At 39.2% G+C, this 139,647-nt stretch overlaps 2 protein-coding genes across 3 annotated transcripts; one reads left to right on the forward strand and one right to left on the reverse strand.

Annotated features, from left to right (window-relative positions):
- The first annotated feature begins 15,011 nt into the window (after window positions 1-15,011).
- Window positions 15,012-106,741, forward strand: flrt1a (fibronectin leucine rich transmembrane protein 1a). Of its 2 annotated transcripts, XM_038292280.1 has the most exons (3): window positions 15,012-15,375; window positions 79,253-79,536; window positions 104,197-106,741. In XM_038292280.1, the coding sequence occupies exon 3, from the start codon at window positions 104,287-104,289 to the stop codon at window positions 106,321-106,323; it is 2,037 nt and encodes a 678-aa protein (XP_038148208.1). In that variant the 5' UTR covers window positions 15,012-15,375; window positions 79,253-79,536; window positions 104,197-104,286; the 3' UTR covers window positions 106,324-106,741. The 2 variants fall into 2 exon arrangements, with proteins under 2 accessions (XP_038148208.1, XP_038148210.1); XM_038292282.1 differs by lacking the exons at window positions 15,012-15,375; window positions 79,253-79,536 and adding an exon at window positions 82,560-82,640.
- LOC119788087 lies at window positions 99,127-100,655 on the reverse strand. The gene is made up of 3 exons (XM_038292223.1): window positions 100,396-100,655; window positions 99,942-100,224; window positions 99,127-99,786 (listed from the first exon to the last, which is right to left on the reverse strand). Exons 1-3 carry the CDS (start codon window positions 100,638-100,640, stop codon window positions 99,127-99,129), a joined length of 1,188 nt encoding a protein of 395 aa, XP_038148151.1. The 5' UTR covers window positions 100,641-100,655.
- Window positions 106,742-139,647: the final 32,906 nt, after the last annotated feature.

Below are 139,647 nucleotides of genomic sequence, written 5' to 3' on the forward strand. Positions count from 1 at the left end.
GCAACGTGGATGAAGTGCCTCTCTTCTTTTCCTCCAGACTCTGGGACCTTGATTTCCAAAGGAAATGCAAAATTTACTTTCATCAGAGAACATGACTTTGGACCACTCACCAGCAGTCCAGTCCTGTTTCTCTTTAGCCCAGGCAAGACGCTTCTGACGCTGTCTGTGGTTCAAGAGTGGCTTGACACAAGGAATGCGACAGCAGAAACCCATGTCTTTCATACGTCTGTGTGTGGTGGTTCTTGAAGCACTCACTCCAGCTGCAGTCCACTCTTTGTGAATCTCCCCCACATTTTTGAATGGGTTTTGTTTCACAATCCTCTCCAGGGTGCGGTTATCTCTCTTGCTTGTACACTTTTTTCGACCACATCTTTTCCTTCCCTTCGCCTCTCTATTAATGTGCTTGGACACTGAGCTCTGTGAACAGCCAGCCTCTTTAGCGATGACCTTTTGTGTCTTGCCCTCCTTGTGCAAGGTGTCGATGGTCGTCTTTTGGACAACTGTCAAGTCAGCAGTCTTCCCCATGATTGTGTAGCCTATAGAACTAGACTGAAAGACCATTTAAAGGCTTTTGCAGGTGGTTTGAGTTAATTAGCTGATTAGAGTGTGGCACCAGGGGCCATCAATTTTGAACCTTTTCACAATATTCTAATTTTCTGATATGATGAATTTGAGATTTTCATTTGTTGTCATTTGTAATCATCAAAATTAAACAAAATAAACATCTGAAATATATGAGTTTGTATGTAATGTATGAATATAATATACAAGTTTCACTTTTTAAATGGAATTACTGAAATCAATCTACTTTTTCATGATATTCTAATTTTATGACCAGCACCTGTATAAACGAGGGTGTTGATGGCAGCAGCACAGCTGTTATTTCTCTCCAGGATGGTGTCACAGCCAAACCGGAACAGATCAGATGAAGCTACTATAGAGAGATTGAACTAACAAAATCTACAGAATGAAAGAATAGAGGTAACAATAAGCATAATGATGAAAAAGGGGTTCCTAAGTCTTCAAGCAGTCTAATCCTATAGCAGCATAACTATAGAGATAGCTCAGGATAACCTGAGACTCTCTAACTATACGCTTTATCAAAAAGGAATGTTTTAAGCTTACCCTTAAAAGTAGATAGCGTGTCTGCCTCACTGGTAGTTGGTTCCATATAAGAGGAGCTTGATAACTAAAATATCTGCCTCCCATTCTACTTTTAGAAATTTTAGGAACCACAAGTAAACCTGCAGATTTAGAGTGAAGTGCTCTATTCGGAACATAAGGAACAATCATACCTCTGATATTAGCTGGAAGATTTTAAATGCTATTCTGGATTTAACAGGAAGCCAATGAAGAGAAGCCAAGATAGGAGAAATTTTGGATCAGCTGAAGGCTTTTTAACAACAGTTTGTGGACTTCCTGATAGTAAAGAATTACAATAGTCCAGCCTTGAAGTAACACATGCATGGACTAGTTTCTCAGCATCACCTCTGGACAGAATATTTCTAATTTTTTCAATATTCCCCACATGAAAGAAAGAAATTCTACAAAACTCTTTGATAACGGATTTAAATGAAAGGTCCTGATCAAAAATAACACCAAGATTTTTTACTTTATTATCTGAAATCAGTTTAATCCCATCCAAATGAAGTGACTGACGAATAAGCTTATTATTCAAAGACTCTGGTCCAAAGACTATAACTTCTGTTTAGTCTGCATTCAGGAGCAAAAGGTTAAGAGTCATCCAGGTTTTTATGTTTTTAAAGACATGCCTGTAATCTATATAATGGGTTAGCTTCATCTGGATCAAACTGGAACATTTGGAGCTGAATTTAAATCTGTCTGTGTGACCCTCCCTATGACAGTATGTGCTGAGATTTGGGAAAAAATAGATTAAATCAAAAACAAAATACTCTTTAAAAACTTGCTATTTTCTTGCCCAGTATGCATTTGCTAGTGAAATCCCCCAACCACACGCATCTCTGGACTGTATCTTTATGATCCATTGCCCCTGTAGGCAGTTGGTTACGCCTGGGTGGATGTTGCGGGAAAAGCAACACCCCTTTATGTCAAAATGGAAGAACATGGCTGGGTCTCAGCGCTAAGCACCCCCACTACCGTCTGACTGAATCTAGCCTCTCCCTCATGGTAGTGAGATGACAAAAAAAAAGTCTCGGGAGTATTTGGGGGGAATAAGGGAAACAAGGTCGGACAAAGCAGATGAGTCCAACGTGACTTTTATAAATACAATGAAGCTGCCCACAAGGACACACAAAATGTGTGCAGCTATTGGGGTGTAGCAGCTGCCAGCTCGTGACATTTAAGTTGAATTTGACAGCTGCTTTGTGTTTAGTTGAGTGGTCTGGCTCAGTTCATCTTGCCAATGTGATGGTTATCATGTTATAATGGTTCACTACACATATCAGTATGGCTAGATGGATTCTGGATTGTAGGGCTGACAAAAAACATTAAAGTCTCAAATGAAAACCTTTTTCCTTCTCCCTTCCCCTCCTTTCTTCCTTCCTTTATCACGGTTTTATCCCATTCTTCATCCTCTGATCCGTCACTCCTTTCCTCATCCTGTTTAAGGCCTAATGACACACTGTACCCGCCTAGTGCCCATTTTATGTGTTTCTTAAGTGAAACCGCAGCCAGGCGGATGCTTTAAATAGAGAAGGAACATTAAAATGTAAGTGACAAAGCGGGAAAAGTGTGATCGTTTTCATAGTTTGAAGCTCCATTGAGAACTGAAGTGGTCGGAAAGCGGATACTGTTATGGTTCTGCTCAAAACCCATTTACTTCCAAATGAATGAGAAGTATCCGCCATTTATAGGAGTACTTTGAATGTGACATATTTGCTTCAGTTTTATTCGCTGATTGGAGTGGCTGGATGGGAGAGGTTGGTGGATTATACAAGGCCTTGCAAAAAGTGGCCATATCTTCTGGACCTTTCTTTTACATTTAGTCCTGTTACAGCCCAAAAATTTTATGTTTTTTATATGATCTGCCCTGATTAATTAATACAAATTATATAAAAAAAAAACATCATTTATAATCAGACCCTCAACTGCATTACCTCTAAGTAACATTCAGTTCTGGTTTTAGAAGTCACCACATCAGTAAACATTATCCACATTTTTGTGTGTTTTTTTTTTGGGTATAAATCCAGATTTGCTGTGAAGGCCTGAAAGGTTTGCGAGAGAACATTATTAAAGAAGCAGCACACAAGTCAGAGAAAATAAAGTTTCAGGGAGGTTTAAAGTGGGATAATGTTATAAAACAAGATCCAAAACACTCATAATCCACCAGAGAACCATTCAATCTATAATCTGATGTTCGAAAGCTTTTTGGACAAGTGCCAACCTATTAAGGCAGGACCATCCCCTAAACCAACAGGTTAAAGCAAGCATTAACAGAAGCCTATTTCTGATCATAAATCCATCAGCCGATAGACAAATGTTCTCAACTTCAGATCGCTGCAAATCTGTAGGTACGAACAGAGCAGTAACCCTCTGATAACATGTGGAGACTGACAAACAACAACTTCACTCCTGGTTAAATAACTACAGACATTTGGTCATTATGACTCAGGAAAAGGTGGGGAAATGCTTCACGCATATCTTGCATGTTTAGGGGAGTGGTGGCCTAGTGGTTAGAACTTTGCGCTTGGCACTCCGTGGCAGTCTGTGGCACTCCCACAGACTGCCACTCTGTGTCCCTGAGCAAGACCCTTCACCCCAGACTGCTCCCCGAGTGCCACACAATGGCAGCCCACTGTATTCCCAAGGCGATGGGTTAAATGCAGAGAGTTCATTTCATGACAATAAAAGTTGGGGAAAAAAGTTTCTCTGGTCAGTTTTGTAAGTTGTAAACCATGGCCTGTTGTTCTACACTCACCAACTGCATGAAAGTACATACATCCCATAGTTTCAGCAGATTTCCCCACACAATGTCAAGGTGCAAGTTAATGTGCAATGATCTCGGTATAACTATGAACTCAATTAAGCCAGGAAAATGCTGTAAAGTTGTCTCTGGAGGAGCGGCAGAGATCCACAGCTGAGGTTAAAGAATCTGCAGACATGTTAGGTGTTATATCCTGATTGTATGATTTAGTATTTTTCTTTGTTTATGACACGCAAATGCTGTATGTGGCAGAAAACTAAAAATAAAAGACTAAAAATACAAACCCTTTCATTAAACATGATGGTGGCAGCATGATGCTGTGGGAATACCTTTCGTGAACAGAAACAAGGAAGCTAATCAGAGTTAACCAGTGCAAAGATCAAGGTAAGTACTTGGATATCATGAAAGACAACCTGCTGGAGGATGAGTCTTTCCTTTCAGCAGGTTTCTGACCTTAAGCATACAGCCAGAGGATTATGTCCATCACTTGGGTTGGTCCAGTAAAAGTCAAGACCTAATTTAATTTGAATGGTGACAACTTTACAGATTTTCTCAAATCTAGATGATCTTGTGTTATCGAATAAAGCAAAATGGGCAAATATTTGAGCCACCAAATGTGCAAATTGGTGGAGAAAAAAGGAGTTGCAGCAGTAAACGCAGCAAAATATGATTCTACAAGAACATCCAGTATCGATATCCAATGATGGTTTATTGCTCTTGCCTTTATTCAAGGGTATCAGAACAAATTGCCCCTGAAAACAAATCCAAACAACATACATTTTCATCAAGTCATATTTCTAATTTGTAAATAATTGGCTATTTGTTTTTTATTGACTATAGCCTAAAATAAAATTTAAATGCACTTAAATTTGAGGATGTAATGTGACAATATGTATAAAATTGGTAGACATGTTTTCAAAAAGCATTTTAAAAGCATCTTTTTGTTGTTTTGGGCACATTCGTCATCAACAGAACATCCGATGCTCTGTGAGTACCTTGTATTGAATCTTAAGTGTTTCTGTTGAGATTTCCTGAGATAATTTATACACTTGTTTTTGGGTTTGTAAAGAAAGGCAACTGCATTAAAAACCACTCAGAGATATTTTATCATCCGAGCTCAGTCTGACTCAGCAGGTATGGCATTACATCTCCTGGGTGTTTTCTCCAAACCGAATATACCATCCAGTGGCTCCATTTTCACTGAGTTTATTTAGAAAACTTCTCCCTTCTCCCTAATGCTCATATAAAGCTGTAGAGGTATCTTATTTATTTTGCTATTAAACAATAAAACAAGAAAAAATGCTTCAGTAGTTTTATACTGAGTTAAATGTTGGCCTTTTCCAGCACTGCAAAGGCAGTCGTAGTTAAAGTAGAGGTGGATTTATATTGCTGCAGGACATAACAGCATGTCTTATATTTACCCCCCGTGTTTCACATATACTCTATATTTTTGTGATTTATTAAACTGAAATGCCCAAATCTCACTTGTAACGCACACACCAGAAGCTGCAGCACTGTTCCATTAAAGGGAACTCCGCTGATTTTACACATCAGAGCGTGTTTACAGGTGTTGAGGAGTACTACTGTGAGCAGAAATTAGATAAAGGCCCTTTGTGCTGCTCCCTGTGGAGTTACACGCTATATTTAGCATAGTTTGGGTGCTGTACGATGCCTTCAGTCAAGCCTTTCATGGCACAGAACTGAAACGATCATAACTACCTATGCTTTCTTCAAAGCCATGGGTTCCCTTTGACTGTAAGATTGAGTTTACCTCGCAGAACGCAGCGGCTGCAGGTCCGACGCAGACACTGCCTGAAGACTTTATTGTCCTCTGGCTGGAGTTCACACCCAATCTGCAAAAAAATGAACTTACTGAGGACAAGGATAATGGATATCTTCTGGGACTGTGGGGTTTAAATTACTGATAGAACCTCAGGGAATACAACGGTCTAAAGAAGAGGAAGATGGTAGCCTTCAGCTCATGACTAACGTCAATCGATGATCTGAAAATCTTTTGAAGAAACAAACACTTTATGACTTTATCTAAATTTGACTCTAGAGGTTGGGTTATATTAATAGGTTGTTGATATACAATTTCTTGTGTCTGCACTCCTGAAAAAATAATTTCTTCCAACTTGTGTTTAAACACAAATCAACATACCCACAATCATCTATATAAATCTTGAAAGTTGCAGAGAGAGCATCAAATTGGTGTAGCCTTTCCAAATGATTCTGGTGTAATTCTGGATGGATGTTGAGAGAGATAAAAGTCACCTAGCCTTAAATATTACTTGAGCTTTTAATAAATCTTTTAGTCTGTGAGGCAGACACACTGTTTACTTTTAAGGATAGGCTTAAAACTTTCCTTTTTGATAAAGCTTATTGTTAGAGTGGCTCAGGTTACCCTGAGCTATCGCTATAGTTATGCTGCTATAGGCTTAGACTGCTGAAAGACTTAGGGACCCCACTTTTCATCATTCTGCTTCATTCTATCTCTAATCTCCCACTCTGCGGAATTTGTTGGCTCAATCTCTTACGTTATGCTCTCTCTGCTTTTTCTCATAGTAGCTTCATCTGATCTTATCCTGTTTGACTGTGACTCCATCCTGGAGAGAAATTTTAGCTGTGCTGCTGCCATCAACACCCTCGTTTTAGATGTTGGAGTTCGGCCTCATTTTCAGTGTAGTCCTGTTTCTGTAACTGTGACCGGGTGGTTTGGCTCTCTTTAATCCTCTGAAATGGGAGCTGACTCAGAGCTCTTCTGTCCGGCTCTGTGTTTCCTGGGCGAGGCCGTATGTGGCACTGTATGACAGTTGCCTTTTGTATCTCAGCATCTTCCTGTATGTCTGCTTTTGTCTCCTTGAAGCCCAGCCGGCCTCAGCAGATGGCCGCTCACCCTGAACCTGGTTCTGCTGGAGGTTTCTTCCCATTAAAAGGGAGTTTTTTCTCTCCACTGTCACTAAAAGCATGCTTGGTGTGAGGGAATGCCTTCGAGTCAATGAGTCGATGCAATCAGCTGGTTTTCCTTAGATAGAAAACTTTGACAGTCAATTAGACCGTATGATCTGGTTAAATTGTCTCTGTAAAGTGCCTTCAAATGACGAGTTGTAAATTGGCTGTATATAAATAAGCTGAATTGAATTAAATAAAAACACATCTTATTTTTGCTAGATATCTGATATAGGAAATCTATTTTAATATTGAACAACCTTCAGGATATTTGTACTATTTGAATTTCAAAAAAAGAAAAAAAAACACAATAAAAAATATTTTCCTCTATAGAATATTATCTTTGGAAAATTATGATAAAAAAGAAACCTATCTTCCAAGCTAATGACACGAAAAAATAGATTGAAAGACATATTTCTGCCAGACATGGGTAATGTGGAGTCAACAAGTCATCTCCATGTCATGTATTTAATCTACCCAGCCAATTAACCAGGTGAGTCCAATCTTCACAGGTTAATTCACGGTGAAGATTGGACTCACCTGCTTCAGTGGCTGAGTAGAACAAATACATGACATGGAGATGACTTGTTGACTCCACATTGCCCATGTCTGATTTCTGGTTCTTTTAATCTCCTTCTGTTGTAAAAATTTTACTTCAAATTTTCTTTAAAAACCAAGCAGCTTCTAAAAATGGTATTTTACTTTATTTAAACCCTTTGGTTCGTCCTTCATCGTTTTTAACCACCACTAAAAGCCATTGTTGAAGGTCTAAAGAGCCACTTGCAGCTCTGGAGGCAGGTTGCAGAGCTGGTCTAAACATTTCTAAAAAGGTCAAGATTCTTAATCTTATCCAGCTTTTTTCATTCAAAAAACAGTTAGACTTCCTGCCCTGTTAAAACTGCTCATCATGCCCCAGTTTCAACCATGGAGCTGTTGATTACGACTTCTACCTTAAAGCAGCCACTCAGCAGATATAAAGCTAACTTATAGGTTTGTTTTATAATGTTTGGCTGAAAAGCTATGACAAGTGTGAACAATTGCAGTTTGAATATGCCTGTCTTTAGCCTAAAGAATACCAGAACTTGAAGTGACTTTATGCTTTTTGATGACATAATTTTTCACAAATCAAACCAAATGTTGCTTGATTGTTAAGTGACTGCAAAGAAGCTTTTCTCTCTTACCGAAGCCATTTTTGAATGACTGCTTGAAGAGTAAGGAAGAAGGGCTCCTCTTACTCTCTGATGCTAATGTGTTCTCTAAGCCTTCATGTCTCTGTGTCCAGTCTTTGTCTCTATTGACCACAAAGCTTCTCACTAGAATAAGTTTGGCTTGTCTATGTACGCAGCTGTGTAGCTTCTTGAAGTACTAATTTATGGTAGTGGGTCTTTCTTTTTTTCCTTTTCTTTTCATCACCCTCTCAATCCGTGGCTATTTCTGTGGAAAGTGACTCTTGTCATCCTTTGCACCTGAACAACTTAACCCATTTCCTTTCATCTGAGAGTTTGGCTGAGATGCTTGAAGCTGGATGTAATTAGATGTTTCATCAGGTCAACCATCCCTGTAACACACCAGAACATTTAGGAAAGGAGGAAGTAGGCTGATGATGAGCCTTTAAAGTTCATATCTTTTTAAAGCAGCACCGTCTAAATGTTAGCCAATAGGGGGCACTAGACCTGTAACTTGCAGAAGTAGCGCCCCTTGAGGCTGCTGGCAACGCTGCACTTTTAGAAAATTAAACAGACAAGACCCCAATCCAAAAATATATATGATCAGAAAATAACAATCATCATATAATTTTTTTACTCCCTAATAATAACTTTTAGCTTATTTAGCTATCAAGATAAAGAGGAGCTCAGACATCTTGAGCCATAAAGCGCTCATGACTCATTAAAAGCTTGATCCGACCCTCAGTTTTATAGGCCAGTTTTTAAAAAGAGCAGCATAAAGTGTTGAATTCTGGATTGTAAAATAATTGAATGTCACCAATTAAGCTCATTCTTGGTCAGAACGTACAGTTTTGTGATACAGTATTGTGATGCATTTTACTCTGTAATAAAAGGTGTTTAATAAATGATCTATCCGCCAAAAATTAAGTTTTTCCCTCTTGGTGTTTTACCTTCAGTTAATTTACCAAAGGAAAGTTGATCAACTGATGCAGATGTGTGTGTCTCTCCTGCAGATATGTCAGGAAAAGAACAAATAAGGAAGAACTAGAAGCAACCAAATTAAAAATCATTTAAATACAGCAAACTCTTGGTTTCTCTAATTACTGTTTCTCCATTAAAAGTGTTCACAGGCCCTGGTGGTGTTGACTTTTGTGCTCCTGCTACTTTTCTTATTACTGCTAAGCTGTACTACTACAAGACCAGGAACCTAAACTCATTCTAGCATTATGTTTAATGTAATTTGTCTTCTGAAGCGAAAGGTTAAGCTCACTGAATAAATGTAAATTGGAAATATCTAATTTGGGGGAGGCCTTTGGTAACATTGTGGTGTTTTGTGCATAATGACAGAGAAAATGGGAAATGTAATGATTGTAGGCCTTCATCAATACTATTTAGCAACCTGCATCCATATCACTGCAAAACTCTACAAGAAGCAAATTTTTTTCAAGCTTGAAATAGATTTTCTTAACCGATGTTTTTGGGACTGCTCTGAGATTTGACAAAGATTGGTATCATGCTTTCCACTCCTTGCTCAATTGTTCTTGTTTCTCTGCTTGTTCAAATTGCACTTAAGTGCTCCATCAATATCTTGCTTTCAAGCTGAAGGCGAAAAGTCGTGTTTCCGCAGCAGCCATTTCGGTTCAGCAGGTTGTTTTTCTTGGGTATCTTGACATAAGTCTTTTGGTGCAGTCATTAAGGTTTTGTACCTCGCCTTACATGGTCGCCGAAAAGTCAATAAAATCCACTGTAGCGGTTGTGAGGGGACAGCATGAATATAATCAATGCCCATGAAGAAGGCACAGAAAGTGTGGGGGTAAATGCTGAGAGTGGAAAGACCCAGCGTTCCCAGTAAATGACATCAAAGATGAGCTGAAAATCTGCTTACTGGTTGAAGAGTGGAACACTTTAACAAGAATGAGCTGTTGCCTAGTCACAGTGTTAATTTAATGGCACGAGGATAAACTAATCCAGCCTTCAGTCCTCTTCTTTACACAGTTTGTAGCCTGACATGACATGATTATCACTTTGCTGTCTCCTTGTGCTGATTGTTGAAAGGCTGATTTTTTTTGTGTGTTTGTTACAGCTTACACATCCAATGCCTTGCAAATGTGTTAATACTCCTTGAACTTCCACATAATGTCCACATTTCTAGCAGAGACTTCAGGGTATTTCACTGGGATTTAACAGAAAATAGCAAGTAATGCTTGGTTGTGAAGTTGAAGGATTATTATTTTTTTCCAACAACTTTTATTAAAAGGCATCCAACAGCTCCATTTTCTTATAGTCCACAAGCACCTCCGTGAAGATCATCCTATGTAGGGCTACCTTGAACTGCAAGTCTAATGGGCAGTGGTGTCAAAAGTACACACATATGTTACTGAAGTAGAAGTATAGATACTGCAGTTTAAAAACATTCTGGTAAAAGTTGAACTATCAACTTGACCTCTTTAATCAAGTAAAAGAGAAAAGGTATGAGCTCCAAAAACTACTTAAAGTATAATAGTATAAAGTAACCTTTAAAAAAAACAGCCAGATGCCACTATATGAATTGAAAGCTCAATTTTTCGACTATTTCAAAAAATTCTTTTAGATAGGGCCAAGGATGAGGGAGGTCTTGTTGGTCTCTGTCTCCCGATACGCTCTCGCCTGTGTCCAAGCTTTTAGACATTTCAACATCTTTTTCTGAATCCGTCATTGTAGCATGGCATAGACAATTCATGTTTACAGTTTGAAGAACACCTGCTTGCTTCAGATTATTTCCTTTAGTTAACCAATGAGTGTTTGCGTTATATGACTCATCCAATTACACTAGTTTTCACTAGATGTTGATGGCGCCAATGATCTGCATTGGATGGCGCACATGACGTGAAATAAATATTTATAAACATAAAACCAAAGCCAAGAGGAACGAGTAACGTTTGTTTTAAAAAAGTACAGGTACTTATGTGAAAATGTAATGAGTAGAAGTCAGAAGTAGGAAGAAAAATAAGTAATGTAATAAGTATAGATACCAAAAAAGTGTACTTAGGTAAGTAACGGAGTATTTGTACTTTGTTGTCATGCTGCCATCACTGTGCTTTTGCCATTAGGAAGTGCATTTAGGGAGCTGTTTGCGTTGGTAACTGCCACAAACCAAAGAGTTGAGTTAGATTGACCAGAAAACTGTCGTAAACGTATAGATGTTTTATGTCTGTCTTTCTTCCTCTCAACAAATAATCCATATTAGCTGTGGATGGCAGTGAGACATGCAGAACATTCCATAAAGAGTTTCTGCAGCATTTTATACTGAGCGCCGCTTTCCTTTGCTGAAGCCATTATTTGGGTAGACACTAGAGGGCACTGTAGAGCACAAACCACCAGCTTGTAACACCACACTACATGTAGAAATAGAAAACATGGCTGTTTCCAACATTCCAAAAGCCTCTGGTTGTATTTCTAAAGAGATAATAATTTATTTCCATGAGTTGTGGAACTTCTAAATATGTTTATACTTGCAAACCCCTGCCAATACGAACTGTCTGCCATTTTTCCATGCATAACTGCATGGCTACATTTTGAACATCTCCCTAACCTGCCTCCTGCTATTTGTTCACTAATGTTCCCTAATACCCCTTTCCTACTGGCTAAAAAACCCGTTTAAACCAGGGAACATTCTGCTTTTAGTGGCAGCGGGAATGGATGTCTAACCAGATCAAGCGACTTGCCAAGCGACCCATGTTAAAATCGCATGCTGTGGAATCACCAGACCTGGTTTGACACGCTTTACGTGATACCATTGAGTGCAATGTACAGACGTCATTATGCTGCGCCAGTCGTATCTGAATTTAAGCCGAAACAACTCTGTTTACATTTGATAAACTTAACACAGTTCTAGTGAGAGGAATTCGGACTGACAAAAGAGCAGAAAAATAAAGCACACTTACTACACTCTGGTTCACTTCTATGTTGCTGTCCATTGTTTACTTTCCTGATTTTTAGCCGCAGGGGTGACTTTATCAACAATAACCCAGTGTGATAGTGTCACCAGAAATGCAACTGCGGGGGCACACAAGCCTTGCAGCTTGCCACCGTAGGGGCAGAACCAGCTTTTTTTTGCCAGTGGGAAGAGAGCCAAATGCTGATTGTTAGCCAGTCAACCAATGTTTGAAAAACATGTGAACCCATTAATTTCAGTGGGAAATATGCCTGACAAACCTATGAGGCATTCATTAAACGACTGGATTTATGTCAATTTATCTACTGGGTGACTTCTAAAGGTAATTTATGAAATTATATCAGAAATCATATAACAGTTGTGTTCCAAAGCGAAAAAAACAAAATTCAATATTATGAAGTTCATGGCTGTTATGTGACAGCTTTGAAGTGTGAATGCTTCTGTAAGGCGCTGTCTGGTTTGCTCTCCTCCCACTGTGAGAGCAATGAAAATTTAACCGCTGATCAGGGAAAGAAAAAAAAATTCCTACTTAAATGTGCAGTTAAACCAATAATAAAGCCTTTAACATGTGAACGCGCCTTGTAGAAGTTGCGGTTGGTGTGTTTAGTAGTCAAAGGCCCATATGCTTCGCCTCCAATCTCCCCTACTCCCTTTCTCAGTATCCGCTTCTCTCACTTTCCCACTGGGTGGAGGGGCTATAAATTAAACTGGGAAATTACTGCTAACTGTTGGAATAAATTAAGGCGCTTTTGCGTCTGTAAACACCGTCTGACTGCGTAATTACACTCCCACTCCTGCTGAGACGCCATGGAGAGGGAGTGCGGCAGAGACGGAAAGCAGCTCATGAGGGGGGCGAGAAAGGAAGGATGAACTAAATATCTCAGAAGGGTCAGATGTTAGTCGCATTCTCACTGAGCCCTGGATGTGAGCAGGGCGCTGTGAGAGATGGTCTCAATTATCATATAATTAAACATGTGTTAATGGTTTGAATGTAACACTGTTCACATCATCAAATATTACTCTAAGTGACTGTCTTCAGGGATGCAAGAAGTAAAAAGTTGGAACTACACCTTCAGGGCGGTCATCTCAGAGGCCAGCAGCATCCTTCAGTGTATACTGAGAGTCGGTGTGAGCGATAGGAAAAGGCAAGAACCAGACAGACACTGTCCTCAAGGACAGCGGCACAATCAGTCTGAGCATTACAGGGCGAGTCCATATTATATCACCAGGCAGGCACATTTAATTAACACGTCTGAAAATGTGCAAGCGACTGTAAACCAACATCAGCTGCTGACACTGAGTCATGAACTCAAACAAGGTTGTTGACATTAGTCGGTACAACACAGCCGCTGGTAGCTGCGCTCTCAGTCGCCCAGGCTGCAACATTAATGAAGGCAAGACTTTATAATAAGCCTCGCTTCTCTTAGGTTTTTATTTTCAAGTAAGGTAAAAAAAAAAAAAAAAAAATCCAGTGGACACCCACTGTTTGAGCTCCACCATGACTCACATGTGGATAATCTGACAGAATGGTAGAGCTGTCTTCTGAAGAAATTAAAGGGAAGGAGGATCTTGAATTTATGGTATTAATCAATAATGTGCCTTTAACAGATGAGTGGTGATATAAAAATACACCAGAAAACCCATTAAAACTTTGATGTGTGCCATAATGAGACACACCAAATATGAGACAGATGATACGCCAGCTAAAAAGACATCGACATCTAGCTTTATGACCAGGTAGAACTATGCGATTAAAAAAACTGATACTTCACAAGCATCCTGAACACACCATTTCCACAGCCATGCATGGTGGTGGCAGGATCATGATGCTTTTTTTACCCCAGCATGTAAAGTGAGGCTGGTCAGAGTTGAGATGGAAATGGGTGCATTGGGCTGCATCGAAAGCCAAACATGCACCAAAGCCTTTGTTTGATTAACACATTGTTAAATCGCGGTCAATGTCCTGAGTAAAATGGCTTAAAGAAAGAAAACAGGTTTGTAAAACATTTGGCCACCTTTAAGTATCTGAGGGAGCCAGGTGGTTCGGTCACTCCCAGATCTCACATCACCTGCCTGTTCCAACATGAAATGATGGTTCATAACTGATCTGTTGACAGACAGATTAGAACCTTTTAAGCCACATTGTTTCTGGTGCAAATATTTCAGATTTAGTTGGAGAAAAGGTGCACAAGGCAATCTGACAACAACAAGAGCATAGATATATACAAATATATAGATAGATATATACTGCTTTATGAGACGGTAAATTATGTTGACACTGCGCAGTGGGAAATCCAGACCCGTTTGAATTAGAAATGGACACCAAGTAATGGGCAAAGAAACTGTCGAAAGCTTGAGTGGCGTCTTATAGGGCGGGCGCTCCCACTGCTGGTTAATATTTGACTTGTAATAGATAAAAGCATTAATATAATATATCAAAATACATGTTTATACAGGTCTAGTTATAGAGATGATTAAAAAAGTAAATTTTATTTCCTAAGCCAATGGTAAAACATGCACCACTTGTTAATTTTTTAATATATTGTATTTCATATAGATAGATAGATAGATAGATAGATAGATAGATAGATAGATAGATAGATAGATAGATAGATAGATAGATACATAGAAAACTTTGAATCTGTATGATCTGGTTGAACTGTAAAGGGCCTTGAGATGATTTTTGTTGTGAATTGTCGCTATGGAAATAAACTGAATTGAAATTAGATAGATAGAGATAGATAGATAAATAGATAGAGATAGATAGAGATATAGATTGATACAGGTAGATAGATATAAGTAGATAGAGATAGATATATAGATAGAGATAGAAATATAGATAGATGATAGATAAATATAAGTATAGATAGATAGATAGATAGATAGATAGATAGATAGATAGATAGACCTTTCTTCCTTCTCTTCATCCTTCATCAGTCTCAGCTGAAACAATAAAGACCTTTTTTCTTTTTCTCTCTCTTTCAGAGAATAAAACCAGTTTCGGGGCCAATGTATTCAGCGCAAATAGCGCATAGGAGCCACAGCGCATTTCTCCCAGCCTGCAGGAGTGAGGGAGCAGGGACTGGGTCCGCTGACTAATTACCAACACAGACCCCAGAACAAGTTCGGCGGGTTTGATTCCTCCGTATTAGGCTACGGTGCAGCCAGTGCCGCAGCGGGGAGATAATCAGGCGGAGGGAGACAGAGGGAGAGAGAGGGAAGGAGGGAAGGAAGGGGCTGGATCCAGTCACTCATCCACTGGAGCCTTCACAGCTGCGGCGGCGGACACATATGGGAATACAACGAAGGCGAGAGGGTGCTCGCACCTGATTGTGGAGGAAAATCCAGGGACTTTGTCTGATCCAGCAGAGAGAAACACTGATAGAAAGAAAGAGGAAGAGCGGCAGCTCCAAAACCATCCGGTAGGTGAGCGTTGATTGATGCGCCCGGACTGGTTTTCATCATCCGATCTCAGCGCATCTCACTGCTTTACCACAACTATCTCCGTTTCATTATCTTTCCTTTATTATTATTATTATTATTATTTATTTGCTTCTCTACCAACATTCGCGGCACGCTTGAAGAATCAATTAGGTCCATCTGTGAGACAATGAACTAGACTCTTCAAAATGCCCAGGCAGATGATTGAGGATGCGGCTGTCATGTGAATAGCTGGCAGTCTGATCTGACCACTGGGTTCTCATTTAGAGGCCCAGCATAGATGAGAAAAAAGAAGGAAAAAAAGAAAGAAAAATCCAACAAAAGGAAAGGCAGCGTGACAGATTTAGAGATTAAACTCTGATTGGATTTTTTTGGGGGGAAAAACATCAAAACAAATGATTTCATGTTAAATATTTCCAATGTACTCCTGCAGTCTCATGTCTCTGGTCAATCATTTAAATGTATTTCTAGTTGTAGTTCTGCTTTTGCTGCAAAACAATACAGTGGAGGCTCTGCAGCTCCTCAATGAGGCTTTTATCTCTCTATTGTCCCCTGGTGTTGATTAATCAAGAACTTGATAAGGTAAGTTTCAGAAGCCCCACCCTGCTAGATTTCCATTAACTTTATCTGATAAAGACTTGTGTACAGATTTACTGTGCTTATAATGCCTGCAATGACACCCCCACCGTTTATGCTCATTAAATAGTCATTATGGTTGTAAAACAGCTGAAACCAACACAACATGCAGCAAATCTGGACCATGAGAGTATTTAGATTCAAGGTTGTTTACTGTGGAAATCTCAATGCAGCCTATTGCTAACTTAAACCATGATGTACCAATGTAACCATTAGCTGGAGAAATATTTTGCTCCAGAGGATCGGGAAAGCAGTTGCTGTGAACTGATGGATTATATTCTACCGGTTGGACCAAGCAGAAAATGCGATAAATGATAACGCTGCTAATAAACTGACCGCTTATTATCTTTTTTATCATGTGCTTCTGTTTATGAATACATTGCATCTGGATAAGGACTGGCTCAATTAACCAATTTGCACCTCCCACCTTCTGCCTCTGCATTGCCTTTTTGTTCCTTCCTATGTCTGTGTTGCCAAGGATCCTTAAACTAAGCATAGGTTCTGTTTTGCAGAGGTTTTTGAAAGTCAGAGCTTCAAAACTACAAGCAGTTTAATCACACCGACTCTATGGCTTGAAAAAACACAATTTACCATTTATATAACAGTTGTTAACTGATGGCTAAAGGTTCACTGGCTAAAGGAAGGCTAAAAATCATTCCCCCTCATAAAAAAACAAAACAAAAAACAAACATGTGGCCAGTTGGCCGTATTTATTACTGTTTTAAAACCACAGCCAACAAGATATATGAGGAGCATGTCTGTTGAACAGCTGCCTGTGGCACAACGTGCAGATTGCAGGTGTAATTAACCAGGTAATATCAGCTAGTTATTAGAGCCGGTAAACCACATTCATCATAAATAGCATTTTTATTTCTGTTATATTGAAAAAGTCCTATTTTGTTAAAGAAGAAGTAAAGCTTTTTCTATTTATCCATGAAGACAATGCTTATTGTTTTTCATTTTGTGCTCAGCGGCACTTGTCTTTGTTCATAGACTCTGCATGTTCTACTTGTGCATGCCAAGGCTCTCTATAGGTAATCTGACTTCCTCCCATTCCAAATACATGTTTGGTCAATAGTACTGTCATATGTCCCTTCAATCAGTGTGTGTGTGTGTGTACATGGTCCACCCTGTGTGTTTCTGTGCTGTTGTTTAACTGGTGACCTGGCCAGGCTGCAGCTTACCTCATGCCCAGTGACTGTTGGAGATAAGTCCCCACTCACTTCTACCATACTACATGGACAACATCCAACTAGAAACTAAACCAATATGCAACAATAATATTTTATTTTTGTTTAGTATCATGAGGATAATTATCCATATATATGCTTACAGAATATGAATCGTATTTGTTTTATATACATAACTCTTTAAAACCTGTATTTTGACCTTTTTTGGGTTTTCATCCCATTTTAAGCCTGCTACATCTTATAAAGATGACATATTAGAAGGATGAGAAATCCAAAATATCTCCGGATTAGATAGATTACATGTAATAAATTCATAAAGGCACATTTCGTCAAGTTAAATGATGAGTGAAATACCAAGTGGTTATAAAATGTACCTGAAACAAGTAAAAATTGAGACCTTTGCATGAATCAATATGGCTCAGTTTAGTTTCAGTGTCATAGACGTGGGAAGTGGGTTTTCTGGGGGTGCTGCAGCCCCTCCTAGTGGCGAGAGGGATACTTTTTTATTATTTTTTAGAAATATTTAAAAAATACTTTGCACATTTTATAAATTTCTTATCAATATTTTGGGAAATGTCTGTTTCAATGAAATTATTTCGAGACCTAATCAACACAAGATCGAAGTGTTCTTCTCAAGAACGTACTTGGTGAGGACACAAGGCCGTACTCGCGTTCTAGTGAATTGAGAAACGGAAACGAGGAGGAAATATGGCACAGAAACACATTTCGGATTTTTTTTTGGAAAACAACCACCAGTGAAGAAGAACACTAATACTGCAACCACGACAACGGAGAGCAGCCAGAGTGAGGAGAATGTCCGCGGCAGTTGCAACAGCGGGCACAGTCCCAGCACCTGCAAAACAACCTAGCATGATTGGATTAGACAAGCCCTTCCAGCCAACATGCATTTTCAATTTTCCTGCACCGCGTTTTGGAAATGAAATGTTTTATGCATTATGTAGAAGAGACTGATCATATTTTGTGTTTTGTTTGTTTGAAAGCAGTCAGAAGACAGTCATACCTAGAGATAAATTTAAGAAAGACAACTTCTTCGTGAATGCCGGCTTTTAAAAATTGACATAAACCCACTGAAAACTTTTTATTGTGAAGTTTAATTAATAGCGCATATATTCACCTGAGAACTGATGAATGATTGAGGTGATTAATGGTGTCTGTGTGTTACAGACCCTGGTTGCGTGCACTGAAGTGTATACAAAAATAAAATATTGAATCCTAATCTATTTGCTACTTTTATTTATTGTATTTTTAATAGGCTTATAGGTTTATAGGTCTTTTGCCCCAAAAAACAAAAATAATTTTCACAGAATCCCCCGATCGAAATCAATTCCAGTGGCCCTACCCAGTAGAAAAACCTAAATTGCAGCATCATTAACACCCCTGACAAAGCCAGACTGGGACAAAGACGTGGAAGAGTAACAATCAAACTGATCATCATCAACGCCTTTCCTTCATATGTTACGAATGAGGAAAGGCTTGTTGTAATAGCTTGATCTAACCTGTGCTCGTAGGACCTGGGCGATAGACAAACAGATGGCATCTCCAAAGGAATTCATCTTGTGGATGCTGGAGGAGGTATTCTTGGATGGGCTGCCCTCTGACTTCGCTGGCAGCGAGGCCTCCGTCTGGCAGTAATCATGGCAGCAGTATTGAATGGCCTCGCTGATTACATTCCACAGTCATATGACTTCCACTCACCTCCAAAGAAAATACAGAGAAAAAAATCTTTCTAGGAGCTCTAGCTGTTCTGCTGATGCTGCTGAGGGTTGCTGAACTGATTTGCATTTCTCCGTTGTACATCAATAGATGCGAGCTATTGAGATTTGCAAATGCATGAGCAGCCGCAACACAATGCAGCCGCTTCTAGTGCTATTAGATGTTCAGATATTAACATGCTTATTGAATGGCGAGGCTCTCTTGTTCATTTGCAGATAGAGCAGGCTCAATGAGTGATGGACAGAGTCTTTGTGGTGTATGAGTCTTGATGTGACGTGTTGCCTTTCATGTTTGTTGACTTAAATTGATCCGCAGTTAATGCAAAACACTCTCTGCAAGAGTGGGGAAACAATTTTATTGAAAGAGAACAGACTTTTGTTTGCCTGTGCAATTTTATCTTATTCTGTGTTTTACTGTCTACAATATTTTAGTGGCTATTTTGCTGATTCAGTCCTGGATTGAATGTGGGCCAATCCAACCCTTGGCTGCTTTGCTAAAATAGGTTAGGGCTGATGGATTGTATTCTGGGTCAGATATCCAAAATAAAGCGATATTTGGTACACAAATCAATAAAAATGTTTCAACACAATTGTAAGAAAACCTTAAATTCATATGAATATAAGCTCCTAACCTTTCTTAATATTGACTTAATATGACAAATTGGTCTTGCTCAGAAATCGGATTTCACAAATGAACAAAAAACCCAAAGCAGGGAATAACAAATTCTAAGTGTGATTCATTATATTATAAATTATAATAGATTTTAAGCATCATGCATTTTACCACTGCATGCAATTAATATTTCTGGACACGAGTATTGAATCAAACAGCCATTAATTCCAACACCTGATGTATTTTTTAGTAGCTGCGATGCAAATGCTGACAGCAAGTGACAGAAACCTTTGTGGAATGTTCAAAAAGAAAAGGTCAACAAAATGGTAATTAATGGTAAAAATACTGTAGTGCTGTCGCAAGGTTAAGTAGTGTAATTGTATAATTGGCTGATGATTTGCAGGTCTGTTGTTTTTTCATAAATCAGTGAAATATTTATAGCAAAAAAGTTTGATTTGTGAGCATTGTTTTTTGCGTTTGAATATGCAAGATTGAAAGAAATACTTCCTAATAGGCTGATATTGCCAATAGTTGTTAACACCAAATGAACAGCAAAACCCAGTTTTCTAAACTGTGTCTTGAACATGCACTATTTGGGTGTCCCTCCCACCTATGAGACCTGCCTTTCAGGACAAAGGGACACAGCAACAAAAGAACACTAGCGTCAGGATTGCAGGTCTGCACCACCATCATGTGAGTGGCAGGTTAGTTTAAACACAACCCCTCCTTCAATAATTATTTCACAAAATAAAACAGATTAAGTAAAAGCTATTTCAAAGTCAAAACCTCATAAAAAGTGAATCCTATACTAAGTGTAAGTTACAATGCTGTGTTTTTTCTGTTGCATCATTTTAAAATCTTTGTATCTTTTATATGATCTTGTAAAATAAGGAGCTTCAGTAAAGTCTAAGGTAGGAAGGTTAAAACTCTGAAGAATGATGAGCCTGCTTCTTGTTGATTCTTTAATTTAACAAGCTGGCTCACAACCACTTGGCTCAATATTTGCTTAAAACTAGACTTGTGTCTCAATAAAATAAACATAATTTGGGTTTAAGAAATACTCTTGATGTTTTTTATGTTCACCCGGTAGCTCCAGCTACAAACGGCTTTCAAGAATGCTACACAGAGGTGCTTTTTTAATCACTTTTATGCTGATAAAGAAAAATTGTAGAAACAGTGTGTACTGGCAAGCACATAATGTTTTTTGGTCTGAAGCTTATGCAATAAGAAGGGTAATGTGTAGGGAGCCGTTTATAATTGCATTTGGCTTTCAGGCTTACTTTCAGTAATGACCAGCGCTGTAAGAGTACCTCACTTGGCAACCTGTAGCAGATCAGAGGCCCGCGTTGTTGCTGCCAGTGATAAGCTTGTCTTAAATCATAAGTGCTCGTTTTAGTCGACTGTGAAAGCGAGGTAGCATTACTGGCTGGCATTTGACGTATCGATGTTATTGACTGATGAGCAGATCATTTCATCCTGATCTCTGACATATTATCTCCAACACGTCACACAAAAGTCACATCAGAAGATACCAGTGAGATAATGCATGCTAGGTATTGCGGCAAGCAGATGATAAATCAAGAAAGCAAGATCAAGCAAGATCTGTTGGATTCATATCTACGACATCACAGCTCCAGACCTCATTTAGCGCTGCTTTGTTTTTCCAATCACATCCTGCTCTGTGTTGCTGCAGAGCAGCCTCACAGAATTGGATGAAAGTGACGCTGTTTGAGCTCAGCGACTGGCTGCTAGCAGCTCCGAATGTCAGTGCTTTCTGCTCACATGGGGACTGTGTGGACTTCCTGTCTATAAAACGCAACAGCATCACCATTATAATCATGACAGCACAGTCATTAGAGGAATGACAGCCTTCCCAGCATCCATTGTTGCTACAGGAGGTGAAAAATTGATGACTTGCAGTGTATGTGCTGGGCAGCAAGTGGAAACCCATGAAAAAAGACTCAAGCTAGACAGAAAACCAGTATTGAAACTGATTAATTCAGCATTAAATGGTCTATTTACAGACTGATTTGGATATTTTATTGCAAAATTAGTAAGTCCTGCTGTAATAGGTTCAGCAACATGGTTGCAAAATATATGAAAAGCACAACAATATGGTATTACAACACAAGAATAAAAAAGTATAATAACATTTAAAGATAAAAAAATTTTTTAACATAAAAATTAGAAAGTCCTTTACGTTTGAGGCTACCTGTAAATGAAAGCTGTGGGGAAGTTTCAATGAGGGAAGTAGAAATCAAATCAAAATGTTGGAGGAAATTAAATTATGGTTTACCGGGGTCAGCGATACCTTTGTTAAGTCCTCATGTGGATAAAGAAAACTATTAGAGAACTGATGTATATTTCAAGCAGTTCAGTGTTAGAGGAAATACTGGTGCACCACTGGACGTACTGGTGTGGTTTAGTTGCTAAATGCTGCATATCAAATGTGTTATGACGAAACATGGTGTCAAAGAAGCACATAAAGCAAATGATATAGGGCCAGAAACAGAACACAGTGAAATACAAAGTTTTTGAAAAAGTACCACAGAAAGTATAACGTCAAAAATTATGAAATTCTAAAGTATTTTAATTAGCAATGCAAGTTATTAATAACAAGTTCATCTAAAGTTGGTTGATCTCTATTCTAATTAAGTTCTCTCTTTTATCAAGAATGTCTTTTCAAAATATGGTACATTTGTTTCACACTATGCTGAATAAAGAAATGTGCTTGATATATTAAATACTGCCTGAATTAACAAAACATTGTATTATATTAAATACTGCCTGAATTAACAAAACATTGTATCTTCACACATTATTAAACTAGATTAGGGTAATATATGCTAAAAACTTATATTCTCCCTTGAAACACGACGTAAACCAATAATTTTAAGGTGGTATTTTGCTTTTACATACTGTTAGACTTTCCTTTCCACTTGATGTTCATGAAGTGGATGATAACTGTGACATAGGTGACATAGTCTTTATTTTCAGGGCAATCTATCAGTTGTTTCTAAACAGGTGGTTATAGCTGCTGTTAAAGGATTGCTATTGTTAAAGTTGGCTCTATGAAGTGCATTAACTCTCCGAATCAACCATATCAATCATTCCGATCACGAACTTTTCTATCATGTTATGTCTTGCTTAATGCCCTGTACTTTCTGTCATCCCATCCTTGCCTTTCTAGCACATTAGTTATTTTTTGTTTTTGAAGCTTCTCCGCCATGAAGCATGGCTCAATGGCCACTCTGGAGGTAATGAGGTGAGCTTGTTGAATTTATAGTTAAACAGAAGCAGATAAAGTGCAGTATGCATCGTTGTCGGTATTAAACAGTGTTAAATGATATTGTACCAGACTCTGTTTGGATCATTTCCCATTTCTGTTCCTGCATCTCCAGCGTGATGATTCTGTTCCAACTAGGGATGCAAGTTAATTAAGTGATCTTAAGCTGATTGATCTTCTGGTTATTTAGTTTTAACGTTTTGTTTGAAAGTTTATTTTTGCTGTCAGGATAAAACCAGCAGAAACATAGTCCCTGACTTTTCCATTGATGGCATTTGGAAGAGGAGGAAGGGAGAGAAAGGTGATGGAGGAATTCCTGGAACTTTGTAGCCTTTGTCGGTGCTACAGAGCTGAACTAAATCACTGAGATCCTATCTGTGGGTATGGCTTGAAATTAATTAATTGAACATTTGCAGCATAATCACCACATTAAACTGTTGCTTAAATCTTGAAAATCCTCCAATCCGTTTCTTGTAAGATGGCTTAAGAAAAAGTTTTACAGACAGAGCAGAGTTTTATTCCATTTCCAGTCACAAAATTCATTTCCCTGTAGTCTTGCTGTAAATCCTTTAGTTCTACTGATAAATAGCCATTAACCTAATCTACATTTAAATTAGGGCGTCGCCTCAGCTTCTTTGTGTGACTTCTCGAGCAGCCATTAGCGTATTTCATTGGAGGAGAGTTGGCAACACTGTCTTTTGTGGATTTATCCAGACATTTATTGTAAACTTCGCACCACCCTGTGCGGCAGAAGCCCGGGTTTTATGAGTGCTGTTTATCTGGCAGGATGGGAATGACAGGATCAGCACATGCTTCTCAAACTGAAATACATCCAAGGCAAATAAAATCTGAAGGGAGATGAAAACATGTCCAGTTGTTCTGTAATTGTTGCTGATTCTTATGTAGCAGCGAAATACCCTGGCTATTATTTAGTAACGAGGCCTTAGAAATCAGCAGGGAGCAATAAATATCCAGCTTAACATAAATATCTGAAAGTAATGTGTTTTTGTATTAATCTCCCGATAATTAGTTTTTCTAAACTGTCTAAAAAAACCGACAAATGTAAATCTATCCACCTTAGTTAATTGACAAAAAGGCACATTCTGTTTCTGTTCCATATATTGTTGGCAGATACAATTTTCTCCATCTGAAATGGCCAAGGCAGCTGTTTGTAAAGATCGATGGTGACATTGGAGCAGGGTGGCACATCATTCAATTTAGGCCTCCATTTCCAAGCTTTGTTACTCATACACCAGGGGTTAGCTGGAATACATCTCAGTAAAGGCTCTGAGGAAGGATTGCAGAGGATCACAATTTATATATATATATAAAGAAAAAACGGCTATTTTGGTTTCAACCAAAACTGTGACCACCATATAAGGAGCATTTTCTAAGAGCTCTACGTTCCAGAACCCTATGGAAAGACATACTCAAAACTATATTGTTTATTAATTAGTATTTATATTTACCAACAGAAATGTTTTTCTTCACAATTTTTTTGTAATTGCATATGTTTTTCAGCTCATAATAATGCAAAAAACACTTGCCATTCAAGGAAACCTGCTCTTATATTTTCTTTATATTTATGGTATAGTGGAAGATGTTAATTTTCGGGGTGGATCATCTAAATAATTGGTCATCCTAATTGTCAATCATTCTGGTGATATGTTTTTACGTAAGGCCATCCTACGTGCTCGTCTCCATTTTCAGTTGCTGGCGTTTGTCTGACGTATTGGAAAAATTGCTAACCTTTTTTGAAAATCTTTTGGAAAGCTAGCTTGTATGAATGGTGCAAAAAGCAACTTTTAAACAGAGCGTGCACGTGGAGAAATGGGCTCATGCATGATCTCGCACATGTTTTATAGGCGTTCCCTCATGGGATTGGGTACAGGGTTGTGCATGTGCATTTTGTTTTTTTTAAGTGTAGAGAGCAGATCTTTTCAAGTCGCGACAATTCTCCTCTATACCTTTAAGCCACTATTACATTAATCAAAAGTGAAGTTACTTACAACTTATGAAGTATATAAGTCGAATGCTGAAGTGACGACTCTTGTTGTATTGTGGTATTCTGAACAAAACTTCCTCCTAAAAGGGCCCTTTTTCCTCTTAAACTCTCACGTTTCCTTTAAAGGGTTTGGCTTCAATTTGAATTTTTTTTATTTAAATACCAATGTTAAAGGCATTTACTGAACATGTTTGAAAGGACAACTGGTTAGCTACTGTAAAAGTAAAAATGTAAAAATGTATCTTTTTTTTTGCTTAGGCTATAGCAGTTAGCCTTTAACAAGTTAGCAATGACCTAAATCTTAAACGGATGAGATTAAATGTAAACAATAAAACCAATGTAAAACCAGAACCAGAGAGGGCCAAGTGTGGGGATGAGCTGATTCGCCACATTAGCAAGTTCCTGACTGTGATGACTTTATGATTTGTTCCAGTTGTATTTGGAAGTCAGAATACCTCATATAGCTGTTTCTTGTCATTGATATGTTGTCTGTAGTGGTCATAATAACACAAGAGAATACAAGTGGTAAACTGAAGATAAAAGCATTCCAACTGCCAGTTCCAAGTTAAACCAAACACCCCATTATAACATAAACATGGTGGTATTACATATAACAATCTACAAAGAAATTTATAATTTTAACACAGGAAAATTCAGGTTGTTGTCCAATTTCAACCCATAGATGGGATATCTAAGATGGATTTAGGCCAGATATTGCTAAAATAAAAAGGCTCACAGAAAAAAACAAAACAAAAAATAACGCACAGTGACATAAAGATTGCATCCTTAATGCAAAATATTGTTAGGCTCAGAACAAGAGGACTCTGTTTTTGAGGCAGAGAGACAGTTAGGTTTCACAAAATGTTTATCTAAGACGGAACTGTAGAGAACGGCATCGGGGTCCAAGGCAGGAACCTCTGCAGGAAGAGAACACAGGTTAGTGACCATGTCTATCTGGAGGATGATGAAATTGAACCTGTGAGTCACTAACCTGGTCTTATAGTTCAGTCCGTGCCCAGAGTATGAGGTTTGTTCCAGCCGGTCAGCTGCCAACAACATGCGGCCTCCCAGAGAGTCCCAGACGCTGAAATACCGGAGGTCTGAGAACAGGCTGGAGATCAGAACCGAGTAGATGAAGGAAGGCAGGATAATCCAGAGGGCAAAGCCAAAGCAAGAGTCAAGGACGTGCTCAGGAGACAGAGCCAGGAAGAGGTGTCGAAGGAAAATCCAGAATGGAGTCAGGAATCCATCAGTCTGTTTATATAGAAGGCATAGAAGAATGTCTGAAAATACCTTTAGAATAAAGTGAACTGAATGATATAATTCAGTGGATGAATACGTAAATAATGATTGAATGATCTAAAGAAAAAAACAACCCATTCTGGAATTCAAAATGCTTAGCATTGCAGAAAGTAAAAAAATAGCTCTGTTAGCCTGCAATTATGTATGCACTGTGACAATTAGAAAAACACCTCTAATAAATCCTTAACTTAAAACATTTTGATCAGGTAACTAATAAATACTAGTAATTGAAGCTTTAAAATGCAATGCCCTTAATGGAAATGTTTATATGCTAATTGTTTGAAACAAGGTTAAATATTTGAATATTAAGTCAAACAGGAAAATATATGCCTGGACAATGGCTTGTTTGTTTAGAGAGTTAATGCCATGATAGTTCACATAAAAAGGACTACAGTAGTTGAGTAGAAGGTAAAGGTTGGAGCTCTGTTAGGACATCCAGTCTTAAGAAGATGTCTGATGGTGAACAATTGGGGCCTTTAATGTAGGTACAATATCCCCAAATCCCTCATTTGAATGTTAAACTTAGGTACATTAACAGACATAAAAGCCACTTCTGAGAGCATATTAAGTTGGAATAAAGTCACAATATTTGTGTTTTGAAAGCGTTTTTTGTAGCTTTCAGCAGTTATATTTTCTTGCTTATAAAAGATGCTATGTTCGGCGACTGAAACTCTTTAAATATTCCTTCCATTTTCATTTCAGTAACAGGCTGAGGCTACGATGGAACAATATATCGTAAAACATGGATAACAGAGAACGCAGTTATAAAAATGAATTAGGCAAATTCTTTTTTTAACAATGTCAGCCTCATTACACAGGATATACATCACAGCCGCAGAGTACTCGTTGTGTTCTTACAATACCACTCAGATATTCTAGTCCCTCAGCCTTGAATTAAATGCATCATTTAAACGTGTACAAAATGTGAGGCCTAGTTAAATTAGAATTTAATATATAGAAGATGAAGCTCATACTGACTAATACTTCCCAGCCAATTTTTCACAAAATCAGTTTGTTTAAAAACAGAGGCATTTAAAACGCTCTGACCTTTAGTGCTTAAAACAAAAAGCCAGCACTTGCTGATGCCGTTGTGTTTCAAAAATGCTAAGGTTGTGAATTAAATGAAAGATGGAGGAGGCTTTTTGTAGCTAAAAACAACGGTATTTGTTGACATTAAAGCAAATAAATCCTGCAGGCTTCAGCGAGTGGTGTTTGATCATCTGTTATGCCACAAGAATTCAGCGTCTTATAAATGGCCTCAGGCTGCATCATCTGTTTCATCTGTACTTTGGCAAACTGTTGGGCATATTAAACAGCTTTAATGTCCACAACTCAATTGACCAAGGTGTTTTAACTTTTCAGTCTCAAACATTACTAATGTGTTTCAAAATTGTCCACTAAAGGAAGATGTTTTTTTTTACTGTATGTATGGCTGAAATTGACTATTCATGATTGATCGATTATCGAAATGCTTGTCAAATAATTTATTAATTAATAAATAATTTATTGGTTATACAGACCCAAAACCCAGCAATTTGGTAAAAGAGAAAAAGTCTAAAAGCTAAAATTAATCTAAAACTGTTTAACATATATAAGAATTTTGGATTTGAGACAATAAAAACCTTCTTTGCAGAACTCCTCATATTGATTTTATTTTCACCTGGTTAAAATTCTGTAAAAAAAAAAAAAAAAAAAACTTCTGTTATCTGATAATAAAGTAATCAGAAGATTAATCAAATAGTAGAATAATCATTACTAGTAGCACTAATGTTAGGACTTTTCTAAAGGAGATTTACTAACCCTAAAAGATGCTAAATGTCAGTTTAAATTCTCAGTAATCAAGAGATTATTTCAATGCTTTGATCTATGAATATGAGGAGATTTTGGTAGCTATAAATGAATAAAACAGAATGAGAATGTCTGAGAGTCAACAGGTAGAAGCCAAAACTTGTTTGGAACCACTTATTTCTTCTTTGGATACTTCAGCCCCTCTCTGGCTGCGGGGGATTGCTGCCCGAAAAAATAAACTGGCTGAGGTTTTGGGGTAAGATAGGCCATCTAATTTTTTTGATAAAAAAAATCAATAGACTGAATCCATTTGCATTTTTTTTTTTTTTTGCGGGCAATTTAAAAAATAGGTGAATTGAGTTTTGTGTAATAACGCATTTTTGTCTCCATAGTGTTACTTTAACATTGCAGTATGATAAGTGACATCATGGCTGCTGGTAAGAGTGGGACGTTTGTTCCCAAGAAAAATCATGTGGTGTTTGGAGCTACTGTAATATGGATTTGCTGCGACAGACATGGAGTATGAGATGCCATGCTGCAACATTTTCCTAAAGGCCATTGTAATCAAAGGCAGCAGCACCAACCTGTGAAAAATGCCAGTCTCTCTGAGACTAACAAAAGCGCACTCACCAACAAACCTCAGTTAAAGAACAGTTAACTATAGCCAAATCTTTTCCTCAAGGCACCTCGCATGACAGCAAAGAGGCACAGTGGAGAAAAATCACAGATCGGCTGTTTTATAGTCAAATAAATAATAAATACAATGGAGAGGGTTTATATGGTTAAAGCCCAAATACCAGCCACTGAGCCAGAAGTACTTCAAGTAGGGGGAAAAATGGAGCTGTTAGGTTTAGGCACTACCTAGGAATTAAGATGAGAAAAACTACAAATAGGACCCCTCAGAAGAGCTTTTAATAAAACAACCTTGTGATTAAAACTGCGGGTTATCACGGTGAGCAGCCTGGGTTAAAGTATTCATGTCAAATTTCTTCACTGGATAAAAGCTTTCTGCATGATTTTCTAGAAAGGACCTCCCTGCTCTAAGATTTGTACCTATGACCAGAAAGCAACCAGATACAATAAATCAATCAAAGCGGATTTTTGTGCAGGCCGTCAAGCCAGTGAGAAAGAGTAACAGCTCCTCCTCTGTGATGTCACAAAGCCTCACAGTTTGGTGACTTTTGAAAATAAAAAATATACTCAACTTGATGTAATGAACTGTCAATATTAAATCTTGAGATTATTAATTATAGTAGAAGAAGTAAATAGTACACCTGCACGATTTTACCCTCTTCTTTAAGAGATGCCAGTGCAGCTTTGTGTGATTTAAAATGAACAAAATGTGTATAAGGAGCACATAATAATGGTGAAATATTGGTGCTTAATATAAAGTCTTAATGCATTAAAATTAGAAGGAATGAAAAAAAAAAAACTCAGCTTAAATGCTAGTTTAAGCCACAGTAAGTAATTAACCTTTACATGATTTCTGCTGCAAACAAACACGGAAAAAATCAACAATAAAGCTGAATATCTAAAATATTTATAGTTCCTGTAAAGTGGAACATGAGCTGTTTTTCTTGTACATGTCCAACATGCACTGCTATTAATCAATAAACATTCTGCAGTGAAATACAACATATCAAGTTTCATCGTGTCAAATTCAATGTACGGTTTGTTGCCTGTATGATGTATTTCCAAATAAACTCCACACACCTGCTGCTCACACTTCTCTCAGAGCAGCTACTTTGAAATGCTCTGTGTGCAGCTCTGTTGCTGCAGGTTGATTGATGCTGTAAAAGTTGGACGCTGGAGTCATGACATCGGATTCTGTATGGTGTGCTGTTAGTCCAGCAGGCGCCATCGCTACCTTACAACAACCCTCATTTGTCATGTTTTTGCAGGAAACTGTTTTCTCGAAGATATTTTCTTTTGTTTTTTTCCAGCTGCAGTAGTTGGGTTGTAGGGCTGTTATAACAGGTACACTACACCAAGTTTGCTGCCGTGTTTGACTCTTCGTGCTGCCTGCGTGTGTTGGCCTAATGCAGACCTCTCACGTCTCCTCCTTTCACTTGCACTGATGAATTTGTTCTTTCATTGCTTTTTTGAAACTTGCCTGTCATTGTCAGTCTGAGAAAGAGAGGGAACGAAAAAAAAAAGAAAAAAGAATAGAATCTGGACTCAAAGGATGCCTGTTTTTTGATCAGGTTAAAAAAAAACAGTTCTTGTTACTCATGAGGAGCTTCTTTATTTTGCCGAGCAGTTTTATTTTCCCCCAGACTATCCTAATTAGTCAGAAGAGAGCTGTAATAAATACTGCAAGAGGCTGTGAGCAAAACGTGCGGCCCTCTGCAAACAAAGCAATTGGACGTTTGCATAAAATATCACTGGTTAATGATGAGGGGAACCCTCAGCTTTGCTCTCTCTGGATAGTGCATTCGGATCTTAATGCTGTGGCCTGCATCCTTTGCCATCAAGTTGAAAAATGTCCTCTTTTTCTCCCATGCTTCCCTCATCCTCCCTTTCCTTCTCTTCTGTTCTCTTTCCTCTCTGATGTCGACCTCTTTTCTTTTGAGCTGCCATGTTTTTTGTTATCATCTGAGAGACAAATGAGGAACAAGAGAGAAAGAAAGCCCCGGGGCTCGTGTCCCCACATCATCACCACCCCCTTTATCTGCCCCCCCCCCACTCCTTCTCAATCCTCCATCTCGTCTTCTTCCTGAGTGACAGCTGGCAGCCAGTAGGGTACAGCCGGCATGCCAGCCCAAGTGCTTATATTTGCCAACTGACTTGAGAAAATACACATTTGAACATGAATGACTCATGCATGCTGCAGCTCTGTGTCTCCTAATGATGCTCATTCTTTCTTTTCTCCTCGTCTATCTCTCTCTTTTTATTTTTTTTGCTTTTGGATAGCTCTGACACATGCAAGACGTATTGCTCTCCCTGTTACCCACAAAGGTTTGTGGTCACCAAATCATGAGAGGAACACATTTACAAAATGCCTCTAAATGATTCCTGTGGGACGGTCTGGAGGCAAAGGGCCGCACATAAAATTAGACATGAAAGCAGCGACATGTCGAGAAGAAAATGAGAAATCCTGAAAGGAAATTTGGTAGACTGATGCCAGTTTTTCTCTCTGCATCTGAGTACTCTTCACAATTATTGGCTCAAACGTTTCCGAATAAATTGTTGTATCTATCTATCTATCTATCTATCTATCTATCTATCTATCTATCTATCTATCTATCTATCTATCTATCTATCTATCTATCTATCTATCTATCTATCTATCTATCTATCTATCTATCTATCTATCTATCTATCTATCTATCTATCTATCTATCTATCTATCTATCTATCTATCTATCTATCTATCTATCTATCTATCTATCTATCTATCTATCTATCTATCTATCTATCTATCTATCTATCTATCTATCTATCTATCTATCTATCTATCTATCTATCTATCTATCTATCTATCTATCTATCTATCTATCTATCTATCATTAAGATTTATTATAACTCATAGTTGTTTCTTGTCAGTTAGATTTATAGATTCTACTGCAAATACCAAGATACAGGATGAGATGACCAATGTTAAAATTACACATCAGGAATGTTTTGGTGATAGTTTTGCGCTTGCTAAGTATGAGGATCTTGGCAGATGGATAAGCCGTTCTCACGGGGAAAGCGAGGGAGAGAGAAAGCAGGAAAACGGTCCAAACTCTGCCGGTTTATTTAGACCCTTTCAGGCACGCACTGTTTTCCATTAATCTGAGCACTCAGGGGGTTTTCTGTAACATTCTGTGAGGGTAATCTTACCGGATCTCACATGCAGTGTTGGGATTTACAGTATGGACCACAACGCAGAGACCAATCTGAACTGTGTGCAGCTGACATGAGCACATACACACAAACCCACATTAGAGAGAGAGCGTCTTAAATGGATTGATATCTATGGAGTTGATTCTGTACTGAGTTTTGACTTCTTTTTTTCTCTGAGTGAGGAAACAAATAATTGCTTTTTGTACAGGCTTTGGCCACAAAGGGAAAAAAAAACATGTATGAATTTTCTTAAAAGGTTAGTAGAAGACCATTAAAACAGCATTATTTCTACCGTGGAAGGACTATTAAATCCTTTATCAGTCGTCATCCTCCCTAAGCTCCAGAGCAGACATTGATCAGCCGTCGATGCCTTTCCCTCCTTTGGTGTTCTCTGCCCAGTGAATTCCTCTGATCCACTATGTCCTCCTTCAATCTCCCACTGTTAGCCTCTAGAGCTACCCTCGGTCAGCTGTTATCACTTCCCCGTTCTGTCGCTCTCACTGCCCAATGGTCTGCTCTCGCTGCGGGTCTTTAGCTCCAAAGAGGGGTAAGGCCGGCCACCTCGTACCGGGTCTGGTGCTTCCTTCTGCTGGAGTTTGAACGCCGTCCCACCTTACATTAGAGGTATAGTGAAGGATTTTTGCAAATTTTTGAAAAGACATTTAACACTTATTAAAAGAAATGCACATGCACAACCCTGTACCCGCTCCCTAGAGGGAACGCCTATTAAACGCGTGCAAGTTCATTAACAAGCCCATTTCTCCTCATACACGCTCTGTTTAAAAGTTGCTGTTTGCATCACTCATACAAGCTTATGTTCCAAAAGCAGATTTTCAATTTGTCCACTATGTCAGACTCACCACTGGTAAGTGAAAATGTGAATGAGCATGTTGGACGGCCTTAAAGGCACACTATGCAACATTTTTCAGTTAATTAATGTGTTCCATAACGTTATGGATGATTAAATGAGTCATTTCAGGTTGAACAAAGGTATTCTCGGCCGCCCTGGTGGTCTGTGGGGGAAATACTGCACTTGCAACTGCAGGAGCACCGACCCGCACCCACAGGCTCAGAAGTCTCGTGAGAGTCAGTCTTGCTTTACGGCGAGAACTGCTACACGCCCCCAGTTAAAAGCATGCTCGTTGCTAGCACAGTGGCGATCTTTGTGCAGTGCTGCTTTCACACCGGACGCAGCAAAAGCAGCAAAATCGCGTCTGCTGCTTCATTTTTACTGCTTGTACCAGTTAGTTCTGACGCGCGGCTGAAGCAGCTTTGCTGCTCTGGCTGCGTGGTGCAAAAGTGTGTCTGACGCGCGTTGGGCGGAGCTTCACTATCCTTTCTCTGCCTTGCAGCTATATTTGCTGTAATCAGTGGGAATAAAGTAGTTTTAATATGTGTTTAAGTGAGAAAATACACCTGAAAACGTAATCAGTGCAGTCAGTTCATTCAGATTATTATCCTGCCTTCAATATTTTTTCTGTCGGAGCCGCTCAGACCCCCACATACCAGGGATGCGCCGAAAGTAGGGATCCCTTCATCAGCAGCCTCTGGCCGGGTTGCCTCCTCGCGGTTCACCGCGGCAGCTGGTAGGTGTTTTTCATCTAAATAATCCAAACTGCATATTCTGCCGGCAGATTTCTGCATTTTAAGTTAATTTAGGCGTCAATAAACTGTTTAAGAGGAGTGATCATAGCCTCTGATCATCAGCGCTGTATCTCTCTCCCTGCGTCAGATGTAGCCCGACGCCCGACGCGCTGCTTCAGCTGCTCAGACGCGCTGCGCCTGCTGCTCAAAACGCGCCGCGGGACCTTTTGCTGCGCCTTGACGCGCGTCAACCATTGACTTTGCATGTAAACTCGCTGCTTCTGTCGCGCCAGCTACGTCCAGTGTGAACGCAGCATTAGTCATTCGCTGCTAAGCTCAAAACAACCGCGCCTGGCTTGACGGAGAAACCAGGAGAACAGCTGTGCATATTTACGACAGTGCACTTTTACTTTCGGCCTCTGGGGGGAGCCTCGCTGGAAAATCAACACCGGTTGCATAGTGTACCTTTAAGTGAACATATCACCAGAATGATTGACCATTAGGAGGACCACTTATTTGGATGATCCACCCGGAAAAAGAACATACTCATTGTACCTTAAAGCTTCCCAGAAGGCAGCCGTGATCCAGTTACTCCTGGACTCAACCAATTCGTAGAATCTTTGGATGATCTGTTGGACGCAGGGATGTAAGCAGCTTTATTCCACTCTGCAAAGTAAATCTAGCTACTCTACCTGCTCTGTAAAATCAAGGTCTGCCATGTTTAGGTGAAACTGACAACCAGTGGATTCAATCATGTAGTGGAGCCTTTCGCCTGCTATGCAAGTTGCTGTTTGCTCTTGAAATTTCTGGCTGCATGTTAGGCGAGCAAAAGTTTTTGAAAGTGCATATTTTTGACTGGCTTTCCGTTCGGTGTAAAAGCTCGAATCAGACTTCTGTCTTTATCGCAGGGGTCACCAACCTTTTTAAGGCTGAGGGCTGCTTCATGGGTACTGAGTCATTGAAAGGGCAACCAAAACTGACCTATGAACTGGAGGAGTCAGGGTTCACCTAAACTTCATGCATAATAGACACATTTTTAATGTTTCTTTTAATATTTCATTTTCTTTTAGGTTTTGACATTTTGAGATCTCTATAAATAAAAAAATAGAATAAATTCAAATTTAAGATTTAGCCTTCTGGTGAGTTTGCTGTTTACACAAAACGTGGAGGGCACCCCATATGTTCTTTAGGGCCCCTTGGTTCCCCGGGCAAGAAGTTGGTTACCCCTGCTTTACCATTTTATTTTTCTTAATCAAGTTTTAATGTTATCTGCTGGCTTTTATCTATGTATTTTTGGAACAATGCCCATCAAGGTTCCTGGGGTAGAACTATCTTTAGTACCTCTAACTGAATTGCAGCCTTGGTGGACAGTCGAAGTACCAATATTTGAATCTGCAGCTGTTTTCACAGATGGGTTTGGAAATAAGTCTCTAATATAAATGATTATAGTTCCTTATGACTCAGGGAATCGTATTTTCTTTATTGAGTCTTGAAATGGTTTTTGAAGCTGAAGCAAGGAAACTCTTTTTTTCCTAATTTCCATATTTTAAGGGAAATCCCAGAGGCAGACAGCTTTATTTTCCTTCCTTAGCACTAACTGGAAATGACAATTAGGTCAGGTTCTTTGATGTTGCAGTATAAAAAAGCTGTTCGGAATCTCCAGGATCTGAATTAGTGTTTCCTGGAAACCTGATTGCTCAATGCTAAAGCAATCGAGGGTTTAGAGGTCATCAACTCTAGGAAATAACAGGGCAACAGATTACATGGAACATGGATGGAGTGTAAAAGGAACAATAGGTCGATACGAGGCTGCACACAAACACACAAATATGAATAAGTAGGGAATATTTATATGTAATCTGGGATTGTGCTAGTTCCACAGGGAGCTGTGAGACAGAAATACACAAACACAGGCAAAGATACTAAAGAAGGGGGTAAAACTTGAATCTTGAGGGATAAAGAAAGACATCATCATAGATGAAACCAAGGAATGTAGAGATTTGCTGTTTTTGCTTTGACAGGAAAGACAGTTTAGTCTGTGACTGAACCTAAAATGTTCCGGTAATCTGCTGGAATCAGTTCAAAGACATTTCTGCACCAATCAGGTATTTGGCTGAATATTGTTCTTGCTGTTAGGACCTATTCATCATGCAGCAGTGTAACAGTTACCACAGTAGTGGCAGATATTTTTGTTGTTAAAAACAATATAGCAGCTTCAACACTAAATATGACACTATAAACTTCTCTTGTTTGATATTTTTACACATTCCCAAACATTTTAAAAAGATATCGAAAACCACAGAAACAAGAAGTCACCTTTAAGAGGTTGTTTATTTAAAAATCCGCCTATCGCCATTAGTATGAAAATGTAAGCATTTCTATAATACCCTAGAATATAATCTCATTCATTTCCAGGCTTTTTCTTCCACTATTATATTCACCGTTGTTGCTCTTTCTACTGCTACAACCCATTTTTTTTTTTGTTAGATCACCAAACTACGATTTTTTGTCTTCCCAGGTTTGCATAGATTAAGATTATTCTTTTCAGAAGGCAGCAAACTTCCCAGCTGAAGATCCACTACCAACATGTTCAACCTATGTACACAAAAACAATGAAGGCTTACATTTCATCCAGCAAATGTTTACCTACTATGTTCATATGGGAATAATATCAGCAAAAAATTCAGGGGACAGATGGGTTTGTTAGTGGAATGCATGATGGCCTCATTTTAAATACCCGTATAGGTATAAGTTATAAAAAGTGGGACTTTTTAGATGTATTGCACAGTTAAGCACCGACTCTCAATACTAATTTGAGACCTAGTGAAGACCAACATATGTTGCCAGATTGGTTTTACTAAAAAACTTATTTCAACTCAAGTTTAATGTAACTATTCTGCTTAAAATAACTGTTGGGTCCTTATAGACATTTTGTGTGTTTTTATTTTTGTGTTATTTTATTTTAGTACTGCCCCAGGTTTAGGCTTTTCCATGTTTTCTTGGGCTCCTTCTTAGTTAGAATTATTCCTTAAAGCAGTTATTTATTCTTGTTTTCATCATAGTCTTTAACAGATCTTTTAAGTGTTAATGTTAACTGAAAAGCATGTCCGTGCTAGAGTCTGCTCACCTGAGGATTCAGTACAGCAGATTTACTGTTCAGTTCTTTCTGTAGAACACAATATTAAAATGTGAAACTGCTATAATACACACACACACACACACACACACACACACACACACACACACACACACACACACACACACACACACACACACACACACATATATATATATATATATATATACAGGTGCTGGTCATAAAATTAGAATATCATGAAAAAGTAGATTGATTTCAGTAATTCCATTTAAAAAGTGAAACTTGTATATTATATTCATACATTACATACAAACTCATATATTTCAGATGTTTATTTTGTTTAATTTTGATGATTACAAATGACAACAAATGAAAATCTCAAATTCATCATATCAGAAAATTAGAATATTGTGAAAAGGTTCAAAATTGATGGCCCCTGGTGCCACACTCTAATCAGCTAATTAACTCAAACCACCTGCAAAAGCCTTTAAATGGTCTTTCAGTCTAGTTCTATAGGCTACACAATCATGGGGAAGACTGCTGACTTGACAGTTGTCCAAAAGACGACCATGGACACCTTGCACAAGGAGGGCAAGACACAAAAGGTCATCGCTAAAGAGGCTGGCTGTTCACAGAGCTCAGTGTCCAAGCACATTAATAGAGAGGCGAAGGGAAGGAAAAGATGTGGTCGAAAAAAGTGTACAAGCAAGAGAGATAACCGCACCCTGGAGAGGATTGTGAAACAAAACCCCTTCAAAAATGTGGGGGAGATTCACAAAGAGTGGACTGCAGCTGGAGTGAGTGCTTCAAGAACCACCACACACAGACGTATGAAAGACATGGGTTTCTGCTGTCGCATTCCTTGTGTCAAGCCACTCTTGAACCACAGACAGCGTCAGAAGCGTCTTGCCTGGGCTAAAGAGAAACAGGACTGGACTGCTGGTGAGTGGTCCAAAGTCATGTTCTCTGATGAAAGTAAATTTTGCATTTCCTTTGGAAATCAAGGTCCCAGAGTCTGGAGGAAAAGAAGAGAGGCACTTCATCCACGTTGCTTGAAGTCCAGTGTAAAGTTTCCACAGTCAGTGATGGTTTGGGGTGCCATGTCATCTGCTGGTGTTGGTCCATTGTGTTTTCTGAGGTCCAGGGTCAACGCAGCCACATACCAGGAAGTTTTAGAGCACTTCATGCTTCCTGCAGCTGACCAACTTTTTGGAGATGCAGATTTCATTTTCCAACAGGACTTGGCACCTGCACACAGTGCCAAAGCTACCAGTACCTGGTTGAAGGACCATGGTATCCCTGTTCTTAATTGGCCAGCAAACTCTCCTGACCTTAACCCCATAGAAAATCTATGGGGTATTGTGAAGAAGAAGATGCAATACACCAGACCCAACAATTCAGAAGAGCTAAAAGCCACTATTAGAGCAACCTGGGCTATCATAACACCTGAGCAGTGCCACAGACTGATCGACTCCATGCCACGCCGCATTGCTGCAGTAATACAGGCCAAAGGAGGCCCAACTAAATACTGAGTGCTGTACATGCTCATACTTTTCATGTTCATACTTTTCAGTTGGCCAACATTTCTATAAATCCTTTGTTTTTATTGGTCTTCAGTAATATTCTAATTTTCTGATATGATGAATTTGAGATTTTCATTTGTTGTCATTTGTAATCATCAAAATTAAACAAAATAAACATCTGAAATATATGAGTTTGTATGTAATGTATGAATATAATATACAAGTTTCACTTTTTAAATGGAATTACTGAAATCAATCTACTTTTTCATGATATTCTAATTTTATGACCAGCACCTGTATATATATATATATATATATATATATATATATATATATATATATATATATATATACATATATATATATATATATATGTATATATATATAGATAGATATATAGATATAGATAGATATATATATATCTATCTATATATACAATCACAGCAAAAAAACATTCTGATAAAGAAATAAAGATTTGTGAAGTTTCTCTAAATTCTATATTTACTTTGGTTAATATCATAAATTTTAATAAAAGCTCAGAAAATTGTTTTATTTGACCTTGTATGTGAAGATAAAGAGTCTCCAGGATAAAAACATTATGGATTCTTGGTTGCAAACTTTCATAGGGGTCAGTCATAACCACAGAGCTTTGCTCACGCTGCTCTCCCTTTGAGACGTTTAAGTCACACTTAGGTTTCTCTGAGCATCGGGATCCCATTTTACGAGCCCACCGATCAATCAATCCTGTAATTCAACCCTGCAGTCAGTCATGTTTGAATGAATAATTCACAAACCATCGCAGAAAGCTCTGGGAATTGGCTCACAGGCCTGGGCATTGCCCTTTAGCTGCAGGGAGAGCAGAGTGGCACCAGGCCAAAGGGGGAAATAAAGGAGGGCTGAAAATGAATCAAAGAAATGTGAGCATTTGTGGTTTCATGTCCAAAACCAAACCTGTTCATTTAGGTAATGTCTCATAATTGCATTAAACTTTGATTTTAAACCCTGATTTATGAGCGCAACAACCGTTATCTGCCTTCCTTTCTTTTTATTCATTGTTTTTATCCTTTTTTTGCTCATGAAAAAAATGGTTTTGCAATATTTTGTCTCATTTTAATGGTTGATGCTTTTACTTGATTTCCTTTTCTATATATAAGACCTTCACTCTCTCTTCTCTAAACCAGCTTTATACAAGCGTAATCTTAATTGTAGCAGTCTAACAAGGTCTTAGGGCTTGATGAAATTACCCCCTGACATCCAAATTATATTATAATTAACATGGTAAATATGAAATAACCTGGAAACCAGTTGGTTATTACATCTTGCTAAACTCAAGTTCAGTCCTACACTATATTGCCAAAAGTATTTGCTCACCCATCCAAATTATTGGAATCAGGTGTTCCAATCACTTCCATGGCCACAGGTGTATAAATTCAAGCACCTAGGCATGCAGACTGTTTTTACAAACATTTGTGAAAGAATGGGTCGCTCTCAGGAGCTCAGTGAATTCCAGCGTGGAACTGTGATAGGATGCCACCTGTGCAACAAATCCAGTCGTGAAATTTCCTCGCTCCTAAATATTCCACAGTCAACTGTCAGCTGTATTATAAGAAAATGGAAGTGTTTGGGAACGACAGCAACTCAGCCACGAAGTGGTAGGCTACGTAAACTGACGGAGCGGGGTCAGCGGATGCTGACGCGCATAGTGCGAAGAGGTCGCCAACTTTCTGCAGAGTCAATCACTACAGACCTCCAAACTTCATGTGGCCTTCAGATTAGCTCAAGAACAGTGCGCAGAGAGCTTCATGGAATGGGTTTCCATGGTCGAGCAGCTGCATCCAAGCCATACATCACCAAGTGCAATGCAAAGCGTCGGATGCGGTGGTGTAAAGCACGCCGCCACTGGACTCTAGAGCAGTGGAGACGCGTTCTCTGGAGTGACGAATCGCGCTTCTCCATCTGGCAATCTGATGGACGGGTCTGGGTTTGGCGGTTGCCAGGAGAACGGTACTTGTCTGACTGCATTGTGCCAAGTGTAAAGTTTGGTGGAGGGGGGATTATGGTGTGGGGTTGTTTTTCAGGAGCTGGGCTTGGCCCCTTAGTTCCAGTGAAAGGAACTCTGAATGCTTCAGCATACCAAGACATTTTGGACAATTCCATGCTCCCAACTTTGTGGGAACAGTTTGGAGCTGGCCCCTTCCTCTTCCAACATGACTGTGCACCAGTGCACAAAGCAAGGTCCATAAAGACATGGATGACAGAGTCTGGTGTGGATGAACTTGACTGGCCTGCACAGAGTCCTGACCTCAACCCGATAGAACACCTTTGGGATGAATTAGAGCGGAGACTGAGAGCCAGGCCTTCTCGTCCAACATCAGTGTGCGACCTCACAAATGCGCTTCTGGAAGAATGGTCAAAAATTCCCATAAACACACTCCTAAACCTTGTGGACAGCCTTCCCAGAAGAGTTGAAGCTGTTCTAGCTGCAAAGGGTGGACCGACGTCATATTGAACCCTATGGATTAGGAACGGGATGTCACTTAAGCTCATATGTGAGTCAAGGCAGGTGAGCAAATACTTTTGGCAATATAGTGTATGTTTTAATCTAAGCCTACACCGAAGAAATATTTTCTGAGGAAGAAGGAATCTTTAGCAGAACCTTCTTAGCTGATTGGCCAAAGCACCACTTAGTACCCGCCTAATAAAGTCTGGTTTTAGCCAATCACTGTAACAGAAGAAAATGTCAGCAGAGGCCATGACAAACCACAGCATCATGCACTTTGTAGAGCTCTTGTTGTTCTGCCTTTGAAGATAATATCAGATGTGATAGCGGCAGCTAAATGTCCGTCCTCCTGTGATGCCATGTTTATTTACTCTAAGGCAGTGGTTCTCAAACTTTTTCTGTCATTCCCCACTTTGGACAAGGGGGAATTTTCAAGCCCCGCCTGTCCCCATCGCCCCAACACAATGCTAATGAAATGTGCAACAATCTTAAAATGTTCCAATTTTATTGAAGTAACAAGTAGTATCTAAATACAAACTATCTACATCAAATAACAGCAAGCTCAAAAATAAAGAAAATAAAAATGCAGCTGTGTCAAAATTTGTATCCAGCCCCATGATAGAAAAAATTTAAGTGCCACTCTGCAATCTGTTAATAAAAGAAAAGAAGTGAAATCCATCTGGCAATACAGGTCTATTTATCCCTGCATTAGTGGCTGCAATGAGCCTGTTTTGCATTGCACAGTTTCTCAAAACGGGGTTGCAGGCTTGATACTGCCACTCTCAAGTCATGCTCAATGTTCAGCTGAGATCTGTATTTTGTTTTCAGTGAAGCAACAGTTGAAAAGCCCATCTCACAGAGATATGATGAGGCAAAGGGAAGAAGAATGCACACAGCTCTCTGCCCGATGAGTGGATACTCCCTCTCCACTCCAAACCAGAATTCACTATGAGTCTGAGCATTAAACCTGAGCTTCAGGGTGGAGTCAGACGTCATTTCAATAAACTGGTCCTATTTATTTAAGATAAAATATTTCAAATTCAGTTAATTATGATCAACCTGCGCCGCCAATCCCGGCGCATGTGCGCTTTATTTGCAGTCTGGACGCTGAGGGTAAACATGCTGTGTCTCTGCAGCGCTGAGAGGGACTCCTGCGATAGCGGGGGAGAACGGGGTTGGGATGGGGGAGGCGCCCCACGGCAGCACCTGCCGCTGGAGGACAAGAAAAGGAACGATACGTGCTTTCACGTAAGAGTCTCCAAAAGTCGCTAATTTGTCGCTAGTCGCTTTTTTGATAAAGAGTCGCTGAAGGGGTCTGAAATATAGCGACAAAGTCGCTGAGTTGGCAACACTGGGGCGCGAAAGTTTATTCCGTTACAAATAATATGCCGACGTCACGTCAATCATTATTTTGGCACTTCAGTTCCAGGTGAAATTTTTCTCATATCTAATGTTCTTTTAATTAGACTGCATGTAGGCTAGTAATGATTACTTTGTGGGTTTGATTGGTCTAAAAAGCGGCAACATACAGCTATAAGGACAGTTTGCTCTCACACGTTCTACATTTATAGTCACACACACACACACACACCGGAACTTGGCGCGCCCCACCTGTCACGTCTCAATTCCCCACCAGTGGGTCGCGCCACACACTTTGAGAAACGCGGCTCTAAGGTGTGAGCCTCCTCACAGCCATCTGCCTTAAACCATTATACTGCGATGTGATTGGCTAACCTGTTTTGGGTCGGTCCTCAACAGTTGAAGCTGGAGTGTCAAGATGGATTTTCCTGTTTGACAATTCAGCCTGCATGCAAAATTAGTAAAGAATTATCAGCCTGAGATTAGTTTAAAAAAAATGCCAATTTCTGAAACTACTGCACTTTGAAAGTGCAACATATATGCATCACAATTCAACAGAAAAACATCCAAATCTGTTAAAGGGGAAAAAAGTAAAAAAAAAAAAAGTGTGATTACCTAAGAGTACAGCCCCCTAACTTTGGAACATTTTGATTGGGTTTCAGTCTTCTTCAGTTGGAAGCCATCATTATTCCACCTTGAATCGCACTATTTGCTTCTGTATCTCTTTAGAAATTATTTTCCTGTTCTGTTTTGTTCTGAATTATCAGATGATTCAAACCATGATCTGTTAAACTGAAGTTTGGGATTATGAATTCATCCCTCTTAACAAAACGTCTCCCCATGTTTCAGTCCTCCATCTGAAAAAATGTAACCTGGAGCAGATTATTGCCACCACTCTGTTACATTGAGGGTATTGTTCCCTCATGATGATGTGCTTAATTATTTTACAGAAGAACTTACCTTCTGAAGTTTGTGCCAAGGATTCATGTAAAGATTAATCTTAGTAGAGATTGCTTAGAAGAGATTGCTCTGGGCTGTGCACACATAATTGTTTTGTTGTTTTTTTTTTCAGTTAAATTATGCATGATAGATTATAAGGTAGAAAAAAGTTAGAAATATTTTTTTTGTACAAATTGTTTTACAAGTCAACAAACCTCTTATTTTTATAACAGGATGTGGATTTTTATACAAACTATATGTACACTTTGTTTAAATCAAAATGCATTTCAAAGAACTTTTTTTTCCAGATTAATGCTTTTTTTCAGTCCCAGAGCTTTCATGCAGTCAGCTGTATAAAGAAAGCTGTAATTACAAAGGAGTAAAGCGACACGTATATTACCAGCTGTAAACGTATTCATTTCACAACACCAGTACATGGAAACAAACAATAGCTTGTTGTACCACTATGACTGGGTCAGATTACAGTGAGACATCAGCCTCTTGCCGTGCGGTCAGGGTGCAGTAACCACCGGCCCACACAGACACTGCCCAGATAGACAGGTTTAGGGTTTCTGATTTCCTTTCTTTCTCTTGCTGCTGAGCGCTTCTCTCTGAGCTTTGCAGGCTTCACGCTTCGTGCAGTGAAGTGCGATGATCAATTGCACAGAAAATCTCTCAGTAGGTTTAAAATGGAGTTCTGTGGAGCCGGTCTAGCTTTTAAATTTTTTAACTTGCCTATGTGCAAGAAAGACAAATGGCTGCCCTTTATAGAAACTGCCTTAGGCAGTCTGATTGTTAATATTGCAGGTTTTTAATGTTACACAATAGGCTTGTTAGATATACAAAAACAAGGCAGTATATTTCATTATGTATGAACTTTTTAGTCAATTGCGTCATACCTTTTTTTTTTCTGTGGAAGTGTCTTTCTAACAGGGGCTTTTGACATCCAGCTTTCTGCTCTTACGGTCATAGTTTCCGCATCACAATTTGTCAGATGGTCATGGACCCCATCCAGCACACACACTCTCAGGGAATGAAGGAATGAATTGCGGATAGAAAAATGCCAGGAAAACATAAAATTACTTGACATTGAGGTTATTGGCTCTGTGTCTGAAGGGAATGTTTATGGCAGAAGCCTTTTTGGTGGCCAAAAGGAAACAAAAGAAGCTAATCTCACTTAAAACGGTAAAATCTGCTCTATAGCTAATGAAGCAATATACTGTGGTCAATGAGGTAGAGGCACTGCAGAGAGCCTACGCTGTGTGTGTGTGTGTGTGTGTGTGCTTTTGTTGTGTTAGTGGGGGTTTGTTTGTCAAGAGGTTGCTGTGATAATGCTCCCATCAAGAAGTGAAGTCTTTAAAGGGAGAATGAGCAACATCAGGAAGTGAGTGGGAGCGGGCAGGAAAAGAAAGGAAATTTAGACGCTGAAATAAAACTTGGAAGTGAAGCAAGCCACAGAACATAATAAAAAAAACAGCAAATATGAGTACCTATGACAAAGAAAAAAAAAGTAATAATAACAGAGTGGAGAAGCTAAGTAAGTAATTAGATTTCATGGTTGTGATAAATAACACCTTCCTATTTATGACCAAAGAACCTGCATATTTTCTACATAAAGGATAAAAAAGAAGCACCTCTGATCCTCAGATGACTAACAAAGTAAAATGTAGGCTGATATCAGAGTGTGTCATAAGAACTCTATCTATAAATATACACTGAGATGTTTTATAGTTTCAGTGCCCTAACCCTTTATTAGAAAGAAGGATATGAATTCAAGAGTTCATTGGCGTAGGAACCACAGGTCTGCAGAAATGTGAGATACGAGAATGTAGCTATGAGATGAGTCATTCTTCAACATTTTATTACCAAGTGGGCGAATCTAAGTGTGGCATACACAAATAAAGTGCAGCTCTGAATGCTTGAACTTTACATAGTGGACTATGATATGCTCTAACCAGTCTAAATAATTGGGATAATCCAACACATTTTTGGTGAGGCTTTTTTCATCAAAGGTGAAATAGTTTATGACAAATCTTGTTACACTTCTTTATCCATCCTTTACCATTTATCTGTCTTGTTTAAATGTCCAGCAGTATTTGGGCAAAAGGGCAGCTTATTCCGTGGACGGGACGCCAGTCCAGTGCAGGTAACACAAAGACACAACCGTGTACACATGCTCCCACCTAAGGGCGACCCCAACCAACCCAACAGTTGGGAGGAAAATGGAGTACCCAGAGAGAACCCACGGATGCATGGGATAACATGCAAACTCTATGCAGGAAGGTGCTAAAGTTTTATCTCAGGGCATTCTTGCGAATTGCCGTCCATTTACACTGGTTCATACAATGGAATGAACAATTATTGTGCTGTGTGGCTATCACACTTATTGAAAGCTTCATACAGTTTGCTTACTATGCATGACAGACTGTGTAATTAGATTTTGGACCGCAGGTGACCTCCATAACTTTAGGTCAGTGTTTAATTATTGCAAAAGTACTGTATTAAGGCTTTGTTTTTTCTTTATAACTATCAAGGCATCCCCATTTAATGTTTCACATTTTGGTGGAAAAGACTCAAATCCAGAGCTTTACTGAAATGAAAAATCTTACTTTGATAAATTGCTTTGTAGGAAGTGTAGACAAAGTTTTTGCACCTGGAGAACAGACATGGAACACTGCCAACAGGAAAGATATGGACCAGGGATTAAACGGGCAAAGAAACTGAAGAATCCAACCGTGAGCAATTAAACCCTGGCAGTTTAAACACAGAGACAGAGAGTAGATATGACCAATGAATTAGGACACTTAATAAGATGAAATATGGAACAGCTGTAACAGGGGGAAGGCAGACGGGAAGGAGGGAGGCTAATAAACAAAGAATTAAAGAAAAGTCTGGAAATCAAACAGGATAATAACTCCAAATTCATTCGGAAAATTTAATAACCTAACACCCTAACCATGATATGCAAATATAAAAAAAAAACTTAGGAAAATAAGACAAAAAGACAAAAAATATTGCCAGAACATCTCAGGAATGTTACATTACAATATTTTAAGCAAAATACTGAAGAAGTTTAAGAACAAAGATGCCAGAGAAACTCCAGGAGTGATCCCAGCCTTCTCCAGTCCAGCCTCTTCCACACTTTGTTCTACACTTTCTTAATCAAAGAGCTCAAATAAGTCTACTTTAGGTGGATGCTTAGTTGTCCGTATCAGAAACTGACACGCCATCCATGCCCAAGGATTACAGATAGCTCTCCTCTATCAGTCAGGCTCCAAGATGTTCCCATATCCTATGTCAGGCCATCTACTCTCTCTAATCAGGCTAGCAAAGTAACAATGCACATGATGTATAAAGCATAAACCTAACAAGTGCTTTGCTGTTGCTAAAAATGTAGAAATATCAAACTGTTTGAAAATGTTGAGTTTGCAAAGAACATGAAAAAACATCAACCATGGAAACTAAAGAGGGGCTCACCCATTAATCTGGTTAAAGTTAAAGTTGCTGTTGAAACGCCCAGATGAACTCACCTGCTAATATCTGCTGGTTATATTGGTGGTGACCTATAAAGTTGTTACTGGCCTGAACATTCCCCTTTAAGGAGGTGGCCTCAGGGGGGGTGAAGAAGGGGGTGACGTAGCCAGCACGTACATGTATGTTTTTGGTTTTTCCCTCTGCGTGTGAGAAATAATCCAGGTTCTGCAGCTGTTAGAAGTAAAGCAGTTTTATGAGAATAAGTTTGGCTCCACAGCCATAAAAGTACTGTGTTTGTAATGAAGAATAGTGCTGAATAAAGCCGGTCCGTGGATTCTACTACTCCGCCTCTGCTCCTCTGTGTGTGCGTGCAATAAGCCCGGACGGCTAGTTACCGGCCGCAACGAGCCAAGCTAAGTTCGGACCAGTCTTAGCTTTATTAACCAGCGGTTCCGAACCACGGAGAGGAGCCATAGAGCTGGGAAGGTAACACTGGGGGCTCGCCCGGGATCTATTGCCGCTAAGACGGCCGGAGTTTCCGCGGAGGAAAACGGAGGAAAGCTAGCAGCTAGCGGCTAGCTAGCAACATGGCGGCTACCGGACACGGACAATTTTGTGGAGGAAACACAAACCCCTTCTTGTCGGATATAATAGAGACTGTACGAGCCGACCATGGCGAAATTAACCGGGGAGATGGGTACTTTTATGGACAAAAAACCAACCCTTTTCTGACTAGCATGGAGCTAACGCTAGCAGCGGGCGCGCCGACAAGCTGTGCCCCGACTCCGCAGCGCGCGGCAGTCCGGCAGTTCACCCGTCCATCTCCAAACGCCAACCCCTTCCTAACACAACAAACAGCAGCCAGTGGTGAGTTTACTTACCCCCCTCAGCGGAAATGTGATGGTGCTTATTATGCCACATCTACCCCATTTGGTGGTGCACCGAATGGCACAGGGGATGGTTATATACAGACTGTTAATGCTGCTGGGCCCCAGTTAACCACCCCTTTCACCCCCATAAACTGTCATTGTTGCACTGTAAACACCCCAGCTGCTCCTGCTTCGCTGCCCATCCAACAAACTGCCCCATGTTTAACACCATATGAGACTCAGCCTGCTCGAACCAACAGTGCAGTGGCAGCACAGTGCCATAATCCCATGTCACCACACCATGCAGTGCTTTCTAATAGGGTGGATATGTTGTATAAAGTGGGTCAATCTGGCCCGAAGCAAGCTTTTCCTGCATCACACCACCGTCCCTCACGAGAAGTGATTTATAGTGACTCTGTTGACAGCAGTGATGAGGAACAACAGGATAAGAAGGAGCGGATCCCCACACTGCGGCCTGGCCAGTTTGATGGATCAGGTTCTTGGAAAGACTTTCTTTATCAGTTTGAAAGCTGCGCTAGAGCTAATCATTGGACTGAAAAGACTATGGCTGTTCAGCTACGATTCAGCCTGTCCGGCGCAGCTGGTGCAGTTATCCACAAAAATCCCAGATCCACCCGCTGGAGCTACCAACGCATAGTAGAAGAGATAGACGCCGCCTACGGGCCATGCTCTGAGCATGCTGCAGCCATAGGCATCGAGCTGAGACAGAGGGTCCGGAAACCAGGTGAGGCTCTACACGAGCTCCGAGACGACATCTATGAGAAAGTCTCCATTGTGTATGACAACCGGACTGAGCTAGAACAAGACTGCATCAGTGTGGAGATTTTCACCAATGCTCTAGCGGATGCTGAAGTGGTCCAGAAACTCCTGGAAGAGCATCCCCGCACACTGGCACGAGCCTACGAGATTGCACACAAGTATGAGGCCACAAGGAGAGCTGCCAGGGCCGTAACTCAGCTGATGCGTCCGGGGGGCCGGGCCCGAGCAGCCACCTTATATGAACCTGTTTGTCTTCCAGTAAGTGAACAGGCTGACGGAGCACCCAGAATCCCCACTCAGCCACCACAGAGGATGCCAAGAACCCGCCAGCAGGGGGCGCCCAACAAAAACAACTATAAAAGAGTGTCTAAGGGAGAAATTATCTGCCACAACTGCTCTGGTGTGGGACACCTACAGAAAACCTGTCCTTCCCCTCGCCGACCACCTCGGCACTTCACAAACGTGAGCCTAAACACCGCCCCTGATGCAAGCACAGTGGTCGTCCACACCAAAGGTGAAGAGGGTGAAATGTGCATTGGAATATGGATTTATGGACTGGAAATCCGTGCTCTACTGGATTCCGGAGCACGGAGGAATGTGTTACCCCTCCACCATTTTAACTCCATCCCCACAGACTCTAAGCCCCCAATTCAGCCATCTATTGCACAGGTCCTGCAGGGCATTGAGCCGGATGGCCTGGCTGTCCTTGGAGAAGTCATCCTACCTGTGCAGATTGGGAGCAGAACCACCCAGGTAAACTTTATCATGGCTGACACAACAGAGAGCACTGAGGTTATTTTGGGCCATCCTTTCCTGCAACAGGCACAGGCCTGCCTGGACTATGGCCGCCAGGAGATAACCCTTTTCGGGGAGAAGGTTCCCCGCTTCGGCCCTAACCATCCGGCTGAGACCCATCTCGTCAGGGTGGCACGTACAACTGTGTTGGAGCCGGGGCGGGAGTATGTTGTCCCTGGCGCTTCCCGCCTTCGCCATACTGCTAAGAGAGACATGATGTTAAGCCCCAGCAAAAGTTTTGTTGAAAGGCACCATGTTTTAGTGGCCCGTGTTTTGGTGCAGCCACAACCACCGGCCAGCATCCCCATCAGGGTCTTCAACCCAGGCGCATTATCTGTCACCTTAAAGAGAGGAGCTGTGGCAGGAGTCCTCCAATCTGCCCAGGTGTTGGAGGCCCCGATGTTCGAACCCAGTAACCACACCTCTGCCTCTGTACCCCCTCACCTGCAGGCTCTATACGCTGAGAGCTGCTCTACCCTGTCGGAAGTGGACCGCCATAAGCTGGCCTCCCTGCTGCGGTCCTATGGGGACGTCTTCTCTGCCAGCCCCACGGACCTTGGCCGAACCAACGTCGTGCAGCACGACATCATGACCACCCCTGGGCCACCTGTGAAGCAGCCCCCACGCAGGATGGCCGTGGATAAGCAGGCAGCAGCAGATCAGCAGGTGCAACAGAGTCTGGAGGCCGGCCTAGCTCGACCCAGCAACAGCAGCTGGGCCGCACCGATCGTGATGGTGAAAAAGAAAGACCAAACCCACAGACTCTGCGTGGACTACAGGCCCCTGAACGATCGGACGATCAAAGACGCCTACCCCCTGCCTCGCATACAAGACACGCTGGACACGCTATCCACGGCCAGATACTTCAGCACCCTGGACCTGACGTCGGGGTACTGGCAGGTGGAGATGACGCCCAGAGCCCGCAAGGCCACGGCATTCTGCACACGAAAGGGCCTCTTCGAGTGGAACGTGATGCCTTTCGGGCTGTGCAATGCACCCGCCACGTTCCAGAGGCTCATGGACCGAGTCCTGGTCGGACTACAATGGGAAACGTGCCTCGTCTACCTCAACGACATAGTCGTCCTGGGGCGGGACAGCACTCAGATGATGGCGCGGCTGGAGCAAGTGTTCGCCAGGTTACGGGGAGCTAACTTAAAGCTGAAGCCCTCCAAGTGCTGTTTGTTCCGGGAGCAGGTGGCCTACCTGGGACATATCGTCTCCGCTGAAGGTGTGGCAACTGACCCCCGAAAGATCCAGCAGATCCAAGACTGGCCCACACCCCAAAGCGTCTCTGAGGTACGACAATTTGTGGGCCTAGCCTCATACTACCGGCGTTTCGTGTCTGAATTTGCCACAATTGCCAAACCACTCCACGAACTTACGAAAAAGTACGCAAGTTTTAGCTGGACAGCCGAATGCCAAGAGGCGTTCGAGGAGCTCAAACGACGGCTAACCTCTGCTCCAGTCCTCGGCTATCCCCTCAACGAAGGTGAATTATTCCTAGACACTGATGCCAGTGACTGGGGAATAGGGGCTGTCCTCTCCCAAATGCAAAGGGGCGAGGAGAGGGTTCTAGCTTATGGGAGCAGGAGGCTGTCAGCTACGGAACAGAATTATTGCACTACTAGACGGGAACTTCTAGCAGTTGTGGAGTTTACGTCTCACTTCAGGCAGTACCTGCTCGGCCGATCATTCACTATCCGCACCGACCACAGCAGCCTCCGTTGGTTGACAAGGTTGAGAGAGCCAGAGGGCCAGCTAGCACGCTGGTTGGAAAAGCTAGCGGAATATGATTTCCAAGTCATCCATCGGCCTGGGAGAAACCATCAGAACGCGGATGCTCTCTCCAGAAAACCCTGCAGGACCTCCTGTCCTTGCACAGTTCCAGATCCCTCTCTCAGCAAGCCCCTTCAGCATAAAGGGGTGCAGTGCAGCCTAACCGACAGCTCGGAAGGGGCGGTTGTCACTGTGACTCTGGGGCAACCGCCAGTGGGGGTAGTGGAACCTGGTGGCTGTGCGGGGGACAGAGTGGTCCAGCTGGGTTCACTGATAGTGGGGGTGGTAGACTCCAGGATCAGCGGCTGCGGTGGTTCTGAGGCTAACCCAAGCATCTGTCGGGTGAGTGAGGTGGGCCACGAAAACCTCTTTAGCGGCTGGACTTTAGAACAGCTCAGTTCAGCCCAAAAGACAGATCCCGATATAGCACCAGTGTTAAAGTGGATGGACAAAGGGAGTAGTAGGCCGCCTTGGGCTAACATAGCAGCCTGCAGTCCCCCCACCAAAGCCTACTGGGCGCAGTGGAAAAGACTTTATATGAAAAAGGGAATCCTAATGAGGAAGTTCTACAGCACTGAAGGCAGGGTGCAGTATTCACAGATCTTACTGCCTCGTTCATTGCGCAGCCCTGTGGTAGAGCAGATGCATGATGGTCCAGTGGGCGGGCACTTTGGAGCAGAGAGGACTTTGGCACGCCTCAAAACCAGGTATTACTGGTATAACATGAGAGACGATGTCACCTTCTGGTGCCTCACCTGCACTAGTTGTGCTGCCAAAGCCCGTCCCAAGAAAACTCCTCGTGCCGCCATGGGCACAGTACAAGTAGGTGCCCCAATGGAGAGAATTGCACTCGACCTGATGGGTCCTTTAAACGAGACAGAGAGGCACAACCGCTACATATTAGTAGTGCAGGACTATTTCAGTAAGTGGGTGGAGGCTTATCCTGTCCCAAATGAGCAAGCATTGACAGTGGCCGAGAAGATCGTCTCTGAGTGGGTGTGTAGATATGGTGCCCCTCACGCCATCCACAGCGACCAGGGCACCAACTTTGAGTCGGCTGTGTTCCAGGGGATGTGTAAACTGCTAGGGGTTGAGAAAACACGGACTACCCCTTTTCACCCCCAGTCAGACGGCCAAGTGGAGCGTTTTAATGCTACTCTGCAGAAAATTCTGGCTACCACTGCAGAACGATGCCACTGGGACTGGGATTTAATGATCCCCTATGCAGTTATGGCCTACCGTGCAACCAAACATAGCTCCACGGGCCTCACCCCAAACATGATGCTCTTCGGCCGTGAGATAACTGAGCCGATTGATCTTGTCACTGGTCTGCCACCTGATGAGGGAAGCCCCAACACCCCTCCAGAGTATGTGCTCCAACTGAGAGATCGGTTGGAGCTCTCCCACCAGCTGGCACGAGAGGCTTTAGGGAAAGCAGCAGAGCGTGCAAAAAGACAGTACGATAAAAACGTCTGCCAAGTCCAGTACCAAGTTGGTGCCCCAGTCTGGCATCTGATTAAAGGTACCAGGAGAGTGAAAAACAAAGTACGGAAATTCCTGCCTGCGTATGAGGTACCCTTCTTTGTTGTGGGTCAACTAGACGACTTAGTTTACCGCATCCAAAAAGGCCCAAGATCGAAGGCTAGAGTGGTCCACCACGACAAACTCAAGCCATACCATTCCAGAACCCCGCTGGACAACAGCTGGGTCTACCGGAGCATCATGTCAGCGCCAGAAGGGACGGCACCTGCTGCTGAGGACGGCAGTGCCTCGGACACCGAGGTCGGCCCCCTTGACCTGTGGGACTCCGCGTCAGACGTGGAGGGCTCCGCCCAAGAGTCTACAGAGAATGCCTGCACGCCGCCTTCAGGTGCAACAGATGACGGCCCACTACCTGGCGCCTGCTCCTTGTCTCCGGTTCCATCAAGGTGCAGCCATTGTTCTGATAGCCCTGGTCAGCCTCGTTTAGATGAGACTGACACCAAACATCCCGCGAAGAAGCAGACTCGTCGTCTTCCTTTGAATTCTGAGCCTTGTCAGCGCCCACAGAGGGTGCGCAGAAGGCCAGACATGTTTGGTGACTGGGTGGGTCACTAAGGACTGTGAGAGCAAGGGAACTTAAAGATTTCGTATATAAAAAAAAAAGAAAAAAAAAGGGGGTTTTCTGTTAAGATGTTTACCAGTTCTGTTGTAAAACATGTTGCTAAAGTTATGAAAATAACTGTTACGTTCAGTACGTTACCGTGGACCGGAAGTACTAATAGGCTAAGTGGTTTGTCTTATTGCTCTTTGTATGCTAATTGGCAGTTGATATGGCTACAAATATACCCAAGTTCAGTATGGGCTCCTCTTGAGCCGGTTTTCCAGAGGGTTCCACCCCACTAGCACGAGTAATGTGAACTTAACCATAACCTCTTTTCAGTAATGTGCATATATCTGGGTATGGACAATATGAACCGTATATCGCATCTGTTTCAGGTATGGTGTGAGGATTTCAGCTGTGGACACTTTATGGACATTGACTTTTCGTCTTAAGGTACCTCCTTCCACAGGATGCCCCATTGGTGAAGCTTGGGTAGAGTGGGGGTAACCTGCAATGGGGACGTTTCGTCATATTAAGTCCAGTGTTCTGTTGATGAATATTTGTTGTGTCCTGGAGTGATATTAAGGGGTTAATTATCATCCAGAGTGGGGGTAGTGTTACCGGCCTGAGCATTCCCCTTTAAGGAGGTGGCCTCAGGGGGGGTGAAGAAGGGGGTGACGTAGCCAGCACGTACATGTATGTTTTTGGTTTTTCCCTCTGCGTGTGAGAAATAATCCAGGTTCTGCAGCTGTTAGAAGTAAAGCAGTTTTATGAGAATAAGTTTGGCTCCACAGCCATAAAAGTACTGTGTTTGTAATGAAGAATAGTGCTGAATAAAGCCGGTCCGTGGATTCTACTACTCCGCCTCTGCTCCTCTGTGTGTGCGTGCAATAAGCCCGGACGGCTAGTTACCGGCCGCAACGAGCCAAGCTAAGTTCGGACCAGTCTTAGCTTTATTAACCAGCGGTTCCGAACCACGGAGAGGAGCCATAGAGCTGGGAAGGTAACAAAGTGTTATAACAGTAAAGTGGTGTTTTAAAATATTGCTGTGTATTTGATGCAAGTTTCTACTATATTTTTAGCAGCAGGGAGCGGCATTTATTGTTGGAAACCTGTTTTAAAAAAGCTTTTTTTTTTTTCTTTTTTAGAAATAAGCCAGTAGGTAATGTTACACCATTTTGGGGGAAAAATAATGTTGTAGTAAAATGTAATAGAAAGGTGGTACTTTTACTCAAGGTGATGGCACGGGTTATATTGGTATCTATATTTCCTCCATTCTGAGATTAAGTGTGATTTCTCTTTGCAGTTGTAAGAGGGCTGTTATTAACAGGTGTGATGAACACTATTCACACTTCTTTTCCCCTAAATAAAGCGACATTTATGGAGGCTAGAAGCCCCCAGCAATACAGACTTTACCTAACTGTGGGTATGCTTCAGTTTACCTAAATGAGAGATATATGTGGTGTAGATTAAGTTTATGTCAGTGATAAACTCTAACACTGTAGTAGATGTACAGGTTGCACAGTAGCCCTGTTTAATAAGAAAATAGCACTAATGAATTTGTTGCAAATACCCTTTTGAGAAGCATCTTTCAGGAATTTATGCTTATGTGACATCAGCTGGCAGCTATGCTTTCCTAATTAAAGCATTGTTAGCATTAAGCATATTTTTGGATTTAGTTATATTTTTTTCATACTTGAATTACATAATACAGAGTTATTAATTATGTGCATAATTGAGTGTTCAATGCAATGTGTAGTTGTGCATCTTTAAAAAGTAAAACCAAAACCAAACAGAGAGGAAATCTAGCTGTCACTAAACTCTGATGTTTGGGAACGTTAGGTGCCTCCTGCAGCTACAATGAAGAAAAAAGGATGTTGTGAACTAAAACTTTATGTCAGAGCATATATTTTTCAACAGGTACAAAGTATTTAGCTTTCACTGCATTTACCTAAGTTAGTTACCTGAGATAATATCAAACTGAGACAAAAAAGGACAAAAATTCAAATCCAGCTGCCTGTAGCATCCAAGCAGTCCACCCAGATGAACAGCATATGGGACGGGGTAGCACACTGGTGCTGTCAGGGCCCTGTGACCAGAGGGGACTAGCTAACTGCTGCACTTTCATGATGCATTCAAGTACATCTTGTACACTGGATTGTCTTATTATTAACACCCCACTTATCATCAAAAATGTAGCCAGAGTCCTATAAAAAATGAATCCATCCATCCATCCATCCATCCATCCATCCATCCATCCATCCATCCATCCATCCATCCATCCATCCATCATCATTATCATCAACATAACCCATCATCGCCATCCATCCATCCATCCATCCATTCATCCATCCATCCATCCATCCATCCATCCATCCATCCATCCATCCATCCATCCATCCATCCATCCATCCATCCATCCATCCATCATCATTATCATCAACATAACCCATCATCACTATCCATCCATCCATCCATCCATCCATCCATCCATCCATCCATCCATCCATCCATCCATCCATCCATCCATCCATCCATCCTCATCATCATCATCATCATCATCATCATCATCATCATCATCATCATCATCATCATCATCATCATCCATCCATCCATCCATCATCCATCCATCATCCATCATCATCCATCATCATCATCATCATCATCATCATCATCATCATCATCATCATCATCATCATCATCATCATCATCATCATCATCATCATCATCATCATCATCATCCATCCATCCATCCATCCATCCATCCATCCATCCATCCATCCATCCATACATCCATCCATCCATCCATCCATCCATCCATCCATCCATCCATCCATCCATCCATCCATCCATCCATCCATCCATCCATTCTCTCTACCTATATCCATGTTAATAAAACCAAATCTTCACACATTTCCTTTTTTCTTAGGTGCTCCAGTCTAAAGCGAACTGAAACCTCCAGAACCATGCTTTTTAGATATGCCCCCTCTAGTTATGTGCTCCAGTTACCAAATGCGTCCATTAGAATATAATAAATCCTCAGATATATAAAATGCAGACCTATTACTTGATTGGAACTTGTTTATTAATAACCATTTAGCATATATAACTGAAAGCATAACTCTAATACTCAGACAACATGACAATTCCTGACTGATGCTAATATGGCAAAGAGGGGACAGATTAATGCATCCATATACATATGCTTTACTGGATCAGCAAGTGGACACTTTGATGTATGGCTTGTTGATAAGTGGTATGGAGTTGGGTGTGTGCGTGGGTGGGAACCATACAGACAAAGGATTATAATGCATTAGAACTGACATCAGCTAGTATCAAATCAATTTTCAATGAGGAGGGCCTTAGCGGGAGTATGTATGTCGAGTGGGGACATGACAAGCTGCTTGTCCTGCATTTTCAAACCCATCCCTTCAGCACATGGCTTTTAAAAAGCCCACGTTCAAAATGTTTACAGGGGCAGTGGAGGACTATTTAGATGGAGTTGGCGTTTTTCTTGTTTGTTGGATGATAGAATATGCAGGATGTAATTTTGTCAGCACTGAAGTAATTGAAGAAGTTGACAATGAGACGGCTGTTGGAGACTGTTGCAGTAATTTTTTCTGACTGCTGCTGAAAACTGAAAGGCAAATATCTTGTTAGTGACTGAAAAAATTTCCCTCGAGCAAATCTTTGGACATGGTTTGATTGCAGCACTAATCCCATGGCCACTTCACCGTGCATTTTTATTACATCTCCAGCTTTAGACAGGAGATTATCTGAAACATAGTTGTTAAAAAAACAAGAAAAAAAGGAAAACCATGAAATTGCACATTATTTTTCATCTGAAACCACAGTTATATCATGGAGAAAAGTCATCACACCTCTTAAACTTTTGATACTTTAATATTTTACAAATCTGTGTGTGCTTTATTGTGAGTTTTGGTAAACTTTCACATCAGAGCAATGAATATAGTGTCTAAAGTAGAAAAAACATTGTTATGGTAATTGGTAAGTGGCTATCCTGATTTAATTATTTGTAGAGCCAATTTCGGTTATAAACGCAACTGCAGATCTTTTGGGATACGTCTCAACCAGCCTTTCAACCTGCTTTCTAGACAATTGATCTTATGGAAATTCTTTAAATCAGGGGTCTACAACCTGCAGCTCCAAAGCTGCATGTGACTCTTTGGACCCTCTACAATCACAATTAGGAGTGGATAAAAATAATATAAAGAACTAAATAATGTACTATAAGAACAAATACCAGTCTTTGACACTTTTGTGGTTTTTATAAAAAATATTGGAAAGCACCAAAAATCTGTTTTTAGAGCTTTTTTTCCCCATAATTAGCTTGGAAACTAGATGTTTTAATATTATCATTTCTGTTTACATCAAATAATACCCCACAGAAAAATAAAACCATGGTTCAGTTTTATGAATTGTTTTATGTTCTTCCTTATTTTTAAAGCAAAAAATACAAATAAGCTCTTGGTTGCTTAAAATGGCAACAGATTTCTTATTGCAAATATTTAACAAGAATAATAGGTTGTGTTTTTATAAAAAAAAAAAATCATGTGATATTTTGCGGTTCTAAACAAGCTTTACTTAGCTGGACTTTGTCGCTCTTTGGATATGAAGACCCCTGCTTTTCATCCTGTCTGGATGAAATCACTCAGAAAGAATAAAGAGAATTTGTAATAATCAGTTCTTCAGTCTTGTTACAGATTCTCAATTGCATTTAGGTTGGAACTTTGACTAGGCCATTTTAAAGAAAAGAGACGCTTCGATCCATTAATGCTCCTGATTCTTGTCCTTATGGAAGCTAACCTTCTCTTCAAGGATTATCCTCCATTTAACTTCTTTCATTCTACTATCAGCTCCTATCACAACATGATACTGCCACCACTATGTTTCACAGCAGCTGTGGCATGTTCATTGTAATGTGGAATTTTTCCACCCATATAGTGTATATTAGACAATAAAAAAAAAAGAAAATTAAATTGTGTCTTTTGCTACATGGCTAAATAATTTAGAAGTAGCTTGACTTCTTGTAGTACTTTCTAGTTTAATATGATTTTAAAAGCTTCATAAGCACTAATTACATAATTTAAAAATAGCACTGGGTTTTATACATGGTATAAGACTAAAAGAACTGAATACAGAACTCTCCACACATTTAAGATAAGCATATCTCTGTAGTATTTTATAAAAATCTACAGCCTAGACAGAGCGATGCTTAGATCAGGTCTTCTAAGATGTTTGATCAGCAACATTCAGCTCACCCACAGGCTGAGATGCCTTATTCCTTATTTTTCGTTTCATTTCAAACACTGAGAAGTGCTTGGTGAACTGAAGCTTGGCAAGCTGCAGGTCGCCATGGAAGAAAATGAACAGGTGCTGTGGTCGACGCTCCTAAACTGAAATGGATGAAAAAGTCGTTTCGTTAGTGATAATGGGATCTGTTGCTTTCTTCCGGAGCTGCAGATTTATCATTAAACAGACCATCCAGTGGTGACTCATTCGCAAGATTAGTCTTCGCTGTCTGCATGCCCCCCTGTACCTCGCTCCTCTTGTCCTTCCTAATTTCCTTTCCATCTCACATGTTGTTGTTTTTTTCCCTCACCAACAATGCTGACCTTGTCACTTATTCCACCTTGTTTCGATTCTGAGGTGATCCATGGTGCATGTGTGAGAGCGTGTGTTTTTAAGTGTGTGTGTGAAAGGACAAAGTGGAAAAGGTATGAGAGGGAGCGGAGGAGGGGGTGGTCAGCGGGAGGCAGTGAGGTGTCCAGCACTTAGATTGCCTATTTATTTCCAGTCATTGCATCCATTACACTGATCCTGCTAACAAATGACTGTGCTTGGTGTGTTTGTTTCTATACAGGAGAAAAAAAGGTGAAACAATTAAGGGTCAAATATTTAATGTTAATGATGTGGTGTGTGATTTATGGCTACAGGCTGGTGGTAACCAAAGAGAGAAGAAGAACAAACTGGATTCATCTGTGGTCCGTTCCACACCTCATTGTGAATTTGTGTAGGGGCCCAAATGGGTGTGTCCTTTAAGCGTGCATTACACGGGGTCTGCTGGTGGCTGCCCTCAGATCAGGAGTGTGATTGTCGGCTCTCTGGGGGAAGGTGGGCGTGTCAGTGACAGGCTGCAATGATTAGTGGAGCTCAGCGGGCAGAATTTATCAGACTCAGCTGAGGCTATGAACCATTTCAGCCTGCAACGCTGCAATTTGTCTCCCACTCCAAGTCAAAAAAACAGCCTCGATGTGACTGGCGCGTGCTGGCTTGCCACGCACACGGCTGTCTTGCCTTGTGGCTTTCTTATAATGCGTCCCGCAGAGAGGCACATGTGAATTCCTGATTGCCGAGAGGCCCGAATATCTCACGTTTGCATGGCTCGGCCTCTTGCAGGAAGGAAATATAACGCTGTGAATGCAATATGATTACAGTCTGCGTCTGAGACAAATGCTTGCTGAAAGGTTGTTAGAGGAAAGAAGACTTCTCTGGAAATCCATCCCCTACAGCAAAAGACCTGAAATGAATACTCATTTAATAATCAGCTGGGGTTCTAGACCGGGAATTATATGGTATGCTTATTGTTGGCTCATATCTCTGATTTTTGCTTTTGAGTAAAAATGAAAAACAAAAGAAGAATATTTTCTTCTTTATTTTATTTAAGTAGCCAGTGTTTTGCTTTTAATCTAAATTGTCTTTACCCATTTAAAGTCATAGTCTTTACTTCTTTAACAGGATTATTTCAGTGCTTAATGATGGAAAGTGATTCCATGTGCTGACGTTTTACTTTTTTGAGCTTTATTGTTGTTTTTTGTCCCAGACCACTGTAACCTTACCAGTAAATACAATCCAAGTGTGCATTTAATCTCTGTTTCAATCCAGCAGCTCTTTAGAGTTCTGATCTCATGAAGAGCAATGAATGAGCCAAGTCAATGATTATGGTTTGAAATTTAAAGCAATGAAACAACGTGCCAAGCTCTGAATATCTTATACTCTAATCCATTCTCTAAAAATGGAAACAGTAAGGCACAACTGCAAAACTAGCAAGACATGGCCGCCCACTTAAACCGAAGAACTAAAAGGCCTGCGGTATCATCAGATGAGCTGCACAGATCCACTGTTCAGGTGGAGTTTGATGTTTCTGGTCAACTTCGCAACACTCCAACAGAAGAAGCTATTAACATGTCCAGCAGGTTGATTGCAATGCACCATGAGGAGAAGCTAAATGAAGAAGCTGCTCCTTCTAGAGGAAGAGTGAATTTTCTGATCCTACGTGTGACGGAAAAAAAATCCACATCAGCTTCAGTAATCTATTCCCTCTGTGAAGCATGGCAGTCGAAGTGTCATGCTGTTGCCTTGTTTTTGGTTAAAGTTGATAGAATAAATTGATTTAAACAAGAGAGCTTGTCAAAGGCTGGAAGGTTCAGCATTCAAACAGGACCACTGAACCCTAAATATCTGTCATGGCTCAGAACGGAGGACCCAGTATTCAAGGCAGACAGACAGATAATTCAAAAAGGCATTTATTAAAAAACTGATCTGCAGAAACAGCAGCTAGTGGGTCTATCGCAGGAACCTCTGGAGAAAGGAAACCTAGGTTAGTGACCATATAAATCTGTTGGAGGAAGATTATGAACGTGAGTCACTAACCGGGTTTACTAGTTCATTCCATGCAACAACATCCGGCCAGAGCTGCAAATCAAATCAGGAATCCATTGCAGACTGATGTTAACTGATTGTATCCATTGAAGTGAACAGATCTTTAATGTTTTGCAAAGAAGGATGAGCAAAGTTTACTACTTATAAAAATGCAACGACACACTTTCAAAAGAATTGCCATAAAATATGGTTGTGTTATTACTGACTGAAGGGGATTAAATGTAAATACATGCCACACTTTTCAGATTTGTCATTTCTTTAAGAAAAAAAAAATCATATAAAATCACAGGAAGAGTTCGAGGCATATTAATTATTTGTAGACTCATTGTAAGAACATAGATATGTAACTAATGATAACATGTCCTCCGCCCTATGCTGATGAACAAGTGCTCGAACCTGTCTGGATGAAAAGTGTGCTGCTCGTGTCATTTATGGCTGCTGGAGCACATAAAACAATATGCAAATGAACCTGCAAATGTCATTTCAGTTTGTTAAGATGCTGCCACTGGGAATGCTATTTGTGTAAACCAATCAGTGAGATAAGTTATTGTTTAAATATTACTCAACAAATTACATCGCTTTGTGCTACTATAAACTAAACATTATGTCTGCAAGCTCATCTCAGCGCTGCAGCTGCTGCACATCAAAACATGGAAATAAAAGTGTCTGAAAAACGTACACGTCCATCAGACTCTGAACAGCATTTTACAAACTATGTTGAGTCACATTTTCAATAGATTTTTGCTTCCAAAATGAGGGCAGTATTTTCAGAGCAAAAGTATTCACACCTTTTTATCATTTTGTCTTTTTATTTGGATTCTAATGGACAGACTAATGCAAAAAGAAGATGGTTGTAAAATGTAAGGAACATGATTCATTCATTTACATTGTGCTCCCTTTAATCTGACCATCAGAAATCATCTATTAGCATAAATGAAATTACAAATAACATGCATTATTTAGTCAACAATATTTCCCCAAAAATCAGACTAGAGTACAGCAAAGTCTGGGTTTTACAGTGACGTAATGGGAAAAGATTTTTAAAGAGTATTTCTGCTGAGAAGGTAGAGCTCTAAGTAGGGATGTACCTTTACATCAATCAGGCTTAGGCTTGATTATCTTGACTGATGCACTACAGGCCTTCAGGTACTTAACTTAGATGGTCATGAAGCTACTGCAGAAAGGATGACATTTAAATGGCCCAGGTTGAAATTATTCTGATATGATTTGATCCACGTGATTGAAAGTGATGTATTGCGCAACGTCCAACTGACACAGATCATAGATATAAAAAGTATATATTTTTTTAAGGGGCATTATGGAGTTTTCTAATGATTCTGCCAGCTGTGGTTTAAACACAGAGCTGCAGCACTTTTCTGCTCATTCTTGTAGCTCATACTTCACTTTTTTACGTTAAATTCTCATAGGTCTCTCAGTTCAGCTGAATGCAGGTCGCTTCTGATTATCAATATAATCCATCTTGAATACCTATTCTAGGTCAGACTTATTTAACACTGTTGGACGTCATATCCGCCGAGCAGTGCGGGAACTTCAGACCCAGGTAAATTCAGGGAAAACAGGCTACTGGCTTATAGATGCATCTGAATTACAGTGTCAGTCTGCTCATCAAACGATGTTTGGTTGTAAAGGGTCAAATAAAGAGTTTTTAAAATATATTTTTAGTAAAAACTTATATAATGTTTTAAGGGGAACATAGATGTAAAAATAAAGACATAACTACACAAATACTACTTTATATATGCTCAACAAAAATATAAATGCATCACTTTTGGTTTTGCTCCCATTTTTATCTGATTACCTCAAAGATCTAAAGCTTTTTCCACATACAAAATATAATAATTTCCCTCAAATATTGTTCTTAAACCAGTGTAAACCTGTGATAGTGAGCACTTCTTCCTAGTTGAGATAATCCATCCCACCTCACAGGTGTGCCATATTAAGATGCTGATTAGACACCATGATTAGAGCACAGGTGTGCCTTAGACTGCCCACAATAAAAGGCCAATCTGAAAGGTGCTCTTTTGTTTCATGGGTTTATCTGAAAGCAAAACCAAAAGTGTTGTGGTTATATTTTTGTTGAGTGTAATAAACCCATATGGTTTTAAATAGTACTTGTATTACAAAATGATCAAACAAATGTTTAAATTAAAGCCCATTAGGACAGTTTTAGCAAGAGACGAAAGTGACCAGCTTTTTGCCAAATAGCAGAACTATTTTGCTAAGCAATATATATGATCTATTATTGCTATATTAAACATTTTAGAGAAAGTTACTGTCTTGCAAGCAAAATAAGTGTCCTGTATGCATAATTTTTAGCAGGTATTGTATGCTTCATGTATAATAAACACTTGAAACACTGAAAGAGTAATTATCCTCCTGGGTGTTATCTTTAGGTCAAATAACAATATTTCCATTGACTACACTATTTAAACTAAACCTTGGTGTCATCTTTGACCAGCTTGTGTCATTTAAAGCCACTAGTAAACAACTTTCTTTAACTTCCGTCTTTCACCTAAGCAGTATTGCTTATTTATGATTTTTCAAAGTTAAACAGCCAAGACAGAAAAAAATAAATAAAAATGAAACAAATACAACGAAAACAAAAATTAACAAGACAAAACAGTAAAAAAAAAAAAAGACAGTGTACTTATTGGAGAACTGATAAAAGAGGATACAATACGCACACATCAAACCATAGAGCGTGATCAAGCATGAGACAGAGGCAAAGCGAACAACAGAACTTTCAGGAGACTTTGTATAAGGCAGTTTGCCATAAAACACGAAATATCAATAATATTATCAATATAATAACGATAATAATAAATAAGAAAAAAATTAAAAAATACAGTTCCGGATGAGTACGAAAATAATTTTAGCTCATTATTTTGTATATATTGTTAAGGAAGAAATTTCTAAAAAGTTAACTTTGGAAAAAAAGTTTGTCTCTCTCTCTTCCTCTGGATCCCAGGTCCTCTCGGCGGCCACGTGTAGCCACAAGGAAAACAACAATGCGTGTTGACGTCACAGAATTACAGAGTTTAATCCAATATAAGACAATGCATAAACTTAGAAGTAAGACAATGCACAAACTTACACCAGAAACTGCAGAACAACGGAGACATACATTCATTTACCTGACATAAATGGAGAGAAGGAAAGAAAGCAAAGACGTACAAAGACATCTTTGGAGAGTTGCAAGAGCAAATCTAATTTGTTACTTCTGTGTAGAAAGTTTTATCCTCTTGTATTTAATTTATTCAAATAAGGCGTATCTTTGCTCCTCCAACTAGGAGCTATCTCAGACCCCTTATCTGAAGCCTAAAACCCCTGCAGTGTTTACGGCCTCTCACAGATGAGTTTGAAAAGCCAGAACTTCCGCTATATTGTTTTACGACACAGACAAAAGGCAGTTTAAACGATCCTAGCAAACCATCCGCTGCAGCCACAGGCAAAACAAAGGTCAACAGGCCAGAATAAGTCACTGATTTAAAACCACAATTTAGGCCATTTGAATCAAGACTAGCTTATTTAAAATTTATTTTCTCAACAATATCTATTAAAATGACCCCAAACATCAAGGAACTTATGATGGTTGTACACCTGAGTGGTATTGCTAAAGTTAAAAATAACCACGTCGTAGAGTGAGAATGTAGGGTGGTCGTTGTGTATTTGTTGCTTCATCGCCTATAGAAAACAATATAAAATAAATCTGTAAAATACTGTTGTGCTACAGAAAGATTCTGATGAGGACTAGAAATGAGTCATACTTCTCTAATTTCAGGTTCTTGTTATTGGCTCCCTGGGGAAAAAAGCTTACAATTCTCCATTTTCAATTAATTATAGAAATTCTTAGCAGTCAAGCTCCATCAAGAGACCTGACTGTTGCATATGTTCCCATCATATAAAAGTGCTCTCATATCCTTTAAGCTTTTCAGGTAGAATCGGAGACAGATTGTATTTTATTTATCAGGCTCCTCTGTAAAACCAGCTCCTAGTTTTAGTCTCTCACCAAGATGCTTATTTCAAGCCATAGTTACGTAAACTAATTAGTTTTGAATAGTGCTTCCATGGATTAGGATGCCTGATCACAATACCAGATTAGGGTGTATATGATCATTTTGTGGTCCCTTTGTGCTCTCATAGATGTGCACTCTTTCCCTTAAATTACTGCTGGGTATAAACTGATATTAACAGCCACCTGTTGAACACGTAGAAAATGAAAACAAGATCTTGGCTTTAGGGTTGGGAAACTTTCCAAGAATTTGTATTGAAAATAAATAAAAACTGAATCCTCCTATCTCTATTATTAAGCCAGATTAAGTTACTTTAACAAAGCAAAATCTATGTAAAAAGATTTTAAAAGCCCACAAATTGTATTAAAAATGTGTATTTTGGTTGTTGCAGAGTAAAGCACTGAACCTGCAGTCTCTCTTAGTTCACATTTGACTTTGCTCCCAAACTTTTGGACTGTTGTGTAAGTAGTGAAGGCATGGCTATCAAGAAAAAGAAAACCAGCCAAGCGGTTCTTTTCCAGCAGTTCCTCTGCCTTAGCCCTCTTTGCAGCTTTGACAGACTGACATCTTGCAAACAACCAAGAAGCAGGGTAAAGTTCCACTCTACACACCACTTGTTGATCATCACTCTTTCCGTCTTAATCAGCCATGACAGATCAAACTGCACCAAAAGTAAAACCCCAAATGCATGTGGTTTTTAAAACGTGATTTAATTATGAGCGCATAAAACTGTTTTGTACCTTTAACATTGTGTTTTTACTTGTTAATGACGCTACTGTGACAAAAACTGAGCCCAGCTTGGATGGTCTTTGCAAAGCTCTTTAGGGGATTATTATGAATGCAGTGGGTACTTGTCAAATGTTATCAAATTTGGTCATGAGGGGTTTTGAGTGGGCACAAATGTCTATAGCTACTGGTTGTTTATTGTTGTGGTTGCAGATTGAAAAAGTTGTAGGTGGTGCTTGGGGAATCATGGTGGCAGGAATGAAAGTATATCCTTGACTCAGGGCTGCTGGTCCAGAACATGAGGCCGGACCTGCTGAGCCGGCCTCATCCGTAGGCTGTGGCCCCATTGTTCCTGTGGTTACTGGCAGAACTTAACACCACGCTGTTGGCAGCATGGCTACTATAACTGGCCACTCTGATTACAATCAAAGACTCCACATCATCTTCACATTAATGAATACTGTGTTACACTCAGCATGGTTCTTCATACACTTTTCGTACACAAAATAAGTACTCTTCCCTTGACAGCAGGCCTATTGCATGAGCAGTAAAGAAGGGTTGGACAAGGTTCTCTAAACCTCTTTCATCTTCTTCCCTCTTGTGTTGTTGAAACTTGATTATTGTAGTTTATATCCTGATTATTCATATTCATAAGTGATGATCTTCAATCAGGGTTCTGTGATGGTTCTGTTGCTGATTTCAGATGATTCAGTCACTCTTCAACTATATTTAATGGTATTCAAATTATTTTTACTCTGATCATGAACTGAAGAAACAAAGTAGATATATTTCATACAGTGTTTGAGAAAAAAGCATGCTATAAAACCGGTTAATATTTTTATCAAACATACCCATTTTCATTCTAAGGTAAAAGGCTATCATTAAAAGGCTGTTGATATTTTTGAATAATGCCTTTCTCATGACAGACTCCTGTAAAAAAAAGAAATCAATTAAAAACAGAGAAACTTTCTGTTTACCAGATCTGCTTGGGTGGTCATTGTCACTACCCGATCCGTTCTGTGCATGCGGGAACAGATATACATCCGGGTGTCCATAAAAAATGTAATTATGGTACTAAAACTACTTATTTCTATCCTTAACTCACTAAACAATGCTAATGGTACCAAATCCATTATGCCATGTGGGTCAGGAGTTCTGGTGTGATGCTCGACAAAGGAAGTAGAGCTGTCTTGGCAATGTGCTGATTAATAAGAAGTTTAGTTAGGGTTTTGGAGATTGGCTCATGGATGTGAAAAATAACAACAGCAAAAAAAAACCCTATTTGCACATAACAACATCATGATTGCCTTTAAACTTAAAGAATTTCTGTACATTTTGTGTACGATCAAGCCTTACTGTTCATCCTTCGTAGAGCTTTACTCTAAACCAGAGCTGAACCCAATTAGAACCACACTGTACCTCTGTCTGAAGCACTATAGCAAGCCATACATCCACTGTAGATGTATTCTTAAGTTTTTTATACGAAAAAATTGAGTGTTTAATAAAAACAGGCATAGAAAACAATTATCCAAATTGGTAAGACATGATCAAAGCGGTTTGCTGCTTTTAAAGAGAGTAAGAACGTTTGTTAATAGTTTGAAACACCAAACACAAAAGCAGAACTTCTAAGTGAAATAGATACTTAGAATGAAATAACTTTAACTGGTGTTGCTGAACTTTAAAGTTCCCCTGCAAAATGCCAAAGTTAATCCATGTATTAGCGGGAACTGCTTCTAATCAGCAGCTGAACAGCCAATCACAATGGCTCGCCTCATTACCGTCAAAGGCAGAGAGCATGAAAAACATGGCTGGCAGATTTACTGACCTGGCTCCCTCCCTTCGGGATACGTGCAGGTTTTTATGGCAAGGGAAACAATTTGCCATGGTGAAATTAATCAGTGGATAACTTTTAATTAACGTCCAAACATGCAGATCTTTAAACTGCCAGCCTTAGTATGCTATCCTATCCCAAGTGTCTACTTTCTTTGCCTTTTTCTCCTTACGTCCTCCCGTCCTCTGCCTCCTCCTCAGTGTGACTGGTCTGTTTACTCATCCACTTTGGCTTCAGCACTACCACACTCTATTTTCACAGCTTCTGTTTTCCTCTCCACTCTATATTCCCTCCATGTTTACATTGCAAGTCCTTGTGGCTGCATGCCTACTGTACTGTGTGCGTTTTGGTGAAAGCAAGCCCGTGTTTGATTATTGTATTCCACCTCATTTCTTCCCTTACACATTTGGTCTCCCTTTCTGTCACCTCCTCTGCCTGCATTACCAACAAGAAGTCTGAGAATTAAAAGAAATGGGTGAAAAGAGATGGCAGTGAGGAGGGGTGCTATTAGAGGGGCTCAAAATGGAGTCGACAAGAGCAAACTGGACAGTCAATGTGGGCCTTTAATGTGCAAAGGTCCGCTTAATGGGGAGGAAAAAAAGAGTCTGATAGATTGATTCAGAATGAAATTAAAGAGGACAAGAAGGGGAATCATATAGACTAAATTGAGCATTACACACCACATTACAGTGTCTCCTAATTAAGCGTGTAAAAGCTTTCTTATTAGGTCTGTGACAGTCCTTAGTTAGCATGGAAAGAGAGAGCTCTCTCTCAGATATCAGTGAGACGGTTCATGCAGGAAATGACTGGTAAAGAGTGAAGACAACTTCAAGGTCCGAGCCAACTGTTTGTGTGAGATGATCTGCCACAACGTTTTGTCTCATCTTTGTCTTCCCCGGCGATGCGGCTCTCCGCCACCTGCCTGTCAGTGAATACACATCATGTGCAGCTGCGTTAAGAGTCTGATCACATCGTGGTGTATCTGTCTGTGTGGGAGCAGTGAGTGTGAGAGCGTCAGATCTCTTCAGCTTCAGGTTCTGCACCTAGTTGTCTGTGCATAGTGACCAGCTGTTAGGTGGTAGCCATTTGAAGCTTCTAGTTATATCCTAGAATATTGTTAAATAAATTTTTAACAGAAATACAGATCTGCAACTTATAATGCCATATGAATTTTATCATACTCGTTGAGCTTTTTAAATTTTGGCACTTTTTAACTAGAAAATCGTTTCCGGTAATTTCCTGCAATAGACCAACAAAGTGTTAAAGTATATATGATTGTGAACCAGAAGGAAAAATGGTTTGTGCCTTTCCGCAGAACAAAACATTTACTGAAATCTGATCTGAAGTTGGATTGGTGAAGTAAATAAGCACTTTATTTTAGATGTCAGCCAAGTTAACTGTAATAAACAGATGGACCTAGTATTCATGAAAGACAGACGGTGGAATAGCTTAAAAATCATTTATTTGAGCAACAACGAATAGTTTGTGGATCTACCGCAGCAGCGGCTAGGGCATGCGAGGCAGGTAACAAAGGTTAGTGACCATGAAAATCTGACGGAGTATGATCTGAACAAGTGAGTCACTAACCTGGTTTAGAGTTCAGACGGAGGCCAGAGAACAAGATTATACCAACCGGTCAGCTGACAAGATGCAGTCCTTGTAGCACAGAGAGATCCAGACACTGAAGCCTTGAAGGACACAGAACTGACAGGAGATCAGATCCAAGCAGATGACAGAGAATAATCCACAGGATAATCCAGAGGGCGAAGTTAAGAGGCAAATCCAGGTTCAGTCCACAGTAATAATAAAAATAATTGAAATGTATTAATCTCACACTGGAGAAATTCACCTCTGCATTTAACCCATCCAAATCCCCTCAGGATCAGATAATCAGGACACTATTAGTAACGTTGGGCAAAAATCTCTCCAATGGCTCAAGAATAATCTGGCCCTGATGGCTGGTGTGTGGCAGTTCAAATAGAAGCAGGAGCAGGTGAATCAGATGAGCAGTGATGAGAAACAGGGCAGAGTTAGACAGGTGAATGAAATTAGCAATTAAGCCAGCCATCAGCGCCAAGATCATGACATTAACTTACTGTGTAGTCCTGCAACATATTTGTAGTTGTATTATAATAATATTTAACAGCAAATAATAAAGTAATAGTAGTTAATGGCAGCTGCATTTTTTTCTTACAGGATTATCCTCCATTTAGCACTACCCATCTTTCCATCAACAGCTTCCTTGTCCCTGCCAAGGAAATGAATCCCCACAGTATGACATTGCCTCCACCTTGTTTCACCACAGACATTATGGTCAGTCTAGGTGTCATTGTGCTAATGTACCCTGTCCATGCTTGGATAATGGACTGAAATACACATTGAAACATCTGAAAGATATTGGTTGATGGCACATCTCATGTTTGAGGTTACTTTTTGATAAAACATTTAGCAAATATTTCCTTTACTTTTCCTTTAAAAGATCCCAATAAAATGCAGACTTTTTGCAAACACTGGAACTGGAAATTGTATTGTTTTCTATAGCATGGTATGAGCTCCTGCTTTAATTACGCTCTTCCAAGAGTATATTTTTTTAAAGCCTAAACCCTTATACATCAGGAAAAAGGATTATGTCAAGGTAAACCAGTCATTATCAGCCAGTGCCTGCTTGTTACTCTGTAGACTTTCAGATAATGAAATCAAACCCTGTTCTTTGACCAAAAAGCCCCAGTAAAGGATGGGGAGTTTACATTGATCTGCTCTAGGAACATCTGAATGGTTTTCCAATTCGGTGTCTGATCATTTGTCCTTAGTAAAAAAATTGCATTGAAAGTGTTGGGTATATTAGTGTGTAGGCTTGCAGTGTTTAACACCACCAAGTGTTTATACTAAATTAAATTTGCACCTCCAGCTATTTTCTCAGTGCTAGTAAGATAAAGATAAGCTGCAGGTATCACTCCACTCTCTCTATGAAGGAGAATGTATAACTTACTTTGCCCATGTTGCATGGCAAAATGTCCTTTCCATTCCTGACCTTTAAGCCACAGCTGGAAGACCATTGGGATTAATGTAGCTGAAAGCCTGGGAACAGCAGTTTAAGAGGGAATAAATCACCATTACTACACCTTTTCACTTCAAATTGGGTTCTATCTTGTTCTTTTAGTTCAAATAAGTCTGCCTTAATTAGCAGCAGTGGTGAATTGTGACAAAAAAAAATAATTTCAGTTCTTTTGAAAAATTCTTCATTAAAAACAAAGGGTGAAATGCATGTTTTGGTTCATGTTATAGAAGTTTCTTCAATAGTTTTAGGTGTTGATGGCACTATGCAGGATGGATCTCCTGTAGTGGTCTGTATTACAGCGAGTTGGCGGACACCTCTGACTGAAGAGACTCTGCTGTGCAACAGTCTGATGAAGAGGATGCTCAAGGTTGTTCGTAATATGAAATGTAACTGTCAAATGTTATTCCAAGGATGAGATCTGTATCACTGTTCAGACCCTGGAAGTCCATTAGTGGTTAGTTTAACTGTCAACAATATGCAGTTTGGCACTGAAAACTCACCTCAAGTTAATAGATGTGTAACCTTGCCTGCAACCTGAATTATTGCTGTACTTGTAATATTATAGGTTTAGGACAGGACGAAACCAAGAAGGGATGCTCAACCAGACAGCAGGAAGATTATTTGCTGCCTTGACATCTGTTTTTGTCATAAACGGGACAGATGGACACAGTATTCAAGGTGAGACAGCCAGTAGGGGAGTTCAAAACATTTAATAACACAAAAACAAGCACACACTGAACTGTGACTGCAGCGACTGCAGGGGCGGGGCGCAACCCATCACTGATTCTGGTTTAACAGTCCAGTCCATTCACTGCGTGGAAACACGAAAACTCTCAACCCACTGGCCGAACCAGGACATGAACCAGGGAATAAATTAAACAAACAGACAAATGGAAAACAAATAATGATTTGGCCCTGATTGCTCGGGCTGAACCGAACATAAAGGACCCAACGCAGGTGGATGAGTGATAATTAAAAAAACCGCGAAGAGTTAGACAGGTGAATGAAATGAAAAATTAAGCTGAGCCATCAGGGCAGATCATGACAGTTTTCCTTTCATCTTTGAAGGAAACACATAATTTTTTATGCTGTTTTCCAAAATCAGCTCAAAAATTTTTGACTGAGTGTCCCTCTTTTCCCCCAAAAAAGAGGTGATTAAAGCTGGTGCAGAGGATAAAGTATAAAACTAAACAATCAGTGTTGGAAAACATTAAAAAAGGACGTATGTTTAAGCTGATCTCAGCTGTTGTGTTGCAGTTATTTCAGGTTGCTCAACCACATCGGAGTTGCGGCAGTCCAGATGGGAGACAAAGACTATTTGTGGACCTGAGTCAGCAGATTTTGCACACAGCAGATCTGCAATAGCAGCAGCAGAGGCAGCTGGTTGAATGAGATCAACCTGAACGTGGCTCAGGGAAGAGAAAGTGCTAGGCTCATCACTGTGATTGACAGCTCTTGTTAAGGGCAGGATATCTGAGGGGAGGACATCGACTCAGCCTTGTCAAGGTCAATCGGGGAGGTGTTTGGCAGGAATCCAATTGGAGATTTAAACTTCAAAATTGAGGATATGCAACCCAACCTGTATGTCAGTACTGGGTATCAAAAGGTCAGTGAAGTGTCATAGCAATGATAGGAGGGACCATGTGAGGTGGTGGCGAGGCCAAGGGCTTATGTGTGGAAAAAGAAGATGGTCTGGCAATGTCAGACCTCCTCAGAGAGGTTGTTTTAAACTCTCTTGGATTCCTGTTTTGGTTTTAAATAGCAAAAAAGCCTCCTCATTTAATCAAAGTAGCCTGCAGAGAGAAATTATTCAAACTGAACAGCACTGTTTGTTCTGATTGAAAGCCTCTGCTGCTGCCGTCTCCTCCTATGAATTACCACAGATCTCCATGTTGTTATGATAATAAAACAGTTGTTGTCCATACAGATCATGCTCTGTGTAGATTAAATATGAGCTCCTCCATAATAAAGCTTTTCTTTCTCCCCTGCGTGCGGGTTTGACTCCCCTCAGTATGCCGCTCTGCCACATTGGCTCTGAAAATTGTTTAATCACAGCCCATCCATATAACTGATGATGCACTGGCATTAAATCATAGCTGAAAAGTGATGTCTGCCCAGGATGCAGAGATCTGGAAGGTGTTGCCTTTGTCGCAGCTCAGGGTTCACTGACAACATTATATTTCTAACGCTGCATGCAGCTATTCATTTGCTCCTAACATCTGTGTTAGGTATTTATCTGCTTCAAAGGTTTTCCAACTGTGCTGCACAGCTCCTTGGGTGGGCGTGACAGATTTGTGGGAACATGAAAGAAATGTGGCACATTTAAATGGGACATTGGGGAAGGCCTGCATGTCAGTGTCAGCAGCAGGACATGTGGAAGTAACTCCTAAACACAGATTACTGAAGCAAGTAGCAACCATGCTTTGTAAAACAATTCATGTACTTCAGACTTTTTCACATTTTGTCAATCTTTTACTGTATGTATTTTATTTAGATGTAATGTGATAGACTGACACAAAGAAGTAGAAAGTGGGGGAAGTGGGGGAATATATGTTGTTGTCATATCTTGCATATTGTGAAGGTTGTGTAAGCCCCCTTTATTATGATAAGTACACCTTTACTTCAATAAATTAGTCGGTGAAGAGGCTAACAGTCATGTGTAACTATTGCAGAGCTGCAGAGATCTGCAGTTTAGGTTGGAGGATCTATCAACAGGTTGGCTTTTAAGGTACGCTCACAGCTGATGCAAATTTTGCAGCTGGAGTGAAGGTAAACTGTACTGGAGCAGGGAAAAGGTTTCACTTCTAGTGAGGTGAATTGAGCATTTTTGCTGAATTCAGGGAGGCTAGGTTGCGCAGTAGGCAAAGTGAAATTTGCAGGAAATTTGAACTTTTGTTAACATTCACATTGAGAAAACTAATCAGGGCCTGGATGTAGGTGTGACCTACAGGGAAAAGCAGTTTTATTCAGTTTTGAATAGAAACTGAAGATAGATAAAACAATGTTGACAAGGTATGAAAGTTGGGAATTATCTTTAGAAGTTTGTGGTTTACTTTTAAAAAAGCTGTTTTAATATAGCCCTAGAAGGATTGTTTCATCTTCCTACCTCCAGTGTAGAACCCGACCAACCACCACCTTCTCTCACCCTCTCTGGCCCGGTTTTTCCTGGCGGGCTTCTCTGATCTACCATTTACCTCCTCCAATTTGCTGCTGTAGTTCCTTTGCTACAGTGGGCAGCACAGCCGCCCCCATAATTCCTGGTTTTGCTGCTTTCTCTGCTGGGGTTTTTGCTCTGACATCTCTGATACCCCTGTCTGAGCTTCAGAGAGTCTTCTCACCATTCCCACTATGCAGAAAGTGGCCATAATCCAGCCACTCCTAGACTCTCTAAACTGGTAGAATCTCTGTAGGATCTAATGGACTTACTTCTGGCTTCCCACAGTAAATACAGCAAACCAATTTGCACATGGTGTGAATTGCTCTCTCTAGCCAGGGAAATTGTCAGTAGAGCAAAAAACACGTGAAACTGGCAAATATTTCCGCAGGTTACGTGTTTAGCCTTGGGCACCATAATTCACTTACTTAGCTCAGTGTTTAAGCAAGGTTAGTATTTTTGCAGGCCCAAAACAGACATTTTTGGGATGTATACAAAGTTGTAGGAACATATCATGGTACACCCCCTCGAATACACTACATTATGGTTCAACATGTTGCTGGCAGTAACATGCTGTGGGGATGCTTCAATTTAACATAGGTAGGTAAGCTAGTGAGAGTTGGTGGAAACAAACTGGTTAAGGTAGCGAAAAACACATTCCCAAAAACTTTCACTTATCTCCTGAATGATAGTACATTCTGATCCAGAAATACTTTTTCAGATCAGCTTTGGCCTCATCCTTCTTAAGGGACTTATAAATTCCCTGTAACTGAAGGTGCTGTTAAAAAGGTCATGGCTATATTTTTGATATATTAGCAAACATCCTTTGATAAATCCTATCCCATATTTTAAGAGGTTGTCCTTTGGCAAATTAAGTTGCATCAATGTCTTGAACTCTTCGGCTGTGCAGTGAGTAGACAGTATATAGATGCAACACATAAAGCTATTAGGGAGGAGACCTGGGAAAACAACCTGAAAATCAATTCAGGCTAAAAATAAATATATATTTTTTTAAGAGATGAATTAAGCAAAGGTCATACCTTGTCTGTTTGCACTGCAAATTGCCTTTCCAAATTAGAACTGACAGTCTTAACAAGGCAAGGGAACAACTTTCTGGGATGTTTGAAGCTTTGAAATGCTAATACCAAATTTAATCAATTTCTCAATAGGACTATAATAAAGAAGATATTGAAGAGCAGGTCTCATTTGTTTACATGAGGAGGAGATGGGATGGAGCTGTATAAAAGGCTTTATAAAACACAAAATAAAAAGAGATTTGACATTTAATCTGACTTAAACACCTTATGTTAGCAATGTTAGCTTGATTGGCTTTACTGAAATAGCTGTGTCTCTGTAAAGATCCTTAACTTTATTCTGAATTTTCCAAAGTGTTGCTAACAGGTAACAATCCAGAACTGATCTATCTAGAACAATCTAGAACAAAAGCTGAACCTCACAAGATTTAAACTAAAGTCACTGGACTCTCTTCTGTCTTCCTGTTATCTGTTTTAGATCCTGCCCTCTCCAACAGCTTGAATGACTTGTTGTAAAAAGTTGTTTCTTTGATATAGCTTCTTAAATCTCTTTGCACTCTTTATTTTTCAACACCCCACCGCTAATGAAAACAGCTCAGACTGGATGTTCATTACTCAGTAACAACATCTGCTCTGAAGAGTTTCCACAATCGCCTGGTAGAGTCTGGTATAATGCATTAACTGATTAGTAGGGCTGGGTATTGTTAAAAAAATTTCGGTTCCGGTACCAATACCGATACCTTCACTTCGATACCGGTTCCTGAACGATACTTTTTTCGATACCAGTTTTATAATATCAATTCGAAAAAAAAGAAAATTACACAACATAAAAAAGTACAAATCTTGAGTTTTATTTTAAGCTCTGTTTTTCCATTTACATTTTTCCTCTTACATAAAAAAATAAATAATTCAGTGTCTAATATTCACTGTTACATTGTGAGGACCTTTTTACTTAGCAGTTTTCCTTTAGAAAAATTACCATGTCTGACAAACAAGCCCGTTGAATGGGATCCTACTGACAGCGCACCGCTGGTATGGGGGGGGTCTGAGCGGCTCCGACAGAAATATTGAAGGCAGGATGAACTGACTGCACTGATTACGTTTTCAGGTGGATTTTCCCACTTAAAAACATAATAAAACTACTTTATTCCCACTGATCACAGCAAATATAGCTGCAAGGCAAATAAAGGATAGAGTAGCTCCGCCCAACGCGCGTCTGACCCACTTTGCGACCGCGCAGCCAGAGCATCAAAGCTTCTTCAGCAGCGCGTCAGAAGCTGGTACAAGCAGCAAAAATGAAGCAGCAGACGAGATTTTGCTGCTCTTGCTGCGTCCAGTTTGAAAGCAGCATGATTCACTCCGCTCTGGCTTTGCTCTGCCCACGGGCTGCTGAGAGGAGGATGGTCGCGCTGGCTGCGGTCCGCTCTTCTTGCAGTCAAACACAGAGCGACTTTCTGCTCTTAAATTATTTCCGTGCACGATGTATTGCATTGTGCACTATTAGCATCAGTCTTAATAAAGTGAAGCCGCACTTTTGACCTGGGGGGCATTTTAAAGGGGTTCCGCGACGCTGCAACCAGTTCACAAAAGATACACATGAACCCTGGCTGTAGGCGTGACCACCTGTGTATTTTTCCTGGATGACGCAATCACCTTAAGTGTTCCAGCCAATCACCGAAACTTGGTACCGAAAGACGAGGCATGTTTCGATACTCTGTAGAACCGAAGCATTTCGGTCGGTACCATAAAAGTACCGAAGTTCGGTACCCAGCCCTACTGATTAGAAAATGTTCCATAATTTGAGATTTAAATAAACTGTTACTGATGATGAAACTGGTGAACTCCAGTGAATAGAGGTGTAATAATACATTGACCCCTATCACCATCATTTAGAAGAACTTTTACTTTGAAATTCAATAGGCATACACCCATAGAGAACTGGCTGTCTTTTAATGTTATTGTTTTTATAATGAACGCTGTTTTTGATTAAATTCCCAAATGCTCATAAGAGCATAAAGTAAAGTTGGGTTTTGATATCAGAGACATATTTAGCCCTATGTCCTGTAGTGATTATCATCATATTCTAAATTATTTAGCATTGAGTTAAATGCCTCCTGAACAACATATTATTTTTTACAGTCAGGAAATATCATTCGATAGATTAAATCAAATCTATATTTATTATTCTTTCCAATCTTATCCCCGATGCCTCAAGGTTTCTCTAAAGCAATTTTGACATTTTCTGAAAATGGGAAAACCACACACAAAAAAACCCGCATTTCAGTCAAAGTCAGGGTAAAAACATGTAAGAATTTTTTTAATGGAGAATTTTTAAAGGAGGACGGGGAGCCATTACTACTGATGGCTTTGAGCTCAAACCCAATGATATGATGAGCCTTAGTTTCACGACAAGTGGAGTTATTCATTGTGAGTGACAGGAAGACTGCATGCTGTCTTGTGCCATAACAGCTTCAGTTTTTAGATTGACACAGTCAGAATAAACTCAGAGCGCAGTGACAGACTGGAGCAGTCCTGCTTTGTTAAAGTTCACAGCATTATCTGGGGGGAAAAGTAATTTTGTAATTAAGAAATTTCATGTGCTGCGATTTATTCTTTATTTCTTCATTTTTAATCAGCTTTGTTTGTGTGATTAGCTGTTTTTCAAATTACTTTGATGTGGCTAAACCTAAAGGGACAGTTCAATTATTTATTTTAATGGGGTTATTTTTAGGTTAGAAGCAGCTACCTTAATACCAACAATAAATAACTCTCTTTGGGCCGGACCTATCAAAGGTTTGCGTGTATAAAAACGTGAGCTATTTCACTGCGCACGCTAAAAAATTTACAAACTGATCTATCAACAGCGTGCTAAAAGGATTTGGTCTTTAAAACGTGCTAAATAGCGCCTCTTATCCATTTAGTACTTTTTCTGCAATGAATATGCAATATGGGGCGTTTACACGCAAAAGTGCGTCTTGGGGGAGGAGAACATGTAAATATATTAATTTATCACTCGCAAAGTGATTTATTAAACCTGAAAGCAATTTTGATAACGGTATCTGACTCTATATTTAACACGTTTCAAAAGAAGGTGCAAATGGTCTGTATGCGTAATTGCGCACACATGGCAGCGGTTATTGTCGCAAGAAGGAGACATCGAAATGAAGCAAGGAGACGCAGAGAACGCATTTTTTCACTCCGTGTGAATATTTTTGGAATGAACGAGGAAACGATCATCAAAACACATCGTTTATCCAGCATTGCCATTTTGGAGCTGCTGGGGGAACTCAGAATGGATTTGGAGCCAGCCACAAGGAGGACCCACGCAATACCAGATATCACAAAACTCCTTGCAACATTGAATCTCCCAATCTCTTTTTTCAGAAGTGCTGTCCGACGTTATAAATGCCATGTCGCCCTGACGCCCTAACGGAGAACCCCGACCTCCCCCCTGCACATGTGGAGCAACATGCCAATGCTGCGGGGATGCGTACGCAAACTACAAACTACTTTGCCGCAAACCACAAAACGCGCAAAACCATCATTTAAATAGGGCGTCTCCAACAGTTTTGCACCTGCCACCAGTTACGCAATCACTCTTGTTAAATCACCCGCAAACCATGGTTCAGCCCCTCGCGCAAAATTCCAGTTTGCGAGCGCAAATTACTGCACGCAAAATTGGATCTTGATAAATCCGGCCCTTTATGTTCTATTTAGTTTAAATACAGATTAGACCATTCGGAAGGATACATTTAACAGCTTATTTAGAGGGAGTCAGACCAAATGTAACAAAAATCATTATGGTTTCTTTGTTAGCAATCTTTAGACAGCCATTATTTCTTCATTGGGAGGGTTATTTTAGAGGGAAAATGGGTAAGAAACTGTAGTCTACAAATGATCCTCCTGTGTAATATATGTACTGAGAATAGAACTGGTAAATACTATAATTCACATCACCCTAAGCTCCTATGCAGATGTTTTTTTTTTTCTTTTGGGGGTAAAATAACACGTTTTGTAACTTTTCTACTGTACTCTTTGTAGAATAAGGTTAAGAGGCCATTTCGTTAATATCACATGAACTCAACCTCCTATTCCTAGTGTTGCAGAATCCTTTCATTTCCAGATTATTATCGTAACCAGGAGTAAATAATTATATATTTTAGACCCGTCAACAGTCATAAAGCAATTATTTACATACGATCTATTTTTTTTAATATATTTTTTATTATATTTTTATCAGTAAAATAAAAAGAACTTATTTTATGATTTATTTATTTTGAATTAATTGTGTTATATTGGTAAATTGTATTAGTAAATTTATTGCTTTTATCCTGCAGCACTCAAAATCTGTGAATGTTTTAGTTTATTTTAATTAATTGTTTTGATAAAAATTCTACATGAATGACTGACCTACTGTAAGGGGGAATCCCTGATTCAGATGTTTGAAATCTTAACTTCTGAGGAAAAACAGAACAGACAATAAAACAAGGAGCATTTGTACGGATCAGCATAATGTTAAGTTTCAAAGAACGCACTGCTTGTTAGTGTTGTGGCAGGAAAGTAACACCTTTTTCAACATTTCCCCGATCATTGTGTACAGGGAGATTGTAATTAAAACATTGTCTTTATTTTTTTTTTGCATAAAGAAAACCAAAGTGCCTGATATAAATAATGGTTAGAAATCAATCAAACAGCATTTCCCTTATTTCTGCTCTACTTTTATCAGATGAAATCCTTTAGTGCCAATTGTTATAATGTGTTTTGGATTAGAGTTGTTCTGAGACTGTAGAAACCCATTTGTTCTGAGCTCCACTTCAACAAGCAATTTTGCATCTTAATAACCTTTTTCACAGAACTTAACAAAAAGTACAGCCCCTTTATTAAACAGTTTTTTTTTTTTTACATAAATAAATCAAGTTTACCTAAATTTGTTATTTCCTGTTAAACCAAAGTCAGATTCATTTTAAATAGACATCTGACTGAATTACAATTATTGTCTTCAGCCAAGAAAGGATGAAAGAGTAATAAAAATAGAAACGGAGAGACTGTAACAATAAGAGACTGCCATTGATCTATAATCCAGTTGCGGTTTCATCCTAATGTACCATCATGACACTTGATTGACACTGATATTCACATGCGATTCTTTACCATGTTTCCATCTCTCTTTCCCCGCAGGGAGCCGATTTGGAATCAGAGGTGACAACTAATCTACATCAGAGCCCGAAAGCTAAAAAGGAAAAAGAAAGAAAAGAAAAACGCAGAAGAAAGGGAAAGAGCTGCTGGTATAGGAAGGAGAGAGCACACTCCTACACGCCGTCATCCCTCTCAGCTTCCTGGAGTTTGCTGTGTAAACAGCAGGCTGAGAGGGCAGAGTTGGGAGCCTTAGAGAGAGTTACGTGGGGAAGAATAGTGCAGATGGTGTGGCATCATCTCCTTCCCTGTCAGCCCCACTTCAAAAAGTAAGTATAAGGATTATTTTCTGTATTTTAATTAAAAAAAAAAGACAAAAATGTATCCCTGAGAGTCAAACAGTAAAACCCCCTTAAAATCTAAAATGATTATTCCACCCTTTGAATCCAGGTGTAGGGTAGTGTGCAGTAGTAATTTACATACCATGTGGTTGAGCTCAGCTGGAGGTTTTCTGTTATGAGTCAGACTCTCTCCTTCCTTTCTCTGCCCAGGAGTCTGCAGCATGTTCTTGATAGATTTAAAATTGGAAGCAGATTTCTGAAATATGGTTAAAGGTTTTAAAATATTCCAAGGCATTCCTTTAATGGTTTGACAGGATATATTAGTTCCTTATTTCAGACTTAATATTGAACACATTGCATGTGAAATAACCTACATATATTGAGAGTATTAGAATGTTATTCTGATTTATTCATCTCATAATAACCAATATTACCCCGTTTTTCATGCGGTTTTCTGACCATTTGAAATTCTTCACAGAAAATATATATATATATATATATATATATATATATATATATATATATTTATTTATTTATTTTATTTATTTTTTTTTTCTGTCTTTTCATTTCGACTGTTCTGGACTCCTCTGACTGTTCCTATACTGAGAACAAACATTACAAAATGCAGGATCGATGCTGCATCATGTTGGTATCATGTTGACTTGAATTTAAAAGCAATCGGACAGTAGAGATACATAAAAGCAGATTTGCAATACTTTTTATTTTTATTTTATTTTTTTATTCAAAGCACCCTTCTATGATGTAAGTTGGGCTGAGAACAAAAATACAGTGATGGTTCTATTCTAAATTTACCAGGAGGCCTGGGTTGGTCCAGTGTTTTTTAATGTGGAACACATAAAAAAGAATAAAACCAAAAAAGCCCAAACAAAACAGTTCAATGGTGCATAGTTTAGTATGCTGAGAGAGTCACCAAAGATGCAGATCCTTGTCGAGCAGCAAGAAACTATGATCCTATCTTAATCTGCCTGAACTGTACATTTTATTCTCTAAATATTGGTGAAACTGTAAAGGTAAGGGAATAAAATTGTACAAGGGACAAATTAGTTACGGTCTCTTGTTAGAACATCATGATTATAAGAAAATTATTTAGTATTGTCCATAGTAAAGAGGCCATAACAAGGGCCATGACCAGTTCCACAGGGGCGCTGGCCCACTGGCCCCTGTCTAGAATGTCCATGCAACCTACCAAGCAGCAATCTGAGCCCATCAAGCAGGCAAAGGGAAATTGACCATTAGAGAGGTCCATCTCTAAAACACATTGGATTTTCAAAGATTCGAAATAATAGGCGCTCCACTTATGCGTGCAATTTTTTATTTGTTGCGGGTGATCTACAAAGATAGATGCGCAAATTGTGAGATCCACCAGTTTGGCTTCTCCCCATTAAAATAAGCAGATTGCATCTTCTACTGCCAGCTGAGAGTGGTCATAAAAGAAAAATGAGGTTCTAAGCCATGTAGTCGGGGGTAATAATGATAAATACAAGTTATCAAATAAAGGTCATTATAATGCTAAATAATATTAACAGAGCATTTATTAAAGTTATTGAAAAAATATTTCCTGACATCATTAAGAATAGCAAGCTGTAGAGCAAACACAAACCAAATCAGAGCACCTAGTTGTATTGTCACTCTTTCCCACTTTCTAGCAGTAATTAAATCCAACATAAACAAAGTCATTAAAAACAAACTAACACTTATCAACAGTTAAACAGTGAGCCATAAAGCATGATTGTCCTCCTCATTTTCTTCTCATGGGCCGGAGGCCAAAAACAAAGCACTCACTAACGGTTTCTCTAAAAGCCAGCACCCAATAGAGGAACCAAACTACTTACAGCACGTTGTTTTTTTGACAGGACACCACTATTTCAAGATGCTCAGATTTAAGCCTGTATATGTGATATGAAATGTGCCCTTAAATTTCAGACTAAATTAAGTGTACTCCTGAATCATTTGATTCATCCTTATCAAGACTAATTTAATCTATGATTACCACATTTTTACTAAATACCACATTATGACTGCAAGAATAATGATATAGGGGATTTGTTACAATAAACAGGCACTCAGCCTGTTCTTCATAGTAGAACCCTCCCCATCTAAAGCTGCAGTACATGAGAAACCCCATACATTCTGAAAAAATTTGAAAATGAGTACTCTTGATTTTTGGCAGGAAAAATCCTCCATAGACAAGCATCAAAGATGAAGCAGCAGAAGCTTCTTTTCTGCTAAAATCATGCTCGGTGTGAACATAGCTTCATGCTGCTGGAAGTAGCTTGTATTCCACTTTTCAGGGGAAAACATGATAGCACTGATATTTGTCCTGTCAGCCAATTCCCCTACCTGAAGTGTGGATCTCTGCATCCACAATAAGGTTATCCTAGGGCAGTGGTGTCAAACTGGTTCCAGAAAGGGCCGTGTGGCTGCAGGTTTTCTTGCAACCAAACAATAGCACACCAGTCATCTCATCAAGTCATCATGTTAAGACTGGACTCACTTGATGAGATGGCTGGAGTCTAGTGTGCTATTTCTTGGTTGGAAAGAAAACCTGCAGCCACACGGCCCTTTCTGGAACCAGTTTGACACCCCAATCTCAGGGCCTTTGCAATATTTCCAATTAAGACTCTCCCAGTCAGATCTTTTAGTCTGGATAGGGGTTTTTGGTGCATTTTCAGGTTCCGCAATCTTGTTCTGATTTCAAATGAAGGATTCTGAATTGTTCCCTGAGACATGCAAAGCTCTGGTTATCGCTTCATAACCCAACACCTTCATAAATTTCTCCCTAGCCTGTATGCTGTTTTCCTTGGTCTTAATTATGCTGTTTGTTCTCTAATATTCCCTAAAAACTATTTGGATTTTATGGCTTTGAAATTAGCTTGATTGGATTGGGTTTATTGAGGGGTATCAAACAGAAGGGAGTAACTACTTATTCTCATCCCACTCTTTAGTTCCAACAGCTATACATCTTTTTCCTTCTTTTCCACAATCATGCACTTCTCTGTATTGGTTCGTCACACAAAATCCTTGTATAATGCTGTAAACCTTGTGATGGGAACCTGACCAACTGTGAAAAGGTAAGGACTTGTGTACTGTAAGCCGCTTTTCGAACCTACACCCAATCTCATGTCGTTGAAAGACAACTAGAAAGCAATCTAGAGAGAAATTACTTTATGTAAGTGATTTTCTGTGTTGCATTGCTGTTGTAATTTCCTTTGAGAAATACATTAGTAGCCAAAGTGGATTTTAACTGGATGGCATTTTGCCAGCATTTATTACTTCTGTCAGTCCCAGAGATTGTTACTGTGCGTTTTCACTTTCACCGAGAAGCCTGACAAAAGCTTCTCAAAGACAAAGAGACAAAGACACAGAGAGAAGCGGCTGCAAAGCAAAAAAGGAAAGATAAAAACATTTCGAAAAGCAGTTGCGGAATATAAAATGTATGTTAAAAAAAATGCAGAAAAAAGAAAACTCACTTGATTATGAAGCTTAGTGATGGCGTGAAAGAAAACTGAGCCTTAGTCAGCAGCTTTATTGTTCCCACAAGAACCATGCTCATGTGGAGACATTTTTAAAAGGGAGAGCAAGGACGAGAATAAATATTTCCAAAATGAAAGTCAGAACTTCCTTTTTTTAACCCCCTGCAGACTAAGAGTGGGTCCCCAGACATCCCTGCTGTGTGTGATGCATAAAAGAGTTTGGTTTTTATAACGTTTGTAGTTTATAATATTTGAACTAGTATTTGGAGAGCTAAGCTAATCCAAGTCATAGAGATAGAGAGGCATACATTGAACTGGGGATGGATGCGGGGACATCATCCTAGCTGCACATTAAGGAGAATAAACTAATGTTGGACCACAAAAAGGACAGAAATACCAGGGAAAAAAACAACTTTAATTAATTACTGCAAAGATACATTATAACATAACTTGCTCTCTCTAGCAAGCCCATCCCTTAGGGAGCAGTGAGCAGGTTGTGGCTCTTGGAGCATTCTGGGATTGTAAAGCTCTTGCTCAGGAACCTACAGTGTTAATCTGTGGGGTTTGAACTCCGTTTTTACTGCTTTCTTCAGAACTCAGCACTCTACATTAACCACCGGGACACCACTCTTCAAAAACCTGTGTTAAAGCAAATAACAATGATTCACAAAGGAAGGAAAGGATTGGACATCCAGGCACGGCTGGTGTGGGTTGTAATCCATTGAAGTTAATGGTTGGCTGACTTTACTGTGTTTCATACAGAGCTGATATATTTTTTTCTTTATATCCATCAAACTTTCTACTTTAATAGTGGGTGGATTTCACCTTAATTAGCCACCCTGACATTAGATCAATTACGTTAAAGTACAGTATGTGAAAGTCAACGGCGAGAAACTGCATTGAGCTCATTTTCTTTCATTTGAATTCACCTCCACACCCCTACACAGTGGTCTACGTTTGAACCTTATCGTGCAGCAATTATCTTTCCCATGGTGACTGCTTCTGCTCACTTTATAACCTCTTGTGAGCTGAAACACATATTCCCATATTTGAATTGCTTCTGTTTTTATCTTTTCGTTATTTATCTACTTAAAAAAATACTAATTAAAAGCCAATGCAGTGCTAATTACAATTTTTTATTGATTTAGGGAGCTGTAGATGTGTTGGGCACAAGGTTGAATAACAAAGTTTAGGTAAAGCACATCTTTGATCCATGAATGATAAATTTGTAAGATGTGTGATCTTTAAGATGAACAAAAGCATATGCAAAGGTCCATTTTTAGGTTAAAGAGGGAATTTTACCACTTCAGAGGCGGAAATCCTAATAACTATATAAAAAAAAGACTAAAAGACCTTTATTAAAACGCAGCTATTCTCTTCATTTTTCTTCAAATGACTGATTTAAAGCTGATTTTAAAGATATTTTTCTAGATATTTTGGACTGCCTGTTGGCTGTGAAAAACAGGGGATACATTGATTTAAACAGTAATCAGATTTTTTTGTCCTAATGAAATAAACAATCTAAAGGGAGTATTTTTAAATGGATAGTTTGCTGAATAATAACACAGGAAAACAAGGCAGACCTTCCAAAAGAACCCTCTTGTAAAGTCAAAAGTGAAAATAAAGATGGCGAATTCTTCCTCACTCTACGAAAATATATCTTTGCTCAAACACCATTTTCCATCATGCCTCAACAATGGCTGATTGGTTTGCACAGTCAGACCACCGAGTTGACAGGGGCTACTGTTTGTGAGCGTAACATTTTTAATGCAAGAAACTGTTTTTCTCTGGTTTTTGCTCTTTGTGTTTTCTGGTACAAAAAAAGGATTTCTTTGCCTCATGTTCATGAATCAAATCAATGATTCCCTGTAAAACAGCCCCCATTATAAATAGCTGTGTGTCTGAGCCAAATGATAGTAACTGCATGTTAGCATTTTCATTCATTCATTTTTAAATTTTTAAGAGTAGTAATGCTAGTCGGAACATAGACGAATCATTATGGTAGCTAAATCCTGTTAAGTTTTGTTTTAATGTATATTTGTATATTCTGATTTGTGTTATTGTAAAAGCCTAAGTTATTTTCTCTGGTGACATGTTCAATTCTTTATGAATTATAAAAGTCCAATATGGCTGCTGGATATATCAAGGTATATAAAAAGGATTTTTCTTTTTCCTTTTTCGACCTTAAGGAAAGGCCTTGTTGTGTGACTGGGCCTCCCACTGCCTTGCTTTATATCACAACTCGTCAGGGTTGAATTCAAATCTAACCAATTAAGCTAACCAACCTCCCTCTCTGTGTCTCTCACAAATAAAAAAAAAAATCCAATCAGAGTATTTGCTGAAGCGTGACAACCACAGGCTGACTCTTCGGCTTAAAGAACAGGGAGATAAATTTTCCTTTTATAGACCCCATTTAAAACCATTAAGTGCATTTTTTTTTAAACAATCCAGAAGCTAACGCTTTGTAAGATCAAACTGTGTTTTTCTATGTCCCGTTGAAGCAATTTTAAAAACAGAGCTGGTTAATGTAGATGCAAGTGAGGCTTTGATTAAAGCCTGCAGTATGACCACAATCTACTACGCCTGTGCTTTGCTCACAAGCCACTCTACCCAGCTCATGCTGTCCACTGATGTCTCCGTGTATCAGGCTTCAAAGTGGCAGATGTCCGTTTTGTTTATTTCTACCTTTGGTCTGACCAAGCTTCTCTTGTTGGGACAAGAAACCAAACCACAAATGCTACCAAAAACATGCAGATATATGCAGCTTCCTCCTCACTTATTGGCACAATCGGCAACAATGTGTAAAAAGTCTTATAATTGTTATTTATCTTTTACTCTAAGAATGAAATTTTATGCGACATTTTTGCTGTAGTTTTCAAACAAAAAGCTTTTGTTTGTTCTTGGTTTGATTGAGCCATGGAAATAGATGCTCTCCCATCAAGCAAAAATTGGTTGAAAAGACATCGAAAAGATGACATGATTTACATCAGAATGACGTCTACATTTGGTTGGAAAGTAAAAAGCTATAACTTTAATTTGAAAAGAAGTTGAAAACCCAGTTTTTAATGTCTATTAATGGACTAAAGTGGAAGAAAATCAGAGCCAAACACAACCCAATTTTTAACAACTATTTGTAGACTAAATCAAGACTATGACGGGACCAACCAGATTTAGGCTAAAAAAACATTAAAAACATCTAAATGACGTCTGTTGTTTGGGGGGGTGAACTGATTTCTCAAAAGCCTATCACAGATCTTTGTGATTTACAAAATCTATTATTTTGAAGCTGCCTTGTCCTAACCCAGGTCCTCATCATCCCTTATTGTCATAGTATTGTGGAAGCATATTTTTCTTTGGCCTATTTGTGAGATAAAATATTTTGAGTTTGCCGTTTCTCTGTCTAAATAGGGGGGATTGTTTAGAAGTCTTGTCTTTATAAGCGCTGTCACAAGTAAACTCCGCCTGCTGGACACTGGATGTGTGAAACAGCTTTATTTACTAATTCAGCTGTCCTGGCACACAGTCTACTCTTACATCCCAGTTAAAAATATTACCATCAAAATCATTTAAAAAATGAATACATTTAGGAGTTGTTTTTGAATTAATATGTTTAATTAAACATCAGTGTTTAAAAAAAAAAAAGTTCAACAAATGTCCTTATCCACTGCATTAAAAGTCCTACAGGTTCATAGATAAATAATCCAACAAGAAGAAGGATATGAGGCGGCCCAAATTAATTATCAGTCTAAGCAGTTTGTAACAGCACTGCTTTCCAACATGCACACAGTTTAAGACACACCTGTTCACAGTGCAGCACAATGCCCTGTGTGACTGTTTTTTTGCTAAATTCAATAATGAATAAAAAACCTAATCAGGGCTCAATCTGCACATTCTCATATATGGTGGCAGCAAAGGAGCTTGTGGATATTTGTGCTACATTTCAAGCATCCAGTGCTGATCGTGAATTCCATAAAGCTCTGAAAGGGAAATATTTTAACAACCATTGGAGGAGAATAGACGTGAAAAATAGTCAGATTTGTTCATATTTTACTATTATATAATTCATTTTTTTTAGAATCACTACAAAACTGTGTAATTCAAGATTTACAGGAATTTATATTGTATCTCAGGCTTCAGCACACATACCATGGTGCAAGATGGGACTCTTTTATGCTGAACAAGTTATGTCTGAAGGTGTGACGTCTCATTTCTTCCAGAACAGGAACCTCACCATGGCCAAAGCAGGACTCTGACATACTGCATACAGCTCATGGACTAAATTGTTTTTTGTTTTTTTCATTTTAAATGGGCAAAATCCCTTAAATTAAACTAATGTAAATTGCTGATGTGATCTCTTATTATTTTTTAAAAGCCTTGTTTGTGCCCTCAGAGTGCCGATCCGATGATCCTCACAGTGGTCCTCTGTTTACTCAGTGGGCTTGTGTCTATGTTTGGACACATAAAAATTTAGAGGGAACAACAGTGTTTAAAAGTACACAACTCACAAAATATCTTTTCACACTGTACATCCAAAAACCACACATTGGAATTCCCAGGTTTGCACATGTGTAGTGTGCGTGGTTGAGGTAATTCAGCTCATAACTCTGCTTCAACAGCAGAATCACCATCACCTCACGAGAGTCAACTGAATTTCAAACATGTTTGATTTTCATTCAACCATACGAGTCCAAATCAGGAGGTGGTCCAGAGAGGCTAATCACCCCTCGTTACCCCTGTGTTAGGTTTATTGAGGATTTTTGAGGTGAAAATGCAGAGACGGAAGAGGAAGTGGTTTTTTGCAGGTTTAATAATCCGAAGGGGCAACAGAAGCCAAATTCCGCAAAACAAAATACAGAAAAAACCCAAATCCAGGAGACGTCAGGGAAACGCACATGAGGAGCACAGAAACGACGAGGAACCAACAAAAAGTAAATGAAGAGGAGGAGTATACATGTCTAACAGAACAAAGACTGGGGTCATCAACTGATTGGGAGCAGATGTGGACAGAAGAATCTAGAAGGGAGACTGACAGAAGGGGGCAACAGAGATTAAACAACAAATACATAAAAGCTGAAATATAAAAAGAAAACAAAACAAAATGGAAATGAAACCAAAAAACTACAAATCACAGAAAAAACATGAATTGAAGTGTAACTGCAAACTCAAGAAGAAAACTTAAATGGAACCAAAAATGGCAGAATCATGACACCCAGTATACCAAAGGAAGCAGGAGGCACGATGAGGCTGAAAGTCAAACCAGAAAATTCTTGCCGTCTGAAGAATCAGCCCAAAAAAGACAAACATTTGTACAGTGTATGCCCGCCTTAAAGGACAAGGGCCTTGTCGTGTCATTTACCTCAGGGAAACATGACATCAGGAATTAGGAAATAAAAGTTCTTTAACACTCTGAGAAACCTCTTTTTTAATAATGCAGGTGTAGCATGGTATAAAATAATACTTCAGCAACATTTATTTTATTAGAGTTACAATATTAAAAAACATATTTGAAACTCACTTATCTTCTTTTAATTGTGTATATGTGTGTGTGTGTGTGTGTGTGTGTGTGTGTGTGTGTGTGTGTGTGTGTGTGTGTGTGTGTGTGTGTGTGTGTGTGTGTGTGTGTGTGTGTGTGTGTGAAAGACAGAGAGTAAGACAGATTATCCTGCAGCCAAAACATTATCATTTGTTTGAAGTTTTTTTTTTTTTTTACAGATGTTAGCCAGGAAGTGACAGTAAATGTGGAAGTGCTAATTTAGAGAACATGTTTAAAAAAACATCTAAATAAAATCTAACATCATGCCACATTTTCTTTCTTTTTGCCCTGGAGTTCTAGAAGCTAATCCCATATTCTAGTTTGATCATTACTGAATGTTGTCAATGGAAAGGGAGCAGTAGTTCTGTTGGGAACAGAAGTGTTGCCCTTTGGCATGCCTATGTATTATGAACATGGGGTAAAAAGTGTGACAGCTACCCACTAGAAAGCAAAGCTATTACTTTTTTACTTTTGTTGCACCATAAAGTCTAAAGCACATTACATCTATTTATAAATATTACATTTCTTCATAGTATTTCAACATAAAGGTTGAACAGTAGTCCAGCAGGTTCTTATATGGATGGTTAAAAAGGTTGCTAGGCTGCTTTAGTCCAGTAGGAACAGAATGACAAAAACAAAAAATTATTTGTGGAGCTACATATTTATCAACAAAAACAAATGACAAAACTTTAAAAGTTTACATTTTTACATATTCCACCAAAGATGTTTCTGCATTTCTTAAACATATCATAAAACTTCTATCTATCTATCTATCTATCTATCTATCTATCTATCTATCTATCTATCTATCTATCTATCTATCTATCTATCTATCTATCTATCTATCTATCTATCTATCTATCTATCTATCTATCTATCTATCTATCTATCTATCTATCTATCTATCTATCTATCTATCTATCTATCTATCTATCTATCTATCTATCTATCTATCTATCTATCTATCTATCTATCTATCTATCTATCTATCTATCTATCTATCTATCTATCTATCTATCTATCTATCTATCTATCTATCTATCTATCTATCTATCTATCTATCTATCTATCTATCTATCTATCTATCTATCTATCTATCTATCTATCTATCTATCCAACCATTAAGTCGTAAAGTGAGATAAGTTTTAGGAAGCAGTCCTGGTTTCATTGTGTCTTTGAAAACTGGAAGTACAGTACCACCTTAAAAATGAGCTTTTATCCAGCCCTCTTGCTATGAAAGATCATTTATTATTTATTCAAGAAGCGGAGAACATATCAGTGGAAGAGACTCCTCTTTAAAACAAAAACCCACCAATATAAAAAAAATAATAATAATACCAAACAAATATGAAAGCATCAACCCCTGAGCATTCTCAGAAAATATTAACCTCTAAAGTATATAACATAGCCCTTGAGAAAATGTAAACTTGACATTTTCAACCAACGATATAAACAGTGCAAGCTTTTTTAAAAATTGAAATAAAATAGGTACTCTTTGGAAGAAAAACTTTCACTGCTTTTTATAAAAGCAGTTCTGCTCACCAACATGGTGGTTAGTGACAGTGAATCTGGATGTGTGAAATCACATGAGAGCTACGTGCTATGTGGATGAGCGGCGGGGGTTTAGTGTGTATTAAAGCATGGATAGTGAGTAGAGTAATAGTAGTTACACCGTCACATCTTTACACCATAGATCTTTTGAAGGGAAGGATTTTTTTTTTCTCCATGTCAAAATGTGTTGTGGAGCCCAGCGGGCCAGAGCCTTATTGATTCAAACCCCTGGGTCAAGGTGCTGCCGAAGGCTGTGTCCAAATGTCCGCCCTAATCACTATATGGTGATCTTTTAGTTATCAGGCTCCTGTAGAACTAACTGCCAGTTTCAGTCCATGAGGCAGACACCCTCTCTACTTCTAAGGATTGGCTTAAAACTTTTGTTTATGATAAAGCTTATAATTAGAGTGGCTCAGGTTATCCTGAGCTATCTTTATGCTGCTATAGGCTTAGACTGCTTGAGGACATAGGGACCCCTTTTTCATCATTGTACTTCATTATATCTCTGTTCTCCCAATTTGTTAGTTCAATCTCTAACATTATGCTCTCTCTGCTTTTTCTCATAGTAGCTTCATCTGGCCTTTTCCTGTTTGGCTGTGACACCCTCCTGGAGAGACAAATATCAGCTGTGCTGCTGCCATCAACACCTTTGTTTATAGATTTTTGAGCATGGCCTGTTTTTCAGTGTAGTTCTGTTTCCCTGACTGGGACTGACTTGATGTGCTCTCTTCACCCACTGAAGTGGGAGAGGACAGGGAGCTCGTCTGCCTGGCTGTGTGTTTCCTGGATGGTTGACAGTTGCCTTTTGTATCTCTGCTTCTTTCTGTATGCCTGCTTCTGTCTCCTTAAACCCCAGTTGGCCTCAGCAGATGGCCGCACACACTGAGCCTGGTTCTGCTGGAGGTGTCTTCCTGTTAAAAGGGAGTTTTTCCTCTCCACTGTCGTTATAAGAATGTTTGGTGTGAGGGATTGATTTTGAGTCAATGAGTCGATGAAATCAACTGGTTTTCCTTAGATAGAAAACTCAATCTAATCAATTTGACTGTATGATCTGGTTGAATTGCCTCTTTGATGTACCTTGAGATGACGTGTTTTGAATTGGCGCTATATAAATAAACTGAATTTAATTGAATTTAATTGAATTATACAGGGCACTATATAGTGGTTACGCCATTTTAGATGAGTGTCCCAACATCTAGTGGATAAAAAAGTAATGGACTCGAAATTTTCCACAATGCACATTGCAAAGTAGTGATCATCCATGGTCATCTACGGTGGCCCTGAGGTGCAAAACACAACACAAAAAGAGAAAACACAACACAAAAAGAGAAAACACAACAGAAAACACAACACAAAAAGAGAAAACACAACGGCAAATCAGAAAACACAACACAAAAAGAGAAAACACAACACAAAAAGAGAAAACACAACGGCAAATCAGAAAACACAACCCAAAAAGAGAAAACACAACACAAAAAGAGAAAACACAACCCAAAAAGAGAAAACACAACACAAAAAGAGAAAACACAACGGCAAATCAGAAAACACAACACAAAAAGAGAAAACACAACGGCAAATCAGAAAACACAACACAAAAAGAGAAAACACAACACAAAAAGAGAAAACACAACCCAAAAAGAGAAAACACAACGGCAAATCGGAAAACACAACGGCAAATCAGAAAACACAACATAAAAAGAGAAAACACAACACAAAAAGAGAAAACAGAACACAAAAAGAGAAAACACAACCCAAAAAGAGAAAACACAACGGCAAATCGGAAAATACAACACAAAAAGAGAAAACACAACACAAAAAGAGAAAACACAACGGCAAATCAGAAAACACAACACAAAAAGAAACACAACACAAATCAGTTTCTAGTAAGTCGGCTGAGGTCAAAACGCCCTGCTAGAAATTGATTAAAGGCCAAATGTGGTTGAAGAAAGATGATTTTTGCCTAAAAAGGACTTGTTCTATTTAAAATAAGATGCTTCTGAATGAAATCAAGTCATATTTGGGCAGATATCCCCTTTGAATGAGAGTATTTGGGCTTTAATACATTTTTTGCAAGTCAAAATGGCTATTTTGTGTTGTAATGGTCCTTTAAAAGAGTTCCAAGCGGTTTTGTGAGCTCAGATCTTTAAATCATGCATCTCCTGAAGAAAATCTAGTCATATTTAGGTAGAAATAACCTTTGAGTGACTATACTGTGCCTTCAATCAATTTTTGACAAGTGAAAACTGATTGAAAACTGCAAAACACATAGAAACATGGGAAACTCGTGCTATATACGGCCAGATCAGATAAAAAACAATGCAGAGTCACGAGGATCGTTGCAAAAGGTATCATATCTTTATTGAAAACCCTCCAGTAAATCATATTTATTGTAGTGTAGTCTCCAATGTCAGGGCTACACAAAGTCATCAGACCGAGTATAGAAACATGTCTATCACGTAACTGCCGTTATGTGACAACAATAAGCTTTCGAATCTTTAATTAGGCCTATATTATAATTTAATTAGGCCTATATTATAGTGCAACTGTGTGTATCTGCATGTCATGACCGTTTAATCCAGAGAAAAGCAGGTTTACGCTATCGCTCAGCGGGCTGCGGTGCGCGCTCCCGCGAGTGCAATCAGATTCTCGCAGACATTCACTTTTTCGCACAACACCGGCATCAAAGTATTGCTTAATAGCAGCTTGTACCTCGTCATTTGTGGCGCTCATGATTTGGAAAAATGGAAACAAACCCCGTCTTTCCGGTTCAAAGGACGGACCAGTTCTTTTGTCCAATCAGAGATGATTCCTGTCGCCCGAGGCTACCTAGCATTTCCGTTTTGGTTAATGTCGCTGTGTTTTCTCTTTTTGTGTTGTGTTTTCTCTTTTTGTGTTGTGTTGTGTTTTCTCTTTTTGTGTTGTGTTTTCTCTTTTTGTGTTGTGTTTTCTGATTTGCCGTTGTGTTTTCTCTTTTTGTGTTTTGTTTTCTCTTTTTGTGTTGTGTTTTCTCTTTTTGTGTTGTGTTTTCTCTTTTTGTGTTGTGTTTTCTGATTTGCCGTTGTGTTTTCTCTTTTTGTGTTGTGTTTTCTGATTTGCCGTTGTGTTTTCTCTTTTTGTGTTGTGTTTTCTGATTTGCCGTTGTGTTTTCTGATTTGCCGTTGTGTTTTCTCTTTGTGTTGTGTTTTCTCTTTTTGTGTTGTGTTTTCTCTTTTTGTGTTGTGTTTTCTGATTTGCCGTTGTGTTTTCTCTTTTTGTGTTTTGTTTTCTCTTTTTGTGTTGTGTTTTCTCTTTTTGTGTTGTGTTTTGCACCTCAGGGCCACCGTAGTCATCAGATGAGCAGATATATCCCAGAAAGCTTTGAGAGAGCTCTACTCACAAAGCATCATGGAATTTGTTGTCACAGTGGCCTGCTGTCACCTATGGCTTTCGCTACCTGACAGCGGCAAAGATGGCCGAGGCACCGTGCGGGGAGGCAGAGTTATATGACCAACGGGGAGCAAGAAGCAGTGATCATCTGTCCGAATGGTCGGTTAACTGAGTTCACTATATAGTCGACTATATAGTCCCCACTCTATATAGTGATTGAGGGTTTCAAGGGTTAGGATGGAGGTTCAGGCACATCCTTGTTGATCCCCAAAGCTGGTGCAGTAAAGGTAAAGGTCTTGCTGACTCTTAATGACCCACAGATGGAAAAAATATTTACCAGCATGTACCATTTGAATCAGTTGATAAAATCAACTGCAATGGTCTATATGCACAACTCCTTCAACTACTTTCTGAACTTAAGGCAGCTAATTTTTTTCCTGTCTTTGGCCCAATCCCAAACCACCCCTAAACACTAAACCTAAGCACTAACTTTCCATTTGCGCATTCCTGCAGAGGGTCCACCACATTAAGGGCCGTCCCAAACTATGTAGTGGGTATGTCGAGTGTATCATTTAGCCCTTAATAGTGTGTGTGCATCACTACAGACTTACTGGAATTAGGTAGCAGGTGTAACGGTGAACTAATGGTGGAGGAAACACTGGCATTCAAATATATGTTGCCAGACGGCTGTCTATGTCACCAATTCCAATTTGTTTTCATTTGAAAGGTCAAAAAGATTTAAAAAAGAGTAAATTAGCATCCCTTTGTCAGAAGGCTTAAAACGTAGGACCCAGATTTCAAGCAGACAGATCAGAGTTTTATTAAAACAATCGTTTATTATTTGCTCTGTGCATTGTGGCTCAACATTGGGGCAGGTTCACTGGATCCTCTGTAGAAGTGGAAGCTCAAGTTAGTGACTTTGCAACTCAAACAGGCTACGATAATGAGCATGTTAGTCACTAACCTGGTCATGAGTTCAGTCTGAGCCCAGAGGAAAGATTTGAAACAAGATTGATTATTTCTCCACAGCATGCAGCGGTAGCCACCAGCAGGATATCAGGAAAGAAGCTGAGCAGGATGATGAGCAGATGCCAGCAGATGCGGAAGAGCAGAAGTATCCATAGGGAAAATCTGGAACCAGAGTCAAAGCAGGAGCAGATTTACATGCCAAAAGATCAAAGAGCCGAAGAGGTACCAAGGGAGAATCCACGCCGAGGTCAGGGGACAGGTCCAAGATCATTAAGCAGGCAGAATCCAGGAATAAGTCAAAAACAGATCATTCAAACAGAGCAGGAACAGGGATAAAGCAAAACTGGGAAATGATCAGGATCAGGAAATCAAAAAACACACAGAGTCGCGAGAGTTACTCTCACACACAGCTCAAATAATCTGGCACCATTGGCTGGGAACAGGCAGCTTAAATAGAAGCAGGAACAGGTGGATCTGACAAGAGACAATGAGCGCTGGGCGGAACATCAGCGCCAAGATCATGACACCCTTTTCTAATTTGGCCATAGGTCCTTGATGTGTCTTACAACCAATTTAATTTTAGTCTTTTTTTCATATCATAGAAATCCAAAATTGTAAAATGTTAGATGACCAAAATGACTAGCGTACGCTAAAAGAGATCTTTGTGTTAGCAGCCCGACTGAAACCTATCTTTCTTTTGTAGAAAACATCCTTTTAAACTTATTCAACAGACAATAACAATTTTTAAAATGATTTTTGTTACAGCTCCTCGGCAAAGTGTGTTGTTGTTAGCCTGACCTGTTAACACATGCAATAGTGGATTCACTGGTCGAAGAAAGATAGAATTTTTGAGTTTCCAAGCCAAGGATTTAATGATCAACCCGAAAATTGGCTAGTTGGGTCCAACATTACCTGAAAGGATCTTTTAAATTTCTCTAAAAGCAGCAAAGGGAAACAGCATAGATTAAACCATCACAGCCATTTGCATCTTGCCTACACCTCTAATACTTGTTTATGCATATTCATTCCACCAAAGGATCATATTTTATTCATTAAATGTCTATCAATTAATGACTAATGAATGTGCATTTCAAAGTAATTACCTCCATTAGTATTAATTGTATGTACAGTACTGTGTTGAAATTAATTATCACTGAGCTTAGAATCGGTTTGAGTTTAAAAACTCAAACCGATTGATTTTTTATTTAAATTAAATTCAGGCAGTAAGCAGCAATCTCTAAGCATAGAGTGTAAAAATTGTTTACATCTCAGCAAATACATTTACAATATTATGTTGCATCTTGTACCATTGTTTCTAATTTTCTCCCTTTACTATACCAAAGGTCTATCTTCACACCAAATCTGCTATTTGGTAAATGCTAATAAATTAATTTGCCGTTTAATGTGTGGGCATTACACATTTTCATTGCAAATGTGTGTGCTTGTTTTCCAGGTATTCAAGGGTTGCTTGGGAGAATTGGATTTTTTTTTGCAATTTTAAAGTACTATAATTTCAAATCATGACACCTTTCATTGAGAAAAAGATATGCAATAGTTTTTTTTTATTAACCTAAAGTGTTTGGTTTGCTGTATTACATAAAACAAAAGTTCAAAATGGGACATTTATTGATAATTTGGGGTCAGATCCAGTTCAGTTAAGATGACTAATTTCCTTGTAGCTGCCTTGGGAAAACCTGCTGGATTACACTATTGATCAAGGTTAGGATGCAACACATCACAAACACTCACTCCATTGAAAAAAAAAAGAAATCCTGTCAACTCATGATAGATTTGGTCCCTGCTTTGTACCCTGTACTGGAGCATATTGCTGCAAGGAGGATGCCGCTCTCATGTTAATGCTGAAGAGATTTAACTGCAATCCAGCTATCCTGAAGAGGGAGCGGTAAGCTATAGGAATTTAGAGGGAAGCAGCGGCTGCAGCAGTGAAAGCAAGGAGTTAGATGGTTGGCACAGCAGAACTTATTATGGTGCTGTAGAAATGAAACACGATACAGTGCTGTAAAGCTATATATCAAGTGGCTTTAGGGTCCTGTGAGCAGCATAGCCACCAACAAACACCCCCCTCTAAAGGTGAATCTCTCAGCTGTGAATGATGTGGGGGCACACCGAAGATGACTATTGAATTTCTATTACCCTGCTGGACCTTAATGGCAAATCCCTTCTATTGTGAGTCCAGAAAGTAAAATGAGACTGAAGTATTTAATTATAACTTTCACATTTTATGGCAATTAGACGAAAAAAGCCAGAGTGTGTCAAAGTGCTGCCAGCGTTATGAAGGGACAGCTGCATAATGAAAGCTCAGGACAAGTTTTAGCCTGAATCCTTGGCTTCAGATCCAACTTTTTAATGGACAGTGTCTGTGCCGTTCGGTGTAGTTCATTTGTTGGGAAATGATGCTGAAAATGGGTAATATCTCACAACCTAACACAAAATGCAGCTCATTTTTTCTGCTATAAGTTTTACTTTCGATCCTTAACATGAACAGACTAAATAATAATAAGAGGATGAGATGATAGAGAAAAATCTCTTCATGTTATTTACTATTCCTCCGGTGTATACAAATTGTATGTTTCAATAAATCAGGGAGGAGATGATGGAGATTAATTAGGTTTCTAATGTATTGGTACATCAAACCTAAATGCAAAGCAGCTGTTGGCAAACATGCAAGCCCTACTAATGCACTGTATTCTTCCAAAGACCTACATTGTGTTGAAAAAGTATTCGTGCTCATACATTTTCAAATTTTTTCAGATTAACTTCATATAAGTTAATGTATTTTATTGGGGTTTATTCCGATGGTCTTGAACAGAACAGTGCATTATCATGAAGAGGAAAAAATTAAATTTTAAAGGTTTCAAACGTTACAAGCATTTGCCTTGATATTTCTATTTAATTATTTTAACTTCCCCTAAATAAATTACAGTACTTACAGTACAGTAGTGCATGATTATAACAATAAAGGAAATATCCAATAATATTTGAAAATAGAACCAAATATCAGGGAACATGAAATGTATGGCATTTATTTGTGACTATATCATTAATTATACTATTACTACTGAGCTGATACTTCATGTAACCTCCCCAATACAGCATCTGTTGGGGGATTTCTTTATTAGCTTTTTATATAGTGAGACATACATTTGTGACTCTTTCCATTCTAGGTCTCACCCTCCTGGAAGGTGAACCTCAAGTCTTTTTAGTTTTTCCTCCAGGATTGACCTGCATTTAACTCCAACTTTTTACACAATTTACATTAATCGATGTCAGTTCTCTGACTTTACTGACAAGTTTATTTAGTGGAAAATTGTGTTTCTATTAATGTTCAAATTAATTTAATTTATTTGGAAATTAAAATGTAATTTCACTTAATGTTATTCAATCTCTTTTTGTGTGTATTTGGTTGTTTGTTTGAAGTATTTTTTTAAATGTATGTGTTTATTATTATTTGTCAAATCGTCTGAAATAAATTCCTTTCTATTCATTCAACTATTTATATATCGATGAGCTTATATTTACTAATTAAAGGTATTGTGGAGGATTTTTTCAAATTTTTTAAAAGAGCCACCCTCTCCAAACAAAAAATGCGTATGCAAGAGCATGCACAAGACCATTTCTCCTTGTGCACACTCGGTTTAAAATTTGCTGTACTATATATAGGGGGGACTTTATAGTGAACTCAGTCATACTAAGGAGAAGGAATTCATTCCAGCTTAAACCTTCTTGCCGTCGGTCTTACCTCACACCTGTCTTTTTTTTTATGTAAATTGATCCATTTCTGGGTTTCAGTATTAGATGGGGTGTATTTGGGTGTATCTGGGCGACTTGCTGTCTAGGTCATACATTAACCCATATCCTGACTTTCCTCTCCACCATAGAACACAGTCAAAAGCCCAGATGTGGGTTAGTGCTTTCAATCTGATTACGCATGGACAGATAAACAAAGAGATCTCCTTAAGTATTCACAAACACAAAAAGCTGTAAGCCTTGCTTTAGATTTTTGGACCATTCTGTCACAGAGAAAGGAAGAAAAATGAGCAAGCACAAGGAATAAAAGAAAGAAAAGCCATACAATGTGTGTTTTTATTCCATGTAGCACCTGCTTAATCCAGGGAATCACAGCTCAATATGCTCTTTTACAGTTTTTCTGGATTGTTTACACACTTTTCTGAAAACATGCCTCGTATTCTCAGAACTCTACACACAAATCCAACAAACACACACACAATGGGCAAAACCCTTCAATTCTCCTGCAAAATGAAACTTTACATTCAAAACAGTTTTATCTCTTCACAAAAGGCCATTTTGTGTTCAGATGACACACACAAACTATCATATGAACAGACAATTAAAAAAAGCATTTAAACACTGATGTGCTCAGTGTAAAACACCATTCTCCATTCATCATAATGACTTTTTGTTCAGTGTTACACTTACTACAGACATTAAATACATAAGTGCGTTGTAAAATATTTTAGAATATTGTTTTTATACTCAGAACACACAAATATACTGTAACAAACATGTTTTATTTTTCCCACAAAACAATGTACACAGTGTACATCCCAACTGACACAAAGTTGCACATACAGTGCAGAAGATTTTACTGTATACAGTTACAGTAATAATAAAAAACAAAATAAACTATGCTGCATCCTCTCTTCTGTTTCGGTCTGGCCACAGCACCTCATCTACATCACAAGCAATGTTTTCCCTGGCCAAGCAGCGGGGGAAATATCGCCTAGCATGGTGAATCCAGCCATGAAAAGCATCAACTGCTATATCTCCACATGCGTCTTCCATAGCTTGGAAAAGGGGTATACGCGTTTCTGAATTTAGGTCGTACACTTTCCATCTCCAGGCAGAAAAAAATTCCTCAATAGGATTGAGGAATGGAGAATATGGAGGGAGATAAACAACTGAAAAGCGTGGGTGGTCAGTGAACCAGTTATGAACCAGAGCAGCCCGGTGGAAGCTTACGTTGTCCCAAATGACAACGTACCTGAGCTGCTCTGGGCCGTCTATCTGATCTGGTGGAATGAGTGTGTTGTGTAGGGTGTCCAGGAATGTGATCAGATGGGCAGTGTTGTAGGGGCCAAGGGTAGCATGGTGATGGATGATGCCATGGTCGGTCATCGCTGCACACATTGTGATGTTCCCTCCGCGCTGGCCAGGGACTTCAACAATGGCACGCTGGCCGATTATATTCCTTCCCCTCCTTCGTCTTTTTGTGAGGTTGAATCCAACCTCATCAATGAAGAAGAACTGGTGCTCCACTGCATCCACCTCCAGCTCAAGGACTCTCTGAAACACACATGACAATATCAGAAGTAGACATGGAGCGGTCTCTATTGTGAAGCACAATCATTATGATTACAATATAATAGAAAGAAATATGTATGATTTATACAATGTTGACAGTATGCATCAAAGGTGGGAATGTACTGTATAGGACGTACTTGCACATAGTTATATCGCAATTCTTTGACCCTTTCTGAATTGCGCTCAAATGGCACCCTGTAGACCTGCTTCATCCTCAGTTTATTTCTGTGCAAGACACGGTCCAGCGTTGATAAACTTACCCTATCAATATTTTGAAATATCTCATTGTTTTCTATTATTTTTCTTTGTATTTGCCGTAAGGTAATGGCATTATTTTCAAGAACCATGTTCATGATCTCTGTTTCCTGTTCAGGAGACAGAAGACGGCCCCGTCCACCTCTTGTTGGTAATCTTTCAGTTCTGCAATACAAAGAGTGCAATACTGTAAATACTGTGTAGGAATACATTTCCCAAATACTCGAAACACAATGTCCTACAGAACAGTCCACAGGTAATACTGTACTACTGTACTCATTGAGTACTGTATTGATATGCAGTACTGCAGTTTTGTAGTGAGAGTAGATTTCTTACCTATTCTCATTGCGGAAAGTCCGGATGATGGATGCTACAGTGTACCTGCTCAAATTTGGCTGTACTCTTTGCCCAGCCTCCCTCATTGTTAGGCCATGGTTGACCACATGGTCAACCAAAGTTGCTCGGATCTCATCAGAAATGATTGTCCTTGGCCTTCCTCGTCCTCGTCCTCCCCATCGTCCTCCTCTTACTCTCACTCCTCTGGCTCTGGCTCTGCCTCTGTTTACAACATTGGCCTCCATTGCTCCAAAACAGAAGAGCTCACCTGTTGCCCTTCTATGCTAAAGCTCTGATTGCTGAGTGGAAACATGTGTGTTAGGTGTTTGCCCATGTGAGGAGTCAGTGTGCATAGTAGGGAAATTAACTTTAGAGTTTTGAATAACAGTGTGTTCCTTGTGAAAACAAAAGATTTTCTTCATGACAATTGTGTGTAGAGTTTTGGAAAAAGTGTGTTTTAGAACTGCAATTTGAGTGTAAAGCAGGAATTGTGCTTGTAGTTTAGCAGAATTGGTTCAGGGGGTTGGTGCATGAGTTACATTTTGTGGTCATTGTGTTTCAAGTACCAATATTTGTGTGTAAACAATCGAGAAAAACTGTAATCCCTCTGGCTCTCTGCGCCGCTTCAATCTCACACCACATCTATCTTGTTTTTAGAGGGCTGACCCAAATACTCTAGTGTTCAAGAGACTCACTGCTTAAACTCTTGGGATTCAAAAGTCATCCATTCTTTAGCACTAGTCTGCTAGTCTGATTCCATCTCCTCCACACCCACACACAAACAGACTGGCACCACAACCCTAAGAACATTTACAGCAGAAAACAGCGTGTATCCTCCTTTCCTCGCATAAACCGAGTCAATATCAAACTGTGTAAAGCAACAATCTCCACTTTTTAAATTTTTTATTTCACTCTTCAGGTTCCACTTTAAAGTGCACTGACTCCACTCTGCTGCATCAAGGGGACTGGAGTGGAAGTAGGCATGAAAGTGAATTAGTGGGTTGTAGGTGAATCTGAATATTTCGTCAAGTTGGAGGACATAGTTGATGTTGTTGACCAAGTTTACTTTTATCATCAATCCGTTCATAGTCATAAAACTGTAGCAATCACTTAAAAAAAACACAAGACTCTTTAGAAATCCCGTAGCTTAAAAGTGGTGATTGCAGACTTTTTTTTTTTGAGAAAAAAAAAAAGGCTTTGTTAAAAAGACACTTTTTTACTTACAAGAGAAAAGACTTTTGAAAGTTACATCAAAGCTTGTGCTTCTGCACATTAGAAAACTGTTTCCCATTTCAAATACATGCTGTACATAGCTTTTAACAAAGCCGGTGTTAGATTCTCATGTTATAAAAGCCTTAGTAAACATGCAGCAGTTTACACAGTATTACAATATAGCTTGTTCAGCGATTGTCCTATCTACTAGCGTGCAGTGAGCAGCCTTACAGACCTTCCACTCTTACCTTCTCAGCTACTCTCAAGTAGCTTTTCAGTACCATATATATTCATACTGTCAGAGATGAGACGACCTATGAACAGTACTAACAGCCAATGAGCTGAAACAAGGAGAGAACGGACCAATTACCAAGTTCTTGCTCTTTAACATGAGAGCGTCTGTGATGTGTACAAATGATTCCCCTTAATTCAAACAAACTGTAATGGGATAATTGGCATCATAGTTTTTATGAATATAACCATTCTGATGAATCAAATCAGTTTGACCTATTAACAATTGACTTAATACCCCTTACGACTATTTCTAAATTTAATTCAATGAGTAAAAAATGTAAAAAATATATATATATTAAATGATAAAGCGTTACAATTTTTTCTTTGTCTTAAATACGAGTACCATGCAGCTGCAGGTGACTCTGAGGAATAAAAAAAAGTCATACAACAGTTTTAAATGTCAAAATACAAAAATATTTTTTTTTTTATAGGAGCTGCTCTAATAAAGATAGTTTCTTTTGGCTGATCTTAAGTTTTTTTGGAGTTAAAGGTTCAAAATTAAAGATTGGTTCAAGCTACAAATTGATCCAGGTAAAAATTCTCAAGCCCCCTTCAACTCAATTCAGAATACATTTATTTTCCTCAACCAACAGGCAAACACTTGCTCAGATCCGTTTGATAATCAGACCCTGAAATCCCCTTTAGCCAGAGTGATGCATTAACATGCCCCCACACTAACAACCTCAATATTTGTCAAGATTAAAGGTAATCTTCTACAAACATTTAGATTGACAAATGATACACGTTACTGATTTTTCCTTTAAATTATCCCCAATCTACTTCAGCTCTACAGCTCCTGGAGTGTTTGCTTTGGTTTCTTTAATGAAACAGTGATTCATTACACTCAAACAAATTCACCAAAAGCAATCTGAGGTGAGTCTGACAGTAAAAAAAAAAAAAAAAAGAATGTTGAGGGTAATGTTTGCAGATGTGCGTTTACCAAATTTGACTCCCAGCAGAGTTTGTCATTCATTTGGCTAATTATCGCTATTTGACTTACACTCCTCTGAATCCTGTAATCTCTATAAGAGGCGACTCACTCTGGCAGATCACCTCGGATTTGTGGAAATATCAATACTTGTGTTGGGCTCTGCTGGCTGCCGTCTGGGCCTGAACAACGCAAATGGAAGATGCTGGTTATTGAACACAGTGATGGGCTCAAACTGTCACTGATAGTGTTGCAATTTACCAGTTTTCAAATCCCTGTAATCAATTCCACACTATACTGTTATATCGACATTTAATCAGTAACAGCAGCAGATCACGTTGCCAATCAAGATCTGAGTGCAGCTTATTTAAATTGCCTCTGCTCAATTAAGATGACACCAACCTGTTAATGAGTTCCCAATACCTCTTAATTCAGCTGTTGATAATATCATGCATAACTTTCTTTATTATATTCGCTATTCTTACTGCCTCATAATGGTCCCTGCCTAGTTTGCATTGTCAGGCAGAGTATAGAGCCCCGTATGAACTCTTAAATAATAAAGTTATCCTAAGACTTATTAATTCTAAATAAGACTTATTAATTCTTAATGTTAGATCATATTTATTTTTCCTCAATGGATTATTTTATGATGGATTAAAATTCTGAAAACATTCAATTTCGCTTTTATAGCTACTGTTTTGGCAGGAATAGATTAATCCCTAAATTTACCCAATATTCAACCATGTATGTTTTATTTTGTCTCTAAATTGGTAGCAACATATGTTGAAATAACGGATCATTGCAGGTCTATCCATGTAAGTGAACTCCTGAGGATTTGATTATTAATCTTGTTACTTTGATTATTAATGGTTTTATTTAATAATCTCTTCACTTTTTAATTATAAATCCTTCTTAAGACCCTTGTCTTTCCCTTTGCTTTTGACAAATTCTAAGATGTTGACTATTATTGGTGATTTTATATACCACTTTGTATATTGCTTTATGATTGATCATTTGTAGTTTATGACTGTGTGTAATACTGTGGTCCTATTGAGTGGTTAAATTGCTTTGTATATAAATTTGGTATGGAATTAATGGGTGAAAAGAAAACCCAGGAAATGAAAACCCTGCTTTGAAGATATTTCTCTTCAGACAGGACTGCCAAACATGTTTCTTATTTTGTTATTATTTATATTAATCTATTAGAGAAAGTTTATAATAGAAAGCCCACATTACAATGTGTGTATTAATATTTCCAGCTTTTTTTTAAAGCAAATTCAAAATCCAATTTGTTTTCATCTGTTCACTGTTATGTTGACTCCCCCATCAATTTTAACTGTTTTTTTCCCCCCCTCTCTGTCTCTCAGGGTGGAGGTCGCAGGATTCCAGACCAGTGCAGCATATTAAAATATAACTCCAAATTTTGGAAAAAAGAGACAGTCTTCATTCTCCTAATAATGGCTCCTGCTTGCACTGCCAAATCTGATGCCCGGCTCTTCGTGCTGTTCCTTTGCCTGACTATACACACTGGGATTGCTGTAGCAACTATACAAGGATATATTGGAGACATAGACATGACTTGCCCATCTGTATGCAGGTGTGATGAGGATTTTATCTATTGTAATGATCGTGGGCTGAGCTCCATCCCCTCCCTGCCTCCCTCTGCATCTGTCCTCTACCTGCAGAACAACCACATAAACAACCCAGGCCTCCCCACCTCCTTGGAGCGTCAGCTGTCTGTACGAGTTGTCTACCTCTATGATAATGAGTTGGATGAATTTCCCATACACCTTCCGCCATCTGTGCGGGAGCTGCATCTGCAGGACAACAATATTCGCACCATTCCTCGTAGCACGCTGGCTCGGATGCCCTTGTTAGAAAAGCTACACTTGGACGACAACTCTATTTCCACTGTCTCCATTGAAGATCAAGCCTTTGCTGACAACCCACGGTTACGCTTGCTTTTTCTTTCACGCAATCACCTGTCTAGTATTCCCTCAGGACTTCCAGCTTCTTTAGAAGAACTACGTCTGGATGATAACCGGATCTCTACTATCCCTACACATGCTTTCCGAGGACTCAACTCATTAAGGTGTCTTGTTTTGGATGGGAACCTTTTGGCAAACCAGCGCATTGCAGATGACACATTTTCTCGCCTTTCTAACTTGACAGAGTTGTCCCTTGTGCGCAATTCCCTCCAAACTCCACCCGTTAACCTGCCAAGTGCCCATTTACAGCGACTCTCTCTACAAGAAAATGCATTGACCCACATGACACGTGGGTCCTTGGACGGCATGCACAGGTTGCAGAGGCTGGACTTGTCAGGGAATAACCTAACTACACTTCCAAGGGGACTTTTCAAAGACCTTGACAGTCTTGGTCAACTTCTGGTGCGTGGGAATCCTTGGCACTGTGGTTGCAACCTGAGATGGCTCTATGATTGGCTCCGTGCCCGTGGTAACACCATTACAGTCAGAGGCCTCACTTGCCATGGACCAGACAGAGTCCGAGACATGGCTTTGATTGACCTGGGGAGTGAAATGGAGGAATGTGAAGTAGTAAGACTGACAGGGAATAAAGACAAAGGCGCTGTAGGTGGAGGTGAAAGCTCTACAACCAATGCACCACCCCAGGGTTCCCTCTTCACTCTACGCTCAAAGAGACCCGGCTTTGGGTTTCCTGACTCTGGATTAGACTACACGCTTAGTAGTAGTGGTGTGGGGAAGAGCTTGGCTCTAAACGTAAAACCTCTTTCTCATAACAGTATTCGGGTGACGTGGAGTGCAGCTCAGCCAAGTTCCTCTTTTAGGTTAAGTTGGCTCCGACAAGGTACTGGAAATGCAATGGAATCAATCACAGAGACCCTTGTACGGGGGGATCGACAAGAGTATCTGCTGACATCCCTGCAACCACGCTCCAGCTACATAATTTGCATGGTGCCACTTCCTGTCACTTCAGAAAGTAAAGTTGCAATGTCTGGAGACGCTGACACTGATGAATCTTTAGTTTGTGCAAAAGCAGAAACATCAGACCTTAGTTCAATTGAGGAGGAAGACAATGAGGAATCGCAGCATATTACAGTGCTACCCTTAGCAGGGATTATTGGCGGAGCTACAGCCACTGTGTCTCTGGCTCTAATTTTTGGCGTTTTCTGTTGGTACGGACATAGAACTGGACATTTATGTTCTCGTGACCACTACACTCGCAGTAGTTCAAGAAAAAGTAAAACATATGATGATTACATTGAGTCTGGCACCAAGAAGGATAATACTATCCTGGAGATTCGTGGTCCAGGTTTCCAAATGACGCCAATGCCGGCTTGCCAGCCAATGCAACCGAAACCCCTACGAGAGGATTACATCATTCACACCATATTCCCCTCCAATGGCACTGGCGTATACAAAGGGTCCAACCATGTTTCTAATGCTGGACATGGCACCAACCGTGGCTATAGAGAAGGAGGAATCCCAGATATAGACTACTGCTACACATGATGTATTGTACCAGATGCTGTTCATAGTATAATTGGTAAAACTATATAGATGCACAATTTCCCTTGGCATGGACACTTACGAAGCACCCCTTTGTGCCTTCTTCTTCTGGTCTCCCATTCCAAATGACCTATTGTTCATTACTGAGAGGACTGGATACGATTAACTGAACTGTGTGGGAACAATCCACTGCAGGAGGCAGCAGCCAGTGCCCCAGGTGTAAATGCACAGCTGCGTGTTTCTTCGCCGTCTAAGTAATTGCCTGTGTATGATTCGTATTTTGCTCTTTCCCTGTGACATGTAAGAATGTATCTTTTGTGGAAAGGTCAAACTTAGCGTGGGCGAAAGTGGAGTTTCTTTCTCACTCATGGGAGCCGCAGCAGTCAGCTCAAAATGGATCCATTAATGATGAAAAACAGACATTTTTTTCCTGCTCACCATTCACACACAGTATGTAGTCTTATTGACTCATTGTTCTGAATGCCTCAACTATATTGATGTGCCCTACCAGCTACCCCAGCAAAGGGCTTTGTAAAGCTGTGAATTGTTCTATTTTAAACAACCCAATAACCACCTGTCTTAAAGTAGGCTTGCTATTTCCTTATTCAGTAGATGGCAGGGATGAGATATTACGAGGGCTGGTCAGCTTTGGTGTTACCTCTTGCGATCATTTTACCTGAGATCAGTAAGGTAGTGCTGCAGCACATGTGTGTATGTTATTTACCATCATCATTACTGATTAGGCTGTATTTGAACAATGCTATTTGCTATTTTCTTTGTCAGGTGTTTGTTTCATGATGAAATTATTCACAGCTGTCTTTATTTATATCACCTTTTTGAAATGAGTTATGTCTGCTTATGAAATCCAGCTCTCATTGGAGATTGTGGTGTTTTGTTTTTTTTTTAGCAAGGAAAAAAAACACATTACTAGCTGTCTTCAGATATCTGTTTTTTATTTGAAACATAAATGTGAATCCTTGATTGAGTCTCTTTGTACTGTTATGTAGTTAAAAAAGAAAACAAAAAAAACAAACCCACCCAAAGTTTAGCATGTTGACTCTTAGAGCCTGTAGAAAATGACCTCGGCTGCTTTTTTTTCCAAATGTTGTGTCCGTGTGCTTCACCTTGTGACCTCGGTTGCTGACTTTTGATTTGTAAACTGTTTCTGCCCCACCAACCGTCTGACTGAGTGGACAAACTAATAACGCAGAGCCTTCTGCTGGAGGAAAACTCTTGTGAGTGACCTAGATGAGGCCAAGAACTGTGAGTGCATTTGAGAAGACACCAACCGCTACACTGTTGACCTACACTGTGGGAAGGTGGCAAAGCTGTGTGGGCGGGTGAACAGGAGTTGGGTGGGGGGGCTTGGGAGGGTGGGGTGGCTCATCAGTGATTGCAGTTCACTGAAGTTTGTTTAAGTGATGGGAGAATGGCCTCCACTCATTCCACCTTTTTTATGACTGAGCAGCACTAAAAATGTAAATGTATTAGCACTTAGCAGGGAGGAGGGATAAAAGTAACGACAGGTATGGGGAGACGGAGGGCAAAGACACAAAGCTGTGTACTCAGAGGTATACAAAATTGATGGCTGCTGCACAGTTGGGTTAAGCACTGCATAAATCTGTTTGTCATACCTGGATGCTACCCCTGGGTTTATTATTGTCTATCAGTTGTTTATCACTGTGTTGCTTCCAAAGGGGAAACCGTTTGTGCTTCCTTGACTGTTCTGTCCGGCAGAGTTTTGAACTGGTGTCAGACATTATGTCAGTGGAATGTAAAATTTACCTTGCAACCAAGATTACTGTCTTAAACAAATCCCCTTGGCCTGGATATTTTTTTGTTTTGGGGAATGTTGATATAGTGTAATTGTGTTTTTCTTTTTTTCTTTTCTTTTTTTTTTTTTTAAAGTGAGTCTGTTAAAGATGCATTTGTATAAATAAAACCATGGCCACAGCCACACAAATCATATTTTTGTTCCTGGTGAAATTATAAAAAGTAACAGTGCCATGATTTTGCGTTCAAAAAATTATGTAAACCTGAGATCTGTGTGGAATTTGCTTTATAAATTCATCTTCAGAGGGGATTAATAAAAAAGTTTTATAATCTTGTTATTACTGCAACCAGTCATTTAACCTGACCCCTGTTGAGATTTTCTTTTAGTGGCTCTAGAAGCACTGGAGGAGAACACATTTCTATCTGAATAGGCTGTCTTCCAGCATAACCCTTACCAACATATTGTTTTAGTTTGAAGGAGGCCTAATATAGGCTTTGATAAAACATACCACAGCCTAGAGCCACAGGCTTGAAACTGGCTGAGAATATATGACAGAGGATGCAAGACTCTTAACAGACTGCTGCCTAGACATGACCTTATGGCCTTGTTCAAACTTGACATTAACATGTGTGGACAGTTCTCAGTACAGATGTGTGAATGTTGCAGAGAGGCAGCAAAGAAGCACTTAGTGAGACTCCGTCACATACCGCTGGATTCTTTTAGCAGCTAGTCTCCATGGCGATGATACAAAACACCAAAATAGATTTCTTTTTAACACTTATTCAAAGCCATGTTTTATCAAAAATATTTTTAACCAGAAGTTGACACATACTTACACTCACCGGCCTTTTCAATTTGAACTTCTTGCTAGAACTGACTCAGGCCCCATTTTACCCTCTTTATGATTTACACAATAGATTCAATTAAATGTTAAAAACATATATTTTTTTTTTGGTCCATGTAGACATAGCATTTGCTCTACCTTTATGATAGAATATTCCGAAACTAGATGTAGTTCTGCTCCAAAGATAGCTGAAAATCATAAAAGTGTCTCTATGTGCTGATACGGCTGGTCCATATTAAATACCATGCATGAAATGTGCATTACACATGTATGTTCATCTAAACAACAACCTGACTTAATAGGTCCATGTTCTCAAAGATAAGATCTGTTTGCATCATGTAGGTTTGGAGGACAAAATACCACCTGCTTAAAGCCTGCTATAATTTTACCACAGGAAAAATAAATATTGACCAGAAACACTGCTGGCTTCACAGAAACCTAAAAGAGAGTTACTATGAACTGTCTCTTCCAGTGTGGTGAGCCTGATATCTTCATACATCTTTGTTTCTAATAGAAAAAACCCACTTGAAGCTATCACGAAAGATGTTCTTTTTCCAGGTGGATAATCGAAATAATTGTCAATCATTCTCGTTATAAGTTTATGTAAGGCTGTCCTACATGCTCATCCCCATTTCACTTACCAGTGGTGAGGCTGATATAGTGGAAAAATTGAAAATTTATTTTGAAAGTAAGCTTGTATGAGCGATGCAAACAACTTTAAAACAGAGCGTGCACAAGGAGAAATGGGCTAGTGCATGCTCTCGCATGTGTTTAATAAGCGTTCCCTCTCGGGTACAGGGTCGGACATGTCCATTTTTTGTTTTAAGCGGAGAGGGTCTTTTCAACAATTGGCTGAAATCCTCCATTATACCTTTAAATTGTTTTGTAAAACCTTTTCAAAGTGCTTCACTTAAATTATCAAATTCCCACTAATTTGGGTAGCTGCTGAAGTTCACGGGTAAAAAAAAGGTTGAAAAGTATAAAAGTTCCTCTCCTCACTGCATTGTATGATTGATGAAGTTGGCTTCATTTATCCAGTGCAGGTGAAAGTTGGGACATTAGATAAACAAGTACACCCCAACCTTCCCCTAAATGTTTATTTCTAATCAAAATCAGTGCTGAAACTTTTTCTTTTTGCCACCCCTACTGTTTTGTTCAACCTCCTTTTAGGACAGCGCATTGTGTTCCTTTATATAGTAAGGATGAAGCATGCAGCGGAGGATGGGGTTTGGGTCTTTGACGGTATCCTTTTTTTCATAATTTCTCTAACTCATTAAAACCTTGTCCTCTTTCCATTTTTTCTGTTTCCAAAGACTAACAAATTTATATATACAGAAACAGGCCCACAGCATCACAGATCCTCCATCATATGTAGAGTATGAAGAGCATTTTTTCTTTTCTATTGAAAGTATTAATCTTTGTTACCTCCAACCCAAACATAAACTTATAAAACATTTAAAGTGAGTGAAGTATGCTGTTGAGTATTTGTATGAATAGAGAACACCAATATTTGAAGATAAGCAGTCAATGTTCACTCCAATAAGGAAACTCACTGACACTTTCTTCAAATTAGAGACAAAATTATACATCAGGGGTAAAAACAGAAACAAGTAGAGAACCAAAATCTAAACATGCAGGGTTGATAGCAGCAGGCTAACATGCATAGAAAGAAACAGGAAAAGAAATTCAAATAGTTGAGGGATTTACTGAGAAAGAAACAGATGGTGGTTAAGATAAATTGATTAGAAACAGCTGACAGAGAAACCTGAGGAAGGAGTTACCTGCAGGGTATGTTAAGAGGGAATGACCAAACACAGACTAACCTAATTTAACTAGATGATGACACAAAAACTAAGCAGAACATAAACCAGTACAACAATAAGGCTAATGTAAAAAAAAAAAAAAAAAAACATTAAAAAACAGGAGGCAATAGAGACAATGCCTTCAAATATAAAATAAAAGCCCTGCTGCTCAGAACTGCATACTTAAAAAAAATATATATATTGTTTAAAAGAGTTATCCATGAAATTCTTCTTTTTTTTTTCCAACTGCCCTCCAAACAACTGGTATTCATGTAAATTGCATATGATGGTTGTTACGGAGACGTGGTGACCCCAAAATGTCGCCTTTTCTTCAGCTTTCTGTCTGAGCTTTGAAGAATTTATTTTTACCTCCTTTATCCTCTTCCTCACTGTGTGCAATTGGGAAATAAACTTTGGTTCTTGTCCAGACTTCTTTGTCACATTTTTAACTTGATAATGATTTCTGTCTGTGGATTTTGGTAAATTTGGGCAAAAATCTTTTTTTTTGTTGCAGTCACTGCCTGAAAAATGAAGATCGACACACATCTGGCTGACTTGAAAGGCATGAGAAATAGGGCCTCTGTGTGAAGGGAAAGAGGTCAGAATGTGTTACTCATCAAAAGATACACCGACATTTAAATCAACTTAAAATAAGAAGTAGATGCTTCATGCTGCATTGGCTGGGTGTATAGTTATTTAATTTTCTTTAATGCAACTTCAGGTTCTGACTGTCAAACAGTTGATTTCAACAGAGATGCAATGTGCGGCAATTTCATTTATTTTTAAACAAGCCAGCGTAGAGTGCTGGGGGCAACTCCAGCCCTCAGGCTGCTATTAGAAATTGTTTCAATAATTATATTTTGCACAGAGCAGCAGATGTTAGTGGTAAACATTACAGACCTGCCCTGAAATCTGGTTGAGTCCAACAGCTGGATTTTAGATTTGCAGGAACAAAAACATCTTTACCATTTAACTATTTATAACTTTTTTGAATAAGTAACAAAAAAAGTTCAAGACTTAGACAAGAGGGAAGTCATGGGTTCTTGAACTTAACACAATTGCTTTAATGTCTCCACATATTTATCATGGACATAACTGACCTATTGAATCTTGGCTCCCAATGAAGAACTTCATTTTTAAGAATGAGTAATGGTAAAAAAATATATACTAAAATAAATAAATAATATGATTTTTAGCAACAAAGCTTAGTTAAATTTGTCTTATTCGTACACTCAGTCTCAAATATAAACCCTTCCTTTCATTAACATGGGGAATAATGTCACTTTGCAAGTTGAAAAGAAAGCAGACACATTTGATAGCCTAGTTGTGGTTTTTAATTCTGTTGCTAAAACCAAACTCCATTTCCATTAAAGGAGGCTTGAATTGCTGAAACTGACTACCTCATCTGGTAAGTCAGAGGCATAACATATTCTGATATCAACATCCAATTGCCACATCATTCACAAAGCTGATCCCCACAGCAGAAATACTCCCCACCTTGAATTGTTTCCTAATAGAGGATAAAGTTTCAACAATCGGAACAAAATCTTTCCCCCTCTGGTGAAACAAAGGTGGATACAACCACCAAGACTCAAGTCTATGAGAGACTGGAAGACAAAGAAACATGTTTAAATCTAGATCGAATTGAATTTTACTTATGAAAAACTAAACTGAAATAAACCAAATAACAAATATAACAAATAAACAAAACTACATTTAATACATAACAACAACCTACCAACTCACAAGGAGTCAAATTCCACACACAAAAAAAGGTGTGTTTTTAAGAGAGGTTAAAAAAAAAGCAAGAGAAGCCTGTCTGATGTGTGATAGCAATAGCAAAAAAAGCTGCTTAGTTGATCTAAGGGACCTTGGAGGATCATAAGGCTGAAGAAGGTCAAAGAGCTGCAGAGGAACAAGACCATAAAGATGTTCAAAAGTCAAGTGAAGGAGTGAGAAATAATTTCTTTGTCACTCTGGCTGCCAGTGGAGAGAAAAGGAGACAGGTGAGATATGCTCTTGTTTTCGTGTACCAGTTACAATTCCACAGGGCCTGAAAGAGAACAGTGCCTTCAAGCTCCAGTGAAGTTTCAACACAGAGAAGTCAAATGCCTCCTGGAGAAGACTGAGCTGCTTACCTGCAATAACGGGAAAAATATTTGGAGGAGTGAAGGTGAGGCTTTCAAACTGAAAACATTACATGCTGTCAAGGTCGGCAGAAGGTATCATGGTGAGGGTCTTTTTCACTGCCAGTCGTAGTGGTGCTTTAAAAGTAGTGGCTTTAATAACAAAAGGCTTTGAATTGTGTATCAAATTAGGAGCTGAAGGGTTAAATGTTTAAGCAAATATAAGTGAAGAGTTCTGTCTATATTAAGCCTGTATGTATAATTTACTCCCTTGCAAAATATGAGGGACCTTTACTTAAATGCTTTTAAGAAGCATATATAAAGCTGAGCCTTAATGTGTAGATGGTATGTTGGTACAGTATTAAACGCGTACTGCAAATACCTAAATGGCCTGCAAACTCAAAAAGTATTGCAAAGCCAAACATGAGAATAGCAAACACAAACATAAATAAATAAAAAAAACTCCCCCTGCTGGTCGGGCAGAAGTGCTCCCGATACCTAGGATGAAGCAATTATAACTCTTATAGTACCAGGCCAAAGACAATACAATGAATCAATGTCTATAGCTGATCCTGAATACCTTGAACTGAAGCTTCTACCTCCTATTCCTAGCTCCTAACCCTTCACCCTTGGCAGAAGGAAAGATGAAAGATAGGAATCTAGACAGCCTTCAGCCATATTACTCCGTAGACATGAACATGGATGATTCTTGTCAAGTTGAGACTAGAGTCCTTCGGAAAACTTCTACTTAAAAAGAAAGTGACATAAACGTAGTGAAAGGCTGAAGTTCTCCATTATAAACCCCATAAATGTAAAAGAGCATACATTAGCATGTGTCAGAAACAATATTAATAATAAGACTATTTGTGAAGAAATTATATATTTTTGCTTAACTCAATAAAGTGGGTGGTACCTATATATCCTGTCACACAATGGATTGTGAGCAACTGTATACCCCCTATGCAACAGATAATAATGTCAGGAGGTCCCTATGCGAAATGAATCACAATAGGAAGAATCCTTCATCCTTCCTTACTGCCAATACTATTCAGACACCACTTGTCATGTTACACTTCCCCTTTGGTTAAGTGCCCTGACCCATTAACTCAACTCAGACCAGCTTAAATCAACTTAAAGTTGTAGTGTAAAAATGTGGATCATTCATGGATCATCTAAATAATCACTCCTCCTAATTGTCAATCATTCTAGTGATATGTTTGTTTAAAGCCGTCCTATGTGCTCATCCCCAGTTAGCTATCTTTTTCTGTGCATGCACTCTTTCGTATATGTGTGGTGAGCTACGATTTCAGACAGTCATTGAAGCTCACCTTTTTTACCGCGGTTCTTTGAAAATTGCCGATGGTCTTAAGAGAAAAGTGGCATGAAGTGTATGAGAAGAAGAGTAAGGCCTCAGAAGAGAGCAACAACAACCTTTCAACCTAATGGCGTACACTGAATGGACAGGTCATACTTCCAACTGATACAGCTGTTGCAAAGTTTATACTCCACGGGTAAAGTTTGGCATGCTGTTTTGAGAAATCCATTTCACATCACTGCTAGAAAAAGTTATCTACAGTACTTCTATACTGTAACTTTCCAGGGAACATAAGGTTATGTATTTTGTAATTTACATCGTTAGTAGTTATTCGTTTGCCACAGACCTATATTTATCCCACAAGCATGTCCAAATTTCCACTGCAGCACACACACATACACACACACACAGGCATGTCATGATTTTTTAATGTTCCAGTAGTCTTATTTGCGGGGAAACTTTTTTATATATAAATATGGGTGAAATGAGATCTATCCGAGCGACCTTCTTATCATTGTGTCAATAGGCGTTCCCTCTCGGGAGCATGTACAGGGTTATGCATGTGCATTTTTTTTTAAATGGATAGGGTGGGTCTTTTAAAAAATTCGCAAAAATCCTGCACTATACCTTTAACTGCTTTTTGTATTATCGCGCATTTATAGGTACGTACTGGCTTATCTCAGCCATAGCAAATTTGGACCCAAATCTCATTAAATCTGATCTATATTGCGTTTAAACTTTTGCATCTAAATTTTGGATTCAAAACATATTGGAAGTTATTTGTTGTGTCCTCACCTCACCGGCAAGGAGAAGAATAGACAGACAATAGAACACGGTCTGCATGAGTCAGTGAAACGTCTAAAGAGCTCTATATGTAGGTACACGATAGGAGTTCTGCTGCAAATCATTTTCAAAGCGCAGGAAAACAACAAAAAATATATATATTTTTTAGGTGAGACAGCTCATAAATCATTGTCAAGTAAAATGTAAGCTTGTTTTGAAAACACGTTAAGACAAGCTGATTATTTTCTGCTTGTTAGAGCTTTGTCTTTTGAAACCTCATTGTTTCTTCATGGAGCCTTCATTGGTATATGACATACAGTAAATATATATTCTGCTGATCTAGGACTGCACACTTTTTCACTCAAACATCTTTTGTGCTTACACAAATGAAAAATAAGCCTAAAAAAGAGACAAATTGGATGTGAGGCAGTAATTTCTTGCCTCATTACTGGACAATTTAAGACCATCTCCTGTAAATCTCATTGTGCTGCCACAATTATAGGCTACAGCACCAAATAACCCAAAAGCACAAAATGTGACAGAGGCCAAACTAGTGGTGCATGTAGAAGAGTGTGTAAATGGAAGTACAGCTTAGACGAGTCTTTTCAAGAGTACAACAGCTCAGATGATTGCTGGGTTTTACCATTGAGCAGGTTAATGTGCCTGTTTTTCCAAGATTTTGAAGAGTTATTATTTAAAAAGCTGTTAGTCAGGCCATCTTGGTTGGGAGTGATGCTGTACTGCAAAGGTTTTGGAAGTAATTCCTGATCAAAGCCTGTAGGACTTTGAGCCATAACTCTTCCAGTTGCACTGAAATCCCAATATCTGCCGGTGCTGTAACACTCTTTATGTGACTTAACAAAAACTGAGCAACATGGATGAGAATACGACTTCTCATCCGCCGGCCTTTGTCTTTTTAAAGTTTTATTTTTTTCAATGGAAGTCTCTGAAAAGGTCCTTTAAGTATTTAAGGAGTGATAAAAATGCTTATCACTGCAAAAAGTGAAATAAAAAGAAGTATTTTTTAAAATAAGTTTACTGTTGTATTTGATAGTGTACAAGCCCTCCCATAAAATAAAATGATAAATTAACTAGTAATTGAAATAACACAAAATTGAAAAATATAAAATCTACTAAATGATTATTTAGTAAAATTAAATATACATTTAGATTTTTTTCTCTAAAACTATTTCGAAAAAAATAATTGTCATAGACAAAAGGTAAACCAACATACTTGTTAGCAGGTGCAGAAGTCTGAAAACATTTCCTGAACATTATAGAAAACACCTGATTTCAGTTGTTGCTCAACACAATTTTAGTTCAGTTTTTTTTTATTTTCTGTCTTCAATGGAAGGGTATGTAAACTTTCTGTCATGATCGGGGCACTGAGGACTGGCTTTATTATTCATTTCATTCACCTGTCTAATTCTGCCCAGTTTCTAATGACTGCTCATCTGATCCACCTGTTCCTGCCTCCATTTAAGGTGCTTGCATCCAGTCATCAGGGCCAGATTGTTCTTGTTCTCTCTAGCCAGTTGTGAGAGTGTTTTTAGTGGCTTGGTGTTTCTGTTTTTCTGATCCTGGCCTGCATCTTAACCACTGAGCCTGCCTGTTCTGATCTGTTTTCCTGACCTAGCTTCGGATTCCTTGACCTCTGACCCTGCCTGTTCCTATTCTGATCTGTTTGATTGACCTAGATTCAGACTCCTGCATGTTCTCTGGGGCTGCAGCCTCTGGGACACTATGAGTGGCCCCTGCCACATCTTGTTAGCAGCCTACACTGGCTGGATTTGCACATTATTTAGGCAGGTAAATAAAAAGTTCTGCTAGTGGAATAAGAATTTTACACTTAACATTCTAAATATTGCAAAGTACTTGGTTTTGACCGAGATAAAAAAAATTTTTTTTTAGAAGTGTTAAGTAATTTATCTTATTTTAAGACACATTTTCTAATGTTAGGTGTTCATGCTTATTTCTAGATTTAAAAATCTTAAATCAAGAAATCTTTCTCAAGTACAATTATCTTGCTGCATGGATAAAGAAGATGAAAGCAGCTTTATCCTAAGCACATGTGACAGACGTGAAAGTGAGTACACTCCATGGAGTAGGGGTGTCAGCAAGCCCTGTCGTGCTTGCCTGAGGTAGCATGACTGCCACTAGGTACATAGATGAGAACCTCAGACCCCTAGTGAGACCTTATGCTGGTGCTGTTGGCCCTGGGTTCCTCCAACTGCAGGACAATGCTAGACCTCATGTGACTGGAGTGTGGCAGCAGTTCCTACAAGATCAAGACATTGGAGCTATGGACTGGCCCACCCATTCCCCTGATCTTTATCCAATTGAGCACATCTGGAACATAATGTCTCAATCCATCTACCATTATTGTCATTTTGCACCACAGACTGTCCAGGAGTTGGCAGATGCTTCAGTCCTGATCTGGGAAGAGTTCCCTCAGTACGCCATCCAAGACTTAATCAGGAGCATGCCCAGGTATAGTAGAGAGGTCACACAGAGTCTCATTCTGACCTGTTTTAAGGACATTACATTAAAGTTGGATCAGCCTCTAGTGTGTTTTTCTATCTCCAATTTGTGTGTGATCCAAATCCAGGCCTCTATTTGTTTATAAATTGGATTTCCATTGATGATTTTTATGTGGTTTTGCACATTCAACTTTGCACAGAACAAAGTATTCAATGATAATATTTCATTTGTTCAGGTATAGGATGTCTTATTGGATAGTTACCCTTATTTATTATAGTGTTAAAAGAGAACAACAGCTGAATATTACCATTAGTGATAGGAAACAAATTACCATAGACACATATTAAAACATCTATGGCACAGTAAACCCTAAAATATTACCTCCACCACTTCAATTTGACTGCAGACATTGATGATGCAACAGCAGCCTTGGTGTCAACAAAGAAATATTCAGCTGCAGATTGGGAGTCAGGCTTAATCTGTGTCCCTGGGGGATGGAGCTGAGCTTGTTAGAGCCCACTGGTGTGACTGTGGAATGCAGTGGACCTCCGCAGCAGATATCAGAATCACAGTGTGTCGTCTTGAATTCGTCCTGGCTATAGCTGAGTCTGCAAAGGTTTTGGAAGTAATTCGTGATCAAAGCCTGTGGGACTTTGAGCCATAACTCTTCCAGTTGCACTGAAATCCCAATATCTGCCGGTGCTGTAACACTCTTTATGTGACTTAACAAAAACTGAGCAACATGGATGAGAATACGACTTCTCATCCGCCGGCCTTTGTCTTTTTAAAGTTTTATTTTTTTCAATGGAAGTCTCTGAAAAGGTCCTTTAAGTATTTAAGGAGTGATAAAAATGCTTATCACTGCAAAAAGTGAAATAAAAAGAAGTATTTTTTAAAATAAGTTTACTGTTGTATTTGATAGTGTACAAGCCCTCCCATAAAATAAAATGATAAATTAACTAGTAATTGAAATAACACAAAATTGAAAAATATAAAATCTACTAAATGATTATTTAGTAAAATTAAATATACATTTAGATTTTTTTCTCTAAAACTATTTCGAAAAAAAGAATTGTCATAGACAAAAGGTAAACCAACATACTTGTTAGCAGGTGCAGAAGTCTGAAAACATTTCCTGAACATTATAGAAAACACCTGATTTCAGTTGTTGCTCAACACAATTTTAGTTCAGTTTTTTTTTATTTTCTGTCTTCAATGGAAGGGTATGTAAACTTTCTGTCATGATCGGGGCACTGAGGACTGGCTTTATTATTCATTTCATTCACCTGTCTAATTCTGCCCAGTTTCTAATGACTGCTCATCTGATCCACCTGTTCCTGCCTCCATTTAAGGTGCTTGCATCCAGTCATCAGGGCCAGATTGTTCTTGTTCTCTCTAGCCAGTTGTGAGAGTGTTTTTAGTGGCTTGGTGTTTCTGTTTTTCTGATCCTGGCCTGCATCTTAACCACTGAGCCTGCCTGTTCTGATCTGTTTGCCTGACCTAGCTTCGGATTCCTTGACCTCTGACCCTGCCTGTTCCTATTCTGATCTGTTTGATTGACCTAGATTCAGACTCCTGCATGTTCTCTGGGGCTGCAGCCTCTGGGACACTATGAGTGGCCCCTGCCACATCTTGTTAGCAGCCTACACTGGCTGGATTTGCACATTATTTAGGCAGGTAAATAAAAAGTTCTGCTAGTGGAATAAGAATTTTACACTTAACATTCTAAATATTGCAAAGTACTTGGTTTTGACCGAGATAAAAATAAATTTTTTTTAGAAGTGTTAAGTAATTTATCTTATTTTAAGACACATTTTCTAATGTTAGGTGTTCATGCTTATTTCTAGATTTAAAAATCTTAAATCAAGAAATCTTTCTCAAGTACAATTATCTTGCTGCATGGATAAAGAAGATGAAAGCAGCTTTATCCTAAGCACATGTGACAGACGTGAAAGTGAGTACACTCCATGGAGTAGGGGTGTCAGCAAGCCCTGTCGTGCTTGCCTGAGGTAGCATGACTGCCACTAGGTACATAGATGAGAACCTCAGACCCCTAGTGAGACCTTATGCTGGTGCTGTTGGCCCTGGGTTCCTCCAACTGCAGGACAATGCTAGACCTCATGTGACTGGAGTGTGGCAGCAGTTCCTACAAGATCAAGACATTGGAGCTATGGACTGGCCCACCCATTCCCCTGATCTTTATCCAATTGAGCACATCTGGAACATAATGTCTCAATCCATCTACCATTATTGTCATTTTGCACCACAGACTGTCCAGGAGTTGGCAGATGCTTCAGTCCTGATCTGGGAAGAGTTCCCTCAGTACGCCATCCAAGACTTAATCAGGAGCATGCCCAGGTATAGTAGAGAGGTCACACAGAGTCTCATTCTGACCTGTTTTAAGGACATTACATTAAAGTTGGATCAGCCTCTAGTGTGTTTTTCTATCTCCAATTTGTGTGTGATCCAAATCCAGGCCTCTATTTGTTTATAAATTGGATTTCCATTGATGATTTTTATGTGGTTTTGCACATTCAACTTTGCACAGAACAAAGTATTCAATGATAATATTTCATTTGTTCAGGTATAGGATGTCTTATTGGATAGTTACCCTTATTTATTATAGTGTTAAAAGAGAACAACAGCTGAATATTACCATTAGTGATAGGAAACAAATTACCATAGACACATATTAAAACATCTATGGCACAGTAAACCCTAAAATATTACCTCCACCACTTCAATTTGACTGCAGACATTGATGATGCAACAGCAGCCTTGGTGTCAACAAAGAAATATTCAGCTGCAGATTGGGAGTCAGGCTTAATCTGTGTCCCTGGGGGATGGAGCTGAGCTTTGTAGAGCCCACTGGTGTGACTGTGGAATGCAGTGGACCTCCGCAGCAGATATCAGAATCACAGTGTGTCGTCTTGAATTCGTCCTGGCTATAGCTGAGTCGATTATTTTCTATGAAGAGCAGCTTTTACCACCAAAGGACTTTGCAAAAATAGTCATACCCCTAAAATGTTTTTATATTTTGTCACTTTTTAACCCAAACCTTTTATGTGTTGTATTGAACTGTTATGTTTAAGGTTTTATGATTATGTGGACATATTTTTTTTCTTGGAGATTTTGAATCTGAGGCTGATATTAAATGGTTGTGATTAAAATAATTTTATTGTAACTCTGGCTATATGCTTTTTGTCCTACTTGAGGCTAATTATTCAGCCTTTTGAGATCAGATGATGACTTGCTTCAAGAGCCTCTAAACCAGGGGTGCACAGACAGAACCATGCATTTTTTGTTGTTGTTGTTGTTGTTGCTGCGCTGGGAGAAAGAACAGGTTTCTATGTTTTTGCTGAGTATGGACAGCCCTTCACTTTTTTTCTGCAGGATTACTCAATATAGCTCCATCCATTTTCCTTCAACTCTTTCCATTTCCATGGATAGAGGCAGCCTCATACACTGCAATAAAAATGTTTATGTTTGAGTCAAAAAATTTTTTGATACTAGTGTTTATTACCTTATTTTAAGCAGGTAAGTAGAAATATTTACTTATATTTGGCAGGCTACTGCTGCTGTTGGTTCTGTATCTCTGCATCGGTCTCCTTAAACCCCAGTTGGCCTCTGCAGATGGCCGCTCACACTGAGCCTGGTTCTTCTGGAGGTTTGTCGCTACAAGCGTACTTGGTGTGAGGGATTGCTTTTGAGTCAATGAGTCGATGCTTAAATAGAAAAATTTGAACCAATCTGACTTTATGATCTGGTTGAATTGTTGCTTTGATGTACCCTGAGGTGAAATTTGTTGAGAATTAGTCCTATAAAAATGAACTAAACTGAATTTAATAGATAATTTTTCTATTGCAGCATGATACTGCCATCATCTTGTTCCATAGTGTACTGTGTGCCTTGCATGGCTTGTGTGTCACTGCAACTAGTACTTATTATGGCTTTCTTTCAGCCATGTATTATTTTCCTTCCCTGTTTTATATAATAGAATAATAAACATCAAAATGACCTGGATGTAAAGAACCAGAATAGGAAAGGGTTTGATGGGTGGAAAAATGTTAGAAAGGTACAGCAGTTACAGTTTTTTTTCCCAGAGATTGACTTTCTTTCTGTTAAATGACACCCTGGTATTCATAAACGTGGATGATTTGCCCTGTGACATTGTATTACTGTATAATGATCCATACAGTAATTGTATACCAGTCTGGTGCAGTTATTCACAAAGTCTAAGATACTCTCTATGTCAGATTCCCAGAAACATACTCTGCAGGTGGACTTTATTGTTCTCCTGATCTGCTCCAAAGCTTTCGTGTTTTTGCCTAATTAGTTAATGCAAGAGGCTAAATGAAGACTTAATATATGTGTGTGGGGATGAGAGATTACTTTCAAGCCTGGATTCATTTACAATATTATCAACAGTAAATTTACTGCTGAGCCGATTTGCTGTAGGTAGCCTAACATCAGTTTGAAGAGGGCTATTTATTCTGAAGTGGTGGTAATCATTCGGATGTAGCTCACATTACTGAGCCAAACTGGTTTAAAATTACATTTTGTAAATCAATTTAGCCTTGCCCTTTTTTTCACAATTAAATCAGGGGGATATCACAGATGCATTTGTTCGAGAAGGAAGAAAATACTTTGGATAGAGGTCATTGAATGCAGCTAATACTGTTAAGAAACAGATTATCTGCACGACAGCATAATTTATACAACCTAAACACTTAAGGTTGAGTGGGTTAGGAAAATAAGCCCAATTCAGTGATCACTAATCATGTTTGGAAAGGAACAATCAGTAATTTCAACTCTAATATAAATATTTTTGTTTCATCAGCATCATCATGACTTCTCCAAAATTTACTTAGATCATTTCAACAGAAAAGTAGTTTTGGTGGATTGGCAAATTATTAATAAAAATTAGTTTTCCACCTTAAATCCACACAAAGCAGTGTGTGTTTCTAAATGTAGATTACTGCCTCAGGTCCACTTTGCCCTTTGTGTTTCACAGAGGACAACATAAATGTTTTACAGATTTTTTGTTGCCGCAATGTGTCTTTAAATCCCAGCTGAGAAAATGAAAGGTTCATCACACTGCTTTAAACACTAATTGTGAAAAATGTAGTCAAAATTAGGCTTTGATAAGGTCCAGTATTCATCAATTACTTTTGTTTCCGTTGGTTTTGTAGCTGAGTAAACTAAGCTTGTGAGGCGTGTTCTTGGTCTGCCGCCTCTGCATTTCCATCAGGTCAATCTAACCCATCAGGGCTGTTTTTAGCTCCTAACATTCACAGTTAAGGAAACAACTATACTATACTGTAACTGTACTATATGCATGTAAACTTGTAAAACGGGAAACCTCATTATTTTTAGGTTTCTGTATCCGTTATGTTTTTCTTTTGATGTTCAGTTTTGCTTTTCTCTTTGTTTACAGTTTTTTTATGGTTTAATTCTTATTTTGTTCTTTCTGGTTATTTTCAGTTCTCAGGTTTTTATTTGTTGCCCTCTGCTGCCCTCTTCAGTTCTACTTTTTTTCTCTTCCTCCTTGTTTCTGCTCTGCTCACACCTGCTCCTAATCTGCTCGTTAACCCTCTCTTTGTTTCAGTCTCCTACAAATACCCTTTTTTTCACAATTAAATCAGGGGGATATCACAGATGCATTTGTTCGAGAAGGAAGAAAATACTTTGGATAGAGGTCATTGAATGCAGCTAATACTGTTAAGAAACAGATTATCTGCACGACAGCATAATTTATACAACCTAAACACTTAAGGTTGAGTGGGTTAGGAAAATAAGCCCAATTCAGTGATCACTAATCATGTTTGGAAAGGAACAATCAGTAATTTCAACTCTAATATAAATATTTTTGTTTCATCAGCATCATCATGACTTCTCCAAAATTTACTTAGATCATTTCAACAGAAAAGTAGTTTTGGTGGATTGGCAAATTATTAATAAAAATTAGTTTTCCACCTTAAATCCACACAAAGCAGTGTGTGTTTCTAAATGTAGATTACTGCCTCAGGTCCACTTTGCCCTTTGTGTTTCACAGAGGACAACATAAATGTTTTACAGATTTTTTGTTGCCGCAATGTGTCTTTAAATCCCAGCTGAGAAAATGAAAGGTTCATCACACTGCTTTAAACACTAATTGTGAAAAATGTAGTCAAAATTAGGCTTTGATAAGGTCCAGTATTCATCAATTACTTTTGTTTCCGTTGGTTTTGTAGCTGAGTAAACTAAGCTTGTGAGGCGTGTTCTTGGTCTGCCGCCTCTGCATTTCCATCAGGTCAATCTAACCCATCAGGGCTGTTTTTAGCTCCTAACATTCACAGTTAAGGAAACAACTATACTATACTGTAACTGTACTATATGCATGTAAACTTGTAAAACGGGAAACCTCATTATTTTTAGGTTTCTGTATCCGTTATGTTTTTCTTTTGATGTTCAGTTTTGCTTTTCTCTTTGTTTACAGTTTTTTTATGGTTTAATTCTTATTTTGTTCTTTCTGGTTATTTTCAGTTCTCAGGTTTTTATTTGTTGCCCTCTGCTGCCCTCTTCAGTTCTACTTTTTTTCTCTTCCTCCTTGTTTCTGCTCTGCTCACACCTGCTCCTAATCTGCTCGTTAACCCTCTCTTTGTTTCAGTCTCCTACAAATACCCTTTTTTTCACAATTAAATCAGGGGGATATCACAGATGCATTTGTTCGAGAAGGAAGAAAATACTTTGGATAGAGGTCATTGAATGCAGCTAATACTGTTAAGAAACAGATTATCTGCACGACAGCATAATTTATACAACCTAAACACTTAAGGTTGAGTGGGTTAGGAAAATAAGCCCAATTCAGTGATCACTAATCATGTTTGGAAAGGAACAATCAGTAATTTCAACTCTAATATAAATATTTTTGTTTCATCAGCATCATCATGACTTCTCCAAAATTTACTTAGATCATTTCAACAGAAAAGTAGTTTTGGTGGATTGGCAAATTATTAATAAAAATTAGTTTTCCACCTTAAATCCACACAAAGCAGTGTGTGTTTCTAAATGTAGATTACTGCCTCAGGTCCACTTTGCCCTTTGTGTTTCACAGAGGACAACATAAATGTTTTACAGATTTTTTGTTGCCGCAATGTGTCTTTAAATCCCAGCTGAGAAAATGAAAGGTTCATCACACTGCTTTAAACACTAATTGTGAAAAATGTAGTCAAAATTAGGCTTTGATAAGGTCCAGTATTCATCAATTACTTTTGTTTCCGTTGGTTTTGTAGCTGAGTAAACTAAGCTTGTGAGGCGTGTTCTTGGTCTGCCGCCTCTGCATTTCCATCAGGTCAATCTAACCCATCAGGGCTGTTTTTAGCTCCTAACATTCACAGTTAAGGAAACAACTATACTATACTGTAACTGTACTATATGCATGTAAACTTGTAAAACGGGAAACCTCATTATTTTTAGGTTTCTGTATCCGTTATGTTTTTCTTTTGATGTTCAGTTTTGCTTTTCTCTTTGTTTACAGTTTTTTTATGGTTTAATTCTTATTTTGTTCTTTCTGGTTATTTTCAGTTCTCAGGTTTTTATTTGTTGCCCTCTGCTGCCCTCTTCAGTTCTACTTTTTTTCTCTTCCTCCTTGTTTCTGCTCTGCTCACACCTGCTCCTAATCTGCTCGTTAACCCTCTCTTTGTTTCAGTCTCCTACAAATACTCTCTCTGTTCTGTTCTTCTTTGCTGGGTCCTTATCTAACCTCGTCAGTCTACTTCCTACTCGTCTCTCTGAGCCTTCCTGCTGGTTACAGTTATTCCCCTGATTACTCCATGGTTTTTGGTAACATTTGATGTGTGTTTTCATGTTATTTTTTTTTTTTTTAGATCTTTAAATTTTTGTTCTCCTGGTTCCTTGGTTTGTTTTTGGACTTTTTTTCATTTGGATTTTTGATTCTTGGTTGCCTGTTGTTTTTCGAGTCTGCCTTCCTGCCTCTGCTTTTGGGTCAACAATTCACAAACAAATCCTGACAATTATAAGTGACATGCAAATTACAAATATTTCATTGTCACTTAATTAAACCTTTCTACTTTTTTATTGACCTAGATTCTGGAATCAAATCCAGGACTGAGCATAGACCCCTGTGCATGAGGAGAAGCAGGAACATGGTCATTAAAATAAAGGCTGGATCCAACCCCCAAATCCCTGACACTGTACAGATGTTATGTGAAGAGCTAAGAGAAAGTTATGGCTTCTGCAATAAAAATGATGATCAGGGTGTATTTCCTTTTCTTAAAGAAAAGGAAATGTATAAAAACTATCAAAGTCATGAATAATAAGACATGAATAAAGTCACTGATGTCTTCCAGGACAGATGAAAAAACATTGTGTTCTGTATAAACTAATCAAACTGATCTCTAACAATAGACAGTGATGACATTAGTAAGTAAAAGACTTTTTCAGGTAGCAGAAATGAGATGAATACAACCGTTTTCCTGTAATAGCTAATTTTTCAAGTCAGCAACATAATAATGAAAAATCGGGCCTACAGGGGAATTTATTTAAAATCAGCATGGCCTTGAAAGAGGTAATGCATTTCTGTTAATTTTATAGAGACCATACATCTTTATAAGAAGGAGGATTTTCAGCTCCTAAGAGAGGAACTGAAGCACTTAATAATCTAAGGCTTGAGAAACGTTCAACATGTCTGTGACTCTTAAAGGTAAGTCACGATGCTACGCCACTAATGGCTCATCCTCTGCCCAGACTAAAAAAATTACAGATTCATTATTTTTATAGAACTGTATTTTAAGATTGCCTTTTCCTTGTTTAATTTCTGTCAAAAGACACTGAACAGGCCTGACTATAACATAGTGTGGGTTCACAACCTGCACTATTAGTGATGTTAAACTGGATCTAAAACTCCTCTTCCTCCTTTTATTAAACTGAAGTGAATAAGCAGTCTTTCTTTCTCCAAAAGGTAAAAAATTTACTCAGTAATAGACAGAAACAGAAGCTGACAGTGGCTGAAACAGTAAGCCAACCATCATTAAATTGTGGATGCCGTTAGCAGGTCAGATTTACTGATTTTTTAGAGAATGAGTCAGTAAACAGAAGGTAACAACATCAGATATATTTTCTTTAGTATGTGGCAGTGAAAGACAGGCAGGTTGATTCCACATCTGTCTGCTTAGGTAACAAAAGAAGACAGAAATTTGTTAGCATGCCAGGTTCAACAAGTTGTATGAGTTAAACACCCTTGTGATGACTACAGGTATACCAATCTGTGAAGTGGTGGATAAATTTGACCATGCAATAAACCATAGTAGAAAGTTTGAATTTGAAGAAAGAAAACAGCAATTAACGTCAGCTGTCGAGGGCATCTAATTGTCATGTTGTTTCCATTAGGTAGGGAGACCAGACGTACTCTTTTTCCTGGACATGTTCTACTTTTCATACCTAAAAAAATGTCTGGGGGGAATTAAAAAATCGTCCAGGATATTGGTCGACTACAGTGCAGCACGTAGTCAAAACACACTGGGCATTTGAACCGAGCCGTCAGCTCTGGGGGTGGTCCGGGAACCCCGGCGGACAGGGGCAGGCAGCCAGCGGAGGTAACAGATGTTGGGTGCAGCTATCTGTGTTCAGAGTGTTTTGAGTCAGTGTTTTTTTCCTCTCTCTCGCTGCTCCCCCATCACACATCTCGGTCTAACATCATCGGATCTGTCGCTTTGAGACATCTGACCTGCGGTCGCATTTCACTGCTTAGATAGTAGCTATATGGTTGGAGGAGAAACACGCAGCAGCACTCAGTGAATATTAACCAGCAGCCTCTGTGATAGATATTTATGTAAAAGTTAGGAGACAGGTTGGTTAAAAAAATAGAGATGCCACCAAAAAATTTGTTCATTAGACATACAGAGCTTTTTCGGCTAAAAATGGCAACAGATTATAAGTTTAAACAAGTTGGTAATATACCGGTAACACAAGAAGCTTGAGAAAAGATAGTTTGCTCTTCTTTACTCGTTAAAAAATCTTGGCTTCTGAGAGGACCATGACTTCCAGTTACAGGTTAAAATTAACATGTTTTTTATTGTACAGACAGAATCTGACTGCAGAGCTTCTATATATCTTAAAATTTTGTTTCTGGCATTATTATATTAGTAAATAGGTTCATAAATCTTTTTAAACAGAGCACAGAGAGAAGTAGGGAGAGCTGCAGGTTTAAAGGTAAAAAAGATTAACTGGGATATGCAACACGCAATAAAATATATCGCCAAGTTTACCACAAAGTTTACAGAAAAAAAAAAATGCTATACTGTATTTAAAATGCTGCATATCCAATTTTTTTCTGGATGGAATTGAAATGTACTTCTATGCATGATATACCAATTTTGGCATCTGAATCAGCTCTTATTATTTATTTTTTTCATGCAACAATATTTTCAGGCCCTATATTTCTAATGCACAAAAAGGTATCTCTCTAACATCTATAAATATAAATATCAGTGTGTTGTGTGTGTCTTCAAAATAGGAAAGCATTCAATAAATATATATTTGAGCTCATTTTTGGAAAATTACCCTAATGTAAGTGTAACTATAGGTCCACGAGCCACCACCTAAGTGCCCCCACCAACTTTCATCACAAAGTTTCACCTTTGAACCCTACATTAGGTCAGAATGATGGTGCTTTATATTCCTGGCGGATTTGGCAAAAACAACAAAATGAAGGGATGAAACCAAATTTGAAAGTAAGTAAGTAGAATTTCTTGTACATGTGATACAGGGACTAAATGTGCTTTCTTGCTGTGCCATAAAAGTGGTCAATACCAAGAAACAACATGAAAATTGCACATGAATACCCACTCACATAATATCCACTGGAAAGGTGGGTAAATTCTGTGATCCTGGTTCGCTCTAAGAATCTGGAATGAACTGTTAAACAAGGTAAGTGACTCTCATGGATAATCATCTTCCGTCAGATTATCATGGTCACTTACCTGTGTTTCTCCCTAACCAGAGTGCCAGTGATGGGTGGTGCCCCACCTCCCCCCGCAGCCACTGCAGATCTACAGATCCGTGTTCATTTAAAAAAAAATAAACATTTTGAATCTTCCCACTGTCTGTCTCGCCTCGAATATTTGGTCCTAAGTTCTGAGCTTATTACAAGGTGCTAGATTATGTTTACTTGCAGACTGCTACTCTATTTGTTTCCCATCTCTCATGTTCCTTTACCTTCTTCATGTTTTATTTTACTTCCTGTCCCATCCTCCACTCCACAGTTCCCTCCCTGGCTAAGATCTTTTCCCGCCTGCTCCCCGTAACTGTCTGGTGAACTGACCTCTAGATTCCCATCCAGTCTCCCTGCTCCCCCAGGATCAACTGCCTGGAAACTATCTACATACCATCCATTAGTCACCTGTCTGTCGACCCTCAAATGATCCACAACTCCAACGTTGTGTTCTTATTCCTCCTGGAGCAGGAAAACAATCATCCTCAGGAACCTGCTGCACCTCAACCAGTCAACCCTTAACCCCTGTGGATACACTCACCTTTCTGACTGGATCTCTGTCAACAATAAGCCTCCATATTTTTTTCCATCCAAATCCCAATAGATATTAAATCCACTTCTTCCAATAACATTTACGTCTCATACTTGGTGCTGTCATGAAACCTGCTTCCTATTTATTTTTTTATTGCTGTATAAATAAATGAACCTTTTCTAGTCATTAATTGGTGTTTCCTGACAAACCTCAAGAGAAATGTTTGATTTGTTTCTTACTGTAGTATCACACCCTTTATATAGGCAAGGAATCATTTCTGATATTCTGGAGCATCTACAAGGAGAAATAAACTGGTATAAACTGATTTACAATAGTTCTGTGCATCAATACAAACTGGTTTGCTTACAAGTATGAAGTTGACTGTCTTCAGCTCCATGCATGACACTGTTACACCATCGGAGAGCTCTTTTGGCTATAGGCTACTGCATCCTCGAAGCATAAAGCAGTGTACCATTGGTTGTTTGCCTGCAGCTTCTAGATTGTTAAAAAATACAGCTTCTAAGAAACTATCCTTGCCACAGTAGAGAGACTAACCTTGTCAAGGTGTTTAATGACATCTGTATAAATACAGAATGTGGAGGGCATTAGTGAGGCATTCAAAACTGTTATTCACTCTATTTCATCATAGTGCCTGGAAAACTGTGTCGGCCTTTAAAGTACAGTACTTGACTGGTTTTAATCCTACTTGAAGGATATAGACTTTTGTAAGTAGGTAACTTTTCATTTGATGCCACAGAAATCACATGTGGTGTTCTCCGAGGGTCCATGTTAGGGCCCCTCCTGTTCAATATCTACATGTCCCCCCTAACTCAAATTATATTAACAAACGACATATAGTACCATACCTATACAAACAGCATGCCACTGAACATTATGATGTCACCAGGTAAACAGGAGCCCATTCAAGTGCTGGGAAAATGCATAGAAGAATTTTCTTTCATGCCTATTCCTGCTGGGGTCACAAGGGGTTCTGGTACCTATATCCTATCCAGCTGGCAATGGACAAGAGGCGGGTTAGACCCTGGACAGGTCGGCAGTCTATGGCAGGGGAACACAGAGGCAAACAGGACAAACCACTATTCACACACATCCTATCTATCTATCTATCTATCTATCTATCTATCTATCTATCTATCTATCTATCTATCTATCTATCTATCTACACTATATTGCCAAAAGTATTTGCTCACCTGCCTTGACTCACATATGAGCTTAAGTGACATCCCGTTCCTAATCCATAGGGTTCAATATGACGTCGGTCCACCCTTTGCAGCTAGAACAGCTTCAACTCTTCTGGGAAGGCTGTCCACAAGGTTTAGGAGTGTGTTTATGGGAATTTTTGACCATTCTTCCAGAAGCGCATTTGTGAGGTCGCACACTGATGTTGGACGAGAAGGCCTGGCTCTCAGTCTCCGCTCTAATTCATCCCAAAGGTGTTCTATCGGGTTGAGGTCAGGACTCTGTGCAGGCCAGTCAAGTTCATCCACACCAGACTCTGTCATCCATGTCTTTATGGACCTTGCTTTGTGCACTGGTGCACAGTCATGTTGGAAGAGGAAGGGGCCAGCTCCAAACTGTTCCCACAAAGTTGGGAGCATGGAATTGTCCAAAATGTCTTGGTATGCTGAAGCATTCAGAGTTCCTTTCACTGGAACTAAGGGGCCAAGCCCAGCTCCTGAAAAACAACCCCACACCATAATCCCCCCTCCACCAAACTTTACACTTGGCACAATGCAGTCAGACAAGTACCGTTCTCCTGGCAACCGCCAAACCCAGACCCGTCCATCAGATTGCCAGATGGAGAAGCGCGATTCGTCACTCCAGAGAACGCGTCTCCACTGCTCTAGAGTCCAGTGGCGGCGTGCTTTACACCACCGCATCCGACGCTTTGTATTGCACTTGGTGATGTATGGCTTGGATGCAGCTGCTCGACCATGGAAACCCATTCCATGAAGCTCTCTGCGCACTGTTCTTGAGCTAATCTGAAGGCCACATGAAGTTTGGAGGTCTGTAGTGATTGACTCTGCAGAAAGTTGGCGACCTCTTCGCACTATGCGCGTCAGCATCCGCTGACCCTGCTCCGTCAGTTTACGTGGCCTACCACTTCGTGGCTGAGTTGCTGTCGTTCCCAAACACTTCCATTTTCTTATAATACAGCTGACAGTTGACTGTGGAATATTTAGGAGCGAGGAAATTTCACGACTGGATTTGTTGCACAGGTGGCATCCTATCACAGTTCCACGCTGGAATTCACTGAGCTCCTGAGAGCGACCCATTCTTTCACAAATGTTTGTAAAAACAGTCTGCATGCCTAGGTGCTTGAATTTATACACCTGTGGCCATGGAAGTGATTGGAACACCTGATTCCAATAATTTGGATGGGTGAGCAAATACTTTTGGCAATATAGTGTATCTATCTATCTATCTATCTATCTATCTATCTATCTATCTATCTATCTATCTATCTATCTATCTATCTATCTATCTATCTATCTATCTATCTATCTATCTATCTCTCTAATATATATGAAATACAATATATAAAAAAATAACAAGTGGTGCATGTTTTCCCATTGGCTGAGGAGAAACATTTTACATTTTTTATCATCTCCATGACTTGACCTATAAAAAAATGTATTTTAATCTATTCTAATATTTTACACTTTTATCTATTAGAAGTCAATGACAACCGGCAGTGGGAGCGCCCGCCCTATAAGACGCCACTCAAGGTCTCGACAGTTTATTTGCCCATTACCAGGTGTCCATTTCTAATTCAAACGGGCCTGGATTTCCCACTGAGCAGTGTCAACGTAATTTACCGTCTCATAAAGCAGAACCCTCTGAGACTTTAATGGTGATTACGGGCTATCCCAAGAACCAATAACAGCCTTGAGCTGGATGAGGGGAGGGTCCCTCTGCCCTCTGCACACCTTTACTCCCTAACAGCCAGGGCAGTTAACTTGCCAACTGTCCTTCCAGGTGACCCTACATCGAACACTGAACTTGGGTATCAACAAATCCTGGCTGCTGTTATTAGGGACCTTTTTTTGGTTGTTGGGTTTTGTTTCGTTAGTCTGGATAATTAAACCCTTTTTATTGGGTCCTATGAATTTAAGATGTGGCATGCTAGGGTTCATAATTAATTTAAAAAGGTCTAGTGATTCCTCTTTCCTTCAGCATCTAAATGTTTCTTTCTTATTTTGTTACTCATAAACATTACTGATTTGGCCCCATTTCACAGCACCATTTCTTAGAAAACATGTTTTTTTTAGAGAATGATATTTTGTTTGCTTTCCAAGTCAATATTTAAATTTCTAATGAGTAAAATTAACATTCTCACATTGAATTTATGCTATCTAGTCCTCCTAAAACAGAATATTGCTGTAAGCTATGAATTTAAGTATTTGTCTTTCAATCTAATGTATTAATAAATGTGCATCTCAACTTTTGTTATTTTAAGAATATAAAATTCAAACAGCTCTAAATCTGATAATTAACGCCCTATCTACCCAACTTCAACATAAATATGTATTTAGGAAATAGGTCAAGAACTGTTTATACAGGATTTCTGAATAAATCATGAAGTCCTTTCATTTCAAACAACCGTTAGTGTCTTTGGACTAATTGTGGTATTTATAAACACTTGTTATCCTTCTGCACAAATTGCCTATTCCTTCACGATGTCCCCCATTATGCAGGCTTTAGAGGCTCATTATCTGTTTTCACTGATTAGAGAGATTTGCGAGATTATAGGGAAACGGTGATCTAACTCTTCGATTAAAAGGTTTGTCAAGACTAAACAGCACATGGTAAAAAGAAGGAGTAAAATGAAAGATAATGTTGAACTTAAGTGTCTTTATAATGATATGATGTCAGAGGCTTTTTATGTTGGTTTTATTTTGTAATAATTTGTAAAACTTGAGAGCTGTTTTTAACTCCTTTTATTGAAGCAAGAAACATTAAAGAGATTCAGTACAAGCTTTGTTAAAGACCATAAGTAGTAGTTTGTTTAATCTTTTAAATAAAAGCCTGAGTTGGTTTGAGCTGTTATTGGACGACCTTCTGCATCCAGTGAGAATCCCACATCTCCACTCATTCAAACCAAAACCTAACTACCAAGATGTCAACAATCATCCAAAACAGCTGGACTTTCTAGAGCAGAGAGGATGAAATGGACTCCCTGGAGTCTTGACCTCAATCCCAATGAATGTTTGGACCTGCTGCTATTGCCAGAATGACAAATACAACCATGGTGGTTGCCTTGCAACAAATGCTACTGAAAGAAAAGGATGTGTGTCCAAGCCAGGTTAAAACATCAGGAACGAGGATCTGAACTGTTTTCCTTTCTACGCTTCTTCTACTTATAAGTAAAGTCCTTTTTTCAAATATTGACAAACCAATATATTGTCAATGTCTTTTCTCTAAACTTAAAGAAGAATTAATACCAGAACAACCTGTTTGTCCAAAGAGGATCTTGCAGAAATTGTGTGTAAATCTCACATAGTATCTTTTTAGAAAAATGTCACAGTTTAAAGGGAATGTGTAAATGTGGCGGTGTAAAACTTAATCCCAAGAGAGAATTAGAATTTTAGCAGCAAGGAGAATATACAACAAGCTAATATTATCTACTTTAGTGCTAAGTTTCTTTAAAACAGGTAGAAATTAAACAAACAGAAATTTATTTTTTTAATTATTATTAAACATCAAAATGGCTTCCCATGTTCCTCACCTCTTAGAGTTGATAGCTTTTTGTGACCACCCCAAATGATCAGCACTTTTTTTTTTTTTTTTTTTTTTTTTTAACAGTGTCCTGTCTGGCAATGTGGCAATAAGAATAATTGTCTTGATGGCAAAAAGAGCATAACAGGTTTTACTTTCACAAGTGGAGCAGTACGGCTATCGCTATAGAGTTTCGCTTGATTTATGCATATAAATTGCTTTATTATAATTATGCAGGGAGTTTTACAGATTATATGGACACTGTAATGTAGGTAGAACAGGAAAGGAAAAACAGAAAAAAATTAGAAAAGATGAAAGAAAGAGGAGATAAAAGGGAGATAATGATAAAAAAATCAGTCTGCTTTATTACCTGCGTGAAAGCAAAAAGGTCATCTATAGTCATTCTCCTTTTTTTCAAATTTTACTCTATTCTGCCTAATTCTTGTTACAGTTACAAACAAAATCATCTATTTGTGCAAGAACTTTATCTATTCCCCTGACTGGCACTATCTGGAGTGAAATTGCGATTTTCCTCAGCAAACTCAATGGCGAGGATAATCCAGGATCTCCAGACCTCTCGGTCGGTGATAAGATTACAAGGTCCCAAATTAAATAGAGACATGAGCAAAGGTTTGAGGGCCGGGGAGGAGCCAGCCAGGACTGAGGTAATGTCACTGCTCTTCTAATGTTTATTAGGAGCAGCACACACGGTTCCCCTGCAAACACTACACACACATGCATTTATGTATCGATCAGTGCAGAGAAAGAGTCGAGGTCAGCAGGCATATGTCTAAATTTCTTTCTCTCTGTCGCTCACACTCCATTTGTCTATGTCTGATTCAATACTCCCCCCCCATTAGGGGGCCGTGCCTCGTCCATGCATCTGCGTCTCCCCTTCTCTAACCCACACTCACACTCCGGAGTTTCTTTGTCTCCATCTCTTTGCCCTTCACTTGACATCCATAAATCAATCAGTCCAATTCCATCCAGAACAAAGCCTGATGGATTTGCTTCGGAGCCACCGTCCTGATAAAGTAACGGTATCCAGAGTGTAATTACCCTTTGAATTAGATGATGTGGCTATGTGACCATGGATTTGATTTAGCTTCATTTTCTGCTGTCTTTCACATTCACACAACCAGACAAATAACATAGAATCTTCTTTTAACTGTGTTCAGATACCTGAAACTAACAGAAACAGTCGTTTTGTTTTGCTTTTTAACACCGATTCCACTTGGTTATTCTTCATTTATTGACTGGAAAAGTAAAATACCTGTTTTCAAGTCAGCTGTGGTTTGAAGGGAGTTGTTTGAAGGATAAAATACAAAACCTACATGTTTTCCTTGATAAGGACCAACTCAAGCAATTGGACATCAGGAAACTAGAACCCATCCCACCAGCTCAGCCATCACTGGGGCAAAATGGAAACAAAGAAACCGCCCACACACAAAGTCTGTTTATAATCTGCAATTATATAAATTAGACTGCAAAGGGAATGGGAAAAACTGCAGAAGTTCACACACTTAAAGATACAGCTCTTTAAAGTGCTTAAAGTTTATTCTTGTGCAATACTGATTAACAAAAATAAGCAATAATTTGCTCTTAATTTGAACAGGTAAATACGATCTGCAAATTCAATTGGTATTTTTTCCATTCAAATATGATAGTTTGATTTTATGCACTTGAAATAATATAAATGAGTTGTTGACAAACCGTCTTACCTAAAGGTAAAGTGGAGGATGTTCTTTTGCCAGGTGGATCATCAAAATAAGTGGTCCTCCAAATTGTCAATCATTCCAGTGATATGTTTACATAAGGCCATCCTTTTTTTACCCTCACCCACAAAATTGAGAGTTTTGGAGACTAGTATGGAGACCGTTTTAGTCGATGTGCTCCAGTCAGTGTCCGATGAATATATTCTCTGCTCAGTGGAAAGCATTTTCCCGCTCTTGCTATCAAAGAATGTGTTTTAAAGTTCCCTTTTTCCGATAGTGGAAAAACTGCAAATCTTCTCTGGGAAAGTAAGCTTGTATGAGAGATACAATCACAAACTTTTAAACAGAGCGTGCACAAGCCCATTTCTCCTCGTGCACGCTTTTGTACACGTTTAACAGCCGTTCCCTTTCGGCAGTGGGTACAGGGTTCTACATGTGCGTTTTATTTTCTAAAGTAGAGAGGGCGGCTTTTTTAAAAGATTCAGGAAAATCCTCCACTATACGTTCAACTGTTTAAATCAAAAAATCAAAAAAATGTACTTATATTTCAATTTTTGTAGTATAATTATTTCTCTCAGATCTATTTTATTATAATTGCAACCACCTGATGCAAAATCGAATAATGTAAAATCAGACCTGGTTTAGAATTGTTTTTTTTTATGTTTCTTGTTTCCTTTATTCTGTTACCCCTTCGAATTAAGATCCAATGCTACCAACCTTAGACATAATGTCAGAATAAATCCAGCAGCTATAAAGGCTTATTAGGAACCCTAATGGTTGGTCATCAGACAGAGTTGGGTTATAAAAAAAATACCTAAGCTTTGGACATTGAGTATTTGTTCAGGCCATCATCTGAAAAATAATGACACTATTGAAGAAAATGTAGCTGAGAGGTTGCTGTTAACAGAGATCCACCACTGATGTTTGTCTTGAACTTTAAAAGATGTTTGGAAGTTTTGAAAGAGAGAAAGTCAGCTAAATGCTTTCTGCAACAAGCCACACAGATAATATGTGCAAAAAAGGTACGAACAAAACTAAAGTTTTTGGTCTACACTAGAACTGGTTAAAAATGGATAAAACGAAAATGAAAAACATTAAAGGAGAATCTTGCAAGAAACCTCTTTGGATGCTACAATACACTTTTGACCAGGGCCAAGGTTCATTTTCCAGCAGGACAATGAACCTAACAACTATCTGATGACTGTAATGAATAGAGTCCATTGTTTGTGGACACCCGCCAGCCTACATCTGATTGAACCTTGCTTTGTGCCATGGTGAGCTGTCATTTTCAAATAAGAGGCAATGCATTATCAAATTGTTTCCTACACAGCTGGGTGCATGAACATTTTCCAAAGGTACTTTTATGTTGAGGCATGATGGGTTTCTTTTATGCATAACACAATGCAGTCAGGAAGGTTATGTTCTCCTAGAAATTAGCAAACCCAGACTAATCTACTGGCCTTTCAACCAGAGAGGCAGGATTCATATCTCCAGAGATGCTTTGCTCTGTTACTCTGGATGCATTGCATTTAGTGATGTCCCAAAGGCTTGGTTGTGGCTACTTCTCTAAAAGCAAAGCTCTTGAGCAAATCTGAAAGCTGTATGGAGCTTGAAGGTCTGCAGTTACAGACATGAACTTCTAATATTGTGCAGGAAGTTGACCTCTTTGAACTCGACACATCAGCTTATATTGACCTCATGCTGAGATTTTACATACAGGTGCTGGTCATAAAATTAGAATATCATGAAAAAGTAGATTGATTTCAGTAATTCCATTTAAAAAGTGAAACTTGTATATTATATTCATACATTACATACAAACTCATATATTTCAGATGTTTATTTTGTTTAATTTTGATGATTACAAATGACAACAAATGAAAATCTCAAATTCATCATATCAGAAAATTAGAATATTACTGAAGACCAATAAAAACAAAGGATTTATAGAAATGTTGGCCAACTGAAAAGTATGAACATGAAAAGTATGAGCATGTACAGCACTCAGTATTTAGTTGGGCCTCCTTTGGCCTGTATTACTGCAGCAATGCGGCGTGGCATGGAGTCGATCAGTCTGTGGCACTGCTCAGGTGTTATGATAGCCCAGGTTGCTCTAATAGTGGCTTTTAGCTCTTCTGAATTGTTGGGTCTGGTGTATTGCATCTTCTTCTTCACAATACCCCATAGATTTTCTATGGGGTTAAGGTCAGGAGAGTTTGCTGGCCAATTAAGAACAGGGATACCATGGTCCTTCAACCAGGTACTGGTAGCTTTGGCACTGTGTGCAGGTGCCAAGTCCTGTTGGAAAATGAAATCTGCATCTCCAAAAAGTTGGTCAGCTGCAGGAAGCATGAAGTGCTCTAAAACTTCCTGGTATGTGGCTGCGTTGACCCTGGACCTCAGAAAACACAATGGACCAACACCAGCAGATGACATGGCACCCCAAACCATCACTGACTGTGGAAACTTTACACTGGACTTCAAGCAACGTGGATGAAGTGCCTCTCTTCTTTTCCTCCAGACTCTGGGACCTTGATTTCCAAAGGAAATGCAAAATTTACTTTCATCAGAGAACATGACTTTGGACCACTCACCAGCAGTCCAGTCCTGTTTCTCTTTAGCCCAGGCAAGACGCTTCTGACGCTGTCTGTGGTTCAAGAGTGGCTTGACACAAGGAATGCGACAGCAGAAACCCATGTCTTTCATACGTCTGTGTGTGGTGGTTCTTGAAGCACTCACTCCAGCTGCAGTCCACTCTTTGTGAATCTCCCCCACATTTTTGAAGGGGTTTTGTTTCACAATCCTCTCCAGGGTGCGGTTATCTCTCTTGCTTGTACACTTTTTTCGACCACATCTTTTCCTTCCCTTCGCCTCTCTATTAATGTGCTTGGACACTGAGCTCTGTGAACAGCCAGCCTCTTTAGCGATGACCTTTTGTGTCTTGCCCTCCTTGTGCAAGGTGTCGATGGTCGTCTTTTGGACAACTGTCAAGTCAGCAGTCTTCCCCATGATTGTGTAGCCTATAGAACTAGACTGAAAGACCATTTAAAGGCTTTTGCAGGTGGTTTGAGTTAATTAGCTGATTAGAGTGTGGCACCAGGGGCCATCAATTTTGAACCTTTTCACAATATTCTAATTTTCTGATATGATGAATTTGAGATTTTCATTTGTTGTCATTTGTAATCATCAAAATTAAACAAAATAAACATCTGAAATATATGAGTTTGTATGTAATGTATGAATATAATATACAAGTTTCACTTTTTAAATGGAATTACTGAAATCAATCTACTTTTTCATGATATTCTAATTTTATGACCAGCACCTGTAGTTCCCAGTCGCTCCTGTTTTTGTTGGAAAGCAGAATCATGTTTAAGCAGACCGGTTCCACGTTGAGTTATAATGAGCTCCTTAGATTAACCCATTTTTTCACAAATGTTTCTAGATGCAGTCTGAACATCCTGGTGCAGGATTTGATAAACCTGTGGCCATGGGAGTCATTGAAGCACCAGAGTTGAATGATTTGGAGGAGCGAGTGGATACTTCTTGAAAAGGCTTTTATTGTTTGCAAATTTTATTTTCTGTCTGCTGGCAGTCAATCATTTCAGACTGAACACGAGGGTACTTGTAGGCGAGAACAAGAGCTACATCCAATCTTTGTTAAAAGGCCATGTGAGCACAATTAACAAAGGAAAACAGGGTTGGATGCTGAAAGGATTTGCTTTATGCAGGTATTGATTGTTTGTCTCATATAACAAACACTAACATATGAAATTTGCTTCTATTAATGAAAATTAAAAATTTTCTTATAGACAATTTCTTTTGTTTTATTGAAATCCTTTTATTTGGTTGTGTGGCTCTAATTATTAAAGTTTGCTGATTGCAGTGTGTCGAAGCAGGAGGTGTGTTTGGGTTTAATTTGAATACATAATTAAAAGCCTGGAAGTAGCCTGGTCATACATCAAACCTCATTTTACCAGAAACCACATTTTCTTGGTGTACAGTAATTTAAATGCAACATGTCAAAGCAAGGCATGTGAAAGGCTGTGCTCTGACTGCAGCATCAGGGAGGAGAATAATTAAACGAGCCATCCCTGATTCTTAGCGCTCTTTTCTCACAGATAGAGCTGATAGGTGATCAATACCGGTCAGACTCAATCAGTCAATATCGTCCTGCAGCCTGACTCTCTGCTCTGCTCCCCATCAACTGTTTCAGACCGAG

Source organism: Cyprinodon tularosa, unplaced genomic scaffold (assembly GCF_016077235.1).
Source record: "Cyprinodon tularosa strain WSP-4 unplaced genomic scaffold, ASM1607723v1 ctg31, whole genome shotgun sequence".
NCBI classification, from domain to species: domain Eukaryota; kingdom Metazoa; phylum Chordata; class Actinopteri; order Cyprinodontiformes; family Cyprinodontidae; genus Cyprinodon; species Cyprinodon tularosa.

Excerpts from the sequence above, each read along its gene's own strand:
- LOC119788087 (XM_038292223.1), bottom strand. The coding sequence starts at position 100,640 with ATGGAGGCCAATGTTGTAAACAGAGGCAGAGCCAGAGCCAGAGGAGTG. Across the intron at positions 100,225-100,395 it reads ACTTTCCGCAATGAGAATAG|AACTGAAAGATTACCAACAA; the intron begins GTAAGAAATCTA and ends TTTGTATTGCAG. Across the intron at positions 99,787-99,941 it reads TGCGATATAACTATGTGCAA|AGAGTCCTTGAGCTGGAGGT; the intron begins GTACGTCCTATA and ends TGTGTGTTTCAG.
- flrt1a (XM_038292280.1), top strand. The coding sequence starts at position 104,287 with ATGGCTCCTGCTTGCACTGCCAAATCTGATGCCCGGCTCTTCGTGCTG.